The sequence below is a fragment of the Choloepus didactylus genome, chromosome 5 (genome assembly GCF_015220235.1).
Source record: "Choloepus didactylus isolate mChoDid1 chromosome 5, mChoDid1.pri, whole genome shotgun sequence".
In the NCBI taxonomy this organism is placed as follows: domain Eukaryota; kingdom Metazoa; phylum Chordata; class Mammalia; order Pilosa; family Megalonychidae; genus Choloepus; species Choloepus didactylus.
In genome coordinates this window covers 168,354,765-168,495,198 of record NC_051311.1, presented here as the reverse complement: position 1 = coordinate 168,495,198, position 140,434 = coordinate 168,354,765, and the positions used below count along the sequence as shown (strand labels likewise).

At 39.0% G+C, this 140,434-nt stretch overlaps 1 protein-coding gene and 1 long non-coding RNA gene across 6 annotated transcripts; one reads left to right on the top strand and one right to left on the bottom strand.

Moving 5' to 3' along the window:
- Positions 1 to 34,094: 34,094 nt before the first annotated feature.
- On the bottom strand, positions 34,095 to 112,155 carry LOC119534705 (zinc finger protein 596-like). 5 transcript variants are annotated; one of them, XR_005217102.1, is made up of 10 exons: positions 111,921 to 112,155; positions 74,831 to 74,916; positions 73,081 to 73,207; positions 72,178 to 72,273; positions 71,573 to 71,655; positions 69,516 to 71,127; positions 66,184 to 67,735; positions 63,667 to 64,121; positions 40,434 to 40,536; positions 34,095 to 35,451 (listed from the first exon to the last, which is right to left on the bottom strand). XR_005217102.1 is itself a non-coding variant. In XM_037837335.1 (7 exons), exons 3-7 carry the CDS (start codon positions 74,840 to 74,842, stop codon positions 69,922 to 69,924), a joined length of 1,524 nt encoding a protein of 507 aa, XP_037693263.1. In that variant the 5' UTR covers positions 74,843 to 74,916; positions 85,063 to 85,119; positions 111,921 to 112,155; the 3' UTR covers positions 69,406 to 69,921. The 5 variants fall into 5 exon arrangements, 2 of the variants coding, with proteins under 2 accessions (XP_037693263.1, XP_037693262.1); XR_005217103.1 differs by having other exon boundaries at positions 66,184 to 67,097; XR_005217104.1 differs by having other exon boundaries at positions 66,184 to 66,956.
- Positions 112,156 to 126,870: 14,715 nt separating this feature from the next.
- LOC119534704 lies at positions 126,871 to 128,832 on the top strand. The gene is made up of 3 exons (XR_005217101.1): positions 126,871 to 126,913; positions 127,717 to 127,763; positions 128,746 to 128,832. It is a non-coding gene; the product is annotated as an uncharacterized LOC119534704 (long non-coding RNA).
- Positions 128,833 to 140,434: the final 11,602 nt, after the last annotated feature.

Genomic DNA, 140,434 nt, shown 5'->3' with positions numbered 1-140,434 from the left:
AGAAATATCTTGTGGTAAAAGAAAATGAAAATATGACATACCAAACTTATGAAGTGCAATAAAGGCAGTGCCAAGAGCAAAATTTATAAATGCTTACATTAGAAAAGAAGACATCAAATTGGAGACATAACCTCAAAACTGGAGGAACTAGAAAAATAAGAGCAAACTAAACCTAAAGTGAGCCAAAGGAAGGAAATAACAAAGATTAGAGCAGAGATAAATGAAATTGAGAACAACAAAACAATAGAGAAAATAAAACCAAAAGTTGGTTTTTTGAAAAGTCAAAAAATAATGACAAACTTTAGCTAGACTGACAAAGAAAAAAGATAGAGGATAAAAATAACAAAAGTCCAAAATGAAAAGGGGGACATTTCTACCAACCCTACTGGAATAGAAAGGAGTATAAGAGGGTACTATAACAATTGTCCACCAATAAATTTGATACCCTACATGATAGGGTAAATTCTTAGAAACATGCAAACTACTTATATAAAGAAGAAATAGAATCAACAAACCAATTATTAGTAAAGAGATTGAATCAGTCATCAAAAAACTACTAACAAATGCCCAGGCAGATGGCTTCACAGAGGAATTCTACCAAACATTTCAAGAAGAATTACTTCCAATTCTGCTCAATCTCTTCCCCAAAAATGGAAGAGTTGGAAAAACTCCCTAATTCATTCTACAAGGCCATCACCATTGTACCAAAGTTAAATGAAGATAGTATAAAAAACGAAAACTGCAGACAGATATCTCTTATGACTATAAATGCAAAATGCCTACAAATTGAACCCAGCAGCACATTAAAGAATTATCCACCATGATCAAATGGGATTTATCCCTGGTAAGCAAGGTTGGATCAACATAAAATCAATTAATGTAATACACCACATTAACAGACTAAGGGAAAAATATGATCATCTCAATTGAAAAAGAAAAGGCATTTAACAAAATACAGCACTCCTTCATAATAAAAACCCTTAGACCCCTTTGTCCAGTGTATGATGGATGAGTAGGAAAATGGGGGCAAAAAAAAAAAACACCCTTACAACACTAGGGATAGAAGGAAACTTCCTCAACATGATAAAGGGCATATAAGAAAAGCTCACAGCTAATACACTAGTTAATAGTGAAAGACTGAAAGCTTTCCCACTGTAATAAGGAACAAGACAAGGATGCCCACTGTCACCACTGTTATTCAACATTGCACTGGAAGTTCTTCCAAAAGCAATTAGGCAGGGAAAGTAAAAAAGCATTCAAGTTGGAAAGGAAGAAGTAAAACTTCCCTATTTGCGGATGATATGATCCCACATACAAAAAAAAAAATCCTGAAAGATCCACAACAAAGCCCCCAGAGCTAATAAATGAATTCAGCAAAGTGGTGGGATACAAAATCAAAACCCAAAAGTGAGTAGTGTTTCTATACACAAGCAATGAATAATTGGATGAGGAAATCAAGAAAAATATGCCATTCACAATAGCAACTAAAAGAATCAAATATCTAGGAGTAAATCTAACTAATAAATCTAATCTATCTGTACACTGAAAACTGCAAACCACTGCTAAAACAAATCAAAACAGACATACATATATAAGGAAGGACATTCCATTTTCATGAGTTGGGGGACTAAATATTATTAAGATGTCAATACTATCAAAGCAATTGATATATTCAATGCAACCCCCAATAAAATACTCCAAAAACCTTTCTTGCAGAAACAGAAATAGAGAATGATAAGGGGCCCCAGATAGCTAATGTTATTATGAAAAATATAAATGAAGTTGGAGGGCTGACACGTCCCAATGTTAATACTTATTAGAAAGCCACAGTAAACAAAACAACACTGTACCGGCACCAGGACAGATACATGGAATTCAATCAAATTCAGAGCTCATAAATAAACCCTCACATTTATGGTCAACTGATTGTTGACAAGGTGGCAAAGAGCACTCAATTGAGAAAATCAGTCTCCTCCACAAATGTTTCTCAGAAAACTGGATCTCCATTTGCAAAAAAAGAAAGAGGACTCCTACCTCACATCACATACCAAATCGACACAAAAGACCTTAACATAACAGCTAGAACTATTAAACTCCCAAAAGAAAACGTGGGGAAGCAGCCTTAGGACTTTTGTTACACAATGGTTTCTTAGACTTTACACCCAAAGCACACACACGTAAAAGAAAAACAAGAGAAAAACACAGATAAATGGGATCCCATTAAAATAAAACTTTACCTTAAAGGACTTTATAATGAATGTAAAATGGAACCTATACAATGGGAGAAACTATTTGGAAGCCACATATCAGATAAAGGTTTCATATCCAGAATGTAAAAAATTCTTCAACTTAACAATAAGACAAAAAAATGAAAAGATGGGCAAAAGTCCTGAAGAGAAAGCTCCCCAAAGAGGATATACAAATTTCCAGAAAGAACATAAAAAATTGCTCTACACCATTAGCCATCAGGGATATGCACATCATAATCACAATTAGATAACATTTCAAACCCATTAGAATACCTGTTATCAAAAAAATAAACCCAACAAATAGCAAGTATTTGGAGAGAATGCAAAGAAATAACATTCATTTATTGATGGTGGCAATGTAACATGGTGCAATCCCTGTAAAAGTTTGGTGGTTCCTCAGAAAGCTAAGTATAGAAATACCATATCATCTGGCAATCCCACCACTCGGTAAATATCTCAAACAACTGAAAGCAGGGATTTGAATTGATGTTCAAAGCACCAATGTTCATATCAGTATTATTCACAATTGCCAAAAGATGAAGCCATCCAAGTGTCCATCAATTGCTGAATGTATTTTTTAAAAATGTGATATATATATATATACACACACACACAATATCATCCAGCAGTATAATGAAAGAAGTCCTAATACACACAACAACATGGATAAACCTTGAAGACATCATGTTTAGTGAAATAAAGCAGATGCAAAAGGACAAATATTGTATGGTCTCAGTGATTTCAAACAATTAGAATAAGCAAATTCATAGAGTCATAATCTAGAATGTAGGTTACCAGGTGACAGGATGGTGATAGGAAATTAAGCTTAAAATAAACAGGGTTCCTATTGGAATCATGGAAATGTTTTGGTAATGGATGGTGGTAATGGTAGCACAATGTTGTGAATGGAATTGACAGCACTAAGATATAATTCTTATTATATCTTAAAAGGGAAAATATTGGATTTTATATATGGCAAAAAAATTAAAATTTTTAAAAAAATTCATGGAACTACACTACAAAAACAGTGAAACCTAAGTTAAACCATGGATACTTATAAAAATGTGCTATCATAAATTGTAACAAATGTACCACAGAAATTCAAGGTACTGGTAGTGGGGAGGTGTATGGAAATCCTGTATTTTATGCATCATTCTTCTGTAAAGAATTCAAAATTAATACATTGGTATAAATGAAATAAAACATGTACTTGGCATGTCTGCTATAGGGGCAAAATGCTGATGAAAGAAATCAAAGAATACTTAAATAAATGGAGACATACAATATCTTCATGAATTCTAAGACTTAACATAGCAAAGGACTTAATTCTCCAAGTTGTTTTTGGGTTTTACACAATTCCTGTCAAAACCTAGCAAGATTTTGTAGAAAAATACAGATTTATTCTATGTGGAAGTGTTGGACTTCCTCACCTGGATTGATGCTGATGTTGTCACAGACATTGAGGACAGGCAGTTTGATGTGCTGAGCCCTCTATCATGGGACTTGCCCTTATGAAGCTCATTACTGCAAGGGAGAGGTTAGACTTGCATATAATTGTGCCTGGGTCTCCCCCTGAGTACCTCTTCATTGCTCAGATGTGGCCCTCTCTCTCTCTCTCTAAGTCACCTCAGCAGGTGAACTCACTGCCCTCCTCCCTACATGGGACCTGACTCCCAGGGGTGTAAATCTCCCTGGCAATGCAGGACATGACTCCCAGGGATGAATATGGATCTGGCATCTTGGAATTGAGAATACATTCTTGGCCAAATGGGGGATGTGAAGTGAAATGAAATAAAGATTCAGTGACTGAGAGGTTTCAAATGGAGTAGAGAGGTCACTCTGGTGGACATTCTTATGCACAATATAGATAACACCTCTTAGGTTTTAATGTAATGGAATAGCTAGAAGTAAATACCTGAAAGTTTCAAACTGCAACCCAGTAGAAAATGATTGTATAACAATGTAGCTTACAAGAGGTGACAGTGTGGTTGTATATGGATGGATGAGTAGAAAAATGGGGAAAACCTGAATGAAAAATGGGGTGTGATGGGGAATGGTTTGGGTGTTCTTTTTTTACTTTTATTTTTTATTCTTATTCTGATTCTTTCTGATGTAAGGAATATGTTCAGAAATAGATTGGGGTGATGAATGTATGACTATATGATGGTACTGTGAAGAGTTGATTGTACATGATAGGTGATTGTATAGCATGTGAATATATTTCAACGAAACTGAATTTAGTTAAAAAAGATGAGGGGAGAGAAGTATGGGCAGAATTGTGAGTCTCCTTGAAAACAGCACAAAGAGAAAATTAGAGTCTAGAATTTGGTTCTACAAAATCTCAGCCAAGGGCTCTGTACCCCTCACCACTTTGTCTATATCCAGTTTTTCTAAATAAAATCGACCTTCTGTAAATTAAAAAAAATACAGATTTATTCTAAAATTTATACTGAAATTAACTAGTCTTTGAATAACTAAAGCATATTTACATAAAACAATGGTGGAGTATTCATTCTACTCCATATTAAATCTTAGTTTATACCTACAGTAACCATGATGTATAGTATTGCAAAGAGATTGACACACAGAACAATGAAATAGATTAGAGAACCCAGAAATAAATGTATATAGATAACCTCAACTGATTTTTGAGAATTGTGCAAAAGAAATTCAATGGAAGAATAACATTTTCAACAAATGGTGTAGAACAATTGGACACCCATAGGCTAAAATTGAATCTTGACCTAAATCTAAGGTGAGTTGCTTCTGAAACAAAGTATAGAAGAACACACAGAAGAACTCCATGCTCTCTCTTCCACTGACATTGCTACATGGAAAGCACATGTTCTAGAATGCTCATGTTCTCTATAGGAGAAAATCAGCCTGGATCTATGGGCCACCATTTTATAAGCTTTGTGAAATGCCACTGAACCAGAGAGCTGCATGTGAATGACACACCCAATTTTATGTTAAGCCATTGATATTTCAGAATATGTTTAATTCATCATAGCTAACTTAAGCTAAATAATATAGAAGGGTTTGAGCAGAGGAGTGAACTTGTTTGACCCACATTTCAACAGAATGACTCCAGCTCCTGTGTGGATAGTACACTGAAGTGAGGAATCAGAGAGAGCAGATAGGGAGCTCTTGCAACAGTCTAGATGGGCAACAGCTTCTACTAGAACAATGACACAAGAGACAATGAAGAGTGGACTTGTTCTGAATACATTTTGAAGGAAGATTCAAAAGGATTTTCTGATGTATTAGATATAGAGTGTGAACAAAAAAGAGTCAAAGATGACTAATACTTTTGTCCTGAGAAACTGGAAGAATGATCTTTTCACTAACTCAAAGGAAGACCATAGAAAGTGCTGGTTTGAGAAAGTGGAGAGGGGGTGGAAGATTGGATTTCTGTTAAGATCAAAGCGCCTATGGGACAGCAAAGTCAGGGGAGAGGTCTAGGCTGGGAGTCATGGATATGGGAAGGATGGAAGCTAGGCCATTCTAGCCCAGCCTCCAAAAGCACCCTGCTGCAATTTCAATGGGAGTAGGTTATAGAAGTGGTTATGGTTCCTTCCATAAGTACCTTCCACCTAAGCTAACACAATTTACATGAGAATAATGGTATAAAAAAAATCTTTACTTAAGGATCAGAATGATCTCTAGTGTTGTCTCCTACCCCCTCCTTCAGAAAATTTCTAGGAAGGGGAGATTCTCTCCTCACATTAACTATCACATTCTTGAAAATTCAAACTTCTCAGGCTTCAGCTGGATACTACAATAGCTTTCTTCTTGCCACATTTCTGCTGCTGAAGATCTCATTGCTGGAGAAAGCTCTTATGGCTTTAATTATATTTTAGTTTCCCTACTAGTGTGAACAGCAGCTATAAGCTAAGAAGCCAGCACATATTAACAAAGCATGCATAGCTTTTTCTCAGAATCAATGTCTATTCTCATACCAGGAGATAACATTCATTCTGTGCCCATGATTTTGAGTTTTCTCTTTAAAGAATAAACCCTGGCTTTTTTTGGCAATAAGTATTTTTCTGTTTCCTAAGTTACAAGAGGAACCAGATATCAGTGGGTTTCTCTTTGCCATGCAGAAGAGGGATGAGTCCAGGTCCAAATAAATCATTCTGTTTCAAATTTTATTCTTTGGTTGAAGGCTATTGGGTCAGGCAGGAGTTTCAGGGAGCATATTTCTAATTCCTCCTGGTGTGGATATGTACAAATAAAAGTCAGAAGGGAAGCCAGAGCTGGAACTTTGTGTATTAGGAGTCATTTGGCCTTTCTGGGAAGAATAAAAAGATATTGTTCCTCTTCTCATTTCTTCTTTTCTGTCTGAACCTACATTCCCCAGAATGAAGGAAAAGGTGTCTTTAATCCAATTAGGTCACATTGATGAATAAATCTGAGTTTTAAAAAGTGCATGTGGTTAACTGTGGTGTTCTCACCTCTTCTATTATATTTGTGGCTGGATCAGGAAACTGGCACACAGTGGAGCAATTATTTCATTGCCTTCCTATTTAGTTCCTTACTTTTTCTTTACATGTCTAAAGTAACATTTATAATTAGACAGGTGGAGGCTCAGCCATTTGGCTTTCTTTTCCTTTAATTTTTTCTCAGCATTATATTATGGGCATCTCATCTCTTCAATGTAGGGAAGGAGTTGTAGGTAAGAGCTTGAGTTTGAAATTTAAACCAAAAGATTTCTGTTCCTTGTGCTTCAGTCCAGTTTACCAGTGTCATGCACTGGAGTTTTGGGGCAAGGTGAATTAAAATAAAGTAGAAATTTGATTTCCAATTTTCCACTGTTTTTGTCCACATTTCATGCTTAGGGAACTTTGGTGAAAGGCTATTTTTAGAGATATGTGTGAATTATTACTTGATCCCTTTGGCTTAATGGTTTAGTAATTTGACTGTCAGTAAATTTACATCAATCCTTGACTTTCAGAATATGTGTCAATAGTATGTGTGTTGGAGGAAAGAAGGGGAGAGGAGTCTGCGGAACAACTAGCTGTTGGGAAAGTTAATTCCTTCTCAAAGACTCAGTTTCCTTATTCATAAAAGAGTAATAATAATAGTTCCTGTCTTATAAACTTGTATGGATTAGGTGTGTTAAGAACAATAAACCATTTAGAACAGTTTCTAGCATGGCTATATGAGTGTTTGCTATTATTTTCTGCATGTTATGCTTCTAGACGGATTGACACCTTTGCCATTAAAAATGACCCTTTTTATCCAGGTTGGTTTTTTTTTGCACTGAAATCTACATTGTCTGATATGAAAATACCTCCACCATTTTTCTTTTTATTAGTGTTAGCAAGTATTTTTTCCATTGTTTTACTTTTAATGTATTTGTGTCTTTACAGTTATAGTGAAATTCTTATAGGCAACATAGAGCTGGGTCCTGCTTTTTTATCCGATCATAAAATCTCTATCTTGTAATTGAGTGGTTTCTACCATTTACATTTAATGTTATCATTCATGTAGTTGGGTTTCTGTGAACTATTTTTGCATTTATTTCCTATTGGTTCTATCTGTTTTCTCCCTTTTTTCTTTCCTTTCCTTTCTTCCTTTGGATTGAGTATTTTTGTTATTCCATTATATTTCTTTTGTTGACTATATAGATGTAGTTTTTTCCATTTAAATTGTTGCTTTAGGATTTAAAATATATTTTCCTTAATTCATAATACTATCTTTGTAGACTTTAAACATTTAGGAAACTTGCAATAACATTCTTGCATTCCCCTTTCCCAGTCATTGTCCAAATGTCATTATATATTTTAGTTCTACATTACATTACTTCCATAATACATTATTAATTTTATTTTAAATAAATAAATTTTGTTTCATTTTGGTTTGCACATTAAATCACTTCACAATTTTTGCTTCAGTCAATTATCTTTTTTTTACTTCATTTTTGGTTGTTTTGATATTGCAGAGAAACTCCTGGGGAGAATTCATTTTTCCTTTATTATGGAAAAACATATAACATATATAAAACATAAAATTTCCTATTTTAACCACCTTCAAATATGCAAGTCAGTGGTGTTGATTTTATTCACAATGTTGTGCTATCATTATCATGTTACCAGAAAGTTCCCATCACCAAAAGAGACACTCTTTAACCATTGGGCATTAACTCCCTATTTCCTTTCACCCCTATCACTGATAACCTGTAACCTAATTTCTGCCTCTTTGTACTTGAATATTATAGTAATTTCATATTAATGAAATCATACATATGGTCCTTGTGACTGGCTTATTTCACTCAACATAGTGTGCTCAAGTATGATTCATTATGTAGCATTTAATAGAACCTCATTCCTTTTGTTATTGTGGAATATATCATATTTTCATAGAAGTGATAACATTCCAAGTGCAATTTAACAAGTAGTTAGCAAATTTCAAAGAATGTTATGGGTTACAGTTTCATAGTTTCAGTTATTTCCTTATGGTGAAATATGACATATATGCAAAAAGGTGATAAATTTCAAAGTATGATTTAACAAGTAGTTATATAGGAAATTTCCAAAATGTTATGGGTTACATTACCATAGTTTCAGTTACTTTCTTATTGTGAAATATAACACATATACAAAAAGGTGATAGCTTTCAAATTCCAATTTAACAAGTAGCTATATATCAAATTTCAAAGAATATTATGGGTTGCAGCTCTACCATTTCAGTTCTTTCCTTCTAGCTATTCTAATATCCTAGCAACTAAGAAAAAGAGAATTATATAGAGATTCAGTATTCATAATCCTTTTTAAAATTCTATTTTGTCTGTAGCTACCCCTTCCTCTTGTTTAATCACTTTCCTGATCTTCAGGGTTGTCTAACTTGTTCATATTGAAAACTACTGGTTGATGTTCTTAAAGAGGCTGTTGACTCTAGGTTTGGGGCCTTAGCTGGCATAGGAGCTCTCTGAATTTAAGTTTCTGAACAATAACCTTAGTGGGTAAAACTTTTATAGAGTCTCAAATGGGGGCCCAGGTATTCTTTATGGTTTGGGGGACTACTATTGACTTGGGCTTATCATATTTTGGCCATGAGGGATATCTTGCTGAAGCTTGTATAGGAGTAACTTCCATGGCAGCCTCTCAATTCTATTTGAAATAGAACCTCATTCCTTTTTATGACAATATTTCATTTTATGAATATACCACAAATTGTTTATTCATTCGTTGTTTGATGGACACTTGGTTTGTTTCCACCTTTTGGCTTTGAACATTAGTGTACAAATATCTGAGTCCTGCTTTCAATCCCCTTGGATATATACCTAGAAGTGGGAATGGTGGATCATATGGTTATTCTCTGTTTAACTTTTTGAGTAAATGCCAAATTCTTTTCCACAGTGTCTGCACTATTCTACATTCCTATCAAAGTTCCATATTTCTCCACTTGTTGCCCAACACTTTTTATTTTGTTTTTTTTTTCTCCTTTGTAACAATAGCCATTCTAGTAGGTATGAATTGGTATCTCACTGTGGTTTGATTTGCATTTCCCTAATGGATATGCATTATGGATAAAAATATTGGATAAAAATATTGAGCATCTTTCCATATGCTTACTGGCCTTTCTTTGGAAAAATATCTGTTGAGAGTTTTATGCTTTTAGTGCATATATTCAGTCCATTGATCCACTTGAGTTAATTTTTGTTTATAATGTGAGGTAGGGAGCCACTTTCATTCTTTTGCATGTGTATATCAAATTTTCCCAGTGTCATTTGCTGAAGAGACTATTCTTTACCATTGTGTGGATTTGGCACCATTGTCAAAAATCAATTTACCACAGGCCCTGCCTCAATCAAGATGACATAATGAGAAGCTTCAGTGTGAGTTACCCAACAAAATTTTGAAAAAACATCAAGAATTGGCAGAAACATCTTTCTAAAAGCTCCAGAACACATTTAAAGGGCTGTAGTAACAGGGTGAGTGCTAACTCAGGAAAAGGAATCTTGAAAATGGTAGGATGTCATGGCACCCTGGATGGTCCCATCCCATCCCCTCACCAGCTTGGCATGAAGCAATCCAGTATTCTCAGTGTGAGTTCCTGGCCCTGGTAAGAGAGGGAGAAGTGTAGCACTCATGCACCCACTGGGTCTAATTTCTGGCCTAATCACTGTGGTGGTGGCCTGACAGATTGAACCAGGATGTTTTCTCATCATGGACAAGCCATCCAAGTACACTGTTATAGATTTAGGATTTTTAAATTCATGCCCCATGGTAATTACAACAAAAATATCAGAGAATACAGAAGCTCATCCAGATAAAAAGAAAAGTATATGTTGCTGGGGTAGGGAGAATGGGGAGTTTCTGTAAAATGTGTATAGGGTTTCATTTCAGGAGATAAGAAAGTTTTAGTAATGGATGGTGGTGAGGGTACCAAAACCCTGTGATTCTGATTCATCCTACCCAATATGCTTGGAAGTGTTGACATGGTCAAGTTTATGTTGTATATATATTCCCACAAATAAAAAATAAAAAAGAACAAATAGATAACAATATGTGATGTTTGATGTGACCTACCAAGGGAGGAGAAACAGCTCCAAAGGAAATTAAGACATATGAAAAAATTGGAATAAGGACTGTAAGCTTTATTATCAATGTCAAATTTATTGAATTTGATAACTGCACTTAAGAAGGTTACATAAGTGAATATCCTATTATGAAATGCACATGGTATTATTAAGCATTCAAGGCTTATGATATATAAAATGTGTGATGGTTAGGTTCATGTGTCAACTTGGCCAGGTGATGGTACCCAGCTGCCTGGTCAAGCAAGCACTGGCCTAATCGTTGCTGCAAGGATGTTTGTGCCTGGTTAATAAACCCATAATCTGGTTTATTAAATCATCAGTCAGTTGGCTGCAGTTGTGACTGATGGCTCAATGAAAGGTGTGTCTTCCAAAATGAAAGAATGCAGTTGGCTGGATTTAATCCAATCAATCAGATGTAGACTGTTAAGTGAGACAGATAGAGGACTGTCACTTCTTCAGCTGACAAGTGGAGCATTTCCTGAGTTCATTGAAGTTGCCAGTTCATTTCCTGAGGAGTTCATCAAACACATTCATTGAAGATCCCAGTTCATTTCCTGAGGAGTTCATCAAAAATCTTCATTGTAGTTGACAGTTTCCTGACTGCCCTACAGAATTTGGACATGTGCATACCCACAGTTGCATGAGTCACTTCTATAAATCTTCTATTCCTAGATATCTCTCTTTGATTCTATTTCCCTAGAGAACCCTAACTAATACAACTTGGTACTGGGAGTGGTTCTTGAGAAACAGAATCTTAAAATGGGCTTTTTTCTACTCTGATTACATTCAAAGGCACTAATGACTCCATTTCCAACAATCAAGAGGGCACTGACAGTCCATGGCATGAGCTGGCAAAGGAGAAATGCAAAATAACAGCATTTGATTATCCTAATCATACTCTTATATGAAGCAAGGCCCTGGGTGACAGTGTTTTTGACACCTTCACAGAGTTTCACAGAATTAAGAGGTATAATGATGTTGACTGGCTGCCCTGTGATACATTGGATAAATCTGTAAGAGAAAAGGATGAGCTAAAGGCTTCAAATTTAAAACTTAGGCACTGTATGACAGATGTAAGGGTTTCTATGTGTGCCCTGAAAGAAAATCTTATTTCCTGTGCCCACAGACTTGATATTTCTGAAAAGCAGATACAGACTCTCATTGTGTGAGTAGCCAATTTACAATGTAAAAGAATGGGATCCCGAAACTTGGAATGGCGACATACAGATTGATAGTAATGGCAGTGAGGACACAGGTAACCTGGATTCTGCTGAGTCATTGTTAGATTTACCTGTGGTGGGCTGTCCTGAGGAAACAGCTTCCCCACCTCCAGTCTGCCCTAAGGAGATTGCCATCCAACCTCCACCTAAAGAGATTAACCCTTCAGTGCCTGCTAATCCTGTAATCACCTCCCCTGAGGAAGCAGCCCTCACTCCTCTGTCTGGAGAGATTAATCCTGTTTTAAGAGATGAAAATGCAGCAGAATATCCTGACCTAAATGGCTTCAGGGATAATTCTAACTCTTTTCATGACCCACCCCCACCACCAGTATTTGCTTCAAGACTATAACTAAAGTTCCAACAGGCCCTGAAAGGTGAGGTACAAATTGTGACCCCTGAGGAAGTATGCTATACTCCAAAAGAACTGTATGAGTTTTCCAACTTATACAGACAGAAAACAGGGGAATATATGTGTGAATGGATATTAAGGGTGTGGGATAATGGTGGAAGGAATATAAGGTTGGATCAGGTTGAAATTACTGATATGGACCCACTAAGCAGAGATTCTGCATTCAATGTTGTAGCTTGAGGGGTTAGAAAGGGTGTTAACAGTTTGGGAGGTTGGCTGAAACATGGATCAAAAGCTGGCCCACATTTCTGGAGGTTGAAATGCTAGAACTGCCCTGGTATAATGTGGAGGAGAGGAATCAAAGGCTTAGAGAGATTGGAATGTTAGAGTGGATTTATCATGGAAGACCTGCTCACACACCCCTGGAATGTCCAGAGGACACACCTTTTACCAGGACTGTGAGGAAAAAATTTGTGAGACTAGCTCCATCATCCCTGAAGAGCTCTGTAGTCACCCTTCTCTGTAGGTCAAATATTACTGTAGAGTTCCTGTCACTGAGCTGGAATCCTTAAACACAATGGGGATAACTGGGTCCTCAGTCAGCAGAAGACAAGTGGCTGCAGTTAATCAACACAGACAAGGTGGGCATGGCTACCATAATGGAAAACAAGCTTAAGGCAGCAATCAAAATAATATGACTGGCAGATACTTATGGCATTGGCTAGTACATCATGGAGTACCAAGTAGTAAAATAGATGGGCAATTGACTAAATTCTTGTTTGAACTATATAGGCAGAAGAACTATAGGTCAAGTGTACAAAATTCTCCCTTGAATTATAAAAACAGGGACTCATGACCCCTCAATCAATTCCCTGACTTGAGACAGTTTACAGATCCAGAACACCCTGAATGATGGGAAGGCTGGTTACACTTGGGGAAGGACTCTGTTACACTACCAAAAATTTATACTGTTATTCTACCTCCCAGCCTTCCCCAGGGGGACCTAAAGCCTTTTACCAGGGTAACTGTGCATTGGGGGAAAGGAAATGATGAGATATCTCATGGATTATTAGACACTGGTTCAGAAGCAACATTAATTCCAGGAGATCGAAAACATCACTCTGGTCCACCAGTCAGAGTTGGAGCTTCAGGAGGTCAGGTGATCAATGGAGTTTTAGCTCAGGTCCATCTGACAGTGGGTCTAGTGGGTCCCCAGACCCATTCTGTGATTATTTCCCCAGTGCTGGAATGCATAACTGGAATAGACATACTCAGCAACTGGCAGAATCCTCACTTTGGTTCCCTGACTCATGGAGTGAGGGATATTATGGTGGGAAAGGCCAAGTGGAAGCCACTAGAACTGCTCCCTAAAAACAATGTTCCTGGAGGGATTGAAGAGATTAATGACACTCTTAAGGACTTGAAGGATGCTGCAGTGATGATTCCCACCACATCACCATTCAACTCTCCTATTTGGCCCATGCAGAAAACAGATGGGTTATGGAGGATGACAGTGGATTATTGTAAGATTAACCAGGTGGTAACTCCAATTGCAGCTGCTGTTTCTGATGTGGTATCATTGCTTGAGCAAATCAACACATCCCCTGGTATCTGGTATGCAGCTACTGATCTGGTATTCTAGTTTACTACTGCTGCCAGAATGCAAAACACCAGAGATGGATTGGCTTTTATAAAAGGGGGTTTATTTAGTTACACAGTTACAGTCTTAAGGCCATAAAGTGTCCAAGGTAACACATCAGTAATTGGGTACCTTCACTGAAGGATGGCCAATGGTGTCTGGAAAACCTCTGTTAGCTGGGAAGGCATGTGGCTGACATCTGCTCCAAGTTCTGGCTTCAAAATGGCTTTCTCCAAGAACATTCCTCTCTAGGCCACAGCTCCTCATCAAAATGTCACTCTCAATTGTTCTTGGGTTGTTTTTCCTCTCTTAGCTTCTCTGCAGCAAGAGTCTGCATTCAACGGCCATCTTCAAACTCTCATTTGCAGCTACTCTCTCAGCTTCTCTGCATTCTTCAAAGCATCCCTCTCAGCTTCATTTCAAAATGTCACTCATGGCTGCAATCAAAATTGTCAGCTTCTGTTTGTCAGCTCATTTATATGGCTCCACTGATCAAGGCCCACCTGACTGGGTGTGGCCACACCTCCATGGAAATATCTCATCATAATTATCACCTACAGTTGGGTGGGGGCACATTTCCATGCAAACAACCTAATCCAAATGTTCCAACTTAATCCCCACCAATATGTCTGCCCCACAAGATTGCATCAAAGAATATGGCTTTTTCTGGGGGACATAATACATTCAAAGCAGCACAGCTAGCAAATGCTTTTTTTCTCAATTGCTGTTAGCAAGGACCACCAGAAACAGTTTGCATTCAGCTGGCAAGGCCAGCAGTTTATATTCACTGTGCTACCTCAGGGTTATATCCACTCTCCAGCCCTATGTCATAATATTGTCCACAGAGCTCTTGATCAGTTCTCCCTCCCACAAGACATCACACTGGTCCATTATATTGATGATATCATGTTGATTGGACCTAGTGAGGAAGAAGTAGCAACTACTCTAGATTTGTTGGTAAGGTATTTGCATGGCAGAGGATGGGAGATAAATCCAACAAAAACACAGGAACCTTCCACCTCAGTAAAATTTTTAGGTGTCCAGTGATGTGGGGCCTATCAAGATATTCCTTCTAAGGTGAAGGATAAGCTGTTGCATCTGGCCCCTCCTATGACCAAAAAAGAGGCACAATGCTTAGTTGGCCTCTTTGGATTTTGGAGACCACATATTCCTGATTTGGGTGTGCTACTCAGGCCCATTAACTGAGTGACTAGAAAAGCTTCTAATTTTGAGTGGGGACCAGAACAAGATGAGGTTCTGTGACAGGACCAGGCTGCTGTGCAAGCTGTTCTGCCAGTTGGCCCATATGATCCAGCTGACCCAATGGTGCTGGAAGTGTCAATAGCAAATAGAGATGCTGTTTGGAGCCTTTGGCAGGCTTTTATAGGAGAATCACAATGCTGGCCCTTAGGATTTTGGAGTAAAGCCTTACCATCCTCTGCAGATTACTCTCCATTTGAGAAACAGCTGTTGGCCTGCTAGTGGGCCTTAGTAGAGACAGAACACTTAACCATGGGCCACCAAGTTACCATGAGACCTGAGTTACCTATTTATGAGCTGGGTGGTGTCTGACCCACCAAGCCATAAAGTTGGACATGCACAGCAGCACTCCATCATAAAATGGAAATGGTATATATGAGATAGAGCTCAAGTGGGTCCTCAAGTAAGTTACATGAGGAAGTGGCCCAAATGCCATGACCCCCACTCCTTCAATCTTACTTTCTGTTTCCCAGCCTATAGCTATGGCATCTTGGGGAGTTCCTTACAATTAGTTGACTGAGGAAGAGAAAACTTGGGCCTGGTTTACAGATGGTTCTGCATGATATGCAGGCATCATCCAAAAGTGAACTGCTGCAGCACTGCTGGCCCTTTCTGGGATGTTGCTGAAGGACAGTGGTAAGGGGAAATCCTCCCAGTGGGCAGAACTTCAAGCAGTGAACCTGGTTGTTCACTTTGCTTAGAAGGAGAACTGGCCAGAGGTGTTTGTATACTGATTCATGGGCTGTTGCTAATGGTTTGGCTGGATGGTCAGGGACATGGAAGGAACATGATTGGAAGATGGGTGACAAAGAAGTCTGGGGAAAGGGTATGTGGATAGACCTTTCTGAGTGGGCAAAATCATGAAGATATTTGTGTCCCATGTGATGCTCACCAGAGGGTGACTTCAGCAGAAGATTTTAATAACCAAGTGGATAAAATGACCCATTTGGTGAATACCAATCAGCATCTTTCCCCAGCCACTCCTGTCATTGCCCAGTGGGCTCACAAACAAAGTGGTCATGGTGGTAGGGATGGAGGTTATGCATGGGCTCAGCAACATAGACATCCACTCACCAAGGCCAACCTGGCCACAGCCATTGCTGTGTGCCCAATCTGCTAGCAGCAGAGACCCACACTCAGTCCCCAATATGGCACCACTCCCCAAGGTGATCCACCTGCTACCTGGTGGCAGGTTGATTACATTGGACCACTTCCATCATGGAAGGGGCAGTGATTTTTTCTTACTGTAATAGACACATACTCCAGGTATGGGTTTGCCTTCCCTGCATGACATGTTTCTGCCAAAACTACCATCCATGGACTTACAGAATGACTTATCCACCATCATGGTATTCCACACAGCATTACTCCTGACCAAGGAACCCACTTCACAGCAAATGAAGTGAGGGAATGGGCATGTGCTCATGGAATTCTCTGGTCTTAACATGATCCCCATCATCCAGAGGCAGCTGGGTTGATAGAACAGTGGAATGGCCTGTTGAAGACTCAATTACAGTGCCAACTAGGTGGCAATACCTTGCAGGACTGGGGCAGTGTTCTCCAGGAGGCTGTGTATGCTCTGAATCAGCACCCACTCTATGGTGCTGTTTCTCCCATAGCCAGGATTCATGGGTCCAGGAATCAAGGGGTGGAAATAGGAGTGGCAGCACCCACTATCACTCCTAGTGATCCGCTAGGTAAATTTTTGCTTCCTGTCCCTGCAAACTTAAGTTCTGCTGGTCTACAAGTCTTTATTCTAAAAGGAGGTGTGCTTCCACCAGGAAACACAACAATAATCTCATTGAACTGGCAGTTAAGACTTCCACCTGGCCACTTTGGGCTTCTTATGCCTCTGAATCAACAGACAAGAAAGGGGATTACTGTGCTGGCTGGGATGATTGATCCTATCAAGGGGAAATAGCACTGCAACTACACAATGGAAGTAAAGAAGAGTTTTTCTGGAATACAGGAGATCCCCTACAGTGTCTCTTAGTACTATCATGCCCTGTGATTAAAGTCAATGGAAAACTGCAGCAACCAAATCCAGGCAGGACTACCAATGGCCAAGAAACTTCAGAAATGAAGGTTTGGGTCACCCCACCAGGCAAATCTGAAGTGCTTGCTGACAGTAAAGGGAACCTGGAATAGGTAGTGGAAGAAGGTAGTGATAAATATGAACTACAGCCACATGACCAGTTACAGAAATCAGACTTTGATGGCATGAATATTTCCTCCTTGTTTTGTTATGAGTATGTTTGTATTTGTCTGTAAAGCAAATATGTTTGCTTTCTTCTCTGTCTTATCCCCTTATCATATGGCATAAACTGACCTGTTCATTTTACTTTAAGCTAAAGGGAATCAATTTTAAGAGTTAATGTCACCCAAGGACTTGCACCCTATTCTAGAGAAATTTAGTGTGTTTCCAGTTGTATGCTGCACAGAGGAGTATTGTTAGGTGAAATATATATCTGTTATTGTTCTCTACTTAGAAATAAAGTATGGTTTTAGGTGATGTATATAACTGCCAAATTGACAAGGGGTGGACTGTGATAGTTAGGTTCATGTGTCAACTTGGCCAGGTGATGGTACCCTGCTGTCTGGTCAAGCAAGCATTGGCCTAACCATTGCTGCAAGGATGTTTGTGGCTGGTTAATAAACCAATAATCTGGTTTATTAAATCATCAATTGGCTGCAGTTGTGACTGATGGCTCAATGAAGGGTGTATCTTCCGCAATGAGAGAATGCAGTTGGCTGGATTTAATCCAATCAGTTGAAGACTTTTAACTGAGAAGATAGAGGACTTTCACTTCTTCAGCTGACCAGTGAAGCATTTCCTGAGCTCATCGAAGTTGCCAGTTCATTTCCTGAGGAGTTCATCAAACATCTTCATTGGAATTGCCAGTTTGTTGGCTGCCCTATGGAATTTGGACTTGTGCATACCCACATTTGTGGGAGTCACTTTTATAAATCTTATATTCATAGATATCTGTCATTGATTCTGTTTCCCTGGAGAACCCTAATACACAACCTATCCTCAATCATACAGAAAATGTATTGATAAACAGATATCCATACAGATATATAGAGTGATATATGGATTGCTAGAGATAAATGAAAGATATAGAATATAATGAAGGTAGAACAGTTAAAACTGGAAGATCTTGGGAACTGAGGAGAAAACAGTTCATTGCAGTTCTTTTTATCAGACTTGTATTATTTTGCAATAGTCCTGTAAGGTCGAAAGTACTTCAAAATAAAAAGTTTTATGAAAAATAACTAGGCCATAGATGTGAGGGCTTATTTCTGTAATCTCAACTCTATTCCATTGGTATATATTTCTGTCTCTGTGCCCATACCTCACTGATCTGATTCCTATAGCTTTTTAATAAGTTTTGACAGGAATTGTGAGCCTTCCACTTTGTTCTTCTTTTACAACATGTTTTTGGTTATTTGGGACCCCTTGCCCTTTCATTTGAATTTTATGATTTGATGCTCCATTTCTGCAAATGCTACTGGGATTTTTATTAGGATTGCAGTAACTCTGTCAATTGCTTTGAGTAGTACTAGCTTATTAAAGATATTATTTCTTCCAAACCCTGAACATGGTTTGTTTTTCCATTTATTTAGTTCTATTTCAATTCTTTCAGCAATATTTCATATTTTTCATGCAGAAGGCCTATAAACCTGTTTAAATTTATTCCTCAAGATTTTATTCTTTTAGTTGCTTTTGTAAATGGACTTATTTCTTCATTTTATTTTTGGATTGTTCATAGGTAGAAAACAAAAACACCCAGCTTTTTGCATGTTGATCTTGTACCCTGCCAGTTTTCTGATTTCATTGATTATTTCTTGTAGCTTTCTTGAAAAGTCTTGTATTTTCTATACTTAGGATGCTGTCATCTGCAAATAGGGGGAGTTTTACTTATTTTACAATTTGTATGCCTTTTATTTTTATTTCTTGCTTAATTCCTCATGATAGAACTTCAAGTAAGATACTGAAAGGAAGTGATGAAAGAGGGCATTCTTGTTTTGTTACTGATCTGAGGGGGAATTTTGCACTCTTTCACTGTTCAGGATGTTACATGTGTGTTTTTCTTATGTCTTTTATTACATTGAGGAAGTTTCACTATAATACTAGTTTTTTGTGTATTTTTATCAAGTAGTGCTGGATTTTGTTAAATGCCTTTTCTGTATCAAATGAGATGATCATGTCATTTTCCCCTTCATTCCTTTAATGTGGTATATTGATTGATTTTGTTGTTTAATCATGCTACATTCTTGGGTTTGACCTAAGTTGGTGATAGTGTGTAATAATCTTAATTTTCAGTTGGATTTGGTTTGCTAGTATTTTGTTCATGAATTGTGCTATTATAAAATTCATAAGGGATATTACTGTGTAATCTGCTTTTCTTGTGATGTCTTTTACTAACTTTGGCATTATGGCAATTCTGGTCTCACAAATGAACTAAGAAGTGTTCCTATTTTTCAAATTTGAAAGGTTTTGACAATGGTGTGTTAATTCTTCTTGGAATATTTGGTAAAATTCATCAGTGAAGCCATCTGGTCCTGGATTTCTCATTCATGACTTTTTTATTTCATAATTGATTCAATGTCTTTGTTATTTTTCTTTGGAGATCTTCTATTTCTTCTTCAGTAATTTTAGATATATTATGCATTTCTAGGAAACTGTCCATTTCTTCCAGGTTTTATAATATGTTGGTGTACAGTTGTTGATAGCATTCTCTTATAATCACTTTATTTTGGAAAAGTCAGTATTAATGCCCCTCTCACTTCTGATTTTATTTGTCTACTTCATTTTTGTCTAGCTAAAGATTTGTCAATTTCATTGATCTTTTCATTTCCTTCTTTCTGCTCACTTTAGGATTAGTGTGCTAAAATTTCTATGGTTCTTTGAGGTTTGAGTTTAGGTTACTTCTTATAAAATGCAAGCATTTCAGTCTTCTGGAAGATGGCAGTTAGGAGACACAGGGCAAAAAAAACTCCATGAAAAACAGTAATAACAGACAGAAAGTGACCCAGAACTCCAGTTCCAGTGATGCACCAGCTGGACAAGGTCTGTGAAATCCACAGGGACCATGCACTTGGTGAAACCAGGAGTCTGCATTCTGAAATGAGTGAGTAAGCCTGCTGAATAACCAGAGCCACACAGCAGTCTGGGGAAACCATGGGTTGGCATTTGGAGTCAGGCTAGTTTTATAAACCCAAAAGCAGCTGTGGATATGGCAAGGAGAACCACACAGTGAAGCACAGTGGGAACTGTGTACCCACAATCTCTGGGCATGCTCAATATCTGGAAGGGATGAGAGCCTTTCATGTGCCTGCTGCTAATTGTCTTGGAACAAGGAAGGCAAAGGTTAGCCAAGAGGGAAAAATAATCATGCCAATTGCAGCCATCTTCCCAGTGGGCTGGGAACATTCCTGGCCAGCACCAGTGCCAGTGTGACAGCCCAGAGTTGTGCAAAAAACCAGCATGACAGGAAGTGTTTCCAGCAAGATGTGCACATGCCACAATATCTGGCATGGACAGTAGCCTTTGCACATCCACAGCTAATTGTCCCACAGCTGGGAAGGAGGAGCTGTGCAAAAAGGGGGAAATTAATACACCCCAGCCATTATTTCAGCAGGCTGGGAATGCACCTACACAGCCCTGTGGCACAGAACTTCCCTTAGGGGATAGTGCTCACTTGTAATGTAGTAGCCTTCCCTCAGTGGAGGCCCTAGGAGGGCATGGCTTGGAAGAGGGACCCACTCAGAAGTCCCAGGGATCAAACACCAATACCAAGGACTTATGGGTCAGTGAAGAGACAAACTGTGGTGAGCCTGAATTGAAGGTTTAGACTCTTGCATCAGCTTTAAATCTCCAGGAACACCTGGGAGATTTGACCATTAAAGCTTCCTTCCCTCCCTAACTGCACAGAAACATGCCCCACATTCAGGGCAGGGAGCACCAAGTACACATGCAAAGTTGGTGCACCAGTTGGACCCTGACAAGGCTCAGACCCACACTCACCACAAAGACAAATTTGGGGAGAACTGGCTTGAGGGGAATAGGTGGCTCACAGATGCTACATGCTGGTTAGAAAAAGTGTACACCACAAAGCTGTAGATCTGACAAATTAGAGATAAGTAATGGAATAAATGTACATATCCTAAAAGAACCCTATCAAGTTAAGCAAATGCTAATAGGCCAAAAAACAACAGAAAATTTAAAGCTTATGAAAAAACAGATGATATGGATAACCTAAACCCAAACAAGAAAATCAAAAGACCAGAGGAGACACAGTACTTGGAGCAATTAATCAAAGAACTAAAGACAAACAGGCAAAAGCATGACACAGTGTATAAAGGATATGAAGAGGAACCTAGAAGAGAATAAGGAAGAAATTGCAAGAGTAAATAAAAAATAGACAATTTTATGGAAGTAAAAGAAACTGTTGACAAAATTAAAAAGATTTGGGATGCTCATAGCACAAGATTAGAGGAAGCAGAACAGTGAATCAGTGACCTTGAGGACAACAGAATGTAAAGTGAAAAAAAAACAAAAGAAAGAATGAGGATAAAAATAAAAAAACAAAATGGACCTCAGGGATATGATAGATAATATAAAACATCCAAATATAAGACTCATTGGTGTTCCAGAAGGGGAAGAGAAGTGTAAAGGTCTAGGAAGAGTAGTCAAAGAAATTGTTTGGGAAAACTTCCCAAACCTTCTAAACAACATAAACACACAAATCATAAATGCCCAGTGAACTCCAAAAAGAATAAATCCAAATAAACCAACTCTGAGACATATTCTGATCAGATTCTCAAATACTGAAGAGAAGGAGCAAGTTCAGAAAGCACCAAGAGAACACAATTTACCACTTACAAAGGAAACAGCATAAGACTAAGTAGTGACTACTCAATTGCCACCATGGAAGGGAGAAGGAAGTGGCATGACATATTAAAATTCTGAGAAAAAAATTGCCAACAAAAAATTCTTTATCCAGCAAAGCTCTCCTTCAAATTTGAGGGAGAGCTTAAATTTTTCACAGACAAACTAATGCTGAGAATTTGCTAACAAGAGACCTGCCCTGCTTGAGATACTAAAGGGAGACCTACTGACAGAGAAACAAAGGAGAGAGAGAGATGGAGAAAGGTTCAGTACTAAAGAGATTCAGTATGGGTGTGTTAAAGGACATTAAGAAAGAGAGGGAACATATATCTGACAAACATAAACAAAAGGATAGGATTGCTGAATCAAGAAATGCCTTCACATTAATAACATTGAATGTAAATGGATTAATCTCCCCAATTAAAATACATAGATTGACAGAATGGATAAAAAAAATATGAACCATGAATATATTGCATACAAGACATTCATCTAAAACACAGGGAAACAATGAAATTGAAAGTGAAAGGATGGAAAAAATTATTTTATACAAGCTACAGCCATAAGAAAGCAGCAGTAGCAATATTAATCTCAGATAAAATAGACTTTAAATGCAAGGATATTATGAGAGACAAAGAAGGCCACAATATACTAGTAAAAGGGGGAATTCAACAAGGAGAAATAACAATCATAAATGTTTATGCACCCAATCAAGGTGCCACAAAATACATGGGATAAACACTGGCAAAACTAATGGAAGGAACTGATGTTTCCACAATACTTGTGGGAGACTTCAACACATCACTCTCTCCTATAGATAGATCAACCAGACAGAAGACCAATAAGGAAATTGAAAACCTAAACAATCTGATAAATGAATTAGATTTAACAGACATATACAGGACATTACATCCCAAATCACCAGGATACACATTCTTCTCTAGTGCTCACAGAACTTTCTCCAAAACAGATCATATTCTGGGCTATAAAACAAACCTCAATTATAAAAAACTGATATTATTCAAAGCACATTCCCTGACCACAATGGAATAAATACAGCTAGAAGTCAATAACCATCAGAGTCTTAGAAATACAAAAATACCTTGAGGTTAAACAACACACTCCTAAACAATCAGTGGGTTAAAGAAGAAATAGCAAGAGAAATTGCTAAATAAATAGAGATGAATGAAAATGAGAACACAACATATCAAAACCTATGGAATGCAGCAAAAGCAGTACTTAGGGGGAAATTTATAGTGCTAAATACATACATCAGAAAGAAGAAAGAGCTAAATCAAAGAACTAATGGATCAACTGAAAAAGCTAGAAAATGAACAACAAACTAATCCTAAACCAAGTAGAAGAAAAGCAATAACAAGGATTAAAGTGGAAATAAATGACATAGAAAACAAAAAACAAACAAACAAACAAACAATACATTGAAGAAATAACACCAAAAAGACCATCCTTTGAGAAGATAAACAAGATTGACAGGCCCCTAGCTAGGCTGACAAAATTAAAAAGAGAGAAGACCAATACAAACAAATTAATGAATGAGAAAGGTGACTTGCCCGTTCGAATGTCATATGTCCCCCAAACCACCATTATTTTTGATGTAATCTTGTGTGGGCAGACACATCAGTGTTACTTAGATTGTAATTATTTGCATGTTTCCATGGAGATGTGCCACACCCAAATGTGGGTAATGATATTTGTTGAATAATTTCCATGGAGGTGTTGCTCTGCCCATTCAGGGTGGGTCTGAATTAAATTACTGGAGCACTATATAAACTCAGACAGAAGCAGCAAGCTTGCTATAGCCCAGAATGACCTGGGAGAAAGCCATTTTGAAACCAGAACTTTGGAGCAGATGCCAGCCACATGTCTTCCCAGCTAACAGAGGTGTTCTGGATGCCACTGGCCATCCTCCATTGAAGGTACCTGACTGTTGATGCATTACCTTGGACACTTTGGCCTTGAGACTGTGTGTAACCAAACAAACCCCCTTTTATAAAAGCTGGTCCATTTCTGGTGTTTTGCATTCTGGCAGCATTAGCAAATGAGAACAGATTTTGGTACCAAAAGTGAGGTGCTGCTGTGTTTGCAAATACCAAACATGTTGGAATGGCATTTTAAATAGATAAGGGGAATATTCTGGAAAAATTAGTAGGAGCTTGATAGAAAAGGCCTAAACTGTTTTGAAGAGACTGTGGAAACATGAAACCAAAGATTCTTCTGATGAGTTCTTGAGCAGAAATAATGAATTTGTTTTTGCAAACTGGAAGGAAGTTGATCCTCATTTTAAAGTGGCATAAAATTTGGCAAAATTTACTCCTGGTGTTGGATGGAAGGTGGAATTTGAAAGTGATGACCTGGAATATTTAGCTGATGAGAGCTCCAAGCAAAATATTGAAGAAGTAGCCTGGCTTCTACTTGAAGCTTATAATAAAATGTGACAGGACAGAGATAAACTTAGAACTGACCCCTGGGTTCAAGGAATCCAGAACCTGATGGTTTAGAAAATTCTGGGCTTCCAGAAAGTGGAACTCCAGAAGCTATAGCCCAACATGAGGATTTAACCAAACTTGGAACCCGATCACCATTTCAGTACAAGTCAAGATTGGAGACAGTTATCCAGAAAGGATTTGTGGAAAGTCCTATTGTCTGATGGCTTTGACAACTGGGTGCTTCATGTGAAGTCAACAGAATTTTTGTGAGATCTTTATAGACAGAGATGCTGCCAGTCTGGACTGGAGAAGACAGAGAAGGAATAAATTGAAGGAAAAATTTCTTCAAAGACAGAGCCACAGAGGTTAAAGTCTGGAGTCAAGAGGTCTTGGGCTGGGAGAGTGGAGCAGCCCACATGCATGGAAAGGGTGAGTTTTCCCTGGAGGTTGAGGACAGGCCTTCCACCTTGATGCTCAAGAAATGTTCTGCCACCCCAAGCCCCAAGAGGGTAGAGGACATTCCCAGGGAATTGGGGAGAGACTGGCTGTCACCACACTGTTCTGAAGGGGTGGAGCATGTGCCCCAGAGATGGAAAGGAATCTGGGTGCTGCCCCAATATTTGAGGAGGGTGGGGCTGAGAAGGTGGTCTCCCCAATGTGTGGATATGTTGGAACACTCACCCCAGTATTTGGAGAGGAAAGGGCTGCTGCAGAGGCCCTTAGCACAGGTTAGACTCCCACTCTATCAAGTCCCAAGGATGCAACATTGTTCTATTAATGACTCTCAGGCTTTGAAATCTATTGGATATTTCCTGCAGGTTTTAGGAACTGTTTTGGCCCTGTTAACCCTCTTTTCCTTACTGTTTCTCCTTATGACAATGGGAATGTTTATCCTATGAATGTCCCTCCTCTCTATACTAGAAATGGATAACTTCTTCCAAGTTTCACAGGTCCATAGCTACAGGGGAATTATGCCTTAGGACAGACCATGCCTGTAATTGATATTGATGGGATCTTGTACTTAACTATTGTTACTGAAATGATTTCCTTACTGTTTCTCCTTATGACAATGGGAATGTTTATCCTATGAATGTCCCTCCTCTCTATACTAGAAATGGATAACTTCTTCCAAGTTTCACAGGTCCATAGCTACAGGGGAATTATGCCTTAGGACAGACCATGCCTGTAACTGATATTGATGGGATCTTGTACTTAACTATTGTTACTGAAATGATTTCAGTTTCTGTGATATTGTGGGATGAATGTATTTTCTATAAGGAAAGACCATGTCATTTTGTGGTCCAGGGGGTGGAATGTGCTCATTTGAATGTATTATGTCCCCCAAAATGCCATTATCTTTGATGTAATCTTGTGTGGGCAGACACATCAGTGTTAATTAGATTGTAATTATTCGAGTGTTTCTATGGAGATGTGCCACACCCAACTGTGGGTGATGACTTTCATTGGATAATTTCCATGGAGGTGTTGCCCTGCCCATTCAACATGGTTGTGAATTAAATTACTATAATACTATATAAGCTCAGACAGACGCAGCAAGCTTGCTACAGCCAAGAGGGACACTTTGAAGAATGCACAGAAGCTGAGAGAGCAGCTGCAGATGAGAGACAGTTTGAAGATGGCTGTTGAAAGCAGACTCTTGCTCCAGAAAAGCTAAGAGAAGACAAACACCCTAAGAGCAACTAAGAGTGACATTTTTGAGGAACTGTAGCCTAGAGAGGAATGTCCTGGGAGAAAGCCATTTTGAACCCAGAACATTGGAGCAGGTGCTAGCCATGTGCCTTTCCAGCTAATAGAGGTTTTCCAGACACCATTGGCCATCCTCCATTGAAGGTACCCAATTGTTGATGCATTACTTTGGACACTTTGGCCTTAAGACTGTAACTGTGTAACCAAATAAACCCCCTTGTATAAAAGTCAATCTATCTCTGCTGTTTTGCATTCTGGCAGCATTAGCAAACTAGAACAATGACATTACTGCAGATCCTGAAGAAATGAAAAAACATTATAAGAGGATACTATGAACAAATTAGATAATATAGAGGAAATGTACAATTTCCTGGAAACATATGAACAACCTAGACTGACCAGAGAAGAAATATGAGACCTCAACCAACCAATCATAAGCAAAGAGATCCAATCCATCATCAAAAAACTTGCCAAATAAATGCACATGGACAGATGGCTTCACAGGGGAATTCTACCAAAATTTCAAGAACTGATACCAATCTTACTTAAACTCTTTCAAAACATCAAAGAAAATAGAACACTACCTAACTCATTTTATGAAGCTAACATCAATCTAATACCAAACCCAGGCAAAGATGCTACAAAAAAGAAAAACTACAGGCCAATCCCCCTAATGAATATAGATGCAAAAATTCTCAACAAAATACTTGCAAATTGAATGAAAAGACACATTAAAAAATCATGCATCATTACTGAGTGGGGTTCATTCCAGTCATGCAAGGATGTTACAACCTAAGAAAATCAATGTATTACAACACATTAACAAATAAAGACAAAAATCAAATGATCATCTCAATAGATGCTAAAAAAGAATTTCACAAAATCCAACATCCCTTTTTGATAAAAACACTTCAAAAGGTAGGAATTGAAGGAAACTTCCTCAATATGATAAAGAGCATATATGAAAAACTCACAGCCAGCATAGTGCACAATGGTGAGAGACTGAAAGCCTTCCCTCTAAGATCAGGAACAAGACAAGGATGCCTACTGTCAGCACTGTTATTCAACATTGTGCTAGAAGTGCTAGTCAGGGTAATCTGGCAGACAAAGAAATAAAAGGCATCCAAATTGGAAAGGAAGAAATAAGACTGTCATTATTTGCAGATGATGTGATCTTATATCTGGAAAATCCTGAGAAATCAATGATGCAGCTCTTAGAGCTATAAACAAATTTAGGAAAGTAGCAGGACACAAGATTAATGCACATAAGTCAGTAATGTTTCTATATACTAGACATGAACAAATTGAAGAGACACACAAGGAAAAGATACCATTTTCAATAGCACCTAAAAAAGTAAGTACCTAGGAATAAACTTAACCAAACATGTAAAAGACCTATACAAAGGAAACTACATAACTCTACTGAAAGAAATAGAAAGGGACCTTAAAAGATGGAAAAATATTCCATGTTCATGGATAGGAATGCTAAATGTCATTAAGATGTCAATTCAACCCAAACTCATCTGCAGATTAAATGCAATCCCAATCAAAATTCCAAAACCTACTTTGCAGACTTAGAAAAGCTAGTTATCCAATTTGGAAAGGGAAGACTCCTAGAACTGCTGAAAATACTCTTAAAAAAATACAAAGCAGGAGGATTTACATTCCCTGACTTTGAAGCTTATTATAAAGCCACAGTAGTCAAAACAGCAAGGTACTGGCACAAAGAGAGACATATTAATCGAATTGAATTGAGAATCCAGTCATAGAACCCCAGATTTATGGCCGACTGATCTTTGATAAGGCCCCCAAAGCCACTGAACTGGGACATAACAGTCTTTTCAACAAAGGGGCCGGGAGAGTTGGATATCCATATCCAAAAGAATGAATGAGGACCCCTACCTCACACCCTATTCAAAAATTAACTCAAAGTGGATCAAAGACAGAAATATAAGACAGTACCATAAAACTCCTAGAAGAGAATGTAGAGAAACATCTTCAAGACCTTGTACTAGGCAGTCACTTCCTAAACCTTACATACAAAGCACAGCAACAAAAGAAAAGATAATAAATGGGAACTTCTCAAATTTAGAAATTTATGTACCTCAAAGGAATTTGTCAAAAACGTGAAGTGGCAGCCAATTCAATGGGAAAAAATTTTTGGAAACCATGTATCTGACAAAAGACTGATATCTTGCATATATAAAGAAATCCTACAACTTAATGACAATAGTACAGACAACCCAATTTTAAAATGGGTAAAAGATATGAAAAGACAGTTCTCTGAAGAGGAAATACAAATGGTGAAGAAACACATGAAAAAAAATGTCCAGCTTCACTAGCTGTAAGAGAGATGCAAATTGAGACCACAATGAGATACCATCTCACACAAATTAGAATGGCTGCCATTAAACAAACAGATAACTTCAAATGCTGGAGAGGATGTGAAGAAATTGGAACTCCTATTCATTGTTGGTGGGACTGTATAATGGTTCAGCCACTCTGGAAGACTGTCTGGCAGCTCCTTAGAAAACTAGATGTAGAGTTACCCTTCAATCCAGCAATTGCAATTCTCAGTATATACTCAGAAGATCTGAAAGCAGTGACATGAACAGATATCTGTATGCCAATGTTCATAGCAGCATTATTCACAATTGCCAAGAGATGAAAACAACCCAAATATCCTTTGACAGATGAGTGGATAAATAAAATGTGGTATATATACTCAATGGATTACTACATGGCAGTAAGAAGGAATGATGTCATAAAACATATGGCAACATGCATGAGCCTTGAAGACATAATGCTGAGTGAAATAAACCAGGCACAAAAAGAGAAATATTATGTGCTACCACTAATGTGAACTTTGAAAAATGTGTAATAATGGTTTATAATGTAGAATGTAGGGGATCTAGCAAGGGAGAAAGTAACCCAATAAGAACAGATAAGCTATCATGGGTAAATTTAACATTCTGGGAATGCCAAGGATTGACTATGGTTTCCTAATTCCTAGTGTGTATGGTAGGAACAAGTTCACAGAAATGTAGCTATATTAGGTTATTTTCTTGGGGTAGAGTAGGAACATGTTGAAAGTAAAGTAGTTATTTTAGGTTAGTTGTCTTATTTCCTTGGTTTAATTTGTTTGAAATTTTTTTTATTGTATGTTTTTTTAAAATTTTTTTTGATGTAGTTAATAGCTAATTTAGAAAAAACAATGAAAAAATATGCAGATTCCCCCTGAGGAGCTGGGTGAGAGTGCAGGGGTTTTGGGCTTCCCCACCTCGATGGTTGCTGATGTGCTCACAGACATTGGGGATTGGCAGTTTGACAGGCTGAGCCCTCTATCATGGGACTTGTCCTTGGGAAGACTGTTACTGCAAAGGAGAGGCTAGGTCTGCTTATAATTGTGTTTAAGTGTCTCCTCCTGAATGCCTCTTTGTTGCTCAGATGTGGCCCTCTCTCTCTAGCTAAGCCAATTTGGCAGATGCAATCACTGCCCTCCCCCCTACATGGTTCTGACACCCAGGGGTGTAAATCTCCCTGACAACATGGAATATAACTCCCAGCAAGCAATCTAGATCTGGCATCATGGGATGGAGAACATCTTGACCAAAAGGGGGATGTGAAATGAAATGTAATAAGTTTCAGTGGCTGAGAGATTCCAAAAGGAGTCAAGAGGTCCCTCTGGTGGGCACTCTTACCCACAATATAAATAACCCTTTTTAGGTTCTAATGAATTGGAATAGCTAGCAGTAAATACCTGGAACTATCAAACTACAATCCAGAACCCTTGAATTTGAAGACAAGCGTATAACAATGTAACTTATGAGGGGTGACAATGTGATTGGGAAAGCCATGTGGACCATACTCCCCTTTGTCCAGTGTATGGATGGATGAGTAGAAAAATGGAGGCAAAAAAAAAAGGCACCAAGTGTTCTTTTTTACTTTAATTGTTCTTTTTCACTTTAATTTTCATTCTTTTATTTTTGTGTGTGTGGTAATGAAAATGTTCACAAATTAATTTTGGTGAACACGCAGCTAAATAATGGTACTGTGAACAACTGATTGTACACTTTGTATGATCTCATGGTGTGTGAATATATCTCAATAAAATTGAATTTGAAAAATGCAAGCATTTATAGCTATAAATGTATGTCTGAGAACTGTATTTGCAGCATACCATAAGTTTTGGTACATTTAAAAATTTTTTCTTTCATATCAAGATATTACTTAATTTCCCTTTTGATCTCTTTGTTGACACACTGATTTTTTATTTCCACATATTTGTGAATTTTTCTTGTATTTATTTCTAGCTTCAATGTATTTTAGCCACTGAACATATTTTTATGATTCAGACTGTTTAAATTTATTGAGACTTATTTCTGTTCTAAAATATGTTCTCTCCTAGATCATCCATGACCACTTGAGAGGAATGTGTTTTCTGAGGTTGCTGGGTGAAATGTTCTATATATATCTATTGGGTCTAGTTGACCTATAGTATTTTTCAAGTTCTGTATTTCTTTATTCAACTGTTTATATATTCTATACCTGTTGAAAGTGGTGTGTTGAAGTTCGCTAAAAATCTTGTAGAACCATCTATTTCTCCCTTCACATCCATCAATGTTTGCTTCATATATTCTAGGGTTCTGTTGTTAGGTGCATTTGTGTTCACAATTGTTATACCTTCTTGAATTGACCCTTTTAACAATAGTGTCCTTTTCTTTACTAAGTTTTTGACAAAGCATGTTTTGTCTGTTAATATAGTCATCCCACTCTTTTGATTACTTGGTACATGGAATTTTCCCCAACTTTTCACTTTCAAACTGACTGCATGTTTGCATGTAAAGTGAATCTCTTTAAAACAGCATATGCTTTTTAAAAAATCCATTCTGACAATATCTTACTTTTAACAGAGAGTTAATCCAATTTACATTTAAAGTAATTATCATATGGTGGGACTTATTTCTGAGCATCTTGTCATTGTTTTCTTTAAAGACGTATACCTTTTATTTCCTTCTAATTTTCACTACTAGCTACTTTTGTTTTAGTTGATCTTTTGTAGTGTTTCCTTTTGTTCACCTAAGATCTTATCCTGTCTCTTATTTTTTAAACAGTTTTACCATACATGGAATTCTTTGTTGGCTTTTTTTTTCTATCAGTGCTTTAAATATATCATCCCACTGCCTTCTTGCCTCTATGGTTTCTGTTGAGAAACCTGCAATTAATTGAATTGATGCTACTTCATGTATGACGTGTTGTCTCCACTGTGGCTTTCAGAATTCTTTGTTTGATATTTGACAGCTTGATTTTAAGGTATCACAGTGTGTTTCTTTAAGTTTATCCTGTCTGGAGTTTGTTGAGCATCTTGGATGTATTTTTTTCTGTCCATTAAATTTGGGAAGTTTTCTTTTTATATTCTTTCTGCCTGTGTCTCTATTCCCTTTCTGGGGTTCCCACAATAAAAATACTTATATTTTTAAGGTATCTTAGACTGTTCATGTTTTTTCATTCTTTTTAATTTCTGCTCCTCAAACTGAATAATTGTTATGGTTTCTATTTCTTTTCCAAAATTTTCATTTTGTTCATATATTGTTTTCCTGATTTCTTTCATCTCTTTGTCCATGTTATCCTTTAGCTATTTTAGCATACTGAAGAAAGCTCATAACCACCTCTGGCATGTCCAAATACTAGGCTTCCCCTTTGATGTTTTTTTCCCATGCTTTATCTTGTTTATTTGAATGGCCCAGCATTCCTGTTTCTTTGTATGCCTTGTAATATTTTGATGTGGGCATTTTAATACTTTAATGTGTTAACTCTGGAATTTAGTGACAGACTTCTCTGTTCCTTAAGCATGAATCCAACTAGTAAAAGAGGAGTGATTTTTTTTTACCGCCTGGGCTAGAAAATTAAAGAAAACACCTTTTCCAGTCTTTGCAGATTTGTCTGTGAGTGCTCTCCTTCACAATTTAGCCAGCCTAACAGCCTAAAGAACAACCCAGAGTGAAAGTGTAGGCCCATCTTCTAAATTTTGTTACCTTGTGTCTTGCCATAATCATGCAACATGGCCTTATGAATTCCCTTGTTTACATGGATCCAAATGCCCTTTCACTTCAGGAAACAGTATTTCCACACTCTGTTCTGTATGCTATATTAATGTTTTAAAACCAGTAATTATTTGCTCAAGCTATGTAGGATTTGATTGTTTCCTTACAACAGTTTAGTTGCCCCAAAGCTGTTTATGAATTCAGAGCAAGCTCTGGGACAGATCAGAGACAAATATACTGGTTCAATCTTTCTTGCAGACACCAGAGATTGATAGATATACAAGCATCCCAGTATGTGCATAGTGTTACTCTGCCCTCTCTGTAACCAAGACCAGAGAAGGGCACTTGCAGCACAGGTCAGGCCCACATTAAGGGATTTGTTGGCAAAAGGTCCAACAAAGGAGTCTGGAGGCTTTCATACCATTTAAAAGTTGCCTGCTTTAATGATTTGGCACTTGTCATGTTACTGCAATGTTTTAACTGTTTTCCAGAGCTTTGAGAAAGATGGGGTTCTGCAAGATTTGCTTGTTGCCTAAATATTCTGTGCAGGGGATGGAGCCTTGGAACATCTCACCCCACCATCTTGGTGACATCACAGTTATCTCTTAGAGACTTTATAAATCAGCAGAAAATATATTTATCCACATATTTACCATTTCTGATGTTTTCTATTCCTTTGTATAGATGAAAATTTTGATATGACATCCATTTCCTATTGCCTGAAGGACTTCCTTTAATATCTCTTGTAGGACAGATCTACCGTTAATTGTTTCAGCTTTCCTTCATCTGAAACAGTGATTATTCCCTTTGTTCTTTTTTATTTGTTCTTTCCTCAGTTTCACATAGTTTCTATTGTCTGGTGTTCCAGTTTTCTAGAGCTGCAATTATGCAAAGTAACAGAAATGGATTGTTTTTGTAAAGGGGGATTATTTGGTTACAAATTTACAGTCCTAAGGCCAAACTAAGTATCCAAACTAAGGCATCAACAGAAGATACCTTTACTGAACAAAGGCCAATGGCATCCAGAAAACCTCTGTTAGCTGGGAAAGCATGTGGCTGGTGTCCGCTGATCCTTCCATGGTTCTAGTTTCAAAATGACTTTCTCCAAAATGTCTCTGGGCTAGCATCTCCAAATGACTCCAAGAATCTCTAAGTGTGTCAGCTCTCAGCCTCTTTCCAAAAGTGTCCCTATCAGCTGCTCTGAGCTCCTTCTGTGAGGCTCTTATAGCATGCCAGTGATTTAATTAAGACCCACTTTGAATGCACAGGGCACACATCTTCATGGAAATAATTTTTTATTAAGATTTATTCACACACCATACAATCATCAAAAATATACAATTGATCACATTACCATCTGTTGCTGACAGGGCAGCACAGGAATGAGACACAGACACAAAGTTAAGAATTAAGGGAGCAGAGGGCCCACTGCATCTCATGCTAAGTGGACAATAATGCACCTTTGCTCCAGTTATTTATTTCAGAAGATCAGGGAGTATATGCTAAATGTCCTCAGGCTCAGGAGAGCCCACCAGATACCTATGTTTGCATCCTGTTGTATATCAGAAGGAACAATCTAGGTTTAGAACAATGGTAAATGTTGTCATCATAGTCACAAGACACATATCTTTATAGGGTAGGCCCGCACAGTGTTCCATGCAGGCCTGTGTCTTAGCATTCCAAGCCACCACCCTAGATATGCCTCAGGCAACATGGAAGACTCAGTATCTCACATGTCCCCCTTTTTGTTTCTTCAATGCAGATAGGATGGACCAAGCAGCTTCTTTCTGCTTTAGTTCTGAGAGGGTTTTTCTCATGCATCTGAGGACTAAACAAAGACAAAGCAAAATTATTAAAATAACCCATATAAGGGGATTTAATCATTCAAGGCCTTTAGCGATGCCTTGCATAGTTTCAGTTTCAGAAAGAAAATCTGCAGTTTTAGAATATCCAATGTAAGATTATTATAGTGTCCAAGTAAATGTTTTTTAACTTTACTCAAATTAAAAAGTGTGTGATCATATTCACAAGGGGTCACACAAAATGTGGACATATTTCAGTCACATTTTAACTTAAATTGGTACTATAGAGTCTCAACATCTTCTCCTAGAAGGAGAACAGCATTTTCTAGGTCTACAAGGTGAGCAATAACTTCCTTGTCAAACTGTAATTGCTCACCCCAAGACTTGCTTGCCTTCTTGTGCCATTTTTGGACAAATTTGGTGGTCCGAATAGATTGATGTAAGGCTGTTCCTGCAACAGCAGCAGTTGTAGTGATGGCTATTATACCTATAATAGAAGCTATTAATAATTCAAGAAATCTTTTTGTTCTTTTATATACCTTTTCTAAAATTTGTAGTAACATATGCATATCAGGTGATGACTCCCAAGGTTTATGCTGTGAAACAGGGAGCCATAGACCCTTTCATCATCTAATAACTACAACAGTGATGTTGCTAGAATTTATGGTGTTATTTAAACAAGTATATAATGAGCAACTCCAGTAGGCCAGACAAGTAATTTCTTTGGTAGTAGTGTTAATAGTTAAGTTTCCTACCCAAAACATACAGGGGTCTCTGACACAGGCTTATACTCCGAAAGTATCTATTTTTGTGAAATAAATATTACGTAAACTAATAGGAAGCCTCCAAAGTGTATATAGAACATAAGAATGATTTAAAGTAGGTCTAGGTGGAGACCAGCCAACACTGTGCCAAATAATAGGATATTTTGCCTGAGCATAGAGAGAATTAAGCCCAATAAGTGTAATTTCCTGAATGAGCACATGCTGGAGATACTCACAGCAACAGCGATAAGAGCCAACATTGCTGCAGTCAGGTTAGGACCTGTTACTGGCAGCATGGCTTGCTGGACTTGTTTCTCTGCATCTTGACACAGCTTTTTTATCTGACCTCAAGTTGGATGTTGGGCTTCCCTAGTTTGGGGTGTTGGCCCAATCACTGTTGTCTTCAGCATCAGACCCTGGAAGTGCATCACTGGTGGCTCGATGCCCCAAAGGAATTTTCTTTTCTTTGCTGGGTTCATGGTATGGCTTCAGTCGTTGGGCCAGTATCCAAAGTGGTGATCATCCGTCACCTGGGGAAACACAAGCATAACCTCTTCCCCATGTTAATAAAGTACCCATTGTCCATTCATTAGTTAATATGTCTTTCCACCATATACAAGGTGCCTTATGGAAATAATATTTCAGTGTTGTCTTTTCAGCTGGAAAATGTCGTTCTGCAGCAGTGCCACCCAGTTTTTCATAAAAATTTAGAAAATTTAAAGTAAATAAAGCTTTTGATAATCGTTCATGGGGAGTTCCATCATCTCCCCCTTTTTGTTTTGTTAACATAGCTTTTAAAGTATGATGGGCACACTCAACAATAGCTTGTCCTTGGGGATTATAAGGAATACCAGTGGTATGACGAATGCCCCAAGTTGTAGTAAAAGCAGCAAATTTTGCAGATGTATAGGCTGGGCCATTATCAGTTTTTAAAGCATGGGGCAAGCCCATAGAGACAAAACAGGCAAAAAGGTAGGTATGAACATGTTGAAATGTTTCACTGGTTTGTGCTGTGGCCCAAAGAAAGCCAGAGTACGTGTCAACCCTGACATGAACAGTGGCTAAGCAGCCAAAGGAAGGGATATGAGTAACATCCATTTGCCATAAATCATTGGGGGCTAGACCATGAGGGTTAACACCAGGATCCTGCAAAGGTGGAGCACTAAGGAGTTGACAATTAGGACAAGAAGAAACAATATCTTTAGCTTGTGTTCTAGTAAGGGAAAATCGAGTCATGAGTCCTTGCACATTAAAATGAGCAAGTGAGTGAAAATGAGAAGCTTCTGAAATAACAGGCAGTAATAATTTGTCTGCAGCAGCACTGCCAGCTGCTAAAGGGCCTGGGAGGTTGGTATGGGAACGAATATGGGGAATATAAAAAGGAGATACAATGAGCATGAATAGCTGATTGTAGCTCAAGAAAAAGGTTAAATAAACAAGGAGGCACCTGTTGCTTAATGGATGCTGTTTCCATTTTACTAGCTGCATGAACAACAGGCAGAATCAGATAAAATATTAGCCTCAGAAAAATCTGTTAAGACAGCTATTACAGCAGCCAGTTCAGCTTGCTGGGCAGAGAAATGAGGAAGATCTAAAACTTTGGACTTAGAGCCAGTATAGGCAGCTCAACCTTTAGATGACCCATCAGTAAAAACAATGGGAGCATTGATTAAAGGCTCACAAGAAGTATACTTAGGCAGTATCCATTGTGTACATCAAATGAACTGGAAACAATCATTTTTTGGATAATGATTATCCAGCTGGCCAACATAGTCAGCTAGAGCAATTTGCCAAGCTAAATGTTGTTGCAAAATAACTGAGAGTTCTTTAGCAATTATAGGGAGCACAATTAAATGAAGGTCAAAGCCATTGAGTTGTTTTGCCTTTTTTCTGGCTTGAGCAACTAAAATAGCTAAGAGATCTAGATAAGGGGAAATGGATTTTACAGAAGAATTGGGCAAGAAGATTCATTCTACAAGCTTATCGTTTTGCAAAAGCAAGCCTGTGGGGGATTTGGGAGTGGAAAAGATAAGTAGAGATAAAGGTTGTGTAGGATCAACATGGGATATCTGAGCTTGTTGAACTTTAGCTTCCACTAATTGTAATTCCTTCTCTGCAGCTGAAGTTAAAGATCTAGGGCTGTTTAATTTAGAATCCCCACAAAGGAGAGAAAATAGGTTGGAGAGCTCATAGTTAGCTATACCTACTTTGGGGTGAAGCCAATTAATATCCCCTAGTAGTTTTTGTAAATCATTTAAGTGGTAACAGCATCTCTGCGGAGTTGCACTTTTTGGGGTTGAATTGTAAATCTATTGATACTAGAACCCAGATACTGCACAGGTAAAGTGTGTTGCACTTTGTCAGTAGCAATATACAATCTTACATCCTGTAAAGCTTTTTGAACATCATAGAACAAAGCTTCTACTTCAGTCTCCTGAGGTGCAGAGCACAAAATATCATCCATATAATGGATTATATAAGCTTTAGGAAAATTTAAATAGACAGGCTGTAAGGCACCGTCGACATAATATTGACATATTGTAGGACTATTTAGCATACCTTGTGGTAAAACCTTCCACTGATATCGTTTAGAAGGGGTTTTATTGTTAAGGGACAAAATAGTAAAAGCAAATTTTTCCTTATCTTGATCAGCTAAAAGGATGGAAAAGAAACAGTCTTTAATATCAATGACCACTAAAGCCCAGTTTTCAGGAATCATGCTAGGATTGGGGACCCCAGATTGTAAAGGTCCCATGGGCTGAATGACAGCATTAACACCTCTTAGGTCAGTTAACATTCTCCATTTTCCTGATTTTATCTTTATTGGGAACACAGGAGAATTCCAAGGACTAAAAGACTCTTCAATATGCTGCAAGGACAATTGTTCTTGAACCAATTCATGTAAAGCCTCTAATTTTTCTTTTGTAAGTAGCCACTGCTCTACCCATACCAGTTTTGTTGTATTCCATACTAATGGGACAGGTTGGGGAGGTGAATGAACAGCAGCCACCACTAAAAAGGTTTATATCCTAAACCAAATTGATCACATTTTGGTGAGACTTGCATGGGTGCAAATGTACGCCAAGTCCACGGCTAGGGACATACCCCATATTTGCCATCATTTTGTGGCTTTGAATACTGTACACTCCACTAGGAGGAGGGATATGTACAGTAGCACCCCATTGTTCAAGTAGGTCTTTGTCCCAAAGATTAAGAGGCTGAGCAGCCACATAAGGCTGTAGAGTTGCCTTCTGTCCCTCAGGGCCAAGGCAAGGCAAAATATGAACACTTTGCATAAGTCCCTGAGGGGAACCTAGGTCCACAACAGTAATTCATGCCTCTTGCAATGGCCAATGTCAGGGCCAATATTGTTGACTAATAATAGAGACATCTGCACCCGTATCTATAAGCCCAGTAAAGCTATGCCCATGAATTGTAAGAGTACACATAGGGCGTGGCTCCTGCAGAGCCTCTGTCAGAAAAATTCCTGCCTTGCCTGTACTACTGAAACTTCCATTTTCCCAATTTTTAGAGGAGGAACCAACAGGTATATAAGGTAATAATAAGAGTTGAGCAATTCTTTCGCCTTTACGGGCAGTCCATGGAATAGAAGAAGACATGACCACCTGAATTTCCTCAGTATAGTTAGAGTCAATGACTCCAGTGTGTACACGAACATCCTTAAGATTGAGAGAACTGCATCCAAGCAAAAGACCCACCATCTCTTTAGGTAAGGGGCCATAATAGCTGGTGGGGACCTTAACAGGATTATTGGGGAGAAGACATACCTCAGCACTGGCAGCGAGGTCTACTGCTGCGCTTCCTGCGGTGGCTGGGGAAAGCCCCAAGATGGAGGGCTTGGAGTTGGTGGAGGGACAACATGCAGATTTTGATGTTGGATTGGGAATGCTCCCTTTCTGTGAGGGGCTGGGAGCCTGCCCCGATTGCCGTTTCCCAAAAGGGAGGTGCTGTCCTTATGAAAAGCAGATCGGCACTGGTTAGCCCAGTGTCGACCTTTTTGGCACTTTGGGCACAAACCAGGCTGCTTTTGTGGAGATTTATTTTTAAAACAACCGCATTCTTTTCTGGTATGACCCATTTTCCCACAGGCAAAGCATTTTCCCGGGAACCGAGAGCCAACTCTCAAATTAGCCATTGCTTGAGCCATCATTTCTGCTTTATAACCTTCAGTCCCAATATCTTGGCATAAACGAATATAGCCAGTAAGATCAGCTTTACCTTTAAATGGGGCAATGGCTTGTTGACAGTCTTTATTAGCATTTTCATATGCTAGCAGCTACAAAATAGTATCGGCAGCCTCTGAGCTAGTAATCTGCCGGTGTATTGCCTCTTGGAGCCGGGCGATGAAATCTGGATACGATTCTTTTGGCCCTTGTAAAACCTTTAGAAAGGATTGTGCAGCTTTACCCTTAGCTTCAATTTTGTTCCAAACTTGCAAACAACAATGGCGAATCTGCTCGATTGCCTGATCATTATAAACAGACCGATTTTCAACAGTGGAATAAGCTCCTTGGACCAGTAATTGATCTAAATTTATATTTACTTTCTGTTGCTGATTACGTGCAGCCTGTCATTCTGCATGCTCAGTCCACCAAGTCCTAAATTGTAGATATTCTCCTGGGCTAAGGACTGTATGGGCTAATGTGGTCCAATCTATGGGAATTAGATGAGAACCTTCAGCTAAACTTTGCAATATGCCAACTGAAAAAGGGGAATGAACCCCATACATTTGTACAGCTTTTTTCAATTCTTTAAGAACTGCAAATGGGACATACTCATGGAAGTAAGTATAAACCCCATCAGGATAATTAGCATCTCAGCCAGGAGGCACTTCCTCACCAACCGTAACAGGGAAGGCAACAGGACAACATATGGCCTCTAAATCTCCTTGCTGCCTGGCTTCTGCCAGACCCTGCTGTACACCAGAGAGGCGGGCAGGTTTAACTGCCGGGGTACAGCTATGGGCAGGAAGAGGCAGCGGAGGAGGCAGGGGCCATTCCTCCCAGCAAGGTGCAGAAGGAGGTTTGGGGCATTGACAAGAATAAAAAACCTGAGATTTTACTGGATCTTTTTTACCCTTATCATCATCAGAAAGAGAACTGGGACCAGTATTGTCATCAGACTCATATTCTTCCTTGTCATCATCAGTTTTTAAAGTCTTAAGAACAGACTTAATTAAAGACCATGTAGACCAAATAGTAACAGGTAAATTAGCTCCTTGCATATGTTTTTGTTTCAATTCCTTACCTACCCACTCCCAGTCATGCAATTCAAGGGAGCCAAGGTAGGGAACCAAGAGCAGTATTTTTCAATAACCTGCAGCAATTCTAAGATTTGTGACTCCCCCACCTTGACACCGCTGGCCCGCAGCAGCTGCCATAAGAGGGAAATATAGGAAACACATTTATTGTGTCCTTCAACATTATCCATTACCCTGCTTATAATGCTCGGGGTCGTTCTACAAGGAACGCATACAAAAGACGGCTGTTACCTCCACCCAAGTTCCAGTGCCACTGTACCTCAGTCATTCAAGGGATTCTTCTGTCAGGAACCAGGTCCGGTTCTTCGAGCCCCACGTTGGGAGCCACTTGTTGCTGACAGGGCAGTGCAGGAATGAGACACAGACACAAAGTTAAGAATTAAGGGAGCAGGGGGCCCACTGCATCTCATGTTAAGTGGACAATAATGCACCTTTGCTCCAGTTATTTATTTCAGAAGATCAGAGAGTACATGCTAAATGTCCTCAGGCTCAGGAGAGCCCACCAGATACCTATGTTTACATCCTGTTGCATATCAGAAGGAACAATCTAGGTTTAGGACAATGGTAAAGGTTGTCATCATAGTCACAAGACACAGATCTTTATAGGGTGGGCCTGCACGGTGTTCCATGCAGACCTGTGGCTTAGCATTCCAAGCCACCACCCTAGATATGCCTCAGGCAACATGGAAGACTCAGTTTCCCACAACCATCATGTTGTTCATTCATTACCCTGATCTATCTTTTTAACCTTTTCCTTGTAAAAAAAAAAAGTGAAAACAAGAATAAAAAATAAGTGTAAAAAAAGAACACCCAAATTTCCCCCCTCCCACCCATTTTTCCTTGTTTTTTTTGCCCCCATTTTTCTACTCATCCATCCACACACTGGACAAAGGGGAGTGTGACGCACAAGGCTTTCACAATCACATTGTCACCCCTTGTAGGCTATATTGTTATACAATTGTCTTCCAGATTCAAGGCTTCAGGTATTTACTACTAGCTATTCCAATTAATTAAAACATTAAAAGTTATCTATGCACTATATATATCTATACAGTGCATAAGAGTGCCCACCAGAGTGACCTCTCAATCTCATTTGGAATCTCTCAGCCACTGAAACTCTATTTCACTTCATTTCACATCCCCCTTTTGGTCAAGATATTCTCCATCCCACAATGCCAGGTCCAGATTCCTCCTGGGGTGTCATATTGCATGTTGCCAGGGAGATTAAACCAGATCCCATGAAGGGGAGAGGGCAGTGATTTCACCTGCCAAATTGGCTTAGCTAGAGAGACAGGGCCACATCTGAGCAACAAAGAGGGATTCAGGGGAGACTCAGGCAAAAATATAAGCAGGCTGAGTCTCTTGTTTGCACTAACAGGCATTTTAAAGGCAAGTCCTGTGATAGAGGGTTTGGCACATCAACCTCAATGTGAGAACATCAGCAACCATCAGGTGAGGAAGCCCAACACCTCTGCATTTTCTCCCAGCTCCTCAGGGGGGCTCTGCATATTTTTTCATTTTTTTTTTCAATTAAATTTATCAAAAAATTTAAAAAATAGATTTTAAAAATTTCAAAGAAAAAAAAAACAAGAAAAAACAAATAACCTAAAATAACTACATTACTTTCAACATGTTCCTATTATACCCCAAGAAAATATATGGATTATAACCCAGGAAAGGACTAAGAAAAACAGATAACCAAAGATAACTACATTTCTGTGAACTTGTTCCTACCACACCCACCAGAAATTAACAAACCATAGTCATTCCTGATCTTTCCCAGAATGTTAAGTTTACCCACAATAACTTATCTGTTCTTATTAGATTATTGTTCCCACTTTGCTAATTGCTATATATCACTAGGTTCATACACTCTACATTATAAACCATTTATTTTACATTTTTCAGTGTTCACTTCACATTAGTGGTAACGTATAATATTTCTCTTTTTGTGACTGGCTTAGTTTGCTCAGCATTATGTCTTCAAGATTCATCCAAGTCATCATGTTTCACACCATTCCTTTTTACTGCTGCATAGTATTCCATCATGTGTATATACCACATTTTATTTATCCACTCATCTGCTGAAGGGCATTTGGGTTGTTTCCACTCTTGGCAATTGTGAATATTGCTGCTATGAACACTGGCATGCAGATATCAGTTCATGTCACTTCTTTCATATCTTCTGGGTATATACTGAGAAGTGCAATTGCTGGATCGAAGGGTAACTCTATATCTAGTTTTCTAAGGAACCACAAGACTGTCATCCAGAGTGGCTGAACCATTCTACAGTCCCACCAACAATGAATAAGAGTTCCAATTTCTCCACATCATCTCCAGCATTTTTAGCTACCTGTTTAATAGCATTCTAATTGGTGTGATAGTATCTCATTGTGCTCTTAATTTGCATTTCTCTAATAGCTAGTGAATTTTTTTCACGTGTTTTTTGGCCATTTGTATTTTCTCTTCAGAGAAGTGTTTTTTCATATCTTTTGCCCATTTTATAATTGGGCTGTCTGTACTATTGTCATTGAATTGTAGGATTTTTTATATATGCAAGATATAAGTCTTTTGTCAGATATATGGTTTCCAAATATTTTCTCCCATTGAGTTTGCTGCCTCTTCACCTCTTTGACAAATTCCTTTGAGGTACAGAAACTTCTAAGTTTGAGGAGCTCCCAATACAAGGTCTTAAAGACATTTCCCTACATTATCTTCTAGGAGTTTTAAGGTTCTACCCCCTTATGTTGTTTTATGGTACTATCCCTACATTATCTTCTAGGAGTTTTATGGTACTATCCCCTTATGTTGAGTTTTATGGTACTATCCCCTTATGTTGAGCTCTTTAACCAATTTTGAGTTAATTTTGTTGTAGGGTGTGAGGTAGGGGTCCTCTTTCATTCTTTTGGATATGGATACTGAACCCTCCCATCTCCATTTGTTGAAAAGACTATGTCCCAGTTCAGTGACTTTGGGGGTCTTATCAAAGGTCAGTTGACAGTAGATCTGGGGGTCTATCTCCAAATGCTCAACTCAATACCATTGATCAGTATGCCTATCTTTGTGCCAGTACCATGCTGTTTTGGCTACTGTGGCTTTAAAATAAGTTTCAAAGACAGGGAGTGTAAGTCCTCCCACTTCATTTTTATTTCTTGGTGTCTTTAGCAATTTGAGGCATCTACCCTTTCCAAATAAATTTGGTAACTAGCTTTTCCAAGTCTGTGAATTAGGTTGGAATTTTGATAGGGATATCATTGAATCAGCAGATGAGTTTGGGTAGAGTTGGAATTTTGATAGGGATATCATTGAATCAGTAGATGAGTTTGGGTAAAATTGACATCTTAATGAGATTTAGCCTTCCTATCCATGAACAAGGAATGTTTTTCCATCTTTTAAGGTCCCTTTCTATTTCTTTTAGTAAACTTACATAGTTTTCTTTGTATAGGTCTTTTTCATCTTTGGTTAAGTTTATTCCCATGTAGTTGACATTTTAGTTGTTATTGAAAATGGTATCTTTTTCTTGAGTATCTCTTCAGTTCAGTCATTTCTAGTAAACAGGAACATTACTAACTTACGTGCATTAATCTGTGTCCCACTACTTTGCTAAATTGGTTTATTAGCTCTAGTATTTCTGTCATCAATTTCTCAGAGTTTTCCAGATATGAGACATCCTCTGCAAATAATGACAATTTTACATCTTCCTTTCCAATTTGGATGCTTTTTATTTCTTTGTCTTGCCAGATTGCCCCGGCTAGCACTTCTAACACATTGTTGAATAACAGTGGTGACAGTAGGCATCCTTGTCTCATTCCTGATCTTAGAGGGAAGGCTTTCAGTCTGTCACCATTGAGTACTATGCTGGCTGTGGGTTTTCATATATGCTCTTTATCATACTGAGGAAGTTTCCTACAATTCCAATCTTTTGAAGTTTTTTTTTTTTCAAGAAGTGACATTGGATTTTGTCGAATGCTTTTTCAACATCTATTGAGATGATCATTTGATTTGTTAATCTTTTGTAATACACTGATTTTCTCATGTTGAACCATCCTTGCATACCTGGAAGGAACCCCACGTGGTCATGGTGTATATTTTTAATGTGTCTTTGGATTCAATTTGCAAGTATTTTTATTGAGATTTTTTGCATCTATATTCATTAGGGAGATTGACCTGTAGTTTCCCTTTCTTGTACCATCTTTGCCTTGTTTTGATATGAGAGTGATGCTAGCTTCATAAAATGAGTTAGGTAGTGTTCCATTTCCTTCAATGTTTTGGAAGAGTTTAAGTAAGATCAGTGTCAGTTCTTTTTGGAAAGTTTGGTAGAATTCCCGTGAAGCCATCTGGCCCTCAGCATTTATTTGTGGGTAGCTTTTTGAGCTTTACACCTCTTTGCTTGTGATTGGTTGGTTGAAGTCTTCTTTTTTTTTTTTTATCTTCATTTTATTGAGATATATTCACATACCACACAGTCATACAAAACAAATCATACTTTCGATTGTTTACAGTACCATTATATGGTTGTACATTCATCACCTAAATCAATCCCTGACACCTTCATTAGCACACACACAGAAATAACAAGAATAATAGAGTGAAAAATAGCAATTGAAGTAAAAAAGAACACTGGGTACCTTTGTCTGTTTGTTTCCTTCCCCTATTTTTCTACTCATCCATCCATAAACTAGACAAAGTGGAGTGTGGTCCTTATGGCTTTCCCAATCCCATTGTCACCCCTCATAAGCTACATTTTTATGCAACTGTCTTCGAGATTCATGGGTTCTGGGTTGTAGTTTGATAGTTTCAGGTATCCACCACCAGCTACCCCAATTCTTTGGAACCTAAAAAGGGTTGTCTAAAGTGTGCGTAAGAGTGCCCACCAGAGTGACCTCTCGGCTCCTTTTGGAATCTCTCTGCCACTGAAGCTTATTTCATTTCCTTTCACATCCCCCTTTTGGTCAAGAAGATGTTCTCCGTCCCACGATGCCGGGTCTACATTCCTCCCCGGGAGTCATATTCCACGTTGCCAGGGAGATTCACTCCCCTGGGTGTCTGATCCCACGTAGGGGGGAGGGCAGTGATTTCACCTTTCAAGTTGGCTTAGCAAGAGAGAGAGGGCCACATCTGAGCAACAAAGAGGCATTCGGGAGGAGGCTCTTAGGCACAACCATAGGGAGGCCTAGCCTCTCCTTTGCAGCAACCGTCTTCCCAAGGGTAAAACTTATGGTAGAGGGCTCAACCCATCAAACCACCAGTCCCCTATGTCTGTGGTCATGTTAGCAACCATCGAGCTGGGGTAGGCGAATACCCCTGCATTCTCCACAGGCTCCTCAAGGGGGCACTACATCTTTTTTTTTTTCCTTGTTTTGTTTTTTTTTTTTAACTTTCCCTTCTTTTTTAAATCAACTGTATGAAAAAAAAAGTTAAAAAGAAAACAAACATACAATAAAAGAACATTTCAAAGAGACCATAACAAGGGAGTAAGAAAAGACAACTAACCTAAGATAACTGCTTTACTTCCAACATGTTCCTACTTTACCCCAAGAAAGTTACCTAATATAGCAACATTTCTGTGAACTTGTTCCTACTATATCCATCAGAAATTAACAGACCATAGTCATTCCTGGGCATCCCCAGAACGTTAAATAGCTTATCTGTTCTTCTTGGATTATTGTTCCCCCTTCCTTAATTGCTCTCTATTGCTAGTTCCCCTACATTCCACATTATAAACCATTTGTTTTACATTTTTCAAAGTTCACATTAGTGGTAGCATATAATATTTCTCTTTTTGTGCCTCGCTTATTTCGCTCAGCATTATGTCTTCAAGGTTCATCCATGTTGTCATATGTTTCACGAGATCGTTCCTTCTTACTGTCGCGTAGTATTCCATCGTGTGTATATACCACATTTTATTGATCCACTCATCTGTTGAAGGACATTTGGGTTGTTTCCATCTCGGCAATTGTGAATAATGCTGCTATGAACATTGGCGTGCAGATATCTGTTTGTGTCACTGCTTTCTGACCTTCCGGGTATATACCGAGAAGTGCAATCGCTGGATCGAATGGTAACTCTATATTTAGTTCTCTAAGGAAGTGCCAGACTGACTTCCAGAGTGGCTGAACGATTATACAGTCCCACCAACAATGAATAAGAGTTCCAATTTCTCCACATCCCCTCCAGCATTTCTAGTTTCCTGTTTGTTTAATGGCAGCCATTCTAACCGGTGTTAGATGGTATCGCATTGTGGTCTTAATTTGGATCTCTCTAATAGCTAGTGAAGCTGAACATTTTTTCATGTGTTTCTTGGCCATTTGTATTTCCTCTTCAGAGAACTGTCTTTTCATATCTTTTGCCCATTTTATAATTGGGCTGTCTGTACTATTGTCATTGAGTTGTAGGATTTCTTTATATATGCAAGATATCAGTCTTCTGTCAGATACATGGTTTCCCAAAATTTTTTCCCATTGAGTTGGCTGCCTCTTTACCTTGTTGGGAAATTCCTTTGAGGTGCAGAAACTTCTAAGCTTGAGGAGTTCCCATTTATCTATTTTCTCTTTTGTTGCTTGTGCTTTGGGTGTAAAGTCTAGGAAGTGCCCGCCTAATACAAGGTCTTGAAGATGTTTTCCTACATTATCTTCTAGGAGTTTTATGGTACTTTCTTTTATATTGAGATCTTTGGTCCATTTTGAGTTAATTTTTGTGTAGGGGGTGAGGTAGGGGTCCTCTTTCATTCTTTTGGATATGGATATCCAACTCTCCCAGCCCCATTTGTTGAAAAGACCATTATGACTCAGTTCAGTGACTTTGGGGGGCCTTATCAAAGATCAGTTAGCCATAGATCTGAGGGTCTATCTCTGAATTCTCAATTCGATTCCATTGATCTATAAGTCTATCTTTGTGCCAGTACCATGCTGTTTTGGCAACTGTGGCTTTATAATAAGCTTCAAAGTCAGGGAGTGTAAGTCCTCCCACTTCGTTTTTCTTTTTTAGAGTGTCTTTAGCAATTTGAGGCATCTTCCCTTTCCAAATAAATTTGAGAACTAGCTTTTCCAAGTCTGCAAAGTAGGTTGTTGGAATTTTGATTGGGATTGCATTGAATCTGTAGATGACTTTGGGTAGAATTGACATCTTAATGACATTTAGCCTTCCTATCCATGAACATGGAATATTTTCCATCTTTTAAGGTCCCCTTCTATTTCTTTTAGTAGAGTTATGTAGTTTTCTTTGTATAGGTCTTTTACATCTTTGGTTAAGTTGATTCCTAGGTACTTGATTTTTTTAGTTGCTATTGAAAATGGTATCTTTTTCTTGAGTGTCTCTTCAGTTTGTTCACTTCTAGCATATAGAAACATTACTGACTTATGTGCATTAATCTTGTATCCTGCTACTTTGCTAAATTTGTTTATTAGCTCTAGTAGCTGTATCGTCGATTTTTCAGGGTTTTTTAGATATAAGATCATATCATCTGCAAACAATGACAGTTTTACTTCTTCTTTTCCCATTTGGATGCCTTTTATTTCTTTGTCTTGCTGGATTGCCCTGGCTAGCACTTCCAGCACAATGTTGAATAACAGTGGTGACAGCGGGCATCCTTGTCTTGTTCCTGATCTTAGACGGAAGGCTTTCAGTCTCTCAGCATTGAGTACTATGCTGGCTGTTGGTTTTTCATATATGCTCTTTATCATGTTGAGGAAGTTTCCTTCAATTCTTACCTTTTGAAGTGTTTTTATCAAAAAGGGATGTTGGATTTTGTCAAATGCTTTTTCAGCATCTATTGAGATGATCAATTGATTTTTCCCTTTTGACTTGTTAATGTGTTGTAATACATTGATTGATTTTCTTATGTTGAACCATCCTTGCATGCCTGGAATAAACCCCACTTGCTCATGGTGTATGATTTTTTTAATGTGTCTTTGGATTCAATTTGCAAGTATTTTGTTGAGGATTTTTGCATCTATATTCATTAGGGAGATTGGCCAGTAGTTTTCCTTTTTTGTAGCATCTTTGCCTGGTTTTGGTATTAGATTGATGTTAGCTTCATAAAATGAGTTAGGTAGTGTTCCATTTTCTTCAATGTTTTGAAAGAGCTTGAGTAAGATTGGTGTCAGTTCTTTCTGGAAAGTTTGGTAGAATTCCCCTGTGAAGCCATCTGGCCCTGGGCATTTATTTGTGGGAAGATTTTGGATGACTGATTGGATCTCTTTGCTTGTGATGGGATGGTTGAGGTCTTCTATTTCTTCTCTGGTCAGTCTAGGTTGTTCATATGTTTCCAGGAAATTGTCCATTTCTTCTACATTATCCAGTTTGTTGCCATACAGTTGTTCATAATATCCTCTTATAATTTTTTTAATTTCTTCAGGATCTGCAGTTATGTCACCTTTTTCATTCATTATTTTGTTTATATGGGTCTTCTCTCTTTTTGATTTTGTCAGTCTAGCTAGGGGCTTGCCAATCTTCTTGATCTTCTCAAGGAAGCAACTTTTGGTGATATTTATCCTCTCTATTGTTTTTTTTGTTCTCTATGTCATTTATTTCTGTTTTAATCCTTGTTATTTCTTTTCTTCTACTTGGTTTAGGATTGGTTTGCTGTTCATTTTCTAGCTTCTTCAGTTGATCCATTAGTTCTTTGATTTTGGCTCTTTCTTCCTTTTTAATATATGCGTTTAGTGCTATAAATTTCCCCCTTAGCACTGCTTTTGCTGCATCCCATAGGTTTTGGTATGTTGTGTTCTCATTTTCATTCGTCTCTATATATTTAGCGATTTCTCTTGCTATTTCGTCTTTAACCCACTGATTGTTTAGGAGTGTGTTGTTTAACCTCCAGGTATTTGTGAATTTTCTAAGTCTCTGATGGTTATTGACTTCTAATTGTATTCCATTGTGGTCTGAGAATGTGCTTTGAATAATTTCAATCTTTTTAAATTTGTTGAGGCTTGTTTTATGTCCCAGCATATGATCTATTCTGGAGAAAGTTCCATGAGCACTAGAAAAGTATGTGTATCCTGATGATTTGGGATGTAATGTCCTGTATATGTCTGTTAAATCTAATTCATTTATCAGATTGTTTAGGTTTTCAATTTCCTTATTGGTCTTCTGTCTGGTTGATCTATCTATAGGAGACAGTGATGTGTTGAAGTCTCCCACAATTATTGTGGAAACATCAATTGCTTCCTTTAGTTTTGCCAGTGTTTCTGTCATGTATTTTGTGGCAACTTGATTGGGTGCATAGACATTTACGATTGTTATTTCTTCTTGCTGAATTGCCCCTTTTATTAGTATGTAGTGGCCTTCTTTGTCTCTCAAAACATCCCTGCATTTGAAGTCTTTTTTATCTGAGATTAATATTGCTACACCTGCTTTCTTTTGGCTGTAGCTTGCATGAAATACTTTTTTCCATCCTTTCACTTTCAGTTTCTTTGTGTCCCTGTGTCTAAGATGAGTCTCTTGTATGCAACATATTGATGGTTCATTTTTTTTTATCCATTCTGCGAATCTATATCTTTTAATTGGGGAGTTTAATCCATTTACATTCAACGTTATAACCGTGAAGGCATTTCTTGAATCAGCCATCTTATCCTTTGGTTTATGTTTGTCATATTTTTCCCCTCTCTCTATTAATATCCTTTATTGTACCCATACCGAATCTCTTTAGTACTGAACCTTTCTCCAAGTCTCTCTGTCCTTTCTTTGTTTCTCTGTCTGTAGGGCTCCCTTGAGTATCTCCAGTAGGGCAGGTCTCTTGTTAGCAAATTCTCTCAGCATTTCTTTGTCTGTGAAAAATTTAAGCTCTCCCTCAAATTTGAAGGAGAGCTTTGCTGGATAAAGTATTCTTGGCTGGAAATTTTTCTCACTCAGAATTTTAAATATATCATGCCACTGCATTCTCGCCTCCAAGGTGGCTGCTGAGTAGTCACTACTTAGTCTTATGCTGTTTCCTTTGTATGTGGTGAATTGCTTTTCTCTTGCTGCTTTCAGAACTTGCTCCTTCTCTTCTGTGTTTGACAGTGTGATCAGTATATGTCTCGGAGTGGGTTTATTTGGATTTATTCTATTTGGAGTTCGCTGAGCATTTATGATTTGTGTATTTATGTTGTTTAGCAGATTTGGGAAGTTTTCCCCAACAATTTCTTTGAATACTCTTCCTAGACCTTTACCCTTTTCTTCCCCTTCTGGGACACCAATGAGTCTTATATTCGGACGTTTCATATTATCTATCATATCCTTGAGGTTCATTTCGATTTTTTCAATTTTTTTCCCCATTCTTTCTTTTATGCTTTCATTTTCCATTCTGTCATCTTCGAGGTCACTGATTCGTTGTTCAACTTCCTCTAGTCTTGTACTATGAGTGTCCAGAATCTTTTTAATTTGGTCAACAGTTTCTTTAATTTCCATAAGATCATCCATTTTTTTATTTAGTCTTGCAATGTCTTCTTTATGCTCTTCTAGGGTCTTCTTGATTTCCTTTGTCTCCCGTGCTATGGTCTCATTGTTCATCTTTAGTTCTTTGAGTAGCTGCTCTAGGTGCTGTGTCTCTTCTGATCTTTTGATTTGGGTGCTTGGGCTTGGGTTATCCATATCGTCTGGTTTTTTCATATGCTTTATAATTTTCTGTTGTTTTTGGCCTCGTGGCATTTGCTGAACTTGATAGGGTTCTTTTAGGATTTGTAGACCAACTGAAGTCCTTATCTCTAATTTATCAGATCTACAGCTTCGTGGAGTACACTTTCTCTAACTAACCAGCAGGTGGCGTCCACGAGCCACCTGTTCTCCACAAGCCAGTTCTCCCCTGCTTAGCCTTTTTGGTGAGTGGGGGAGTGAGTCTTGTGGGGTCCAATTGGTGTACCAAGCTTGCGTGTGTAGTTGGTGTTGCCTGCCCTGTATATGGGGCGTGTTTCTGGGCAGTCAGGGAGGGGGGGGGTGGCCCTAACAATCAAATCTCCCTGGTGATCCTAGAGTTTTAAAGCTGCTGCAATAGTCTAATCCTTCAGTTCAGTCCTGCCACAGTTTGTCTCTGCCACTGACCCACAAGTCCTTGGTATTGGCGTATGGCTCCTGAGACTTTCATGTGGGCCCCTCTTCCAGGCTGTGCACCCCAGGTGAGTGCCGTTCCCCCAGGGCAGTTCTGGGCTGCTGGGCTGTGTAGGGAGGCTCCCAGTCTGCTGAAATGATGGCTCAATGGGGCTTTGTTAATTCACACTGCTCTACCTTCCCAACTCTGGGACAATCAGCTGAGGTTGCGGGGAAGGCTAATGTCCACGCCCAGTTTTGTGGTGTGTGCCTGTTATTTGAAGCACTTCCGTCACACTGGGTTGTCTGGGGCAGCTCTGGGCTATGGGGCTGGCGATGGGCAGGAGTGTTTCCTGTCCACCAGGATGATGGCTGTGAGCGGACACCCCCCTTTTCTTGGGAAGTTGTGGTGTTTAGTGAATTTTCTCAGCCACTGGATTATTGCCTTTTGTCTCAGAGCTCTCTTAGTTCTGCTCTTCACTTGACCTGCCCAAATTGCAAGTCTTTGAAACTTTCTGTATTAGGAGATTTCGCTGATCTCAGCAGTTCCACGTTTTCATGAGTGTTGTATGAAGTATGCCCAAAGTCAGATTGCTCTGTGGTGTCCAGTCCACGCAGTTCCTGGCTTTCTACCTACTTTCCTGGAGGAGTAACTTCACTGGAGGAGGGCAAATGGCGTCCGGAAAACCTCTGTTAGCTGGGAAGGCATGTGGCTGGCGTCTGCTCCAAAGTTCTGGTTTCAAAATGGCTTTCTCCCAGGACGCTCCTCTCTAGCAAGCTTGCTCCTCTTCAAAACATCACTCACAGCTGCACTCCCGGTTGAAGTCTTCTATTTCTTCTCTGGTGAGTCTGGGGTATTCATCCAGGAAATTGTGCATTTACTCTACATTATCTAGTTTGTTGGCAATTGTTCAGTATCTTCCTAATTTTTTAAATTTCTCCTCTATCCACAATAATGTTGCCTCTTTTGTTCATTATTTTGTTATTTGGATCTTCTCCCTTTGAATATTTTCGGTCTAGCTACGGGCTTGTCAATCTCGTTGATCTCCTCAAAGAACAAAATTTTGGTGTTATTATTCTATTGTTTTTTTGTGTTGTTGTTCTCTATGTCATTTATTTCTGCTTTAATCCTTGTTATTTCTTTTCTTCTACTTGGTTTAGGATTAGTTTGCTGATCATTTACTAGCTTCTTCAGTTGCTCCATTAGTTCTTTGATTTTAGCTCTTTCTTCCTTTCTAATGTATGCATTTAGAGCTATAAATTTCCCCCTCAGTAGTGCTTTTGCTGCATCCCATAGATTTTGATATGTTGTGTTCTCATTTTCATTCATCTCTATATATTGAGCAATTTCTCTAGCTATTTCTTCTTTAACCCACTGATTGTTTAGGAGTGCATTGTATAACCTCAAGTTATTTGTGAATTTTCTAAGTTTCTGATGGTTATTGACTTCTAATTGTATTCCACTGTGATCAGAAAATGTGCTTTGAATAATTTCAATTTTTCAAAATTTATTGAGGCTTGTTTATGGTCCAGCATATGATCTATTCTAGAGAAAGTTCTGTGAGCACTAGAGAAGAATGTGTATTCTGGTGATTTGGGATGTAATGTTCTATAAATGTCTGTTAATTCAAATTCATTTATCAGCTTCAGTTTTCAGTTTTCTTACTGGTCTCCTGTCTGGTTGATCTATCTATAGGAGAGAGTGATGTACTGAAGCCTCCTACAATTATTGTGGAAAGAACTATTGCTTCCTTTAGTTTTGCAAATATTTGTCTCATGTATTTTTGGGCACCTTGGTCGGGTGCATAAAGATTTATGATTGTTATTGTTGAATTGCTTTTATTAGTATGCAGTGTCCTTCTTTGTCTCTCATAAACTCCTTGCATTTAAAGTGTATTTTATCTGAGGTTAATATTGCTACTGTTGCTTTTCTTTGGCTGTAGCTTGTATGAAATATTTTTTCCATCCTTTCACTTTCAATTTCTTTGTGTCCTTGTGTCTAAACAGAGTCTCTTGTATGTAACATATTGATGGTTCATATTTTTTAATCCATTCTGCCAATCTTTATCTTTTAATTGGGAAGATAAATTCATTTACATTCAATATTACTACTGTGAAGGCATTTCTTGAATCAGCCATCCTATCCTTTGGTTTATCTTTGTCAGATATATTTTTTCCCTCTTTCTTTTAATGTCCTTTAACGTACCCATACTGAATCTCTTCAATTCTGAAGCTTTCTCCATTCCTCTCTCCGCTTTGTTTCTCTGTTGGTGGGGCTCCATTTAGTATCTCAAGTATGGCAGGTCTATTGTTAGCAAATTCTGTCAGCATTTGTGCAAAATTTAAGCTCTCCCTCAAATTTGAAGGAGAGCTTTGCTGGATAAAAAATTCTTGGCTGGCAATTTTTCTCTCTCAGAATTTTAAATATGTCACGTCACTGCCTTCTCACCTGCATTGTGGCCAGTGAGTAGTCATTCCACAGTCATGCTGTTTCCCCTGTAAGCAGTGAATTGCTTCTCACTTCCTGCTTTCAGAACTTGCTCCTTCTCTTCAGCATTTGAGTCTGATCAGAATATGTCTTATAGTGGGTTTACTTGGATTTATTCTGTTTGGAGTTCATGGGGCATCTATGATTTGTGTATTTATGTTCTTTAGAAGGGCTGCACAGTTTTCCCCAAGAATTTCCTTGAATATTCTTCCTAGACCTTTACCCTTATCTTCTCCTTCTGGAACACCAATGATTCTTATATTTGTGCACTTTATGTTGTCCATCATATCCCTGAGATCCATTTCAACTTTTTTTATTTTTCTCCATTCTTTCTTTTGTTCTTTCCCTTTCCAATCTGTCCTCTTCGAGCTCACTGATCCACTGCTCAGCTTCCTCTAATCTAGGACTGTGAGTATCCAGAATCTTTTTAATTTGATCTAGTTTCTTTTATTTCCTTAAGATTGTCCACTTTTTTATTTACTCTTGCAAATTTTCCTTTATGCTCTTCTAGGGTCTTCTTTGTATCCTCTATATCCTGTGCCATGGTCTCATTGTCATGATGTTTTGATTAATTGCTCCAAGTAATGTGTCTTCTCTGATCTGATTTGGGTGTTTGGGTTTGAGTTATCCATATCTTCTGGTTTCTTCACATGCTTTAAAATTTTCTGTTGTTTTTGGTTTCTTGGCATTTGCTTACCTTGATAGGGTTCTTTTAGGATATGTAGGCTTATTTGAACAATTTTCTCTTATTTGTCATATCTACAGCTTGAGTACATTTTCTCTGACTAACCAGCAGGTGGCATCCACAAGCCACCTATTCCCCTCAAGCCACTTCTTCCCAACTTTGTCTTTGTGGTGAGTGGGTGTCTCAATCTTGTGGAGGTCCAATGGGTGCATCAAATTTCCATTTCTAGGTGTGGGCCACCCTTAATGTGGGGGGTGTGTGTGTGTGAGCAGTTAGGAAGGGAGGGCAGCTTTAATAAACAAATCTCCCTGGTGTTCCTGGAGACTTAAAGCTGTTGCAGGAGTCCAAACCTTTGGTTCAGTCTCACCAGAGTTTGTCTCTGCTGCAGACCCACAAGTCCTTCATATTGATGTATGGTCCCCGGGTCTTCCCTGTGGGTCAGTCTTCCCAGCTGTGCCCTCCTAGGGCCTCCACTGAGGGAAGACTGTGCTACATCACAGGTGAGTGCAGTCCCCATGAGAAGCTCTGGGCCACAGGGTCATGGAGGGGCATTCTCAGCCCACTGTAAAGATAGTTGTATTGGTTGTGCTAATTTCCCCCTTTTCACAGACCTCTGCCTTCCTAGCTCTCAATTAGTTGCAGGTTTGCAAAAGGCTTTTGTCCATGCAAGATACTAAGGCATCTGTGGGAGTTGCAGGAAGCACTTCTTGCCACACTAGGCTGCATGGCATAGTTCTGGGTCACTGCACCATGCAGGGGCATTTGCTGCTGGATCCACGGATGCTTTTGTGTTTTTAAACTAACCTGTCTCCAAATGCCAACCCCCAGTTTCTCCCAACTGTGGCATGGATGCCAGTTCTCCATCAGGCTCACTCACTTCAGAATGCAGTCTCCTGGTTTCACCAAATGCACAGTCCCTGTGGATTTAGCAGAACTTGTCCAGCTGGTGCATCACTGGAACTGGTATTCTGGAGCACTTTCTGTCTTTTTTCTAGTATTTTTCATGGAGACCTTTTTTTCCCGTCTCTCCTAATCCACCATCTTCCTCCCTCTTCATGGAAATAATTTAATCAAATGTTTCCATCCTAATCACTTGACTAATCCATTTGCCCCACAAGATTGCATTAAAGAATATGGCTTTTGTGGGTACCTAATATATCCAAACCAGCACATCTGGGATGTTCATTACTCAACTGAAGACCCTGGAGGGGGGAGGGCTGCTTCACATTTTAGACAGTACACCTCTGTGCACTGTCCCATCTCTCTCTGGTCCTCTGTCCTGAGAATTCTGGTTGGCTTGAACTCCTCTGGATCCCAATACCATCATGGAAGACCACTGGGCATTTTCTGTGTTTACCCATCCTGCACTGCATCCTGAAAACTCTTCAGGTTGTAAGTTAGGTGACTACAGTCTTCAACTAATTTCTTATGTTTCAGGGACCAGTATAACACACAGTCTGATGTCCAATACCTGAGAACTGTTTTCATACATTTTGTATGGATTAGTTGTTTCTAGCAAGAGGTTAAATCCATTCCCTTTACTTCATTTTGCTCAGAAATGGAAACCAGTAATTCATTTGCGGTAGTAAATAATGCATAAGGCATTTAACATGGGTAATTAGATCTGTGACTGAGAATGATCAAATGTCCATAAATGATAACTGGTCAGTTCTGCCCTATGCTAGAACACTATTTACAGCCATCTGAAGAATTCCCTAGGATTTTTTTTCCTGAAAATTATCCCATTAACTCCCTTATTCTTGCTCACTGACTCCCTTTTAGAATCAAGGCAAGTTGACTGATTAGTATAGTTCTTGTTAGTCATCAGTAAAGTGGGATAATACCAACTTCTGAAGGATGTAAATATTAAAGATAATTATAAAATATTTAGTTCTTGATAAAAAGTACAATATTAGTAAATGGGAACTATTAGTAGGATAATTATTCTCAGATGGAACATAAAAAAGAAAATGTCTTTCTTGGCTTGGAATTTGTGGAGTCAGGACATCTAGACAAGCTCTCCTGGCTTATGACATTACAAGATAGTGGTACCTAACAAATGGAACCCTGAATATCAGACCATGGCCTTCCTATGTTTTCCTCTGGGCTCCAAGGTACAATTGAATTGGACCTGTATTCCAGGAGATGAATGTTAATTTTTCAAGCAAATTTCTTAGATTACTAGTACTGTATGACTTTTATTACCAATAATACTGTGTATTTTACAACTGTACTACAATTTTTATCTTTATAAAACTATTTCAAACTTCAGTGACATATTTCAGCATCCCAAAATTGATCAATCTAAAATGTGTGTGGGGACTACCTTCAGAAGCAGCTCAGGTGGACAGAGATTGAGCCACATATCTCCACCTACCCAGAGGTATATGCTGTGCATGAGCTGGCAGTGTGGCATTGTTTAATAGACTGATCTCTGGAGCAATTCTGGCAAAATTCCAGCTCAGCCACCTACTAATTGAATATCCTTGGAACAAGTTATTTACATGCTCTGTACCTCCATTTGGGGGAAATAGTAGAAATTAATTCATTGCGATTTAAAAAGTTAAATATTTTAATACATGTCAAGTACACAGAACTATAAAAATGATACCTCAAACTCAGTAAGGAAGATCACATTTTCTCACAAACCTCTGGTTCTTCAAAAATTAAGGAAGAACTCTAATCACTTTACTTGCATGAGGGCCAAGGCTTCCATAGAGAAAATGTCATAAGTAATGCAGATGGTTGTGATGGTCTGGGGCACAACATGGAAAACATAAGCCATTCAACAGAAAAAGAGAGATAAATCCCAAAAATGTAATCAGCATCAAAAAACATTTTTGCCTGAGGCAACATATATTTCATATATATTGAATGGAATTCTCAACAACACTCACCAAAAAAAAAAAAAAAAAAAAAGAGGAGGTAATGTAATCAACATGGTGACATAAACAGCTACTAAAAATTCCTCTCCAGAGAGTCAACAAAAGACCACTCTGAATAGTTTGAAACTCTGGAGAAGGATATAGACCGGAGAAGTACACTGCAGATGCCAAATTGAAGAAAGGGAAGAAATAACAAGTAGAAATCTTTTGTCCCAGACCAGCTGGTCTTCTCCCCTCCCCTTCACTCATGCTCAGTGTGGAAAAGGCACAGAATCAGCAGATGGGAACTCTCCCACCAGGGACACTGATTTTAAAATCTCACAGCAGTGAGACTTACCCCCATTGCTTGAAGACCCAGGGGACAGAAGACAATTCAAGGCCCAGGTCAGTGAGTGACAAAGAGACTGACAAAACATGGACAGAGACTATGTTTCTATCCCTGGGTCTAAAAACCGTTCCCACCCTTGAAGGAAATATTAGCTGGTAGCTGCTTGTTTGCCTTGGGGATGGCTGGAGTACTGGGTAAGCTGAGGAAGAATCTGGCCACAGGTATAATCCATCAAGCCACATTTTGGCCAGCAAAGTGAGAGCATAGGAATTCCAGTTTCAGCTCACATGTGCTTGGGGGCAAAGAAGCCTCCAAGTATGCTTAAATTACTGAACAGCACCATATGCTGTAGAATCTGGAAAGTGCAAGGGAATAGAAGCCCTTCTAAAAAGACGCTTCAGACCCATTATTAGGACCACAGGAACTGGCCTACATGGCTTGCACAGAAACCCAACCCAGTTTTGGCTGAGAAATATGGACAACCCAACTGTGAAAGCAGGGTTCTAAAACAAATCCAGGTCTTGCTGACCAGTGGAAAACAGAGCACCACTGGAAGCCATCAGATCTATATTACCACACAGGGAACTTTCTGGGGTGCCCAGTACCAACCTACCATCCCTGTGGCTGGCCATGGTGGGTGCCTCATTTGGGGGAAGTTCAGGGCAGAACCAGTCTGACAACTGACCAGTGAGAGAAATAAAGAAATATAGAGATCAAAGAAAACTAACAAGAAAACCCAAGGCAAAAATGAGAAAACAACCTCCAGAATAACCTCATCAAGAAACTCAGATGCCTAGACAGCAAAAATCATGAGCCACACCAGGAAACTCAAAGATACAGCCCAGTAAAAGGAACAAATTAATACCTCAACTGAGATTCAAGAGTTGAAACAAATAATTAAAGATATTCAAATATTCTAAATCAAATCAATGAGTTCAAAGAAAATGTGACAAAAGAGATGAAGGACACAAAGATACTGGGTGATCATAAGGAAGAATTCATAAGCTTGAAAAAACAAATGGCATAACTTATGGGAATGAAAGGCACAAAAGAAGAGATGAAAAACACAATGGAGACATACAGCAGTAGACCTGGAGATATAGAAAAAAAGATTCCTGAACTGGAGGACAGTAAACCTGAAATCCTACCCACAAAAGAAGAGATAGGGAAAAGAATGGAAAAATATGAGCATGGGTTCAGGGAATTGAAGGACAATATGAAGCACATGAATATATGTGTTATAGGTGTCCCAGAAGGAGAAGGAGAAAGGGGCAGAAGGAATAATAGAGTAAATAATCAATGCAAATTTCTCATCTCTTATGAAAGGCATAAAATTACAGGTCCAAGAAGCATAGTATACCCCAAACAGAATTGATCCAAAAAGACCTACTCCAAGACACTAATCAGATTGCCAAATGTCAAAGGCAAAGACAGAATTCTGAAAGCAGCAAGAGAAATAAAATCCATTACCTACAAGGGAAGCTCAATAAGACTACGTGAAGATTTCTCAGTAGAAACCATGGAACTGAGAAGGCAGTGGTATGATATATTCAAGATACTGAAAGAGAAAAACTGCCAACCAGGAATCCAATACCTGGCAAAACTGTCCTTCAAAAATGGAAGAGTTTAAAATATTTACAGATAAACACACTGAGAGAGTTCATTAACAGACCTCCTCTAAAAGAAATAGTAAAGGGAGTGCTACAAACAGATAGGAAAAGACAGGAAAGAGAGGTTTGGAGAAGAGCGTAGAAATGAAGGTACTGGGAGGTACAAAGAGGGTCAAGATTGGATGTTTGATGTTGAAGGAGTACAGAATGTTCAACAGGATTATATAGATCCAGAAACAGCACAATATTGGGTGATGGTAGCACAGTATTATAAGTAAGATGGACAAAGATGACTGTGAATATGGTTGAAAGAGGAAGGCTAGGGGCATACAGAACACCAGAAGGAAAGGCAGAAGATAAAGACTGGGATGGTTTAAATTAGTGAAACCTAGAGTGGTCAATGATTGTGATTAAATGTACAAATATAAGAAAGTTTTACCTTCACAAGGTATTAAAAATGGGGTGGTATTGGGGAAAAATACAATCAATGCAAAATAGAGTCTATAGTTAACAGTAATTTTGTAATATGCTTCCATTAATTTTAACAAAGGCAATATACTCAAGCTAAATGTATAAAAGGGGGTGGGATATAAGGGAGGAGCATGGTATTTTTGGCATTGGTAGTGTTGTCTGACTTTTTAATTGTATTTTAATTTTTTTTCTTTTTTTGCTTTTTAGCTGTCTTTTTTTCATTCTTTTTTTAATGCCTCTTCTTTGTGGAAGAAATGGAAATATCCTCATATACATAGTGATGGTAAATGCATAACTAGGGCTAAGGTAAATCAGACTAAAGACAAAAGCATCATATTGATGGTGTTTTTTTAAACTTTTTAAATTCAGTTTTATTGAGATACATTCATATATCATGCATTCATGATGTACAATCAACTGTTCACAATACCATCCCATGGCTGTGCATTCTTCACCCCAATCAATTTTTGAATATTTTCCTTACACCAAGACATTCACAATCACACCATCACCCCATGTAAGCTAATTATACAATCTTGAATCAAGGTCACTGGGTTGCCATCTGACAGTTTCACGTATTTACTTCTAGCTATTCAAATACACTATAACCCCAAAAGGGATATCTATATAGTGCATAATGCCCTCCAGAGTGACCTCCCAATTCCATATGGCATCTCTCAGCCAGTGAAACTTTATTTTGTTTCAATTTGCTTCCCTCTTTTGGTCAAGATTTTCTCAATCCCATGATGCTGGGCCCAGGCTCATTCCCAGGAGTCATACTCTGCATTGGCAGAGAGATTTACACCCCTGGGAGTCAGGTCACTGGGAGGGCAGTGAATTCATCTGTTGAGTTGGCTTAGCTAGAGAGAGGGTGATGTCTGACCAACAAAGAGTTACTCTGAGGGAGACTCAGGCACAATTACAAGTAGGCTTAGCCTCTCCTTTGCAGTAACAAGCTTCATAAGGGCAAGCCCCAAGATCAAGGGCTTGGCACACCAAATTTTCAGTCCTCAATGTTTATGAGAACACCAGCAATAACCCAAGTGGGATACCCAACATTTCCACATTTTTCCCCCCAGCTCCTCAGGGGGACCCTGCATATATATTTTTATTCTCTGCCCAAATTACTTTGGGATGTATCACTATTTCACACTAATCTGTACAAAGCCATGTGATCTCACTTACTATTCAAAGTTCCATTTAGTTATAGTATTTGAATAAACTGAATGTACAAGTTAAATTATTTAGTGTGCTGTAGAAGATATATATATCCTGCACCAAATAAACATCTCTTCTCTTGGTCTCACACAGAATTTGAAGTTTTAAAACACAGTCAAAATTGTCCTTTACCTTTTGGCCTGATTTGCCTTAGTCCTAACTAGATCTGCTTCATTCGTATCTCTAACTGAAGGCAGGACTCTTTCAGCTTTTTAAAGGGTTGCTGCATGCACTAATACTGACATTCATAGCTGCCAAGCTCTAGCTCTGAGTTTCAGGTGTCACACAGATACCCAAAGTTCCAGAAACTGACCAGGTTATACAAAAAGGGATTAGCATCTCAGAATTTGGAGCTATCCATTACAATTCAGGAATAGATGTGACTGCCATAAGAGCTTACAATCTAGGGACCATTACAATAAACATTCCCCTGATAAGCTGTGCTCTAAAATTCAATTCTCAGTTTACACATTGTAATTAGTCCCTATTGGTGAGGCATCATAATTTTTGTCTTGTTTCTGCCATACTCCACTCCAAATGCTGTCTACAGGATCCATTCACCTGTGTCTCACAGCTTCTCTCCTTCTTGCAGTTGATGGTGTTTTAAAACTTCAACTTCTGTGTGAAACCAGAAGAGATGTTTATTAGATGTACAATCTATATTTTTTGGAGCACACTATTTAACTTATATGGTCAGTTTATTAAAACAATATAATTACATGTAACATTGAATAGGGAGTGAAATCTGGTTTGTACAGGTTAGTGTGAAGCCCCAATACATCCCAGAATAATTTGGAAAGAGAATAAAAATGTAGTTGCAAAGCCCCTTTGCAGGACTGGGAGAAAATGTGGAAATATTAAATTTCCCCTCTTGGGGAATTAATGATATTCTCAAAAGCACTGGGAGCTGCCAATTTAGAAGGCCAAGCCCTTGACCTTGGGACTTGCCCTTACGAAGTTTGTCATTGCAAAAGAGAGGCTAAGCCTATTTTAAATTGTGCCTAAGAGTCACCTCCAAAGAACCTCTTTTGCTTTTCAAATGTGGCCTCTGTCCCTAAGCCAACTCTGCAGGTAAACTCACTGCCCTCCCCCCATACAGGGGCTATGACTCCCAGGGGTGTAAATCTCCTTGGCAACATGGGACATGAGTTGTAGGAGTGACCTTGGCCCTGGCATCATGGGATTGAGAAAGGCTTTTTAACCAAAAGGGGGAAGTGAAATGAAACAAAGTTTCAGTGGTGGAGAGATCTCAAATGGACTCAAGAGGTCATTCTGGAGGTTATTCTTAAGCATTATATAGATATCCCTTTTTTAGTTTTTAGTGTATTTGAATAGCTAGAAGAAAATACCTAAAACTGTTGAACTGCAACCCAGTGACCTTGATTCTTGAAGATGATTATATAACTACACAGCTTACACTGTGTGATTGTGAAAACTGTGGCTCTCACTCCCTTTATCCAGTGTATGGGCAGTTGAGCAGAAAATGAGGACAAAAAGTGAATAATAAAGAGGGATGGGGCATGGGATATTTTGGGTGTTCTTTTTTATTTTAACTTTTACTCTTACTTTTTGTGTGCATGATTATGAAAATGTTCAAAAATTGTGGTGATGAATGCACAACTGTATAATGGTACTGTGAACTGATTGTATGCTACAGGTGATCATATCATTCATTAATATATCTCAATAAAATTGAACTATAAAAAAAAAACAAAAAAAATAGTGATAGGGTCAGGCACCTGTACTAAGGATCGAATCCTCATAAATTCTGTCTGGACCATCATAAGTGGTACAAGTTCATCATATTTGCCATTCAAATACTAACATGGTGAAGGAATCATGGGAAAGTAGCAATCATCAAACTTCCCTCATTTTATCCAATAGTTACAGTCCTAAAAATTTAAAACCTTGTTTATGAGTAAAAGGTAGTTCAATTGTGGGCCCAGGTGAGGCCCAGGTAATTATAAACAGGTTCTTCTGCATGAACATCAGGTCAGACATCACATTGGACTGTCTGTGGGCACTGTGGGACACCTGGACCCCTGGATCCCTGCCCAGAAAAGTGCCCATGGTTCCCCCTAATTACTATAACCAAAGATCTTCCCACAGTTTCCCGAACACCCCTTGGGGGAGAGCAGCCACACTGAGAACGAGTTTCTACTGCAATTCCAAAGCACTGCTTTAGACTCCATATATTGGAGCCTTGGTTGTAAATATTGGGCTGCCTATTCAATGTGTGGGGGCAAGTGGAAGAGGAAGGAAAAGGCTGTAAGCAGCCAGCTAGCATAGCTGAAACCCATTTCACTTCCCCTTCCCACTTGTCCACCTGTCCACAGCTTCCTCCTTCCCTGTAGACACTTCCTGAATGTTCTGAGCCTGGGCCTCTTCTTGTCCCAGTGTCAACAGTTTCCCAAATAAGTTCCATCTTCAGGAAATTTGTTGACATTTTTATTCTGTGTGGTCTTCCTCCTAATTCCTTTCCTTTCCTGGCTGGCAGCTTCCCTCCTTTTATTCCCTTAGCCACTTCAATGCCCCAGATGTTCCAAGGGTGCAGGCTGCAGGCTTTTGGGGCAAATCCAACTCACAGTCATGTTTTCTCTGTCCCAAAGAATGGGCCCCCATGGTGTGGCCAAGTTGAAACGGGACATTTGAAGCAGCCATGCCAAGGAGTTAAGATCTCCATCATTATTAACTGGGTAGTTCTGGGTGAGTTTCTTAACTTCTTTGGGCCTCAATTTCCTTAAAGAAGAAAATAAGGATGGTGATCATACCTACCAGAAAGAGTTAACTTAGGCTGGAGTTGCTCAAACTTGCACATTCCCCAAAGGACCTCTGCCAGTGCCTGGAAATTGAAGTCGTGGAATGTTTTGCACCCTTGGGGTCTTGAACTACACTGTACTATTTTGTCAAGGCAGTTTGTGCAAGCAATGTTGCTTATGGTGAGTCTCTGCTTTCCATCTGGGGGTCTGGAGCTTCAGTAACTGCAGCCAGTTATGCAGGCATTGTTTGTCTTTATGAATGACTCCCAATAAAATCCTGCATTCCTAGACTAAGGTGAGCTTCCCTGGAGACAACACATCACATGTGTCATCACCTATTGTTGCTAGAGGAACTAAGCATGTTCTGTGTGACTCCACTGGGAGAGGACTGTTGGGGGCTTGCACCCGATTTCTTCTGGACTTGACAGCATTCACCTTTTCCTTTTGCTGATTTTGCTTTGACTCCTTTCACTGTAATAAACCATAAAAGTGAGTACAATAAAAAACAAACAAAAAAAACACACAATTAGACCACAATTTAACTGGGGATGGTCTATATATTGAGAGGATGGAAACTACTGGGACATGGTCTATGCTGCTCAGTACTACTGACTGCTGGATGACCACGGGATGAAGCTTTGAACTTCATCTCAACTTCTGTTGCTGGTTTTTAATTACCCCCACGCTCCAGTGAACGTCAGGACTCTTTATCTTGTACTATGTAACTGCAAGTTCTTTCTTGGCACTTCCCATTCAAAGGTGAAAATGTTGAAAATGAATGACCTGCTGCCTAATTCCTTCCCCTTTTGCTCAGAGCATATGTAAACATTCACTGGAGACTCCTTGGCTATGTATGTGCATTTTATAGCACCTGGCCCACCCCCATTGCTATACATGTTCCCAGGAGGGAGGGAATGAAGTCCCTTACCTACAGCACAAAGAAAAAGAAGTATGCATGTAGAGAATCTCTTTGTGGCTTCAGAGGGGACCTGCTGGCCTTAGGGAACTGATGCCCACTAGTGAATCTGATCTTGTCTCTTCTCTGTGATTAAGTAGTGTTCCATCCACTATGTAAGTTCATCTTTTGTAATGAGTTGACATCTCTCAGGTAGGACTCCTAACCTGGAGATGGTAATAGGTATCTTCTCCCCAAAAGGTTTGGGGCAGTGAGCATGATTACCAATAAGGATTCTTCAGTAATCCTGGGCTGGTTTTGGCACCCTGGGAGACGACAGGTTGAGTTACTTGTGTCCCTGTAGCTGCATGGGGACAACTGAAACGTGAGAAACCTTCCTGTTAACAAAGAAGAACTGATTTGACGGCTGAGAATGGATATGTGAGAAGTGGATCCTAGGAAGAGTAAGGAAACTTTACCCTGTCTCCTGGTTGCACACTTCCACACCACCAACTTTCATGGTGTCTCAAGGATGTCAAACGTCTACCAAGGTGAATCTGACACTCTCTTGCAGGAGCTCCCATGCCACTTTTAGTCTGAGTTCCTTGGAGTATGAAAGCATTGTTCCCAACTGGGGAACTTCTCAACAAAAACCCCGTGGAAAAACTGTACATAAGGCCATGTCTGCCATTTATATAAAAGTGAAAAACATGGCTTTAAGATTCCACTCCTGGACAGGATGTCAATGTGACAGTCCTGCCTCAAACAGCACTGGAGACATTCATGTGACAAGGCACTCTCCGGCTGAAAATGCCCCTGCCCCTTTAGTTCTCCCTGGGGATGATGGTGTGCAAAGTCATGGAAAACATCCACCACCACATCCTACTTGGGTGGTAGCAGCATGGAGGCAGGCCTAGATGGCTGCTAGCCAGGCAACCAGAAGATGCACTTAAGGGCCATACAGGGAAGACAAAGAAAGACCATGTAAAGACAAAAGAAGGGGTGAGGTCCACCTTCAGGGCACTAAGGCTTTTGTAACTAAAACAGAACAATGGAAATACATATGTGGCCCATCCAGAAGATCAATGCTAATGCCAGCACTATCAGGAGGAGGTTGAGGCCATCACAAGAGCCAATAAAGAGGAGGAAGAGGACGGAAAGATTTAGAATACTACATGGCTGCCCTTTGACAGCAGAGTACTGAGAGGGATGCAGGGTTGCTAAGTCTTCCCTATGCCCCTACTGGGACAGTAAGAAAGACAATTCCAACTGTGAACATAATGAGGCAGGGAAGATAATTCACCTCACCTGTTGTCCAATATTAACCCCAACCAAGGTAGCACCTAAATACCAAACCCTGCTTCGAATGACAGTTTTTAAACTTGACTGGACATTAGTGGAGGCTAAGCATTTAACTATGATGTGCCCTCTGCAACTCTAAGGCCAGAACTGCCCATAATCATGTGGGTACTCATTAATCTTAATAAAGTAGGACAGGTTCACCAAAGATTCCTTATTAAATGGAAACAGTACATCCAAGAGTAAGCCTCAGCAGGACCTCAGGGAGTTAACCAGCACCATAAACAAAGTTCAACTTTGCTTGATGGGGCCAAACAGCCCACAGAGAATGGTCCTTACCTTCTCCTGGCAAAGTGGGATAGTCCAGCTGATGGTACGACTTGGTTCATAGATGAAACTGCAAAACTCATAGCTGATGGAGTCCATTGGGCCACTGTGGCCATGTTTCAAGAATGACCACCTTTTGAGACTGAATCAGGGAATTCTGTCCACTGGGTTGAACTCCATGTAATGATGATGGCTGTTCACACAACTCTAACAATGTTCTGCTACGTATTTATGGAGTCATCAGCTCTTGACGATTGGCTGTCCATACTGTCCAGTGACTGGCAAATCAATGACTGGATTATAAGAATCTCCTCCATGTGGGCACAGGGGCTATAGCAACAGCTTGTGAGGTGAGAAGATGAATTTGTCACCATTGTGGACACCCATTGCAAAAGTCCATTTGAAGCAGAACACAATGGAATTCCCATGCTGACCAAGCATGTACCCAACAAACTGCCATGACTGCCTGTTGGGTCCACCACAGAACAGGACACAGAAACCCAGCTCAGATGCAAGATTGGGTGAAATCATAAGAACTCTAGTAGAGGCAGAGACCAAAGGCAGAACACAGTCATGTGACTCCTGACAATGAGCTCAGGTGACACATCATGGTGTGATGGGCCATATCAAGTGGGGATTAGGCCTTGCATGAGTGGCAACTCAACCACTTTAGACTACTTATCCATAGTCATAGGTTCCAATGGTGTCTCACCACTTTAGACACATATTCTAGATATGGGTCAGTAATTCACATTCAACATGATGCTGGGATCCCCACTGCAGCACTGCAGAAACAGATTATGTGACCTGATATACAAGACTCCAGGCAGATCAAGGTATCTCATTTACATCTCACATGCCCAGCAATGGGTGTGCTCCCATTGCATGATAATGGCCTTTCATTCTCCCTATAACCTTCAAGCAAACTGGGAAACAGAACATTGGAGTGAATGATATGACTATACAGTGACCATAAAGAACCTTACTGAGTGGCACTCCTGTATAATTAAAGCTACTGAGACATTGAAAACTGCATTTAAGTGGAAGGGAAACATGACAACCGGTCACATGAAACAATGAGCCATGGGAAAAGTTCCAGTTGTAGCCCAGCACAATTCCTATGCAAGGCAACTTCTGGTACTGTTGGGCCATGGAAAGGCCATGGAAATGGAAAGGATTACCATGAGCTCTCAGGTCCTCCTGAGGCTAGAAATCCCCATCATATACTGGGTTCTGGGTAAGCAGTACCTTTACCTCAGCAGTGCCCAATGAGAGTTATCATCCAATGGAAATAGTAAATTCAGGACTGTGCTTGCCTGCGTCTCCAGGAAGTGACATGCTTGCATGAGGGGTGGGCAAAGGCACCCATCAAATATGAGCTTGTTGCAATAACAGAAAGCCTTTCCCTCCATGCATTAGAACACGGAGGACCTCTACTCACAGATGTCCCACCAGATGCCCAGTGCTGGTTCACTGATGGGTAAGTCAAGCTGAAGCCACCTGGTATCCACTGGGCAGCAGCTGGTTTCCCTTGCATCAGGCAGACAATATACCACCTCTGGTACTGGAAAAAGTAACCAGTGGGCTGAACTGTGAGTGATCCTAATAATCCTGGAATTCTTGCACCTTAACACCCCCATATACCTGTCTCCAGCCTCATGGGGGAAGCCATCACCAATGGCTTAGTAGTCTGAGCAGGTTTATGGAAAGAATGCAGTTGGAGAATCAAATATTCCCTAGTATAGCAAAGGGACCTTTGGAAATAACTGGTGGTGTGGAAAGGCACCATTTATGTTACTCATGTTTATGCATATGGCAAGGATGCTATTACAATAGCCATCTTTGGAATGACATAGCCAATAAGGGTACACCAATCTGCTTTTCACACCCAATGAGGCTTGAGATCCTGATGGGAGAGAGGCTGAGGATGATCCCTTCAGGTGCATGAAGATAACAGACTGAACTTCAGTGACATCCATCAAATAGCTGAATTTCCATGACTGATTCTGCTGCTGGTCAGAAAATTCTGGACACATGAAATTATGGGTCCAGGAACATGGACTACCTCTCTCAATAATTTCAAGTATATAGAAATTGAATTTTACTTTTACTTCAAACCTTGTGACATTCCTACAATTGATAGTCTTCTAATTGCTTTGAAAATTTAATAGTAATTTCTATATATCCAAACATGCCATCTGCAAATAAAGTTTCTGTTCCCTGCCCCCAAGTTTTCTACTTGTTCTATTCACTCTTTGTCTTATTACACTAAACTCTTATATTTATATATAATGGAAGTTTTGAGAGAAGATAACCTTTTCTTGGTCTCTATTGTGGGTAAAGCAATCAGCCTTTCAATATTTCCTAAAGTATGAGTGTTGGGAACAGAAATACTTCTAGTGTCCCCAATTTTAGTAAAAAAGCATTCAGCAGCCTTTTAAAGTTATGAAATTGATTCAAAGTTTCTCATATATGCATGCTCTGGATAATAACTTTTCCAAAATTAATGTCAAGAACGGGATTTCACATTTGGTCCATCATAATGGCACTGCCTATGGGCCCTGTACATGTTAGTGGAATATATTATATCTTTGATTATTACGATAATTATTTCAGTGGGTTCAGACTGATACTCCCACTAGGCCATTAGTGAGGGAAAATGGGAACCCTCTAGAACTCTGCTTGACTTAGTGAACTATTGTGTGCAGGACCCTCTCACCCACTCATAAATATTGTTATTACTTAGATGAGGTATTGTTCCCTCTAAGGTCAGATATGAACCAAACATATCTGTTCCTACCCTTCAGATATTTAAACACTTTTGCAAGAAATGTCATTACTAATCTATTAGAGCCACCACAAAAGCATATTCATTTACCCTAGAAAATGCCCAAATCACAGATTTCATTGTCCTTTCCCCAAACTTTTACCATTTCCTCCACTGATCTTTATAACTCAGCCACCAGTCCAATAATTTTCCCAATCTCCTCACAGAGATGCAATAGCTCATGCCCACAATGTCCTCAATTACTGAATAAATGATTTCCCATGATTTTACACTGAATATATTCTCCACCATGAAATTTCTGGATCTTCTCCAAGGGGGTTCATCCTGCTAAAAAAGACTTCTCTAATTCTAGTTTTCACGGTTATTCCTAAATTGAGTATTCTTTAGTGGACAAAGGATTGTTTCATGGAATCACAGTACATAGTAACTACAGACCTAGAGATTCATTACTATGGAGTCCACTCACTTTATTTAAAGGACAAATTACAAATTAAGGGACTCCCACATTGAGTACAGGCATAGAATTCCTCACATGTAATTTCTTTGACTTGCTTACCAGAGTGGTAGAGGATTCTCCACATCCATCAGATTTATATTGTGAGCTCTCTCATATGATACATGATCAGGCCATCTACAAAGGGTTTTGCTACACAGATGACATCTGTATGGATTCCCTCCTGTATAAATGTCCTTATATTAACTGAAATAGCACTGATGACTAAAGGCACTATCATATTGATTACAATGTTTCTTCAGTATGTGAGTTCTCTGGTGTGTTTAAAGGTTAAACTATGGCTGAAATCTTTCCCACATTCACATGTAGTGTGAGTTCCCTCATTCTAAGATCAGAATATTGAATGACTTTCCATACTGATGACATTCTTAAGTTTTCTCTCAAGTTTGAACAATTTCATGTTGTCTAAGAATAGAGAAATTAAGGTTTTCCCATATAAATGACATACTTATGGCTTCAGCAATCCACTGTGCTTTCTCTCATGTTGCCTGAGGGCAGAACTACGAGCAAAAGCTTTCCCACATAGATGACATTCATGGGGTTTTTCTCCAGTGTGAATTCTCTCATGTTGTCTGAAGGAAGAATAACGACTAAAGGTTTTCCCACATAGATGACATTCATGGGGTTTCTCTCCAGTGTGTGTTCTTGCATGTCGCCTGAGAGCAGAACAATCAATGAAGGCTTTCCCACAGGTATGGCATTCATAGGGTTTCTCTCCAGTGTGAGTTCTCTCATGTCGTTTGAGGGCAGAACAATTAGTGAAGGCTTTTCCACAAGTATGGCATTCATAGGGTTTCTCTCCTGTGTGTGTTCTCTCATGTTGTCTAAGATGAGAATATTGACGGAAGGTTTTCTCACATAGATGGCATTCATAGGGTTTCTCTCCAGAGTGAGTTCTCTCATGTTGTCTAAGATGAGAGTACTGACTGAAAGTTTTTCTACATAGATGGCATTCAAAGGGTTTCTCTCCAGAGTGAGTTCTCTCATGTTGTCTAAGATGAGAATATTGACGGAAAGTTCTCCCACATAGATGACATTCATAGGGTTTCTCTCCAGTATGAGTTTTCTCATGATTTCTAAGATAAGAATACTGACTGAAGGTTTTCCCACATAGATGACATTCATGTGGCTTCTCTCCACTGTGAGTTCTCTCATGTCGTCTGAGGGCATAACAATCAATGAAGGCTTTCCCACAAGTATTGCATTCATAGGGCTTTTCTCCAATGTGTGTAATCTCATGCTGTTGAAGATAAGATTGACTGAAAGACTTTCCACATAGATTACCTTCATAAGGCTTCTCTTTAGTGTGAGTCCTCTCATGTTCTCTAAAGTGAAAAAATCTAATGAACATTTTCCCACATAGAAGGCATTCATATGGTTTATCTCCAATTTGAGTTCCATTGTACTGTCTGTGGCCAGAGCTTTTAATACATGCTTTAGCACTTTGTTGGCATTCATCTGATTTACTTCTAGTGTAAATCTGCTCATGCTGATTAAAAGGTGACTGGTCACTGAGGACTCTTCTAAGTGGTGTGCTTAAATATGGTTTCTTTATCATGGGAATTAATGCATGTTGAGTCACTGTGGATTTGAGAATGGACTCTTCTTGCGAATAATTACACTGAAAGGAATTCTTTTGAGTGGGAACTATTTGCTGTGGAGAATTACAATGAGAGACTGTCAAACATTTGTCCATATACATATATTTATTCATTTTCCTACATATGAATGCTCAACTAATCCTTCAGTGAAAGTCTCCAATTAAAATGATTCCCATGTTAGTTTCATATACACATTATTCTCCTTCATGAATGGAGACTTTTTCTATTATACCATTTGAATTGCAGAGCTATATGATTAATTTTGAACTTCATGTTTCAAAATTTATGTATGTGAATCACATTTGTGCACCTTTTTTTTTTTGACTCAGAATTTTGTGTTCAGTTTAATTCTTCCCTAAATTCGAAATATCACAGACTTTTGCTGGGTTAGTATTTAAGCCCAACTTTCATTAAGCTGGGTGATTGTACTGAATATCTAATGTATTCAATCCCCAAGTATTTATTTGGAAACATAGGGTTCACACCAATGAAGCTTACCAATGGCATGATATCAGAATTCTCTTTCCTGTAGGTAAGTTGCAAGAATATCATTTCTTGCTTTTTCCAGGGAACTTTCCTGCCTGTAATTATTTGGGGAAAAGACATAGTAAATCGTTAGAGTAGCATTACAGGAATAAAAATGTTGGAAAGTTGGAAATATCCCTGTCAATATGTTTTAAATATTGGCACTTGCCTTGGAAAGACTATGAAATTAAGGAATACTCTAGGCAGATGGATACATTATATGACACTAAAAATCAGAGATAGTTTCTGGCTTGAAATATGAGAAAGATAAAATGTTAAGTTGGGATGTCAGGGAGGTAAAAAGAAAATCTTCCAAGAGTAAGACCAGGAAAAGACTCATTATGTAAAAGTTTAATTCCAACAGTACATGAATATCCCTTTACCAAAATCAAAGACACAAGAATAAAGCTTGGTAAGTGTATAGAATGACCACACATGAAAAAAATTTCCCCAGTATCCTTGCCTACATTTCAGAAATCATAACTCATGTAAGAAAACCTGAAGTTGATATTTCCAAGGATCTACTCACTAATTGATGAGGCCCCTCCACTACTGATGCAAAGGCTCCCAGAGCTCACCTGGACCCTGGTGTTGGAGAAATTCCATTGCTTCTCTCCACACTTCCTCTCCTTGTGCTAACTGGGAAAGGACATCTGATTTGCAAACCTGATATCCTGTTTGGAGGAAAAAAGATAACCTGGAATATGAGTTAAATGTTCATAGTGCATTATCAAGTCCATGGCAAGCTACCAAAGAGAAAAGCAAGCATTGAAGTTCAGCAAGGCTAAAGTTCACTGAATACAGAACACTGACAATGTTTCAACAGCATATGGTAACTCTTGAACTTGTTTTCATTACAGTGGGGACCTCTGGTTTTTGTTGCCCATGCACAAGCTCAAAGAAAGACGGCAGAACCCTCCATATTCTAAATGGAGAGAAATTCTATGTTTCCACAGTTGAATATTATTTTCAAATATAATCCAATATGCACAAACTCCACCAAAACAATCTAAATTCTGTGTGGAAATGATATATATAGTGTTTTTACTATTGTCTTCTGAGGGTCCAGCACAGCCCTTAGAATACCATAATTATTTCAAAATGTATAGTTCTATATATATCCATTCAAAAATTTTTCATTGACTTCCCACCACTGCTCTGAGTATTGGACACTGAGATTCAATAAAGACATTAATTTGTGGTCCAGAAGTTTAAATTCTGTGGGGGTGAATTAGATGTAAGTAACATGTAAGAAAACGTATTTCATTTAGGTGGTTTTATGTGTTATAAAATAAAATAATTTAAATGAATTAATACAAAAAATTAAAATGTAACATAAAAGAATATAAAAACTTCATACAATACGGAGAAGCTGACCTAAATACTTAAATAGAAAATGATATATGATAGATATGATACATATATAGGTAGAAGGTAGAGAGTAGATAGATACCAAAGATAGATAATTTTCAGAGGCTTACCCACTGAGACCAGATGATTGATATTCTCCAGCATCACTTCTCTGAACAGCTTTCTGTGGGATGTGTCTAGCAATGCCCACTCCTCCTGGGTGAAGTCTACAGCTACGTCTTCGAAGGTCATTAACTCCTAACATATCACAGAAATTTGCTCTCACAAGGCCATCCTTAAAGACCTGAGTGTAATGCTCAAAATGACAGCAATGAGGAAGCAGAGACTGTGTATATAAAGCTGAAAATGTATTTGGAGTTCCAGTAAAATCATTCTTAATGCTCAACTGCCTTCTGCCCTTCAGATACACTCACTGACATATAGATGTTCTGAATACACACAACTGCATTGTAAAGGAATATCAAATGATATGGTGACATACATCTGGAAATTTCCCAAAACACTTGTAATCATGACTTCCTGATGCTCATTGTAATTTCTTTAGAGCATCCATAAGTAAAATGATCTTTTCCACCAATTTCAGGTAAATCTATGAAGTCATAAGTCAAGAAATATCCATGATATATCAGTTTTTAAAAATGATTAGGTTTGGAATATTCCCATATATGGATAATCTGACTTTTCTCAAATTTATAAAACTGTTTAACATTATGTTATGCATTTAACAGATCCAATGTGCTAATGTGTGATGTGCTTTATATCTAAATTCAATTCACTGGTCTATTATTTATTAATATGGCAGGGAACTTTGAAACAACATCTAAAATTCTGCAAAACTGAACAGGCGTCATACAGAACTCCAGATCAGTAAGTCCTGCTTCCCTTAATTCAACATAACTTAGTTGTTCAAGAATGTTAAGTACAGCTGCTTCAGAAACACAAATCAGGGACCCTTGAGACAGTTGTGCTGAAAGACAGCCCTAGTGTGACCATTCCTGTGGAAGAAGACCTCTGATTCTCAACATTTTCTGGGGCCTACACCAGTTTTCATTGTGCCTCTTATATCTTCAGCTTATCTTTCTGTTCAAGATTTAAAAAAGCCCCTTTGTTGCTTCTGGTCACTTCAAATCTTCAAAAATTTTCACAGTGCCAAACATTTTATTCTCCCTTAGGGAACAATGCATGCTATACACTGTACCCATTTATAAAATGTGAATAACATTGATTTACAAAAATTGAAGTAGGGCAATTGGGAACATTTGTAAGGAAAACTTGTCTTTTTTTGAATATTTCAAAAGGTGCAAATATATTCTATCAACACTTTAAGAAAGGTAAAATTGGGGAAAGTAAACAAATGATTCCTCATTTGTTTTTATTTCCTAACCTTCTCTTGTGCTCCAGTCAACAATGCAGTCTTACACCACAGATCCCGTAAAGGTGGACTGACTGAATGCACCTGCTAAAACATGAGCCTCCCCATGGACTGTTAATTTCTGCTCTTATTCATCTCTATCATCTATGTTCACCACATGCCTAAGCCAACATCAGGCACTGACATGGTCCATGAGCACATTATTTCTCCAAAGAGACCATGGGTTGAGTGAGAAAGAAAACATCTCTCACCTCTTCAGAGAATACACAGACTTCATGGAGGCTGGAACAAACTAATGTAATGTTGGGAAGATTATTTACTGATTAGTCCCAAACTTAAAATACTCTTGAGTCCAGATAAACTAAACTGAAGCACAGATCCTTGAATAACTTATGAATGGACTCAAAATGTTTATGCCAATAGAAGAAGCCTCCCCATCTGCTGGTAACAGTGGTGCAACTTCAGTTAAAGAAGAATTCCATACTCACCCACTGTTGCATTGTCAATAGCTCAGTGGACAACTGTCTTCCTTTGGATTTTCACTCACAACTGTACAAGCAGTAGGTGAGCAAAGCTGAGAAAGGATATAGAAGCTTTCAGAATCAAGTCGACCACAATTCTCAGACCCACCTATCATGAATCCCAAACCTTTCACCTGGAAGTAAACACAGTCCAATCACCAGGTATATGAAAAACTTTCCAAGAGAAAAAGTGGGAGGTCTCTCCTCTCCCAGGGTTAAGATGAAGGAGGTCCTGGCTTCTCTAGAAAATAATGAAGATATGAATACCTTCATTTTACAGATAAGGACATGAACCTCAGAATTGTATAAATTATCCCATGGTGTTCAGAGACTTTTAATTCCCTCCCTAATTCCAAAACATAGGAATTTCTGACCCATGTCTCATCTGGAATTAGGTCTCCACAATCAAGAGAAATCAGTCTGGAATTTCATGATATAATGGAATTCCTCAGATATAATAATGCTTGCTTGATGCACTAGCATTGGTTCTCCAACAACCATCCCTGTCCTCTGAACTCTCAGTATCTCCCTGCTCTAACCTATACCCACCCTTCTGCATAGATGGGATATATAACAATTCAACTCCCTCAGTATTACGTTCTACCCCCATGGATACGGATATCAACCAAGAAACTGAATATATTGAATATTTAATTCAAGGTCTTAATTTGGGGGGATCAATGGCTCCCATCATACAAATCTAATGAAAATCCCCTGCATCAGAAAATAGCCAAAGTATATGGGTCATAACATCATTGTCTTATCCCACAATCTTCAGAGGATTAAGAGACACAGAACATACAGAATGAAGGGAGAATATCTATTTGCTCACTCTGATATTTTTGTGAAGGGGTAGCTGAAATCTTATTCATATATTAACCATCAGCTATGACATTCCACATTTCATTATTTATATATGTGAATGGATGTGTATAATGTAAATTCTCCTCTAAAAAATCTTTAATCAATACATGCATTTCATGGACAAATAATGATAATGTGTCATAATCAGGAGTAGGTTTAACTTACCCATTTGTTTCTTGTCTAGGGGGAAAATGGTTGTATTTAATGTACTTAGGAAATTACAGATTTTTAAAAAGTTTAATTCTCATACTATACTGATAATAGTTTCCTGAAAACAATATTTCAGATGTTCCTCTGAATATGTACTCCATCAGTCGATGAACATCTGAGAATGTACCAGATCTGCCCCCATGGGAGTTGACTGTAACTACCAGACTTGTCCATTACCACATCTGACACAGCACATTACTAAGTTATTGCTTTAGGTCAAAATGCAGTGCTTTTTTTGACCTAGTGCTTTTAGATATATCCTGATAATTAATCTTCCACATTCTATAATCACTTCAAGTCCCACAGTTTTGAATTGCATATACTCTCACATTTCACAGTTCAACAGATAGGATTAAACTCAAAATAAATAGATGAATGATGTAATATGACAAATCAACTCAGTTTACCACCAAAATGTCTGTAATTATTCCTACATTCATATCCCTTAGTCATCCTGTGTCACTGAAAGGGCAAGTTACCCCGACTGAATTCTCATCTTTCCTGTTTCTTCAGAAACCATATTAGTGAATAAAATGAAATCTTTACCAACCTCTCATCTTATCAAAATTAATCCCCTCAACACTTATGCCAAATATCCCATTCCTCCTTTCACAATCAAACTGCATGAGCACTATATCCTTTCTTACTATATCCTTTCACAATCAAACTGCATGAGCACTATATCCTTTCTTACATCATCACTAAAGATTCCTCTTGAATCATGCTACCATCTCCAATGAGCTTCCCATAAATAAATCCAGTCTGTGGGTCTCAGTCTATAACTTGAAACCAAAGAACTATGAGAACATGATCTCCTTTTGATAACTTTCTTTTCCCTAGACTTCTCTGACATCTCAGTCCCGAGTCTATTGAAGCTATTCTAGTCACTCCTTCCTCTTGCGTTCTGCATGGTACTCCTCAAACAATATTAGAACATCTCAAGACTTGATGCTATCCTCTCTTGTAGAAGTAACCAAGGAAGTAAAAAAATTACACACCAATAAAACTTAAATGTTTTAATATACTTTTTAAGACAATATATAAAACTGACAATATTTATAAAATGGAAATAGGTAAGGCCACTTCACATCTCATTGTTTGGAAAACTACACAGAATCCAAAAATATGAGGGGACATTGAGATCAACTCAATTCAGAGGCAAGTTCCACAGAATAGTATAACTTTGCTCTCCTCCCAAAGTTCTGAACTATTCAGCTTCTTATTCTATGGGAGAATTCAACCTCTATTTGAATTCCCTTTGTATAGGGAAAAACATTTACTACATGATACCTTCCAGGGAACAAACCCTGATTGCACAAATACTGAACCTCATCAGCGCTTCTTTCCATGGGAAAGATCCTGTTCACCTTGAAAAGATTTACAAGATAAATTAAAATTAAATCCTCAACATTGGAAAACAAGGGATGATTTTAAATGCAAATTAATTAAATGCTTTGCAGCTCATTCTTCAAAAAAGGAAATATATCAAGTCCTGGAGATACAACAGGGAACAAGATATGGTGGGTCTATATGGAAAAGAGAATTTCCTGAAGGAAGGCTGGGACTAAAAAGAAAGAGAAGATGAAGAAATATGAAAATTTGTGATCAACATAAATGTGACAAAAATGAAACAGGTTACTGAGATGGAAGATGAGGGAAGGAAGTGGTTGGGGAGAGGCCATATAATACTTGCTAAGACTTGTTAAAGATGTTTACTAACTGTTCCAAGATCAAGTGGGAACTCCATTTCAAATGTCTGTTATGGCAGAGGTAAAAATTAAAATTTGAGTACCTATCACTGTTTACTACATACTTCATTGTCTTCTTACTAAGAATTTGAATTTATGTTTGCTTGGAATTCAAGGGAGTCACTTTTATTAATTCCCTAATTTAAGTAGACTTTAATTGAATACAGTTGCAAATATCACCAGAAAAATCACAGAGATATATAAGCCTATGCTAATGTATACATGAAAATCATTTTCCTTTTATAAAAACAGGTCATTTTCTAATGACTACTTGCATATTTAATGTAGAAATTTCCCATGCTGCATTGCATACTCTAAGGAAATGGCCCTCAAAAGCCACCCGCACACTGAAATTTCCTGGGAGCTTTAGAAACTGTGAATGACATCTTAAAATTTCTCAAAGAGCGAAAGGAAAACAGGGACAAAAATCAAAGGAAATAAGGAAAATGACAGATGAACACAATTGAGAGATGGAAATTATGACAAAGAACCAAACAGACATGAACAACACAGTAAAAAAAATAAAAAATTCCCCACAGAGTTTCAAAAACAGACTGGAGTAGAGTGACTGTGGGAAGATGGTGGAGTAAGAAGTCCCAAGAATCAGTCCCTCCACCAAATAAACTATCCAACTGACAGGTATTATTTCAATCAATTACTGTGAAACTCCAGATTTTTGTGGCACTCTGTGCAGCACCCAGCAATGAGCAGGAAAAAGAGGCTGGTAAACTGTAATAAATATGAGTTTCATCCTTCCTGCAGCAACCATTCATCTGACCCTAGATTCATGGCAGACAGCAGTGGGGAATGGACCTTGGGCTCCTGTGAAGCCTGCTGGTGCCACTGTGGGAAATTATGACACAGTCCTCCAAACTCTGGAAGTGTGTGCTCTGATCACAGATCTCTATCTTTGATCAGCTACTTCAGATTGCTGTGGGCCAGCTCTGAGGGAGGCCACTGTTCCAACCCAACCAGGGCAAAGCAGCAGAAAAATCTTTAAGACAGTAACCTTCCTCAGAACTACAGAAAACAGTTAAAGGGCTGCATTAATGAGGCAAGCGTGGAATCAAGAAAATGCAGCTCCAAAAGACAGAGAAGTCTTTAGCCCACAAACCTTCAGTCATCCCTCATACTGCCACGAGCTTCAGAGTCCTGAGAGCACACAGGCTTTCCAGTGCCTGTAGTTTGCCACCCCTTATGAACTTTCAACTTTCTTCTGTCTTATGAAAATTACCTCTCCAGCCCCAAAGTTTTGCCTCCTCACCATGAACAGTGTAAGAATTGAATTTTTGAGGTAACTATTACTGAAGATTGCTTTACCGAAGCCAAAAAAAAAAAGAGAGAAATTCAACCAAAAAAACAAGGGGGACATTTCTGAATTGTTTGAAACTCTAGAGGATATAGATTGGAAAAAGACCCTGCAAATGCAAATTGAAGAAAAAGAAGAAATATCAGGCAGGAATTTTCTGTCCCAGACCAGTCGGCCATCTCCCCTCCCCCTCACTCAGTCTCTGTGGGGGAAAGACACAGAAACAGCAGACCAGAAACTTCCCACCAGATTTTAAAATCTCACAGTAGTGAAAAATACTCTCAGTGTTTGAAGATCCAGTGAGTGGGGGGGGGACATTTCAAGGCACAGATCAGTGAGGGACAAAGAGACTGAGAAAATGTGGAGAGAGACACATTTCCAGCCCTAGGTCTGAAAGCCCTGCCCCCAACCTTGAGGGAAGCAGCAGCCAGCAGCCATTTCCTTGCTTTGGAAACAGCTGAAGTGCTGAGTCAGCTGAAAGAGTACTTTGCCACAGGTGGAGCCCCACACCGAGCAAGATTTTGGCAGGCAAAGTGAGGGTATAGGAATTCTGCAGTTTCACCCAGCTGGGTCATACAAAGCCTATGCTCCAAGGCAAAGCAGCCTCTGAGGACAATTAAGTTACCAAACAGTGCCATCTGCTGGACAGTCCAGAAAGGGCAAAGAAAAGAAAACACTTTAGTCTTCAGACCCTTTATTAGAAGCACAGGAGCTGGTCTACATGCCATGTATGGAAACCCAACCCTGTTTTGGCTGAGAAATAGGGAAGACCCAACTGTTAAAGCAGGGCCCCCAAACAAATGCAGGTCTTGCTAGCTCATGGAAAATAGAGCACCACTGGAAGCCAGATTTGTATCGTCACACATAGTGAACTTGCTGGGGTGCCCAGTGCCTACCTCCCATCCGTATGGCAGGCCATGGTGGGCACCTGATTCTGGGGAGAAGAGTGGGGGACAGCATCAATCTGAAAAGTGGCCAGGGAGAGAAAAAAGAAAAGATAGAGATCAAAGCCAACCAACAAGTAAACCTTAGGCAAAAGAGAGAAAACAACATCCAGAATAAACAAAACAAGAAAATCAGATGCCTAGACATCAACAAAATATCATGAGCCACATCAAGAAACACGAAGATATAGCACAGTCAAAGGAAGAAAGTAACATTTCAACTGAGATTCAGGAGTTGAAACTAAATATAGATGTTCAAACAAGTCTTTTAAAACAGATCAGTGAGGAGAGAGAATGTGACAAAAGAGATGAAGGACAGAAAGAAGATACTGTGTGATCATTAAGAAGAATTCATAAGCTTGAAAAAAATGGCAGAAATTATGGAAATAACAGGCACAATAGAAGAGATGAAAAACACAATGGAGACATACAACAGCAGACTTGGAGAGGCAGAAGAAAGGATCAGTGAGATGGAGGGCAGGACACCTGAAATCCTGCACACAAAGAAACATACAGGGAAAAGAATGGAAAAACATGAGCAGGGACTCAGGGAATTGAATGGTAACGTGAAGCACAAATGTACATGTTATAGGTGTCCCAGAAGGAGAAGGGAAAAGCAGAAGGAATAAGAGAGGAAATAATCAATGTAAATTTCCCAACTCTTATGAAAGACAAAAAATTATGGGTCCAAGAAGCACAGTGTACCCCAAACAGAATTTTTCCAAATAGACCCACTCCAAGACACTTACTAATCAGATTTTCAAATGTCAAAGAGAGAACTTTGTAAGCAGCAAGAGAAAAACAATCCATCACATAAAAGGGAAGCTCGATAAGACTAAGTGCCTATCTCCCAGCAGAAACCATGGAGGTGAGAAGGCAGTAGTATGACATATTCAAGATACTGATAGAGAAAAACTGCCAACCAAGAATCCTATATCTGGCAAAACTGTCCTTCAAAAATGAAGGAGAGTGCTCCGTGGGACATGACACCCTGGGGTGTAAATATCCCTGGTAATGTGGCATATGACTCCAGGGATGAGCCTGGATCCAGCATCATGGGATTGATAAAGCCTTCTTGATCAAAAGCGGGAAGAGAAATGAAACAAAATAAAGTTTCAGTGGCTGAGAGATTTCAAATGGAGTTAAGAGGTCATTCTGGATGTTACTCTTACGTATTATACAGATATCCCTTTTTATTTATTAGTGTATTAGAATAGGCAGAAGGAAATACCTGAAACTATTGAACTGCATTCCAATAGTCTTGATTCTTGAAGATGATAGTATAACTATATAGCTTGTATGATGTGACCATGTGATTGTGAAAACCTTGTGGCTCCCACTCCCTTTATCCAGTGTATGGGCAGATGAGTAGAAACATGGGGACAAATAGTAAATGAATAATGGGGGAGGGGATGGGATGTTTTGGATGTTCTTTTTTACTTTTGTTTCTATTTTTACTTTTACTTTTTTTTTTGGATTAATGAAAATGTTCAGAAATTGTGATGAATGCATAACTATTTGATGATACTGTGAACTGATTGTGTACTTTTGACGATTGTATAGTATATGAATATATTTCAATAAAATTCCATAACAAAAAAAATGGAGAGTTAAAAATATTTACAGATAAACAGACACTGAGAGAGTTCATGAGCAGGAGACTGGCTCTCCAGGAAATGATAAAGAAGTGCTACAGACAGGAAAAGGCAAGAAAGAGAGGTCTGAAGAAGGGTGTGGAAATGAAGATATCAGGGGATAGAAACAGGGTAGAGATTGGGCATTTGATGTTGGAGTACAGAATGTACTAGAGGATTGATTGTGTAGATCTAGAAATGGATAGCACAATACTGTGAGACGGTAGCACAATATTGTAAGTACACTGAAAAAAGATGACTGTGAATATGTTAGAAAGAGAAGGTTAGGAGTCTGGATGGCACCGGAAGGAAAGATAGAAGATAAAGACTGAGACCGTATAACTTAATGAAACCTAGAGTCCTCAGTGAGTGTGATTAAATGTACAAATATAAGAATGTTTTTGCATGAGGGAGCAGCAAGAAGGAATGAAGTTGTGAGGTATGCAACGAAGTGAATGGACCATGAGGACAGTAGGTTGAGTGAAATAAGTCAGAAATGAAAGGGCAAACACTAGAATGCCTCACTAATATGGACTAATAACAATATGCACTCTGAGAATTGACTGTGAGACATTGAGTTATAATGGGAAGGCTTATGTAAAGGTTCCTAAATTGTAAGATCTTACAGCAGTCACATTTATTCATAAGTTGTAACAGTTGTTAATAAATTTTGAGATTCTAAGCTGTTTGTGTGTGATGTGGTTGGTCCCTGGAGCTTCGGGTGTCTGCATGGCACCTGGGACTCAGAGCCAGAGTTTGGTAGCTGTGAGTGTTGGCATTGCCCCATGAATCAACTGTTAGAGGTTGAAAAGGAGATCAGACTTTGGAGATATGAACAAAATAGACTTGGTTGTGATTGGCGTAGATCAGACTAAAGGGTAGAGGATATTAAACATGTTTAGGACTTTGGCTTCTGTGTGGGACCAAAGGAAGAGATGGTTATATGGTGCAAAATCTGTGTTTTCTGTAGCATACTATATGGTTTGACTTGTGTGGTCAGTTTACTCAAATCCCATGATTGCATGGAGCCTTGACTAGGGAGCAGGATGTTGTCGGTTTGTTCAGGATAGCATAAAGCCCTGATACAACCCAGAGTAATCTGGGCATAGAATAAAAATTATTTGCAAAGTCCCCTTGAGGGACTGTGGAAAAATGTGGAAATACTAAACTTCCCCAGCTGCAGAATTCCTGATATTCTTGCAAGAATTGGGGACCACCAGCTTAGTTTGCTGAGCCATTGATCTTGGGGCTTTTAGTTATAAAGCTTGTTACCGCAAAGGAGAGGTTAAGTCTACTCATAATTGTGCCTAAGAGTCATCCCCAGAGGGCCTCTTTTGTTGCTCAGATGTGGCCTCTAAGCCAACTCAGCAGTTAAACTCATTGCCCTCCCTGCTACATGGGGCATGACTCCCAGAGATATAAATCTCCCTGGAAATGTGGAACGTGACTCCCAGAGATGAGTCTGGACCCTGCATCATATGACTGAGAAAACCTTCTGGACCAAAGGGGGAAGAGAATTGAAACAAAATAAAGTTACAGTGGCTGAGAGATTTCAAATTGAGTCAAGAGGTCACTCTGGAGGTAACTCTTATGCATTATATAGATAACCTTTTTTAGTTTTTAGTTAATTAGAATAGTTAGGAAATATCTGAAGCTGCTGAACTGCAATTCAGTATCCTTGATTCTTGAAGGTGACCATATAAACTATATAGTTTATATGGTTGACCCTGTGATTGTGAAAACCTTATGGCTCACACTCCCTTTACCCAGTATGGACAAATGAGTAGAAAACGGGGGATAAAAAGTAAACGAACAATATGGAGGAGGAGGGGTATGGGACGTTTTCAGTGTTCTTTTTACTTTTATTTTTATTCTTTTTATTTTTTGGAGTAATGAAAATGTTCAAAATTTGTGATGATGAATGCACAACTATATGATGATACTGTGAACAAATGTTTTACACTTTGGATTATTGTACGATATGTGAATATATTTCAATTTAAAAATTTAAAAAAATAAAAAGTAAATGAGGGAGAAAGGGGGCATGGTATGCTTTCAGTGTTCCCTCTTTTATTTTTACTCTTATTTTGATTTTTATTTTTTGGAATAATGAAAATCTTCAAAAATTGATTGTGGTGTTGAATGCACAACTATTTGAAGAAAGTGAACAATTGTACACTTTGGATGATTGTATGGTACACGAATATATTTCAATAAAATTACATTAAAAAGACATAGAAGATGCTCCTGGTACATCTGGTGGTCTCCCACCTCTACCCCCTCCACAATGACGGTACAGCTAACTTGCATTCCAATTGTGGGTTCCAAGCCCCATTCTGTGGGAAGAAGAGTGGCCCCTCTGTGTGTACTAGGTTGCATGTATGTCAGGACCAATCTTTCAGGTAAAAGTCTAAGAGACTGATTCAGGGAACATGTCTTGGGCTCATCATCCCAAAGTTTGTCCTGAGGGCATAGAAACTCCATGCAGACAGCTTGTATAGTGTGAGAAAAATAAGTTGAAGCAGCCTGGAGCAAAGCATTAAGTAACACATGAGAGGGGGGCTATTTCAAAAGGAGAAGTGAGGGGCATGCACTCAAACTCCCATAAACTGTAAATGGGGAATTCCTACAACCTCTAGCAAGCACAAGCTCAGGAAAAGAACCAGACTCCCCACTCCAATACCACACAGTCTCGGGTAAGACAGACAGGACCCTAAACTACCTACTTGACTTGGGCCAATCTTCATGACCAGAAGGAAAACACCAGCCAAATCACAGACAGTTTATAGACAGTGAAAGGTGATTTATGCCTTGTTTTATTTGTACTGATTAGCTCCTAGCAATCAAGAAAATTTTATGTCATTAGCTGGATATAAACTTAAGGAACAGACTGCTCAGGAACTAAATCTCAAAGTGAATACTTTTTTAAAATGTACAGTGTGCAACAAAAGATTAGAAGACAAAAGTAACAGGAAATGATGAACCATCCAAAGGAACAAGATAAAAATTGGGAAACCATCAACAAAGAAGGCAAGACTTTGCACTTACTGGAGAGAGACTTTATAATGATCCCCAAGGAGACAAAGGAAAACACAGAGAAAGAACAGAAGAATATGAGGAAATAATGAATAAAGGAATCTCTCCAGAGAAATAATGGAATTGAAGAAAACAGTAAATTTAATAAAAAGTTCTCTATATAGTTTCAACAGCAGATCAGAGGTAACAGAAGAAAGAATCAGTGAACTCAAAAACAAGATAACTGAAATGATTCAGGCTGAGGAGCAGAAAGGAAAAATGAAAAAGAACAGAGAATGCTTAAGAGACTTGTGAAACACAATCAATCATATCAATACATGCGTTATAGGAGTCACAGAAGAAGAAAGTGGCAGGGAATTATTCAAAGAAATAATGGCATAAAACTATGTACATTTAATGAAGGACATGAATATGAGATTCAAGAATCTCAATAAACCTCAAATGATAAGCATACCTGGACACATAGCAATCACACTGTCTAATGCCATGGACAGGAAGAGTGCCCTGAAAGCTGCAAGAGAAAAGCAACAAGTTATCTACAAGAGAATCCCAATAAAATTAAGTTCCAATTTATATTCAGAAATCATGGACACAAGAAGGCAGTAATATGAAATATCTAAAGTGCTGAAAGTAAACAATTTCCAACCAAGAATTTTATATCTAGCAAAACTACCATTCAAAATAAGGGACAAAATAAGACATTCCCAGATAAAAGCTGAGGGAGTTAATTACCACTAGATCTTATCTATCATCAAGGCTAAAGGGAGTTCTTCAGACTGAAAGGAAAGGACACTAGTGGATTAAAGAATCATAAAGCTTAACAACCTCTGATAAAGGCAATATTATGGGTAATTTAAAATATCAGTACTACTGTATTGCATTTTTTGTTACATAACCCCTCTTCTTACTTCTTACAGGTGCTAAAATGCAAATTCATAAAAAGCAATGATAAATCAATGGTATTGGACTTACAAAGTACGAAGATAGAATTTTTGACAGGTACAAAAATGTGGAGACAGAGAACTGTTTTTGTATGCTATTGAATGTAAGTTGGTATGTAACCAAATATGATTGTTAAAGATTTAGGATTTTAATTTTAATCCCATGGCAACCACAAAGAAAACACAAGAAAAATGTTTTCAGAAAGAAATGAGAACTCAAAATAGTACAGTACAAAAAAAAAACAAAACAGAAAGACATAAGGAAATAGGCATTAACAGAAGAATTTAGTGCTAAAAGGCATAAAACTAATAAAGACAAAATAGCAAAAGTACTTCATTATCAGTATTTCAGCACCTTAAATGTAAAAGGACGAGGAGGCGGGGCAAGATGGCAGACTGGTGAGCTGTATGTTTTAGTTACTCCTCCAGGAAAGTAGGTAGAAAGCCAGGAACTGCGTGGACTGGACACCACAGAGCAATCTGTCTTTGGGCATACTTCATACAACACTCATGAAAACGTGGAACTGCTGAAATCAGCGAAATCTGTAAGTTTTTGCGGCCAGGGGACCCGCGCCCCTCCCTGCCAGGCTCAGTCCCGGGGGAGGAGGGGCTGTCAGCTCCGGGAAGAAGGGAGAACTGCAGTGGCAGCCCTTATCGGAAACTCATTCTACTGATTCAAACTCCAACCATAGATAGACTGAGACCAGACACCAGAGAATCTGAGAGCAGCCAGCCCAGCAGAGAGGAGACAGGCATAGAAAAAAAACAACACGAAAAACTCCAAAATAAAAGCGGAGGATTTTTGGAGTTCTGGTGAACATAGAAAGGGGAAGGGCCCTGAGGCGCATATACAAATCCCGAAGAAAAGCTGATCTCTCTGCCCTGTGGACCTTTCCTTAATGGCCCTGGTTGCTTTGTCTCTTAGCATTTCAATAACCCATTAGATCTGTGAGGAGGGCCCTTTTCTTTTCTTTTTTCTTTTTTTTTTTTTTAATCCTTTTTTCTTTTTCTAAAACAATTACTCTAAGAAGCCCAATACAGAAAGCTTCAAAGACTTGCTATTTGGGCAGGTCAAGTCAAGAGCAGAACTAGGAGAGCTCTGAGACAAAACGCAATAATCCAGTGGCTGAGAAAATTCACTAAACACCACAACTTCCCAAGAAAAGGGGGGTGTCCGCTCACAGCCATCATCCTGGTGGACAGGAAACACTCCTGCCCATCGCCAGCCCCATAGCCCAGAACTGCCCCAGACAACCCAGTGTGACGGAAGTGCTTCAAATAACAGGCACACACCACAAAACTGGGCGTGGACATTAGCCTTCCCTGCAACCTCAGCTGATTGTCCCAGAGTTGGGAAGGTAGAGCAGTGCGAATTAACAAACCCCCATTCAGCCATCATTTCAGCAGACTGGGAGCCTCCCTACACAGCCCAGCAGCCCAGAACTGCCCTGAGGGGATGGCACTCACCTGTGACATAGCACAGTCATCCCTCAACAGAGGACCCGGGGGGCACGGCCTGGAAGAGGGGCCCACTTGCAAGTCTCAGGAGCCATACGCCAATACCAAGGACTTGTGGGTCAGTGGCAGAGACAAACTGTGGCAGGACTGAACTGAAGGATTAGACTATTGCAGCAGCTTTAAAACTCTAGGATCACCAGGGAGATTTGATTGTTAGAGCCATCCCCCCTCCCTGACTGCCCAGAAACACGCCCCATATACAGGGCAGGCAACACCAACTACACACGCAAGCTTGGTACACCAATTGGACCCCACAAGACTCACTCCCCCACTCACCAAAAAGGCTAAGCAGGGGAGAACTGGCTTGTGGAGAACAGGTGGCTCGTGGACGCCAACTGCTGGTTAGTTAGAGAAAGTGTACTCCACGAAGCTGTAGATCTGATAAATTAGAGATAAGGACTTCAATTGCTCTACAAATCCTAAAAGAACCCTATCAAGTTCAGCAAATGCCACGAGGCCAAAAACAACAGAAAATTATAAAGCATATGAAAAAACCAGACGATATGGATAACCCAAGCCCAAGCACCCAAATCAAAAGACCAGAAGAGAGACAGCACCTAGAGCAGCTACTCAAAGAACTAAAGATGAACAATGAGACCATAGTACGGGAGATAAAGGAAATCAAGAAGACCCTAGAAGAGCATAAAGAAGACATTGCAAGACTAAATAAAAAAATGGATGATCTTATGGAAATTAAAGAAACTGTTGACCAAATTAAAAAGATTCTGGACACTCATAGTACAAGACTAGAGGAAGTTGAACAACGAATCAGTGACCTCGAAGATGACAGAATGGAAAATGAAAGCATAAAAGAAAGAATGGGGAAAAAAATTGAAAAAATCAAAATGGACCTCAGGGATATGATAGATAATATGAAACGTCCAAATATAAGACTCATTGGTGTCCCAGAAGGGGAAGAAAACGGTAAAGGTCTAGGAAGAGTATTCAAAGAAATTGTTGGGGAAAACTTCCCAAATCTTCTAAACAACATAAATACACAAATCATAAATGCTCAGCGAACTCCAAATAGAATAAATCCAAATAAACCCACTCCGAGACATATACTGATCACACTGTCAAACATAGAAGAGAAGGAGCAAGTTCTGAAAGCAGCAAGAGAAAAGCAATTCACCACATACAAAGGAAACAGCATAAGACTAAGTAGTGACTACTCAGCAGCCACCATAGAGGCGAGAAGGCAGTGGCACGATATATTTAAAATTCTGAGTGAGAAAAATTTCCAGCCAAGAATACTTTATCCAGCAAAGCTCTCCTTCAAATTTGAGGGAGAGCTTAAATTTTTCACAGACAAACAAATGCTGAGAGAATTTGCTAACAAGAGACCTGCCTTACTGGAGATACTCAAGGGAGCCCTACAGACAGAGAAACAAAGAAAGGACAGAGAGACTTGGAGAAAGGTTCAGTACTAAAGAGATTTGGTATGGGTACAATAAAGGATATTAATAGACAGAGGGGAAAAATATGACAAACATAAACCAAAGGATAAGATGGCTGATTCAAGAAATGCCTTCACGGTTATAACGTTGAATGTAAATGGATTAAACTCCCCAATTAAAAGATATAGATTCGCAGAATGGATAAAAAAAAACGAACCATCAATATGTTGCATACAAGAGACTCATCTTAGACACAGGGACACAAAGAAACTGAAAGTGAAAGGATGGAAAAAAATATTTCATGCAAGCTACAGCCAAAAGAAAGCAGGTGTAGCAATATTAATCTCAGATAAAATAGACTTCAAATGCAGAGATGTTTTGAGAGACAAAGAAGGCCACTACGTACTAATAAAAGGGGCAATTCAGCAAGAAGAAATAACAATCGTAAATGTCTATGCACCCAACCAAGGTGCCACAAAATACATGAGAGAAACACTGGCAAAACTAAAGGAAGCAATTGATGTTTCCACAATAATTGTGGGAGACTTCAACACATCACTCTCTCCTATAGATAGATAAACCAGACAGAAGACCAATAAGGAAATTGAAAACCTAAACAATCTGATAAATGAATTAGATTTAACAGACATATACAGGACATTACATCCCAAATCACCAGGATACACATACTTTTCTAGTGCTCACGGAACTTTCTCCAGAATAGATCATATGCTGGGACATAAAACAAGCCTCAATAAATTTAAAAAGATTGAAATTATTTAAAGCACATTCTCTGACCACAATGGAATACAATTAGAAGTCAATAACCATCAGAGACTTAGAAAATTCACAAATACCTGGAGGTTAAACAACACACTCCTAAACAATCAGTGGGTTAAAGAAGAAATAGCAAGAGAAATTGCTAAATATATAGAGACGAATGAAAATGAGAACACAACATACCAAAACCTATGGGATGCAGCAAAAGCTGTGCCAAGGGGGAAATTTATAGCACTAAACGCATATATTAAAAAGGAAGAAAGAGCCAAAATCAAAGAACTAATGGATCAACTAAAGAAGCTAGAAAATGAACAGCAAACCAACCCTAAACCAAGTACAAGAAAAGAAATAACAAGGATTAAAGCAGAAATAAATGACATAGAGAACAAAAAAACAATAGAGAGGATAAATATCACCAAAAGTTGGTTCTTTGAGAAAATCAACAAGATTGACAAGCCCCTACCTAGACTGACAAAATCAAAAAGAGAGAAGACCCATATAAACAAAATAATGAATGAAAAAGGTGACATAACTGCAGATCCTGAAGAAATTAAAAAAATTATAAGAGGATACTATGAACAACTGTATGGCAACAAACTGGATAATGTAGAAGAAATGGACAATTTCCTGGAAACATATGAACAACCTAGACTGACCAGAGAAGAAATAGAAGACCTCAACCAACCCATCACAAGCAAAGAGATCCAATCAGTCATCAAAAATCTTCCCCCAAATAAATGCCCAGGGCCAGATGGCTTCACAGGGGAATTCTACCAAACTTTCCAGAAAGAACTGACACCAATCTTACTCAAACTCTTTCAAAACATTGAAGAAAATGGAACACTACCTAACTCATTTTATGAAGCTAACATCAATCTAATACCAAAACCAGGCAAAGATGTTACAAAAAAGGAAAACTACCGGCCAATCTCCCTAATGAATATAGATGCAAAATCCTCAACAAAATACTTGCAAATCGAATCCAAAGACACATTAAAAAAATCATACACCATGAACAAGTGGGGTTCATTCCAGGCATGCAAGGATGATTCAACATAAGAAAATCAATCAATGTATTACAACACATTAACAAGTCAAAAGGGAAAAATCAATTGATCATCTCAATAGATGCTGAAAAAACATTTGACAAAATCCAACATACCTTTTTGATAAAAACACTTCAAAAGGTAGGAATTGAAGGAAACTTCCTCAACATGATAAAGAGCATATATGAAAAACCCACAGCCAGCATAGTACTCAATGGTGAGAGACTGAAAGCCTTCCCTCTAAGATCAGGAACAAGACAAGGATGCCCGCTGTCACCACTGTTATTCAACATTGTGCTGGAAGTGCTAGCCAGGGCAATCCAGCAAGACAAAGAAATAAAAGGCATCCAAATTGGAAAAGAAGAAGTAAAACTGTCATTGTTTGCAGATGATATGATCTTATATCTAGAAAACCCTGAGAAATCGACGATACAGCTACTAGAGCTAATAAACAAATTTAGCAAAGTAGCGGGATACAAGGTTAATGCACATAAGTCAGTAATGTTTCTATATGCTAGAAATGAACAAACTGAAGAGACACTCAAGAAAAAGATACCATTTTCAATAGCAACTAAAAAAATCAAGTACCTAGGAATCAACTTAACCAAAGATGTAAAAGACCTATACAAAGAAAACTACATAACTCTACTAAAAGAAATAGAAGGGGACCTTAAAAGATGGAAAAATATTCCATGTTCATGGATAGGAAGGCTAAATGTCATTAGGATGTCAATTCTACCCAAACTCATGTACAGATTCAATGCAATCCCAATCAAAATTCCAACAACCTACTTTGCAAACTTGGAAAAGCTAGTTATCAAATTTATTTGGAAAGGGAAGATGCCTCGAATTGCTAAAGACACACTAAAAAAGAAAAACGAAGTGGGAGGACTTACACTCCCTGACTTTGAAGCTTATTATAAAGCCACAGTTGTCAAAACAGCATGGTACTGGCACAAAGATAGACATATAGATCAATGGAATCGAACTGAGAATTCAGTGATAGACCCTCAGATCTACGGCCAACTGATCTTTGATAAGGCCCCCAAAGTCACTGAACTGAGCCATAATGGTCTTTTCAACAAATGGGGCTGGGAGAGTTGGATATCCATATCCAAAAGAATGAAAGAGGACCCCTACCTCACACCCTACACAAAAATTAACTCAAAATGGATGAAAGATCTCAATATAAAAGAAAGTACCATAAAACTCCTAGAAGATAATGTAGGAAAACATCTTCAAGACCTTGTGTTAGGCGGCCACTTCCTAGGCTTTACACCCAAAGCACAAGCAACAAAAGAAAAAATAGATAAATGGGAACTCCTCAAGCTTAGAAGTTTCTGCACCTCAAAGGAATTTCTCAAAAAGGTAAAGAGGCAGCCAACTCAATGGGAAAAAATTTTTGGAAACCATGTATCTGACAAAAGACTGATATCTTGCACATACAAAGAAATCCTACAACTCAATGACAATAGTACAGTCGGCCCAATTATAAAATGGGCAAAAGATATGAAAAGACAGTTCTCTGAAGAGGAAATACAAATGGCCAAGAAACACATGAAAAAATGTTCAGCTTCACTAGCTATTAGAGAGATGCAAATTAAGACCACAATGAGATACCATCTAACACCGGTTAGAATGGCTGCCATTAAACAAACAGGAAACTACAAATGCTGGAGGGGATGTGGAGAAATTGGAACTCTTATTCACTGTTGGTGGGACTGTATAATGGTTCAGCCACTCTGGAAGTCAGTCTGGCAGTTCCTTAGAAAACCAGATATAGAGTTACCATTCGACCCAGCGATTGCACTCCTCGGTATATACCCGGAAGATCGGAAAGCAGTGACACGAACAGATATCTGCACGCCAATGTTCATAGCAGCATTATTCACAATTGCCAAAAGATGGAAACAACCCAAATGTCCTTCAACAGATGAGTGGATAAATAAAATGTGGTATATACACACGATGGAATACTACGCGGCAGTAAGAAGGAACGATCTCTTGAAACATATGACAACATGGATGAACCTTGAAGACATAATGCTGAGCGAAATAAGCCAGGCACAAAAAGAGAAATATTATATGCTACCACTAATGTGAACTTTGAAAAATGTAAAACAAATGGTTTATAATGTAGAATGTAGGGGAACTAGCAGTAGAGAGCAATTAAGGAAGGGGGAACAATAATCCAAGAAGAACAGATAAGCTATTTAACGTTTTGGGGATGCCCAGGAATGACTATGGTCTGTTAATTTCTGATGGATATAGTAGGAACAAGTTCACAGAAATGTTGCTCTATTAGGTAACTTTCTTGGGGTAAAGTAGGAACATGTTGGAAGTTAAGCAGTTATCTTAGGTTAGTTGTCTTTTTCTTACTCCCTTGTTATGGTCTCTTTAAAATGTTCTTTTATTGTATATTTGTTTTCTTTTTAACTTTTTTTTCATACAGTTGATTTAAAAAAGAAGGGAAAGTTAAAAAAAAAAAAAAAAAAAAAAACAAGGAAAAAAAAAGATGCAGTGCCCCCTTGAGGAGCCTGTAGAGAATGCAGGGGTATTCGCCTACCCCACCTCCATGGTTGCTAACATGACCACAGACATAGGGGACTGGTGGTTTGATGGGTTGAGCCCTCTACCACAGGTTTTACCCTTGGGATGATGGTTGTTGCAAAGGAGAGGCTAGGCCTCCCTATGGTTGTGCCTAAGAGCCTCCTCCTGAATGCCTCTTTGTTGCTCAGATGTGGCCCTCTCTCTTTGGCTGGGCCAGCTTGAAAGGTGAAATCACTGCCCTCCCCCCTACGTGGGATCAGACACCCAGGGGAGTGAATCTCCCTGGCAACGTGGAATGTGACTCCCGGGGAGGAATGTAGACGTGGCATCGTGGGACGGAGAGCATCTTCTTGACCAAAAGGGGGATGTGAAAGGAAATGAAATAAGCTTCAGTGGCAGAGAGAATCCAAAAGGAGCCGAGAGGTCACTCTGGTGGGCACTCTTACGCACACTTTAGACAACCCTTTTTAGGTTCTAAAGAATTGGGGTAGCTGGTGGTGGATACCTGAAACTATCAAGCTACAACCCAGAACCCATGAATCTCGAGGACAGTTGTATGGAAATGTAGCTTATGAGGGGTGACAAGGGGATTGGGAAAGCCATAAGGACCACACTCCACTTTGTCTAGTTTATGGATGGATGAGTAGAAAAATAGGGGAAGGAAACAAACAGACAAAGGTACCCAGTGTTCTTTTTTACTTCAATTGCTCTTTTTCACTCTAATTATTATTCTTGTTATTCTTGTATGTGTGCTAATGAAGGTGTCAGGGATTGATTTGGGTGATGAATGTACAACTATGTAATGGTACTGTGAACAATCGAAAGTACGATTTGTTTTATATGACTGCGTGGTATATGAATATATCTCAATAAAATGAAGATTAAAAAAAAAAAAAAGACATAATGCTGAGCAAAATAAGCCAGGCACAAAAAGAGAGATATTGTATGTTACCACTAATGTGAATTCTGTGAAAAATGTACAATGTTTTATACTGTAGAATGTAGGGGACCTAGAGATACCAATTAGTGGAGGGGGAATGATAATCTAATAAGAACAGATAAACTAGGGAGGGTAATCTCAATGTTATGGGAATGCTCAGGAATGATTATGGTTTGTAAACTTTCTTGGATATAGTAAGATCATGTTGGAAGCAATAGAGTTATTTTAGGTTTTTTTTTTTTTCTCTTATTCCTTTGTTTTCTTAGGGGTTGTTAATTTTCTTGGGGTATGGTAGGAACATGTTGGAAGCAATGTAGTTATTTTAGATTATTTGTTTTTCTTACTCCTCTGTTTGGACATGGTTTATTAATTTTCTTGGGGTATGGTAGGAACATATTGGAAGCAAAGTAGTTATTTTAGGTTATTTGTTTTCCTTAATCCATTGCTTTGTTTGAAATGTTGTGGGGTTTTTTTTGGTTGTTGTTTGCCTGTTTGTTTTTAATTTTTTGATAAACAAAGTTAAAAAATTGAAAAAAAAATCAGTAGAAAAATGGGAGTAAAAAGTAAATGACAAATAGGGTGGGATGGGGCGATGGTTTGGGTATTCTCTTTTCACTTTTATTTTTTATTCTTATTCTGATTCTTTCTGATGTAAGGAAAATGTTCAGAAATAGAGTGTGGTGATGAACGCATAACTATATGATCATACTGTGAACAGTTGATTGTATACCATGGATGACTGTATGGTTTGTGAATATATTTCAATAAAACTGAATTAAAAAAAAAAATGTAAATGGAATCACTCTCCAGCCAAAAGGCAGAGACTAGGAGGACAGGTAAAAAAAAAAGCAGATTCCAAATGTATCCTGTATACAAGTGGCACATCTTAAATTCAAAGACATAACTAGGTTGAAAGTGAAAGGATAGAAAAACTATATACCATGCAAGTAACAACCAAAAGAGAGCTGGGGTACTTATATGAATATCAGATAAAATAGACTTTCAGACCCACCTCATTCAGGATGGGTCTTAATCCTCTTGTGGAGTCCTTTATAAGTGGAATATTACAGAGAAAGAGAGAGGGAGGGGCATCCCTTTTTGATAAAAACACTTCAAAAGGTAGGAACTGAAGGAAACTTCCTCAATATGATAAAGGTACTCAATGGGGAGAGATTGAAAGCCTTCACCCTAATATCAGGAGCAAGGCAAGGATGCCTGCTGTCACCACCATTATTCAACATTGTGCTAGAAGTTCTAGCAAGAGCAATCTGGCAAGACAAAGACATAAAAGGCATCCAAATTGGAACGGAAGAAGCAAAATTGTCATTATTTGAGGATATGATTGTATAGTTGGAAAATCCTGAAAAGGACAAAGCTACTTGAGCTAATGAACAAATTCAGCAGAGTGGTGGGATACAAGATTACTGCACATAAGTCAGTAATGTTACTATATACTAGTAACAACCTAACTGAAGAGGCAACCAAGAAAAAACTTCCATTCACAAGAGCAAATAAAAACATCAAGTACCTAGGAATAAACTGAACCAAGGGTGTAAAAGAACTCTACACAGAAAAGTACATAACTTTAGTAAAATAAATAAAAGGGGATCTAAAGAGATGGAAAGACATACCGTGTTCATGGACAGGAAGGCTAAACATTGTTAAGATGTCAATTCTACCCAGATTCATCCAATTCCAATCAAAATTCCAACAACCTAATTTGCAGAGTTGGAAAAGCTAGTTATCAAATTTATGCAGAAAGGAAAGGGTCCTGATAGCTAAAAGTATTCTAAAAAAAGAAGTGGGAGCACTTACACTTCCTGACTTTAAAGCCTACAATAATAAAGACACAGTGGTCAAAAGAGCAGTGTAGTGGCCCAGAGATAGACATATTGAACAATGGAATCAAATCTAGAGCTCCAAAATAGACCTCAAGATCTATGGCCAACTGATTTTTTATAAAGCCCCCAAATTCACTGACCTGGGACAGAACAGTCTCCAACAAATGGGGATGGGAGAACTGGATATCCATATCCCAAGAATGAAAGAGGGCTCCTACCTCATACCATATATAAAACAACTCAAAGTGGATCAAAAATCTAACTATAAGAGACAGGGGAAACATCTTCAAGACCTAGTAATATGAGGAAGCTTCTTAGGCTTACATAAAAAAGTACAAGCAAAGAAAGAAAAAATTAGATAAATGGGAACTCTTAAAAATTGAAAGCTTCAGTACCTCAAAGGACTTTGTCAAAAAGGTGAAGAGGCAGCCAACTCAATAGGAGAAAATATTTGGAAATCATATATCTGATAAGAGACCAATATCCAGCATATATATAGAAATCCTACAACTCAACAGTACAAACAGCCCAATTATAAAATGGGCAAAAGATATGAAGACATTTTTCCAGAGGAAATACAAATGGCTAAAAAACATGGAAAAATGTTCATCTTTACTAGTTATTAGGGAAATACAAATCAAAACCACAATGAGATATCATTTCACACCAATAAGAATGGCTGCCATTAAACAAAACTACAAATGCTGGAGAGGATCTGGAGAAACTGGTACTCTTATTCATAGCTGGTGGGGCTGTATGATGGTACAGCTGCTGTGGACGACAGTTTGGCGGTTCCTCAGAATACTAGATACCGAGTTACCCTATGATCTGGCAATTTCACTTCTTGGTATCCAGAAGATCTGAAAGCAGTGACATGAACAGACATTTGCACACCAATGTTCATAGTGGCATTGTTCACAGCTGCCAAGAGATGGAAACAACCCAAGTGTTCTTAAACAGATGAGTGGATAAACAAAATGTGGTATATACATATGATGGACTACCATGCTGCAGTAAGAAAGAATAAGATCTGAAACATATGAGAACATGGCTAAACCTTGAAGACATAATGCTGAGTGAAATAACTCGGACACAAAAGGAGAGACATTGTATGTTATGACTAATATGAACTCCCTGAACAATGTTTAATTAGTATCTTATGATATAGAATATACAGGAACTAGAGATAGATGGAATTCAGTAAAGGGGGAATGATTACCCAACATGTACAGACATGGTAATGAGGGTGAACTTCAAGGTATGAGAACAGAAGATGTGATGATAATTCGTTAATGGGATTATAAGTATCAGTGTCACACTGAAGGCAAACATGATTGAAAGGGGTTCTTTAAAGGTATTTATCCCACAAATTAGCATTACAAAAATAAATAAGTGCTTGCATATACTTCTAAGGTATGATAATGGTACAATGAGGTAACAACAGAATGGTATATGGGAAAAATTACCTATTGCATATTAAAGACAGCATTTAATAGGAATACCTTACAGTACCACACTAATACTAGGGATAAAGAACTCAGAGCTGGATAAGAGCTTTGGGGTGTTTTGGGTTATGATAATTGCTTAAAATTGAGAGTGAAGATGACTGTACAACTAAGTGACAATACTGTGAGACACTGTTTATCTTGGACAGAATATATATTACGTGAAATTAGAAACACCCTACCTAATAAATCAAGTCTCAATCTTGAGGCTTGCTCCAATGAAACTTACAGCTGTAAAGGGGAGGCTAAGCCTACCTGTAATTACACCTAGGAGTCACCTCCAGAGAACTTTTTTTCAGTCATATGTGGCCTTTCTCTCTGTAGGGCCAGCTCTGCAAATAAATTCATTACCCTGTCCCCTAAGTGGGACATGACTCCCAGGGGAGTGAATCTCCCTGGTGACATGGGACACGACTCCCAGGAATGAGCCTGGCTCCAGCATCAGAGAATTGAAAATGACTTTTTGACCAGAAAGGGGAAAAGAAAGGTAACAAAATAAGGTTTCAGTGGCTAAAAGATTTCAAAAAGTCGAGAGGCTATCCTGGAGGTTACTCGTATGCAAGCTCCACCTATATATTCCGAATTCCCATGGTATGCCAGGCCTAATCAACAGTATTCCTGAAAATACTCAAGAATACATAGGTCCTTTTATGAAACTCTATAAAAGTTTCAATCATTAAGTTTACTTTTCAGAAACTTAAATCTCTGAGAGTGTTCCTATGCCGGATAAGTCCCAAAACCCAGAGGCTGTTGCCTCTCCAAGAACAACCAGATGCATCCCCCTTCCCCATAAAGCCAACATCCCTTTTCAATATAAACAAGTTAGGGTGGTCACTACCCGTACATCCCTGATGATTGAGATAGTGATCAAATGAGAGAGGGGAGTACCAAGTGACAAGATAGTACTTAACAGAGGATTATGAATACTGAATACACAATTTGTTTTTATTTTTACTTTCTGGGGTACTAGAATAGCTAGAAGGAGATAAATAACAAATAAAGTACTGTTAACATATAACATGCTTTGAAATTTGCTTCATGGCTACTTGTTAAAACATACTTTCAATGTTATTACATTTCCATATGTATGTTATACTTCACAATAGGAATTAGCTGAAATTGTGGAACTGTAACCCACATTCTTTGAAATTTGCTCTCTCACTACTTGTTAAATTGTACTTTGAGAATTATCACTTTTCTTTATGTTATCTTTCACAATAAAAAATATATATTTAAAAAAATTAACTAATGCTTCCCTACCAAAAGAAAAAAAAACATCAGTTGTGTTTCTCTAAAGTAATAATAAGCTATTCAAGAAGGTAATCAAGAAAAAAAATTTTCATTTACAAAAGAAATGGAAAGAATCAAATATCTAGAAATAAACTTAACCAAAGATATAAAGGACATATACACAGAAAAGTACAAAATATTACTTAAAAAAAAAAAAAAGAAAGAAAGAAAGAAAGGAGACCTAAGTAAATGGAAGGACATTCCATGTTCATGGATTGGAAGCATAAATGTCTTTAAGATGTCTGTTCTAACTAAATTGATTTATAGATGCAATACAATACCAATCAAAATATAAAGAGCTTACTTTGGAGATATAGAAAAACCAACAACCAAATTTATTTGGAAGGGCATGGGGCCCCAAACAGCTAAAAACATCTTGTGATAGAAAAATGTTCAATGTCACACACTTCCTGACCTTAAAGTATATTACAAAGCTACAGTCATCAAAACAGCATGGTATTGGCTTAAGGACAGATACATTCACCACTAGAATCAAACAGAAAATGCAGAAAAATCCCTGTCATCTTCAGCCAACTGGTTTTTTTATTATTATTTTATTGAGATTGTTCACAAACAATACAATTATCCAAAGATCCAAAGTGTACAATCAATTGTCCATGGTATCATCATGCAGCTATGCATTCATCAACACAATTTTTTTTTCAATTTTTAGAACATTTGCATTACTCCAGAAAAGAAATAAAGACAAAGAGGAAACTCAAATCCTCCCATACCCCTACCCACCCCCCCCATTACTGATTCATAGTTTTGGTATAGTACATTTGTTACTGTTGATGAAAGAATGTTAAAATACTACTAACTGTAGTATATAGTTTGCAATAGGTATATATATTTTCCTACATGCTTATTATTAACTCCTAGTTGTAGTGTCATACATTTGTTCTAGTTCATGAGAGAGATTTCTAATTTTTGTATAGTTAATCAAAGACATTGTCCACCAAAAGATTCACTGTTTCATACATTCCCATCTTTTAACCTCCAACTTTCCTTCTGGTGACATACTTGACTCTGAGCTTACCCTTTCCACCACCTTCACACACCATTCAGCACTGTTAGCTATTCTCACAATGTGCTACTATCACCTCTGTCCATTTCCAAATGTTTAAGTTCACCCTAGCTGAACATTCTGTTCATAACAAGCAACTACTCCCCATTCTTTACCCTCATTCTATATCCTGGTAACTTATATTTCATGTCTCTCAGTACACATACTATAATTACTTCATATCAGTTGAGACCCTGCAATATTTGTCCTCATGCGTCTGTCTTCCTTCACTCAATATTGTGCCCTCAAGGTTTCTTCATCAACCCATTTTTTTAAGATGGTTTTGTTCACACACCATACATCCCGTTGTAAGTAAACAATTGTTGGCTCCCTGTATAATCACATATTTATGTATTCAGCACCATCACCACTATCTATATAAGGACATCTCCATTTCTTCCACAAAGAAGGAGAAAGAGTCAAAGAAGGTAGAGGGACAAAAGAAAAAGAAAAAAGAGAAAGAAAAAAAAAAACACCTAACAGCTAGAAAGCAACAAAATGAAAGACAGCATTAAACTAAAGTAGAATAGAGTCAGAAAACATCACCAATGCCAGGAGTCCCATACCCTTCCCCTATGCCCCCGCCATATGCATTTAGCTTTGGTATATTGCCTTTGTTAAATTAAAGGAAGCATAATACAATGTTTTTGTTAATTATAGTCTCTAGTTTGCATTGATTGTATTTCCCCCCAATCCCACCCTATTTTTAACAGCTTGCAAAGTTGACATTCATTTGTTCTATCTCATGTAAAAACATATGTGTACCTTTTATTACAATCATTGAGCACCCTAGGTTCCACTGAGTTATACAGTCTGAGTCTTTATCTTTCCTCTTCTGTTCTGGTGTCCCACATGGTCCTAACCTTCCTTTCAACCATGTTCACAGTTATCTTTTTTCAGTGTACATTGCTGTGCTACTATCCCCCAAATTTGTTTCCCAAATCTCTCACTCCTGTCTTTTCCTTTTTGTCTGCAGTGCTTCCTTTAGTGTTTCCTGTAGAGCAGGTATCTTGTTCATAAACTCTGTCATTGTCTGTTTGTAAGAGAATATTTTAAACTCTCCCACATACTTGAAGGACAGTTTTGCTGGATGCAGGATACTTGGTTGGTGGTTTTTCTCTTTCAGTATCTTAAATATATCAACCGACTTCCTTCTTGCCTCCATGCTTTCTACTGAGAAATCCACACATAGTCTTATCAAGCTTCCTTTGTATGTGATGAATCGCTTTTCTCTTGCTGCTTTCAGGATTCTCTCTTTATTTTTAACATTTGATAATCTGGTTAAGTTTCTTGGCATAGGGCTATGCAAATCTATTCTGTTTGGGGTACGCTGCACTTCTTGGATCCATAATTTTCTGTCTTTCATAAGAGATGGGAAATTTTCATTGATTATTTCCTCTATTATTGCTTCTGCTCCTTTTCCCTTCTCTTCTCCTTCTGGGACACCAATGACATGTACATTCTTGCTTTTCATTTTGTCCTTAAGTTCCCATAGACGTTGCTCATATTTTTCCATTCTTTTCTCTGTCTGTTCTTTTGTGTGTAGGCTTTCAGGTGCCTTATTCTCCAGTTCCTGGGTGTTTTCTTTTGCCTCTTGAGATCTGCTGTTGTATGTTTCCATTGTGTCTTTCATCTCTTGTGTTGTGCCTTTCATTTTCATAGATTCCGCCAGTTGTTTTTTTGAACTTCCATTTTCTACCTTAAGTATGCCCAGTGTTTTCATTATATGGTTGATCTCTTTTGCCATATCTTCCCAAAACTCTTTGAATTGATTTAGTATTAGTTGTTTAAAATCCTATATCTCAGTTAAAGTGTGTTTGTTCCTTTGGGCCATAACTTCATTTTTCTTAGTGTAGGTTGTAGTTTTCTGTTGTCTAGGCATCTGGTTTCCTTGGTTACCCCAACCAGGATTTCCCAGATCAGAACAGGCTCAGGTCTTCGAAGGAGGGAATAGTATCCTGTTTCCCTGAGGGTGTCTTAGAAGATTGGCACATCCTGTGAGGCCTCAAGTCACTTTGCTTTTCTGCCCAGCAGGTGGCACCTGTCAGCCTGTAGCTCCAGACTAGTGGAAGGAGATGTGGCCTGTGGCTGTTTTCCCCCAGGCTCTGGGGTCTGGTTCTGAATGGAAGGTGGGTAGTAGAACTGGGCCCTACCTCTTTCCTCTTAGGGAAGATAACCCCCTAGGGAGAGGTCATTAGCATTTGAATACTCTGCCTGTGCTGTCTCCACCCTTGTCTGGGTCAGAGTGCTGGGAACTGAAAATCAGCCCATTGATTTTTGATTAGGCAGCCAAGTCCACCCAACTGGGGCAGATCAACCTCTTCAACAACAAGTGCTTAGAAAACTTGATGTCCATATCCAATAAAATGAAAGAGAATCCTTATCTCATATATTATACAGAAATTAACATAGATCAAAGTCCTAACACATTAGAGATAGAACCATAAACTCCTCAAAATTGAACACTTTTGTGCAACATACTTTGTCAAGAAAATAAAAAGGCAGACTACTCAACGGGAGAAAATATTTTGAAACTACCTATCAGATAAGGGTTCAATATCCAGAACATATACAGAAATCCTACAACTCAACAAGAAAAATACAATTCACCCAATTAAAAAATGGGCAAAAGACACAGACACTTTTCCAAAGAACCACAAATGGCTAAAAAGCATATGAAAAGATGCTCAACTTCACTAGCTGTCAGGGAAATGCATACAAAAACCATAGTGAAATACCATTTCACACTTATTAGAATAATCATTATCAAAAAAACACAAAACTGCAAGTGCTAGAAAGGATGTGGAGAAATAGGTACCCTTATTCACTGTTGGGAATGTAAAATGGTGCAGCCACTCTGGAAGGCAGTTTGGTGATTCCTCAGGAAGCTAAGTATAAATTTTCATATGATCCAGCAATCTCATTACTAGGTATATACTTGGAAGAACTGAAAGCAGGGACTCAAATTTACATTTTCACACTGTTAGTAGTGGCATTATGCATGATTTCCAATAGATGGAAACAACCCAAATGTTCATCAACTGATGGACCACAAACTGGTATATAAATACAATGGAATACTATGCAGTGGTAAGAAGGAATGAAGTCATGAGGCATGCAACATTACAGATGAACCCTGAGGACATTGTGTTGAGTAAATAAGCCAGAAAGAAAAGGAGAAATATTTTATGGTCTAACTAGTATGAACTAACAATAATGAGCAAACTCTGAGACTTATATTTGAGAGCACAGACTATCAGGAGATAGATGGTAGAAATTGGGCAATTGATGGTTAAGGAGTACAGAATATTTAATAAGGTTGATTGTAAAGGGTTGGAAATGGATAGCATAATAGTGTATGATGGTAGCACAATACAATAAGTAAGTTAACAAAGCTGATGGTGAGTACAGTTGAAAGAAGACTAGGGTCTTGTATGTCACCAGAAGGAAAGCTAAAGGAGAAAAACTGAACAATGACATGAGAGTTCTGGGGTGACTTGGCCTTTCTATGCTATCATTTTCCACTCTGTAAAGTGGGAAAAATAAGAGGACCCACTTATTACTTAAGCTTATAACCACTAATCCTGTGAATGACTGAGTTGCAACTTTTAGTAATTCTCATAATTTGTCATGTTGCTTATTGTCTCTTTGTCTAAGATTTCTCATGTATTAATGTCAAAAATAATTACGACTATCTCTTATGTAATATTTTGTGAGAAATAGTACATTCCAAGTTCTTAGTATCTTGTAGGATGTACATTAAGGTTTCACATAAGATTATTATGAACTGATAACTCTCCCATGCTTTCAAAAGAAAAGTTAAGATAGCCAGGAACTGTGTGGAACAGACACCTCAGGGAAATCTGTGATCAGTGAAGCATCATACAACAGTCTCGAACACGTGGAGCAGCTGAGACCAGAGAAACCTGTAAGTTTCTGCAGCCGGGGGCCTGCACCCTTCCCTGCCAGGCATGGCAGACTGTTTTGTGGTTCGTTTCCCAAGGAAGGAGAGGGACATCAGTGCTGGGAACCAGGAGGGAGGCTCAACCTGGCCCCAGCTGCAGAACTGATTAACAAACTCAGACTGCTGAATAAAAACTCCATCTATAAATTGGGACCAGACACTGGAGAATCTGTGAACAGTCAGCCCAGTGGAGAGGAGACAGGGCTAGCAAAAACAGAAAAAAAAAAAAAAGAGAGAGAGAGAGAGAGAGACTTTTGGACTTGGGGGTGAACATAATACAGAGAAGGGCTGGCTCCAAAAGAATGAGGCACATATGCAAACTAGGGAAACCAGGGACCTTCTCTGAAAAGCTGGTTTTTCTGGTTTCTTGTTTCCTCTCAATTGCTCTCCAACTCCTTATCTTTTTGCATTTCAATAGTCCATCAGAACTCCAGTGTCAACCCTGTCCCCTGCAAAGGAAGAATTAAAGTTGTCTCAGAGTAACTATAGAATAAGAAGAGATAATAAGACAAAGAGCTTTTCTTTAAATAATCTATTATGGACCTTTCTCTTCCTTTTTCCATTTTTAATCTTTTTCTCTCTCTCTCTCTTTTTTAATAACTAGTCTAGGTAGCCCATTACAGAAAGCCTTAGAGACTTGCAATTGGCTGCTGGACCCAGGCAAGAGCAGAGCTAAGATAGCTCTGACACACAAAGTAATGAGGCTGGTGTGGAAGACAATTCCCTAAAGGGCCAAACACCCCCAAGGAAAAGGGGGTGTTGTCCAGGTCAATTGGCAGCCCTCCCTCAGGAAATTCAGACCCCAGGGGCCAGAATTCAGAAACCAACTTCAGTCAGCTATGCCCCCGACAAGTTCAGGGTCACTGGGGTAACTAAAAGCTCCACACCTCCTTATACTGGTGGGGGAGCTGCAGACTGGCAAGCAACACCTGCTGGACAGGATAGGAAAAGCACAGAGTCTAAAGGCTTTGCAGGAGGGTCACATTTGCAGGGAAACTCCATATCCTTCTCCTGAGACCTGGGCCTCTCTGGACTGGGAAAACCTGACTGGGGTTCACTATATCCAAGGAGATCCTCTCATAAAAAGGATACACAGAGGCAGGGCAAGAAACAGAAAAACAAGTGTGAAAAATTCTGATCAAATAAATAGAACCAAAGTTAGAGTTCTAGAATAAGCTAAACTGAACACCAAAGGTTAGAGAACAAAGCAAACAGACAAGAAAACCCTTGGTAAAAGAGTGAAAATGAGCTCCACAAAAATATGGACCAGCCAAAGGAATAAACTAACAGATAAACCGAGATAAAGGAGTTGAGAGAACTAATGCTGAATCAATTCAATGAACTGAGGGAAAAACTAATTATAGATGTTCAAACAAATCTCCTAAATCAATTCAAAAATCAATTCAATGAACAGAGAGCACATATAAAGGATACAAAGGATATGAAGGATATAAAGACACTGGATGACCATAAAGAAGAATTCATAAACTTCAAAAAACAAATAGCAGAACTTATGGGAATGAAGGCCAAAACGGAGGAGATGAAAAACACAATGGAGGGATATAACAGTAGATTTAAATGGGCAGAAGAAAGGATCAGTGAATTGGAAGACACGACATTTGAATTCACATACACAAAAGAACAGATGGTGAAAAGAATGGAAAAATATGAGCAGGGTCTCAAGGAGCTGAGTGACAACATGAAGCACACGAATATATGTGTTATGGGTGTCCCAGAAGGAGAAGAGAAGGGAAAAGGGGCAAAAAGAATAACAGAAGAAATAACCAGTGAAAATTTCCCAACTATTATGAAAGACAGAAAATTACAGATTCAAGAAGTACAGCGAACCCCAAAAGAATAGAGCTCAATAGACGTACTCCAAGACACTTACTGATTAGATTGTCCAATGTCAAAGACAGAGAGAATTCTGAAAGCAGCAAGAGAAAATCAATTCACCACAAGGGAAGCTTGATAAGACTATACAGATTTCTCCACAGAAACCATGGAGGCGAGAACAAAGTGGTATGATACATTTAACATACTGAAAGAGAAGAACTGCCAACCAAGAATTCTATATCTGGCAAAACTGTCCTGCAAAAATGAGAGAGAGATTAATATATTTTCAGACAAACAGACATTGAGAGCTTGTGAATAAGAGACCACTGCTACAAGAAATACTAAAGGGAGTGCTACAGGTTGATAGGAAAAGACAGGAGACAGAGGTTTGGAAAAGGGCATAGAAATGAAGATTATCAGGAAGGGTAAAAGGAGAGAGAGAAAAAGTGTGCATAACATATAAAATCCAAAAGACAAAATGGTAGAAGAGAGTACTAACACTAAATGTTATGGATTAAACTCCCCAATAAAAAGACACACACTAGTAGAATGGATTAAAAAATAGGACCCACCTATATGCTGTCTACAAGAAACTCACTTTAGACAGAAGGGCAAAAATAGGCTGAAAGTGAAAGGTTAGAAAAAGATTTCATGCAAAGAGTAACCAGAAAAAGAGCGGGAGTAGCTATATTAATATCAGACAAATTAAACATCAAAAGTAAAACAACTAAAAGAGAAAAAGGACACTATACATTAATAAAGGGGTCAATTTGTCAAGAAAACATAACAATCACAAATATTTATGCACCAAGTCAGAGTGCACCAAAATTCATGAGGCAAACAATGAGAACACTGAAAGGAGAAGTAGATACTTCTACAATAATAGCTGGAGACATCAATACACTATTCACATCAATGGATAGAACTTCTACACTGAGTATCAATTAAAAAAAAATGGAGACTTGAATTCTATGATAAATGAACTAGACTTGCCAGACATTTCTTAGAACACTACACCCCACAACAGCAGGATACACATTTTTCTCAAGTGCTCCTGGAACATTCTCTAGGACAGACCACATGTTTGGTCATACAGCAAGTCTCAACAAATAAAAAAATACTGATATTATACGAAACACTTTCTGGGATGATAATGGAATGAAGTTAGAAATAAATAACAGGCAGAAGATTGCAAAATTCACAAATATATGGAGGCTAAACAACAAATTCATAGAAAATAAGTGGGTAAAGGAAGAAATTACAAGAGAAATTAGTAAAAAATCTCAAAGCAAATGACAATGAAAACACAACATATCAAAACTTACGCGATGCAGCAAAGGCAGTGCTGAGAGGGAAGTTTATTGCCCTACATGCCTATATTAAAAACGAGCAAAATTTGAGGAATTAGCTGTTTATCTGGAGGAACCAGAGAAAGACGAGCAAACAGAAGGAAAGAAATAACAAAAATTAGGGTAAAAATAAATGAAAATGAGAACAGGAGAACAATAGAGAGAATCAACAAAACCAGAGCTGGTTCTTTGAGAAAAATCAATAAAATTGATGGACTCCTAGCTAGGCTAACAAAAAGAGAGAGAGGGAGAGGGAGAGAGAGAGAGAGAGAGGGAGAGGGAGAGAGGATGCAAATAAATGCAATAAGAAATGGGAAAGGAGACATAACTACTGACCCTGCAGAAATAAAGGAGATAAGGAGAAGATATTATGAGCAACTGTATGCTAATAAACTAGAAAACTGAGACGAAATAGAGAACTTCCTAGAACAGCATAAACAACCAACACTGACTTGAGAAGTAGATGACTTCAACAAACCAATCACAAGTAAAGAGATTGAGTTGGTCATCAAAAAACTCCCAGAAAAGAAAAGCCCAGGACCAGATGGTTTCACATATGAATTCTACCAAGCATTCAAGAAAGACTCAGTACCAATCCTGCTCAAATTCTTATAAAATTAAACAGGAGAGAAAGCAACCCAACTCATTCTATGAAGCCAACATCACCCTAATACCAAGATCAGACAAAGATACCACAAAAAAAGAAAATTATAACCAATCTCTTAAATGAATATAGATGCAAAAATCCTCAACAAAATACTTGGAAATCAAATCCAGCATCACCTTAAAAGAATAACACACCATGACCAGGCGGGATTTATTCCAGGTATGCAAGGTTCATTCAACACAAGAAAATCAATTAATGTAATACATCACATCAATAAATCAAAGCAGACCACATGATCATCTTGATCGATGCAGAAAAGGCATTTGACAAAATTCAGCATCCTTTCTTGATGAAAACACTTCAAAGGACAGGAATAGAAGGGAACTTTCTCAATATGATAAAACCCACAGCTAACATCATATTCAATGGGGAAAGACTGAAAGCTTTCCCTCTTAGATCAGGAACAAGACAGGGATGTCAACTGTCACCATTGTTATTCAACTTTGTGTGGAAGTTCTAACTAGCAAGATAAAGAAATAAAAGGCATCCAAATTGGAGAGGAAGAAGTAAAACTTTCACTGTTTTGCAGATGACATGATTCTACATGTAGAAAATTCAGAAAAAATCTACAGCAAAGCTATTAGAACTAATCAATGAATATAGCAAAGTGGCAGGCTACAAGATCAACATGCAAAATCTGTAGTGTTCTTATACACAAGTAACGTGCAACAAGAGGAAGAAATCAAGAAAAAAATTCCATTTATATTGTCAACCAAAAGAATCAAGTATTTAGGAATAAAGTTAACAACGGGTACAAAAGATCTATATAGAGAAAACTACACGAAACTGATAAAAGAAGTCAAACAGGACCTCAAAAAATGGAAGAACATACCATGTTCATTGATTGGAAGACTAAATATAATTAAGATGTCAATTCTATCGAAACTGATTTATATATTCAATGCAATACCAATTAAAATTCCAACAACTTACTTTGCAGAAATAGAAAAACCAATAACCAAACTGATTTGGAAGGACAAAGTGTCCCAAATAGCCAAAAATATCTTGAGAAAGAAGAATGAAGTGGGAGGTCTCACACTACCTGACTTTGAAGCATATTACAAAGCTACAGTGCTCAAAACAGCATGAGACTGGCATAAGGTTAGATATACTGACCAATGTAATTGAATTGAGTGTTCAGAAATAGGCCCCTGCATCTACGGACAATTGATCTTCGATAAGGCAGTCAAGCCAAAGCAACTGGGACAGAGCTGCCTCTTCAATAAATGGTGTTTGGAGAACTGGATATCCATTTCCAAAAGAATGAAAGAGGACTCCTATCTCACACCTTATACAAAAATTAACTCAAAATGGATCAAAAACCTAAACATTAGTCCTAAGACAACATGACTCTTAGAAGAATATGTAGGGCAAAATCTTAAAAGATCATGTAATAGGAAGTGGTTTTCCTAGACCTTATACCCAAACTGCAAGCAACCAAAGAACAAACTGACAAATGGGATCTCCTCAAAATTAAACACTTTTGTACATCAAAGGACTTTGTCAGAAAGGTAACAAGGCAGCCTACACAATTGGAGACAATATTTGGAAACCACATATCAGATAAGGGTTTAGTATCCCGAATATATAAAGCGATCCTACAACTCAACAACAGAAAGACAAACAACCCAATTAAAAAATGGGCAAAAGACATTGACAGACACTTTTCTGAAGAGGAAATACAAATGGCTCAAAAACATATTTAAAAATGCTCAACTGCACTGGCTATTAGGGAAATGCAAATCCAAACCACAATGAGATATCATCTCACACCTACCAGAATGGCCATTATCCAAAAAAACATAAAATTACAAGTGCTGGAGAGGATGTGGAGAAAGAGGTACACTTATTCATTGTTGGCGGGAATGTACAACAGTGCAACCACTCTGGAAGACAGTGTGGAGGTTCCTCAGGAAGCTAAGTATAGACTTGCCATATGACCCAGCTATTCCACTGCTAGGTATATACTCAAAGGAACTGAAAGTTACAGACATTTGTAAACCCATGTTTATTGTGGCATTATTCATGATTGCCAAGAGATGGAAGCAGCCCAAATGTCCATCAACGGGTGAGTGGATAAACAAACTGTGGTATATACACACGATGGAATATTATGCAGCTGTAAGACAGAACAAAGACATGGAACATATAATAACATGGATAAACTTTGAGGACATTATGTTGAATGAAGTTAGCCAAAACAAAAGGACAAATACTATATGGTCTCAGTAATATGAACTAACATTAATGAGCAAATTTGAGAGTTAAAAGCTGATAACAAAGACTACCAGGAGATAGAAAGAGGGTAGAGATCAGGCCTTTGATGCTGAAGGACTACAGAATGTTCATCAGGATTGATTGCTTAGATACAGAAATAGGTAGCATAATACTGTGTGATGGTAGCACAATATTGTAAGTACACAGAACAAAGATGTCCGTGAGTAAAGCTGAAAGAGGTGGGATAGGGGAATGTATGACACCAGAGGTAAAGACATAATAAACACTGGGACTGTATAACTTGGCAAAAACTGGAGTGGCCAATGGCTGTTACTAAATGTACAAACATAAAAATGTTTTCACCTGTGGGAGAACAAATGACTGTCAATGAGGCAGAGTGTGATAAAGGGATGGTATTTGGGAAAAACCATAATGAAAGCAAACTAAATCTAGTTTGATTACAAGTTCAACAGAAACATTGCAATATGCCTCCATTAAATGTAACAAAAGCAATATACCAAAGTTAAATGTGTATGAGAGGGGGATAAGGGAGAGATATGGCAATGAGGTGAATGGATCCTGTAGACAGCATTTTGAGTGAACTACGCCAGAAAAAAAGGCAAACACTATAATGCCCTACCAATATGGACTAACTACAATGTGCAAACTCAGAATTGAATCTTAGAGCACAGCTTATCAGGGGAACACTTATCGTAATGGTCCCTAGATCGTAAGCTATTATAGTTACATCTATTCCTGAATTGTAAGGGCTATCTCTAAGATTTTGAGATGCTCTGTGTATAACCTGTCGATCCCTGGAACTTGGGGTTTCTGTGTGACACCTGAAACTCAAAGCCAGAGCTTGGCAGATATGAATGTCAGTATTAGCACATTCAGCAACTGTTTAAAAAGCTGAAAAAGAGTCCAGACTTCAGTTAGAGATATGAATGAAGCACATCTGGTTAGGACTAGGGCAAATCAGGCTAAAGGGTACAGGACAATACTATGTTTTAAAACTTCAACTTCCATGTGAGACCAAGGGAAGACATGTTTATTTGGTTCAAGATCTATAGTTCCAAAACAATTTAACTCTTACAGTTTATTCAAATACCACAAGTACCTGGAACTTTTAGTAGGAAGTGAGACCAGGTAGGTTTGTATAGGTTAGTGTGAAATAGCCATACAGCCCAAAGTAATTTGGGTCGAGAATCAAAATATATATGCAGGGCCTCCCTGAGGAGCTGGGGGAAAATGCAGAAGTGTTGGACTTCCTCACCTGGATTGTTGCTGATGTTCTCACAAACATTGAGGACTGGCAGTTTTGTACGCAAAGCCCTCTATCTTGGGGCTTGCCCTTATGAAGCTTGTTACTGCAAAGGAGAGGCTAAACCTGCTTATAATTGTGCCTAAGACTCTCCCCTTGAGTACCTCTTTGTTGCTCAGATGTGGCCCTCTCTCTCTAGCTAACCCAATTCAGCAGGTGAACTCACTGCCTACCCCCCATGTGGGTTCTGACTCCCAGAGGTGTAAATCTCTCCGGCAATGCAGAATATGACTCCTGAGGATGAATCTGGACCCGACATTGCGGGACTGAGAACATCTTCTTGACCAAAAGGGGGATGCAAAATGAAACAAAATAAAGTTTCTGTGGGTGAGAAATTACAAACAGAGTCAACAGGCCACTCTGGTGGGCACTCTTACACACTATATGGATAACCCCTTAGGTTTTAATGTATTGGAATAGCTAGAAGCAAATAGCTGAAATTATCAAACTGCAACCCAGTAGCCTTGACCCTTGAAGAGGACTGTATAACAATGTAGCTTAAAAGTGGTAATAGTGTGATTGGGAAAGCCTTGTGATCACACTCACTTTATCCAGTATATGGATGGATGAGTAGAAATATGGGGACAAGAACTAAATGAAAAATAGGCTGGGAGGGGGGGTAACGATTTGGGTGCTCTTTTTTACTTTTATTTTTTATTCTTATTTTTGTTTTTTCTGGTATAAGAAAAATGTACAAAAAATAGATTGGGGTGATGAATGCACAATTATACGATGGTACTGTGAATGGTTGATTACACACCACGGATGACTGTATGATATGTGAATATATCTCAATAAAACAGAATTTTTAAAAATAAAGCAAAGAAAGGTTAGCACCCCTTTGGGAAGTTTTGATCAAATCAGAAAAACATGCAAATTAATCAGAATCATTAGGAAGACTTGAACTAATACTCCAACAGACCTATACAAGTACCTTCAATCACCTTGAATACGTGAGATTGCTCACAATTCTCTTAATACATACTATCTTTTTGAATTCTTAATGCATAATTATTATTAGAGCAACATCTCTACAAGCAGGTTTTTATTGATGGAAAATAACATAATTAAAAACTTTTACCTGGTATCCGCGGGCGGGTGCTGCCAGCGCACTCTCCTCTCCCCGGCCCTGCGAGTCCGCTGGCGGCCGAGGTCCCTTCGCGCCCCAGACTGGGCCAGCGAATCTCTCCGCCAGCCTAGGGACAGCCCGCGGGATCGGCGGACTCACGTACAAAAGGTACCATCGCCATTTTACGTCCACCGCGGGAGCCTTGGAAGACCGCCCGCTGCTGCTCCCTTTGCTGTCTCACAGGATCCGGGCGTTGGCGGAAGCTCCGGGAGAACGGAACTCTCGCGATAATAGGCCTTTCCTCCAGCGACGTGGGAGGAGGAGGGAATAAGGTTCTTGTCTTCTCAGCTGACTGTCACCAGTGAGGCCTGGAGAAGAGATGGTCAGACCCCTTTCGGGGTGGAAAAACCCTACTCAGCCGCAGAAGCCCGTCTTCATAAATTATCACGATGCGAAAAGTGACGAAAGAACCGCAATGTTTCATCGATTTCAAGGTGCATATTCTTTGCATTTTAACAAAAGTCAGGATGTGTATAACAATAAACGGTTTGTTCTTGCTGAATTCACAGCATTTTCTCTTTCCTAGTGACTCAGGAAACAGTAGTGCATCTTAAAGCTGATGGCTTCCTAGAGTCCATGAAAGAGTAGGTAGGACTTCAGAGCAATTGATGGGACGTGTGAAACCAATCCGTCTTGCAGGGTATGCAGACGGAGTCCCCTTAGAACTGTTTTTAAAAGGCTCAGCGTGGGCACCCGTGTTTTGGAAAAGCTGCTCTGGGCAATTGCCATGTGGTGGACCCAGTCCCAAGCTTGGAATTCAGTTTTCCGACCCGGGAGAAACCAATTTTGTGAACTCAGGCATCCCAGTAAACCTCAACAAAGTGGCTTCCCCAGTTGGGCAAGTCTGTTTTAGACCCTGGCAAAGTTTAGAATTTAATATAGAAAACCTGTTGTTAAATATGGCAGATTTACCTCCTTTTCCTCCCGAGACTCCTCTATTATGATAAGAAAGGATTTTTATAAATCCCCATGAGGGCTGCTGGGGATCAGAGTTCTGTTCTGAGGCTCTTTGAAGAGGAGGTCTCCTCCCTGCAGCAGCTCCCAGCTCAAAAGAAAAGACAGATAGTTCACAGTGTCTCAGAATAGCCCAGCCAGATCTGGCCTCAAAGCCCAGCAACCCCAGGCGCTAGTATCTCACTGGTCATGCCACTGAAAATCCCAGGGTCCCCAGAATCCTGAGTAGAGGGGGAAATAACAAAGAGGGTCTCAGAAGTTAACAGATATGATTCTTACACACATGTTCTAGCATATCTATTAAGGGTTTTTCTGGGGTATTTCCCTAGTAATAGAATTGGTGGGTAATGAATTCTGCATTGTTCAGCATCATAATTTAATACCAAATTGTTTTTCTAAAATGATAGAACCACTTCAAACAGCAGTGTATAATACTTCATGCTCTTCTACATCCTTTTTCATTCTATCATTCTGTAAGTGTAAAATGGTATCTGGTGATCTTAATTTGCATTTCTTTCGTTCTCAGTAAATCTGAGCACATTTTTGTATGTTTATGGGCCCTTCATGTTTCCTTTTTTGTGACATACTTTTTCATGTCTTTTTCCTATTTTTCTCCTGTGTTATTTTCTCCTGTGTTGTCTTTTTAAAAATAAGTTGTAATTCTTCATATAGTTTAGATGCTGACAAATAGTCTAGATATTGAAGCTTTGTTAGTATCATAAATATCCCAGTTTATGACTTGCTTTTCACTTTCTTTTCAGTGTCTTTTGGGGAAAAGAAATTAATATTAAAATGCTGAACTTTATGAAACTCTTCCTGTTTGTATACTTGTCTAATTTCCAGCAATCTTGCTAAGCTCTATTATTCTAAAAATTTCTCTGTAGATTCTTTGGGGTTTTTAGAAATGAATTTAATCTCTGCATAATGGTAATCTCTGGTTACCATAATGTCTTGGCTAAGACCTCTAGAAAGAATTGTTTATAAATAGTGATAAACACCAATCTAAATATCTCAAAGTCTGAAATGCTTTGACTTAGTTAAATGGGTTTAGTTTAGGCATTCTTCAAATTTTGATTGCTGAAATATCAAAATAATATATTATTTGTTCCAAAGAAGTGGTGAGATTTAGGAAAGTACCCAGAGATTTGAATTATTTTGAGATATGTCTATTTAAAAATGGAAAATATTGGGAATTCATATTGATAGCAGGCTTAACCAAACAGTGTAGACACTAGAAGCTGATCTGCGTTTTGTTTACAGTTAGGGCAATCATACAATTAAAATCCTTGATAATTCCAACACCTGTGTCATCTCAGTGTTGCAACTATTGATTGTCTTCTCTCATTCATGGTGATATTTTCTGATTCTTGGTATAACAAGTAATTTTTCATTGTACCCTGGACCCTGGGTTTTATGTAATGTGACCCTGGTTTCTATTGATACTTCTTTTTGCCTGTAATCACCCTTGTTGAAGTGTAGTATACAGATCCAGTTGGAGGGATATGTTCAGCTCCCTGCTGGGCTTAACTGACACCACCCTAGTATAAAATAGAGCCCTGGCTGGTCCCACTTGCCTCACCTTGCCTCAATCCCATCTGGTAGCTGACAGGTGAGACTGAATGTTCTGTTCCCTGCTTGTCTTGCTGATATCAAGGAGGGAACAGGCAGAGGGAGGAGATGCCAAGAGCTGACTAGCAATGCTTTCTTTGCCCTAGGTCATTCCACCTCAATGTTGCTGTGTGAGGGTGGAATTTCAGCTCCCCATGAGCCCTGCTGACACCACCCCTACAAAAGCAGGTACTAACTCCTGCCACCTCACTCTGGCTTGTTGCTGCCAGCTGGGGTGGGCATTCGACTCCCTAATGAGCCCTGTTGTCAGTTTGGGCTATTTTTCCTTTGCTGTTTAGGTGTGTGAGTATTATCAAAAAAACATTTCTGTTGTGCCTTTTCTTGGTCGTTCTGCAAGAGGGGCAGGCCTCTTTGTCTGCACCTATTCATCCTGGGTTTTGGGCATCTCTAGCACCCCGCTTGGGATATATGGGAGGCACAGCTACATATTCCTTCAATTCCTGAGGGCCCTAGCCAACTCACTCTTTTCTTTCCACTATTTAGAGACTTCCCTATATTTGTTGTATTATATCCAAGGCTTTTTGTTGTAAGAGGGAGGAATAGCAAGGAATAGCTGCTTCATCTTGGCTGGAGCCAGAAGTCTGATAGTTGAACTTATCTGACAAACTGGGTCACTTCTGATAGTAAGAGTGGATGTCTGAGCAGCAGGCACAAAACAGAACAAATGGTCACCATATCTGTAGTCCTTATTCCTGGCTAATGTGAAACAGGAATGTTTCTTTCACTCAAGTTCTACCCACCTTTTCAAGGGCCCAACACCACCAGATAGTGTTGAGGGTCTTGCTTTTATTCTCTTGGGCACTAACCATGGGATGTCCATTCAGGTGCTTGTCCTCCTCCTCTCTGGTTAAAGCACCAAAAAGATCCACGTGTTAGAACACTGGACATAGGGAGGGAGGCTGCTGCCAGCCTAAGCGTTTTCCATCACTGATAGGAGTTTGTGCATCAGTGTCTCCAAGCTTCTCTGCCCTTGATGCTCACTTTTTGAGGCAAGGTATGGTTCTGGCCACAGATCTGTTCTCCAGGGCTCAGAAATTTCTCTTAATTTTTTTTTAAACCTTAACTCCCTATTCCCTATCCCCACCCTGCCCCCTGTTAATGTATATTCTGGATTCTTAATTTGTGGCTGACTTACTTCACTCAACATGATGTCCTCAAGGTTCATCTATGTTGTCACAATTATCAGAAGTTAATTCCTTTTTATGGCTGTATAATATTCCTTTAGGTATATATACCATATTTTTAATTAATTGAGTTTTAATTTACATACAGTAAAATTCACCTTTCTTTGGTGTTTGAGCTGAGTTTAACAAATGTTTATAGTCATGAACTTATCACTACAAATCAAGATACAAAAAATTTCGCCAGCTCCAAAATTTCCCTTGTTCCTTAACGTCACTGTCTGGTTTTGATTATTGGAGTTAGGCTGTTTCATAAAATTAGTTCTGAAGTATTCTGTTCTCTTTTATTTCTCTGAGATAGTTGGGGAAGATTATTATTATTTTTTTCCTTAATTGTTTGATAGATAGCACAGAAATCATTTGGACTTGGTGTTTTCCATATGAAATTTTTTTAATTACAAATTTAATTTCTTCATAGGACCATTCCGATTATTGGTTTCTTCTTGTGTCGGTTTTGGCAATTTGTGTATTTTAAGGAAATTTTCCATTATGTCTAAATGGTTTAATTTTAGTTGCATAAAATTGTTCATAATAGTCCTTTACTTTCCTTTTAATGACTTTAGGTGTAGTTATATCTCCTCCTTTCTTTGTCAATACTTTTGTGTTTTCTATCTATCTTCTTAATCTGTCCAGGTGATGTTTATTAATTTTACTCATATTTTCAAAGAACCAGCTTTTTAGGGTTTTTTTTTCTATTTTTATTTCAATAATTTCCAGTTATATGTATTATTTCCTTTTATTTATTTAGATTAAATTTGCTTTGTTTTTTCTAACTTCTTAACGGATGCAGGGAGTACACCTACCCTCTGGCCTCTATGGTGGGGCCTAGGCCCAGGAGAGAGGTGCCCAGGGACCCCTGGAGGGGGCAGCCACCCCCATCCCAACCCCTGTAGCATAGAGCACTACGGCAGGAACTGTGTCAGCCGGGCTGCCCCGGACAAGGCTGGTGCCCTCCCAGGGGGCAGCTGCTCACAACTCCTGCCTGATCTGGGCCAAAGGAGGGTCCACGTGGGTCCTGACTCCAGCATCTGCCTGAAGAGGTGAGTCTTTTTTTAATGTTAGCATTTAGAGCAAAAATTTTCCCTCAGCACTGCGTTTGATGTAACCCAGAAGTGTTGGTACATTGTGTTTTTATTTTCATTGCTTGAAGACACTTTCTAATTTCCTCTCTGCTTTCTTCTTTGACCCATTGTTTGTTTAAGAGTTTATCTGCATGTATTTGTGAATTTTCCAGTTCTACCTCTGTGACTGATTTCTAGCTTCATTTCATTGTGGTTGGAGAGGGCATATTGTTTGACTTCTTTTTTTTTTTTAACTGATTGACACCAATTTTTGATCAAACATATGTACTGTCCTGGAGGATGACCCATGTACCCTAGAGAAGAATGTGTATTATGCTGGTGTCGGGTAAAGCGTTTTCTCTCTATATGTAATCTGTTAGGGTTAGTTAGTTGATAGTATCTTTCCAGTCTTCTCTTTTCTTATTGTTCTTCTGTCTCAATGTTGTTTCCATTTTGAAAGTGGCATATTAAAATCTCCTGCCATTAATGTTTAATTATTTATATCTTCAGATCTCTCAATATTTGTGTCATATATTGTAGGGCACTGCATTTAAGTGCATATATGTGTATAATTAAGTCTTCAGGTTGAATTAACCCCTTTATTGTATATAGTAACTTTTTTTTCCTCATAACAGTTTTAATCTGATGATAATGTAGCTACTCCATCTCTCTTTCATTTCCTGTTTGCACATTGTATTTTTCTTCCATCCTTTCACCTTCAAACCTACTTGTGTCTTTCAATTTAGGGTGAGTGACTTAAAAAACAGCATTTAGTTTGGTCATTTCTTTTTGTTTGTTTTCTGTGTGACTAAATGTTTTATACTTTATTCATTATAATCACCTCAGCAGATAGGGTTATTATTTTCCTTATTTTATAGATGAGGCAATTGTTGACTTACAGATTAATTGCCCAAGATCATGTACTAGGAGGCTAGTACTCAAAACCAGATCTAATCTCAGACACAATCCTAGCAGGGAAAAGGGAATGAAGTCTTTCAGAAGGAAATTCCAAGCTAATAATGGGGTGACTCAGATACTAATACAGTATGGATTAGGAATATTTGATGTCAACAATTAAAAGATATGTTCTGAGCGTCTACCACATTGTTTAACAAAACTTTCCAAATTAGCAGTAATATTTTTTGAAATACAGAATTCAGAAAACAAGGACATCTTCCTAGTACGTTTTTTGATGCCTACTATGTGCAAGTGCTCCAGACTAAGGAGAGGTTACAGGGATCTGTGTGCTGGTTTGAGTCTGTTATTTACCCCATAAAAGACTATCTTCTTTTAATCCAGTCTTGTGGGGGCAGACCTTTTGTGAATGGGACCTTTTGATTAGATTATTTCCATGGAGATGTGACCCTACCCACCCAATATGGGTCTTAGTGACTTTACTGAGTCCTTGAGAGAGCTCAGAGCTGACACAGACCCAGATGCTTGGAGATGCAGATAGAAAGACATTTGGAGATGGTAATCTAAGAGATGAAGCCTAGAGCTTGCCCGGAGAAACTTATGAGAGCCCACAGATGCTTAAAGAGAAAATCACTGGAATCAGAAACTCCACCTGGGTGATTCAAAATCATGATTCTTCTGTGACCTCTTCTCATCTTGGCCTTGTCACAAGATGAACTTACACTTAAAGTATGACTGGTTTATCACCTACTCATTTTCATCAAATCCTCCTTTATAGTAGGATGAAAAGCTAGGAGTTGAAATTTACTTTCCAGTTTCTGTGATGTTCCGGCCCGCGGGACGTTCAACGGAGGCTCCGAGTTCTGTGAGGGAGGAATGGTATGGGACAAGAGACACAAGGAATGACAGCAAGACAGGTTTTCGATTAAGCTGCAAATTTTTATTGAAGGGGCAGAGCATATATACTCTAGGAGAGAGGGGGAGTGGCTAGCAAGGGCAGGTGGCGGTCTAGGATTGGTGGCTGCTGTTGCTAGGGCGGATGGCAGATGTAAGGCTAGCACAGGATTGGTGGCTACTGTTGCTGGGGTAGAAGGCAGGTAGTAAAGCTAGCACTCTAGGCGCGAATCTTAGGCGCCAACGGCTATCACTTCCTTAAAGAAGGCTGAGGGCAACTTAAGCCGCTATTGCATCAGCCCTAGCGGCCATGTTGCGTATCTCCGGCATCGCTGAGGGTGGATTTTATACATGCTACCTTAATCGTCCCCAACACTGTGATACTTGTCATAGGAGTTTCCAGATCTGAAATGCATAGCAACCTGCAAATGCAAAAGCTGTGACACGCAGTCCTACAGCTATAAAGTTTCTTGCCAGTCTCTGGTCCATGTTGGCGCCAGACAGTTTGACTGAAGGTGGTGAGAACTCAGAGTTGTGCAGCCTCTAGCCAGTGGAGGGGATGCTGTGGTTGGCAGCCATGGCAATGTGGCCCACGGAGACCTGGGTTATGCTTTTTCATTCATTCTGCCTTTTGACTGGAGAGTTTAATGCGTTTACATTGAAAGTAGCTACGGATGATCCAGAACTTTAAACTGCCGTTTTTTTTATTTGCTATTTGTAAGTCATAAATTTTTTCCACTCAATTCTTTCCTTAATGTCTTCTTTCATATTTATTTGATTTTTTGTTTTGTGTCATTTTGAGTCCCTTCTCATTTCATTCTGTGAACATTTACCATGTATTTTATTTGCAATTACCAGCAGGCTAAACTTAACATCATAAATCTATAAGAATAATGTTTGATTGTGATATGAACTTAATTTTAATAGCACCCACATACACTGTTCCTATATTCCTCTCTCCCTCCACCTTTTTTGTTTTATTTGTTACAAATTACATCCTTATACATTGTATGTTGAAAACCAAAAATTTATCATTACTTTTTATGCATTTGAATTATGGGACCTGTAAAAAGTAAGAAGTGGAGTTACATACCAAAAAAATACTTACAGCATTGATTGATCCTATGTCAGCATTTTTACTTACCCATATGGCTAGAGGTTTTTATTTCTCTACCCCAATCTACCAGTAACCTATGTTCTAGATTCTATCTCCATGGGTTTTCTTATAATTATTTTCTATTAGTCACATCATACAATATTTGTCTTTTTATGCCTCATTTATTTCACTCAGCAAAATGTCCTCAAGGTTCATCCATGTTGTCACATGCATCCAGACTTCATTCCTTTTTACTGCTGAATAATATTCCATTGTATGTATTTTGTTTATACATTTCATACATACATATATTTTGTTTATACATACATGCATTTTGTTTATGCATTCATCTGTGTGATGGATACGTGGGCTGCTTCCATCTTTTTAGAAATTGTAAATAATGCTGCTATGAACTTCTGCATGCAAATATCTGAGTCCCTGCTTTCAGTTCTTCTGGGTATATACCTAGAAATGGGATTGCTGGGTCATATAGTAATTTTATACTTAGCCTCCTGAGGAAGTGCACATAGGCTGCACCATTTTACAATCCCACCAGCAATGAATGAGTGTTCCTATTTCTCCACATCCTTTCCAACACTTGTAATTTTTTGTTTTCTAATCATAGCCATTCTAGTAGGTGTGAAACGATAATCTCATTGTGGTTTTGATTTGCATTGCCCTAATAGCTAGTGATGCTGAGCATCTTTTCATGTGTTTTTTAGACATTTGTATATCCTTTTTGGAGAAATCTCTATTCAAATTTTTTGCCCATTTTTAAATTGGATTGTTTGTCTTTTTATTGTTGAGTTGTAGGATTTCTTTATATGTATTCTGGATCATAAACCCTGATTGGATATGTGGTTTCCAAATATTTTCTCCCATTGAGTAGGTTGTCTCTTTACTTCCATGACAAAGTCGTTTGATGCACAAATGCTTTTAATTTTGAGGAGGTCCCATTTAACTATTTTTTTCTTTCATTGCTTGTGCTTTGAATGTAACATCTGAGAAACCATTGCCTAACACAAGATTTTGAAGATGCTTCCCTGCATTTTCTTCTAAGAGTTTTATAGTCCTGTGGGGGTGGGGAGTGGGGGAGTGGGGGAGGGCAGAGTATGTGTCTGTTAGGGAGAGAGAGAGAATCAAAGCTCTCTTTAATAACCCTTCATCCACTATGGATGATCATCTCCCTGAGGGCTCAAGAACTAGGTCTCTGGCCTGAAGTATCCACGATGCACAGCACAGAGCCTGGCACAGTGATGGTTCTCAAACATTTGTCAAGTGAATGAAGAGTTGTGAATGTTCATCATTCAGTTGTTCACCATACACAAGAACTCATGTCCCTGATTCTCTACCCTTTGATTGCTAGTTTGGTCTTGACTGAAAGGGTGATTATGAGAGAATATCCTAAATGATTGAGTGGTTTTGTCCACAAGCTCTGTATTAAAATTAACAAACACCTAGTCAGTGAGGTGGTAGTGAGCTGAAGGAAACTGTTCACTTTTTGGGTATCTCTATGTTGAAAATATCAGATACGTTGGGTGAAGTTTGGAGGTTGAAGCAATGACCTGCTCCTCTCAGGCCATTCTTTGGCTCTGTAGCCTCAGCTTTGGCTTTGTGTTTGCCTGGTGGCATCAGGGGCACCTGTTCTACACCCAGCTCAGGACTCTTCATTTTCTGAAAGGTTGTCCTGGCCTTCAGCCTGTGGGGACCTCTGTCTGTTTACCAGGCCACTTTCTGGACAGGTCTCTACCCAAGCCACACCTGAGGAACTGATCCAGGATGATTCTGGTGTTAGTTGGCTGGCAAGTGAAGCAGAATGGATGTGGGAACATTGGGATATTATGTAAGGACAGGTCTGGCTCAAAGGGGCAAAGTTTCCTGCAGTCATAGTGGGCTGTTAGTGGCAGGTGAGGAACTCAGTTCAAGAGGAGATTGTGGCTGGAAGCTAATGCAGGAACAGCAGCTACAGAATGTGGGAGATGTTTCTGCAAAGCAGAGGCTTCAGACAGCAGAAAGGGGTGTCGAGATGGTAGCTGGATGCTTTAGAAGTATGATGCCTGCCCATGCTCTTGTCTCCAACCTGGACATGTCTCATAGGGCACTCTCTGCTGTTCTTGTCTCCCCCAAACTAATGAAGTAACCCTCAAAAAAGTGGCTAAAACTGAGAAATGAACATCCTGTATTGACAGGGACTGATTTTGGGATACTTTGCAAATTGAAGGGCACCCAAAGCCTTTAGACAGGTTGCTTACCTCTTGTTCATTCTCATGCTTTGTCTTTACTGATGCTGCCCCCTTGCCTGGACCACCTTCTCAAGTCCTATTTCTCTCCAAACCCCACCCTTCTTCAATCCAGCCCTATGTCTCAGGTCTACCAGACAAGCTGCAGCTCACCGTGAAGCTCCCTATCCACACCTGGGTGCAGATGGTACGGTTTCATGAGTGTGGTCTGTTTTCCATTGTTGGTCCTCTTGCTGACATGTAATATGATATAAATATTCACGGTCCAGCCTTGTGCTTGCATCTGATTCCACATTACCTCAGACCTAGAACTGCATGGTATTCAGGGGACTCATGGGTGCTTTGCCCACTCCCTAAGAGGAGACAGAGTGTTTCAGGCTTTGTGGGATGCACCTGTCATACTTCTGTGATGGGACAAATTCTTAGAGAGGGGCTGCATCATGACCTAATCTGAACAGGCTGTAATCTGCTTCATGATAGAGCCCAGAAGATCTGATTTCCCTCCAGATTCTCAGAGCCCATTATCTTGGGCATTCATTTACTGATAAACAGACAAACCATCTCAGAAACTACCAGTTGGCAAGACACTGTGGATTTTGGTTTAAATACCAGGCTTATGCACAGGAGCACAAGTGAGTGTCGCATAAGTTTACATACAATAAATTCCAAAAACTGTTCCTTCAAACAGGATCTCAGCATTGCCATGAGAAGATTCGGACTTCTGAAATACAAAATGCAAAACTAATAAATTGTAATTTTGTCCTACATTCAATCTATTGAGACACAACTTATCCTTGTGTTAAAGTCATTTTTTTTGCTCTTCCATATGAATCCCAGCCCATTTAGGTTATGAAGTCTTCATCTTTGTGAGGTCATCACCCTAATGTCTGATCCCCTTTGGTCACGTCAGATCTTTTGGGTAGGAAGGAAGAATTGCTCTTTTTAAATGAAAGGTCGTAAGTGGTATCTTACCCTCAGCTTTATCTCCCTGTCGTTTCCACTTCTTCTCATTTTAGGAAAGTCTCCAATGATGTTCATTCTGGTCCAAATCATGCTTTCTGCTGATTTAGGAATTTGCTTTAAACTCCATAGCATAAGCAGCCAAAGTGGTTGGCAATCCAGAATGGGCTGTGAGTAACCTTTCTTCAACCACCCAACTTCTGACCTTCTGCCACTGTTCAGGATTTCACCCCTTATTTTCTGAGTCATCTCATCTACCCTTCCCTGATGGACTTACTCAAAAGGCCTCCCTCCCCGCCCCCACTTCCCCAGGACTTGCAGCTATGCTCAAATAATAAATCAGGAAATCCTCTCTTCAAAATATAGCCATGAGCTGGACAAAAGTGACCAAAGCAACCAATTCAGCACTCTGAGAAGTAATCAAAGGCATACAGCAGTCTTCATAGCATTTATGCTTCTCAGAAGAGTGAGAATCTGTGGCATCTAATCTACAGTTGCCCCTATTCCTCTCCCCACCCCAGTTTGGTCAATGTGGAGGTTCTTCCAGTGCAGGGCAGGCCATGATGATCCAGAGCACCTCTCCCACAGTAGGAGAGAGCTCATTAAATATGGGGTGGTGGGCACATCCATTCCTAGGAGAATAATCAATAGAAATGACAGTCTTGGAGATAGAGAGTTGGGGAGGGCCAAGGATGCTACAAGCCTGGGGATGTGTTGTAGGCCAAGCACAACTGAGGCTGCATGCCTGAGCAGTGGAGAGGCCAGAGAGGGCCCCAGTCATCCATAGGCTCCTAGAAGATCCTGAGGCTGCAGGCGTGCATGTAGGAGACATGCAGGGGCTCAGCAAAAAGGAAAAGGCATCTCCTGCTGTCTCTGCTACAGCTATCCTCTCCAGCCAGGCTCACAATGCTGCTCTGCCCTGCTCCCACCACATCACAATATTATTCCCTTGCAGTCTTTCCATACAGAGATTCTGTGAATAAAATCCACACTTATGGTGTCCTCCCAAGACCTCTTGTGATCTGCCTTCTGCCTAATTCTCCACTTGCATCCCCAACCACACTTCCCTTAGCACTTTGCATGGCTCATTCCTTAGCACTTTGCATGGCTGCCTCCTTCTCATTCTTCAGTTCTCAGCCTGAAGGTCACTTCATTTCCTCACTTAAAAGGAGATCTGTATAAACACCCCACCCTTTATTGGTGATCATATTATTCTTTAATTCCTTCAGATCCCTGAGTGAAACCACGGTTATCTTTTCTTGCTTTAAATTAGGCCTCCTAGGGATAAAGCACCTTCACTGTTGCCATGATTTACTGGAGTGCCAGTTTTTTGTTTTTTTTTTTTCAGTTTTCCTAAGTGTACAACATTCCAGACTGTGAAGTGAGTGACAGCAAAGGAGGCATGGTTTATTGTCATGATCTGTCAGGGCTAGTCTTGGAGAGGGAAAAGGCATATTCACACAAGATCTTAAATTCAGTGTACTCCATGTCTTAGCATACCAAAGCTTTGAGCCTGACAGAAATAAATAAGGAATACTATCTTAATACTATTGTTACTTCAATTTAATCTACTAGGTTGTCTGAGGATTGGAACATAGACAGCCAAGCAGTGTTATCAGTTAGTGAAGTCATCTTTCAAATGTTTAATTTTAATAATTTTTCATTCAGAGAATCTATAGGTTGTTAGGACAAGGAAGTATTTCTGACTTGTAATGAAAGAAGTGAAAACTTGGACTAAATGGGCATGTTTTATTTTGAGAATTCTACCCAAATGTTTCCCTATCCACAGAGAAACTAGTGTTACTTGAAGATGTGGAGTAACTACACAAGTAAACTAGTGTTACTTGAAAGATGCTGGGGTAGCCATGCCTTGAAGCACAGTATTGTAAATAAGTAAATAAATATCTTGATTCTAAATTAAATCCAGATTTAACTAATATATATTATTTTATATCTTTGTTGTATTAAAATATTTAAAACACTAAAGATAAAAATTTGTAAGTTGGAAAAAAAGTGTAATAAGCCCTTAAAATATGGCATAATGTTATCCTGCTTTTGTCAGTTTTTGGAGTAAACAGGTCCTCCCCCTCCCCAGTGGTGCTCCAACACCAGCAATGAACAGGGAACAAAAGCCTTACTTGGAGGGAAGGGGCTTTTGGAGCAGGGATTTCAGAGCCAAATCCCCACTCTTGGAGATTAAGGTCAAGTTCTCTGCACCAGGGAGAGACCCACTGGGATCCAGGTTCAGCAGTCACTGCACAGAGCTTCTGACACCAGGCTAGCAAGACTGGAGAGAACCACAGGCAGGATGGAGTACAGCCTGGGAGGGGTGCAGTCCCAGGAAGGAAAATCTGAGAGAGAAAGGTTTGTCTTATGAAGTGTGTGGCGGTGGGGGGAGGCAGAGGGAGCTCAGTTTGTACCAGACCTGTGTCATGGTTTTGCAAGCTGGGGGCTTCCAGGCTGCCCACCACCTCAGGCATTCCAGCACCTGGAGTGCTCTGTGGGAAGGGCTGTGTGTGCATCTAGTTTTCATTTCCTTTTTTCTCCTATTATATACTTAACCTGAAAAACAGAGGGTCCATGAGCAGAGCAACCTAAAGAGACACTGCTGCCAGCAAGTGTAGGGCCACCAGGGTGCCCATTATACCATGGACCTCCCATTAAAGTAATTATAGGGTGTACACATGTGGACATATCTTCCAAACATAAGCAGTTAGTGTTTACTCTTGATGTTTGTACTTTGGGGGAAGAAAAAATGCTCAGTAGGACAGAGGAAGTTGCAGTGGGAGGGTCACAATTCTCACTGAAGATCACTCCTTTCCTCAGTTCCCCTCATCTGGAATTTGACAGGGTACTTGAGTCCTGGGTTCAGCCCTCCCTGACCCCTGGATGCCTGCACAGAACAGCCTCAAGGCCAAGCCACTTCCCCTTATAATAAAAACTCTCCATCCTGATTTTGGGGTCTCACATCCACATTCCTGACTGTATGATATTGGATCTTTCAGGGTTAGCTGCCAGGCACAGTCCAGCCTCCCAATGCAGTCTGAATCCAGCTGGTGTGAAGAGGAGGAGACCCCTTCCCTCTCCTGGGGTTTGGGTCCTGTATTTCTAGGCCTTTGCAACACCCTACCTCAGAGATCATCTGGACTTGAAGGAGTCATGGCAGATGCCAGGTAGTTGCTGAGCTGCAGGATGGACGCCTGTGCTGCCTCTGCACCTACCTTTCCCCCCAAAGCTGCAGAACCCTGGGACTTAGGGGCTTTCAGGAGAGCCTGCCTTGCTGCAGTCTTTGGAAATACCTAGCTTTGACTCTCTAGTGAAAGAATTTCTAGGCAGATTAAAAACAGTCTAAATCATTGGGGTATTTTCTGGAAAATAGATACTTGTGGGAGTACCTGTGTAAGGAAGGAAAGTTTTTTTACCTGAATTTGAGGTCTTTCACATTAAATGATGATCACTTATTTTGAGGGACCTGCTATTAGTGACAGATCACTTGACCAGGCATCCCTCAGCCTGTCTGGGTGTCCTAACTGCCACTGACCTGACCTGAGCATGTGATTCATCTTCTATAAAGCTTAGACTTCTACATTGTGAAATTGGGGATTGTGCCGGTTTAAATGTATTATGTCCCCCAGAAAAAGCCATATTCTTTGGTGTAACCTTGTGGGGCAGACAGAATAGTGGGGATTAAGTTGGAATGTTTGGATTATGTTGTTTGCATGGAGATGTGCCCCACCCAGCTGTGGGAGGTGACTCTGCTGGGATACTCCCATGGAGGTGTGGCCCCACCCATTCAGGGTGGGCGTTGATCAGTGGAGCCATATAAATGAGCTGGCTCAAGGAGATGGAATGGAGTGCAACTGTGAGTGATGTTATTTGAAGAGGAGCAAGCTTGCTAGAGAGGAATGTCTTGGGAGAAGCCATTTTGAAGCCAGAACTTTGGAGCAGACGCCAGCCATGTGCCTTCCCAGCTAACAGAGGTTTTCCGGACGCTATTTGCCATCCTTCAGTGAAGGTACCAGATTATTGATGTGTTACCTTGGACACTTTATGGCCTTAAGACTGTAACTGTATAGCCAAATAAACCCCCTTTTTATAAAAGCCAATCCATCTCTGGTGTTTTGCATTCCGCAGCATTAGCAAACTAGGACAGGGATTAACAATGCTTGATTTTCTTGTGGGCTTTTATTTTGAATTAATCAGAATCAAAATAATATGAACTCCCTTAGAGGTAGGTCATCATCTGTCTTGCCCACCGATGTAATCCCACTTCTTAGAAGAGTGTCTGGCATGTAGGGGACACTCAGGATATAGTGATTGAAAGAACAATGTATTATAAAGGTAAAATTAAAACTCTTAATTAGAATAATGGTTTATAAAGATTCATTCTTTATACCTAAATAATAACAAATATAGTTTAGAGGTAGCTTTAACTAATTCACATAGCTGTAAGTGGATCCTCACACAGATACTGTGTCTATGTGAAAATTTTGTTAAACTCTTTGAAATTTTGAATGACGCTTTCAGACAAGGACCCTCCATGTATCAGACAATAAGGCAGAAGGAGTCAGGAATCTGAAGTAGTGACAGCTTTATAGTGGCAAGATTTTCAGGTATTTCCAATTCTATATGCAAATATACTTGGATGATGTTATACTGACGCCTTTTGTACAGATGTTTCACCACTCTTATTTCCTCATTATTGTTAGAAATGGTCTGTTGTTTTTTTTTTTTTTCCCCTTGGCATGCAGCCACCTTTCCCCACAGTGGTCTGTTTTCCCACAGTAATCTGGTATTCTGCATACTTTATCTCCTCAGGAGGAAATTAATTCACACAGAATGCCAGCTTCCCTTAAAGAGACGCTGTAAGTACTCAGGGAAGTGTCTGGGAAATAATAGGGTTGTGTCCTGTGGGAGCAGGACCTCATGATGTATTCAGAAAGAAGTCAAGGAAAACTTGTACTGGTGATTTTTCTCGTATCCCTGGTAGTAAATTTTAAGGTGTGTGTGTTTTTTTTTAAATGAAACCTCATATTTGAAGCGGACATCAACCATATATTCTCAAGTAATCTTTAAACCATTCTGTACATTTTGAGGTGTGGGAAATGCCACTAGTTATTTGTTTGCTTGCTGTGTGTTTGTGTATGTGTTTGTGTGGATTTTGTTTTTGTGGGGTTTTTTTCCCAAAAAAAATGCATTAACATTTAAACACCAAGACTATCATAAACAAAACTACTGCTAGATCATTTTTCAATTAAAGCATAGTAGTTATAGTATCTAATTCTAGAAGGTCCAATAAAATGGAATTACCCATAATAGCTATATTAAGCAAATATATATTTGTACAATACTATCCTGAAAATTACAGTAGGAGTCAAGTTCAAATGAACATCAGTTGCAGCATTAATTAAAGGACAGCAGTTAAACTAAAATTAGATTAATCAATATTACTTTTAAAGAGTAAAGACATTGGCACATGTCCTGTGTTTGAGGATGATTGGGGTTCGGTAACCATGAAAACCAAATCACATCTTGAAGCCCCTGAAGGTTTTAGTTGGAACATCCAGGGCAAAGGGGCCACATAGGGAAACCTCTGCTTCCAGCAATATTTCCCTGTTGTGATCATTTTCCTTTCTTAGCTTGTGGAGCTTTCGCTCTGACAGAGCTTCCAGCCCCCTTTCTTGAGCTTTCTACTCATAGTATATAATCTGGTTGTAATAGGAAGAAGTAGTTCTTTCAAATTCTTTGTCCAAGGCTTTGGCCATCTCTTTGTAGAGGTTGCACTTCTGATATGCGAAGTTTATGTTTCTATGTACTTCACAAACTTTCTTCTCCATTTCTGAACAGATGGGTGCCTCCTCAATGGAATTTTTCTCAAGCTGCAGCACATGTTCTTGGTGGACCTCAGGAAGTATTTGAAGTTTCATCTGAAACTTTCCACTCTCATTATCCAGGTGTGAGTTTTCACATTGCCAAGATGTTGCTCATTCTGGAGAGTTTTTATTTGCCCTGTAATCTCTTCATTCATTTGATTTTCTTCACATAGTCTCTTGATAATTTCTTGTTTTTCCTCTTCCAGCCTTTTGGAGGAAACATTTAAGTTCCCTTTATCCATGAGTTTGTTCCCATCAACTGCTGCTTGATATACTAGGTGGTCTCCATTTTCTGATTCCCTCTTTTTGTCTAATTCCATGGTTGTCTTCACCCATGTGAGCTTCTCTAAAGTAAATAGGCAAATGTATAATCCTCAGCATGGTTTCAGTGAGAGATTTTATCTGCCTCCCCTTATCCTCCACAACCACTTTTATTCTTATTCTGTAGTGTTCAAGCAGTTTTATCTGTTCTTCGATTCCTGCACTCTTTGCTTCCATCTCACAGTTTCTTGGGCAATGACTTGTAGATTTTCTTGAACTTGAGTGTTTTCCCTCACACCACCAATTATTTTCTTCTGAAATTGTTCTGCATTCACCTCAGATACTTTTAAGGTCTTTTTTGCATCAGTCATGTGGGATTGGAGGGACTCTGTAGGCTTTTGGAGTGTCTTAGTCTGTTCTTGAAGGTGAGCCATCATCACTCCTTGAGGTGAAAGTTTAGGGGGCACACTTCTCAGTTCTTTTTCGAGAAGATTTGCTGTTTCCCCAAATAAAGAACTGTTCAGATTTGTGTTGAGTGCTGCCAAACAAAGGGTCTGTAATGTCAGAGGACTGGCCTCCACCACAGAGGACTCAAGAGCTTTGTAGGCTGATGTCATATGGCAAATCTTCTCATGGACTTGATGGTGTTCCTCAACACAGGCAGTAATATTTTTGACTAGCTCTTTTTGCCTCCTTAGTGTATGTCGGCACTTTACTATAAGAACAACCACTGCAGTACATACCAGGATCTCCCAGGGAAACCCAAAGACAACTGAGAGACATTTCAGGGTTTCAGACGTCATCAACATAGCTCCACAAAGGTGCTCCAGCCCCTCCTGGAGAGAAACTTTGGTGGCCATCAGCAGGCCCTCCATGGCTCCAGCGGTAACCACAACTCTGCCTTAGCATGCCAGTATCCTGTTAGCCGCAGCTGACTCTCTGAAATCCCATGGAGAGTCTCCAACTCACACAAGTGCCTGGCAACCAGGACATACTGCCATTTGGTCACAGGAGGCCAGCAAGGTTCTATAAAGCAGGATTCTCTAACTTTGCTCTTATTGCTGTGAAATAAGGAAAGGGGTGATGGCTAATGGTAGTCAGGGGAGACCAACCCCTGAGCTGTGGCCTCTCTGTGCCCCACCTGGGCCTATAGGAAACCTAGAGGATCAGGCAGTGCCATGCTTTCACACTTGCCTGCACAGGAGCATGTCAGGGCCTAATGATGGGACACATGGCAGTAGAGGACGTCTGTGCCCTCATCCCTGCGTAGGCTTAGACTCCTAACTTGAGTTTCCATCTGCCCTTGAAAGCATGATCCTGCTTGCAAAGGTCACAGGGATCTCCCTTCCCTGAAAGTTCCCTTTTTCTTGGTGTTTGAATAAGGCAAGTAGGGGCAAAGGCTGCAATGTCTCACCAAAATATCAACTAACCGACCTGGATCTCAATTATGAGATCTCTGGTGAAATATTTTGGAACTGGAAAATTCTTAAAGTTTGATGGATTTTCTGTGGAGTCACTTGGTCCCCTTCCAATCCAAGTGTTACCTTCCTGGGGTGACTGGGTGACCCAGGCTCCTTATCTCCTGTGACCCTGCTGTCTTCAGCACAGGCCTCCTAAAATTGCTACAGAAATGAGCCTCTAGAATTGGAGTCATCCTTTTCTCAGCTGAATTTGCCACCTACATCTCACTCTCTAGGATTTCTCTGGAAGACTCACACTTAGCACACTTTGCCCAGAACCTGGGACCCTCAAAGGGTGACTCATCCTAATACCTTTACTTGTGATGAAAACAAGAGAACCCTGAGGTGAGGCCAGTGAGCGAGTGTTGAGAGGAACCAAGGCTCGGGGGACACAGGTCCCTCTTGGTTTTGGAGAACTCAAGCTCTGAGCATTCTTGGAGGAAGGGGGTCAAAGTGGCAAATGCTTGAAGAGATCATTGTTTCTTTGTTTATAAGTCATTTATTAATTAAAATTGAATTGCTGGAGGCGGGGCAAGATGGCAGACTGGTGAGCTGTATGTTTTAGTTACTCCTCCAGGAAAGTAGGTAAAAAGCCAGGAACTGCGTGGACTGGACACCACAGAGCAATCTGTCTTTGGGCATACTTCATACAACACTCATGAAAACGTGGAACTGCTGAGATCACTGAAATCTGTAAGTTTTTGCGGCCAGGGGACCCGCGCCCCTCCCTGCCAGGCTCAGTCCCGGGGGAGGAGGGGCTGTCAGCTCCAGGAAGGAGAAGGGAGAATTGCAGTGGCTGCTCTCATCGGAAACTCATTCTACTGATTCAAACTCCAACCATAGATAGACTGAGGCCAGACACCAGAGACTCTGAGAGCAGCCAGCCCAGCAGAGAGGAGACGGGCATAGAAGGAAAACAACACGAGAAGCTCCAAAGTAAAAGCAGAGGATTTTTGGAGTTCTGGTGAACACAGAAAGGGGAAGGGCGGAGATCAGGCCTTGAGGCGCATATGCAAATCCCGAAGCAAGGCTGATCTCTCTGCCCAGGGCACCTTTCCTTAATGGCCCTGGTTGCTTTGTCTATTAGCATTTCAATAACCCATTAGATCTCTGAGGAGGGCCGTTTTTTTTTTTTTTTTTTTTTTTTTTTAAATCCTTTTTGCTTTTTCTAAAACAATTACTCTAAGAAGCTCAATACAGAAAGCTTCAAAGAATTGAAATTTGGGCACGTCAAGTCAAGACCAGAAATAAGAGAGCTCTGAGACAAAAGGCAATAATCCAGTGGCTGAGAAAATTCACTAAACAACACAACTTCCCAAGAAAAGGGGGGTGTCCGCTCACAGCCACCATCCTGGTGGACAGGAAACACTCCTGCCCATCGCCAGCCCCATAGCCCAGAGCTGCCCCAGACAACCCAGTGTGACGGAAGTGCTTCAAATAACAGGCACACACCACAAAACTGGGCGTGGACATTAGCCTTCCCTGCAACCTCAGCTGAATGTCCCAGAGCTGGGAAGGGGGAGCAGTGTGAATTAACAGAGCCCCATTCAGCCATCATTTGAGCAGACTGGGAGCCTCCCAACACAGCCCAGCAGCCCAGAACTGCCCTGGGGGGACGGCACTCACCTGTGACATAGCACAGTCATCCCTCAACAGAGGACCCGGGGTGAACAGCCTGGAAGAGGGGCCCACTTGCAAGTCTCAGGAGCCATACGCCAATACCAAAGACTTGTGGGTCAGTGGCAGAGACAAACTGTGGCAGGACTGAACTGAAGGATTAGACTATTGCAGTAGCTTTAAAACTCTAGGATCATCAGGGAGATTTGATTGTTAGGGCCACCCCTCCTCCCCGACTGCCCAGAAACACGCCCCACATACAGGGCAGGCAACACCAACTACACACGCAAGCTTGGGACACCAATTGGGCCCCACAAGACTCACTCCCCCACTCACCAAAAAGGCTAAGCAGGGGAGATCTGGCTTGTGGAGAACAGGTGGCTCGTGGACGCCACCTGCTGGTTAGTTAGAGAAAGTGTACTCCACAAAGCTATAGATCTGATAAATTAGAGATAAGGACTTCAACTGGTCTACAAACCCTAAAAGAACCCTATCAAGGACAGCAAATGCCACGAGGCCAAAAACAACAGAAAATTATAAAGCATATGAAAAAACCAGACGATATGGATAACCCAAGCCCAAGCACCCAAATCAAAAGACCAGAAGAGACACACCTAGAGCAGCTACTCAAAGAACTAAAGATGAACAATGAGACCCTAGTACGGGATATGAAGGAAATCAAGAAGACCCTAGAAGAGCATAAAGAAGACATTGCAAGACTAAATAAAAAAATGGATGATCTTATGGAAATTAAAGAAACTGTTGACCAAATTAAAAAGATTCTGGACACTCATAGTACAAGACTAGAGGAAGTTGAACAACGAATCAGTGACCTGGAAGATGACAGAATGGAAAATGAAAGCATAAAAGAAAGAATGGGGAAAAAAATTGAAAAACTCGAAATGGACCTCAGGGATATGATAGATAATATGAAGCGTCCGAATATAAGACTCATTGGTGTCCCAGAAGGGGAAGAAAAGGGTAAAGGTCTAGGAAGAGTATTCAAAGAAATTGTTGGGGAAAACTTCCCAAATCTTCTAAACAACATAAATACACAAATCATAAATGCTCAGCGAACTCCAAATAGAATAAATCCAAAAAAACCCACTCCGAGACATATACTGATCACACTGTCAAACATAGAAGAGAAGGAGCAAGTTCTGAAAGCAGCAAGAGAAAAGCAATTCACCACATACAAAGGAAACAGCATAAGACTAAGTAGTGACTACTCAGCAGCCACCATGGAGGCGAGAAGGCAGTGGCACGATATATTTAAAATTCTGAGAGAGAGGAATTTCCAGCCAAGAATACTTTATCCAGCAAAGCTCTCCTTCAAATTTGAGGGAGAGCTTAAATTTTTCACAGACAAAGAAATGCTGAGAGAATTTGCTAACAAGAGACCTGCCCTACTGGAGATACTAAAGGGAGCCCTACAGACAGAGAAACAAAGACAGGACAGAGAGACTTGGAGAAAGGTTCAGTACTAAAGAGATTCGGTATGGGTACAATAAAGGATATTAATAGAGAGAGGGAAAAATATGGCAAACATAATCCAAAGGATAAGATGGCCGATTCAAGAAATGCCTTCACGGTTTTAACGTTGAATGTAAATGGATTAAACTCCCCAATTAAAAGATATAGATTCGCAGAATGGATCAAAAAAAATGAACCATCAATATGTTGCATACAAGAGACTCATCTTAGACACAGGGACAGAAAGAAATTGAAAGTGAAAGGATGGAAAAAAATATTTCATGCAAGCTACAGCCAAAAGAAAGCAGGTGTAGCAATATTAATCTCAGATAAAATAGACTTCAAATGCAGGGATGTTTTGAGAGACAAAGAAGGCCACTACGTACTAATAAAAGGGGCAATTCAGCAAGAAGAAATAACAATCGTAAATGTCTATGCACCCAATCAAGGTGCCACAAAATACATGAGAGAAACATTGGCAAAACTAAAGGAAGCAATTGATGTTTCCACAATAATTGTGGGAGACTTCAACACATCACTCTCTCCTATAGATAGATCAACCAGACAGAAGACCAATAAGGAAATTGAAAACCTAAACAATCTGATAAATGAATTAGATTTAACAGACATCTACAGGACATTACATCCCAAATCACCAGGATACACATACTTTTCTAGTGCTCACGGAACTTTCTCCAGAATAGATCATATGCTGGGACATAAAACAAGCCTCAATAAATTTAAAAAGATTGAAATCATTCAAGGCACATTCTCTGACCACAATGGAATACAATTAGAAGTCAATAACCATCAGAGACTTAGAAAATCCACAAATACCTGGAGGTTAAACAACACACTCCTAAACAATCAGTGGGTTAAAGAAGAAATAGCAAGAGAAATTGCTAAATATATAGAGACGAATGAAAATGAGAACACAACATACCAGAACCTATGGGATGCAGCAAAAGCAGTGCTAAGGGGGAAATTTATAGCACTAAACGCATATATTAAAAAGGAAGAAAGAGCCAAAATCAAAGATCTAATGGATCAACTGAAGAAGCTAGAAAATGAACAGCAAACCAATCCTAAACCAAGTAGAAGAAAAGAAATAACAAGGATTAAAGCAGAAATAAATGACATAGAGAACAAAAAAACAATAGAAAGGATAAATATCACCAAAAGTTGGTTCTTTGAGAAGATCAACAAGATTGACAAGCCCCTAGCTAGACTGACAAAATCAAAAAGAGAGAAGACCCATATAAACAAAATAATGAATGAAAAAGGTGACATAACTGCAGATCCTGAAGAAATTAAAAAAATTATAAGAGGATATTATGAACAACTGTATGGCAACAAACTGGATAATGTAGAAGAAATGGACAATTTCCTGGAAACATATGAACAACCTAGACTGACCAGAGAAGAAATAGAAGACCTCAACCAACCCATCACAAGCAAAGAGATCCAATCAGTCATCAAAAATCTTCCCACAAATAAATGCCCAGGGCCAGATGGCTTCACAGGGGAATTCTACCAAACTTTCCAGAAAGAACTGACACCAATCTTACTCAAACTCTTTCAAAACATTGAAAAAAATGGAACACTACCTAACTCATTTTATGAAGCTAACATCAATCTAATACCAAAACCAGGCAAAGATGCTACAAAAAAGGAAAACTACCGGCCAATCTCCCTAATGAATATAGATGCAAAAATCCTCAACAAAATACTTGCAAATCGAATCCAAAGACACATTAAAAAAATCATACACCATGACCAAGTGGGGTTCATTCCAGGCATGCAAGGATGGTTCAACATCAGAAAAACAATCAATGTATTACAACACATTAAAAACTCGAAAGGGAAAAATCAATTGATCATCTCAATAGATGCTGAAAAAGCATTTGACAAAATCCAACATCCCTTTTTGATAAAAACACTTCAAAAGGTAGGAATTGAAGGAAACTTCCTCAACATGATAAAGAGCATATATGAAAAACCCACAGCCAGCATAGTACTCAATGGTGAGAGACTGAAAGCCTTCCCTCTAAGATCAGGAACAAGACAAGGATGCCCGCTGTCACCACTGTTATTCAACATTGTGCTGGAAGTGCTAGCCAGGGCAATCCGGCAAGACAAAGAAATAAAAGGCATCCAAATTGGAAAAGAAGAAGTAAAACTGTCATTGTTCGCAGATGATATGATCTTATATCTAGAAAACCCTGAGAAATCAATGATACACCTACTAGAGCTAATAAACAAATTTAGCAAAGTAGCGGGATACAAGATTAATGCACATAAGTCAGTAATGTTTCTATATGCTAGAAATGAACAAACTGAAGAGACACTCAAGAAAAAGATACCATTTTCAATAGCAACTAAAAAAATCAAGTACCTAGGAATCAACTTAACCAAAGATGTAAAAGACCTATACAAAGAAAACTACATAACTCTACTAAAAGAAATAGAAGGGGACCTTAAAAGATGGAAAAATATTCCATGTTCATGGATAGGAAGGCTAAATGTCATTAAGATGTCAATTCTTCCCAAACTCATCTACAGATTCAATGCAATCCCAATCAAAATTCCAACAACCTACTTTGCAGACTTGGAAAAGCTAGTTATCAAATTTATTTGGAAAGGGAAGATGCCTCGAATTGCTAAAGACACTCTAAAAAAGAAAAACGAAGTGGGAGGACTTACACTCCCTGACTTTGAAGCTTATTATAAAGCAACAGTTGCCAAGACAGCATGGTACTGGCACAAAGATAGACATATAGATCAATGGAATCGAATTGAGAATTCAGAGATAGACCCTCAGATCTATGGCCGACTGATCTTTGATAAGGCCCCCAAAGTCACCGAACTGAGCCATAATGGTCTTTTCAACAAATGGGGCTGGGAGAGTTGGATATCCATATCCAAAAGAATGAAAGAGGACCCCTACCTCACCCCCTACACAAAAATTAACTCAAAATGGACCAAAGATCTCAATATAAAAGAAAGTACCATAAAACTCCTAGAAGATAATGTAGGAAAACATCTTCAAGACCTTGTATTAGGAGGCCACTTCCTAGACTTTACACCCAAAGCACAAGCAACAAAAGAGAAAATAGATAAATGGGAACTCCTCAAGCTTAGAAGTTTCTGCACCTCAAAGGAATTTCTCAAAAAGGTAAAGAGGCAGCCAACTCAATGGGAAAAAAATTTTTGGAAACCATGTATCTGACAAAAGACTGATATCTTGCATATACAAAGAAATCCTACAACTCAATGACAATAGTACAGACAGCCCAATTATAAAATGGGCAAAAGATATGAAAAGACAGTTCTCTGAAGAGGAAATACAAATGACCAAGAAACACATGAAAAAATGTTCAGCTTCACTAGCTATTAGAGAGATGCAAATTAAGACCACAATGAGATACCATCTAACACCGGTTAGAATGGCTGCCATTAAACAAACAGGAAACTACAAATGCTGGAGGGGATGTGGAGAAATTGGAACTCTTATTCATTGTTGGTGGGACTGTATAATGGTTCAGCCACTCTGGAAGTCAGTCTGGCAGTTCCTTAGAAAACTAGATATAGAGCTACCATTCGATCCAGCGATTGCACTCCTCGGTATATACCCGGAAGATCGGAAAGCAGTGACACGAACAGATATCTGCACGCCAATGTTCATAGCAGCATTATTCACAATTGCCAAGAGATGGAAACAACCCAAATGTCCTTCAACAGATGAGTGGATAAATAAAATGTGGTATATACACACGATGGAATACTACGCGGCAGTAAGAAGGAACGATCTGGTGAAACATATGACAACATGGATGAACCTTGAAGACATAATGCTGAGCGAAATAAGCCAGGCACAAAAAGAGAAATATTATATGCTACCACTAATGTGAACTTTGAAAAATGTAAAACAAATGGTTTATAATGTAGAATGTAGGGGAACTAGCAGTAGAGAGCAATTAAGGAAGGGGGAACAATAATCCAGGAAGAACAGATAAGCTATTTAACGTTCTGGGGATGCCCAGAAATGACTATGGTCTGTTAATTTCTGATGGTTGTAGTAGGAACAAGTTCACTGAAATGTTGCTATATTATGTAACTTTCTTGGGGTAAAGTAGGAACATGTTGGAAGTTAAGCAGTTATCTTAGGTTAGTTGTCTTTTTCTTACTCCCTTGCTATGGTCCCTTTGAAATGCTCTTTTATTGTATGTTTGTTTTCTTTTTAACTTTTTTTTTCATACAGGTGATTTGAAAAAAGAAGGGAAAGTTAAAAAAAAAAAAAAAAAAAAAAAGAAAAAAGACAAACAAGGGGAAAAAAAAAAAAAAAAAAAAAGATGTAGTGCCCCCTTGAGGAGCCTGTGGAGAATGCAGGGGTATTCGCCTACCCCACCTCCATGGTTGCTAACATGACCACAGACATAGGGGACTGGTGGTTTGATGGGTTGAGCCCTCTACCATAAGTTTTACCCTTGGGAAGACGGTTGCTGCAAAGGAGAGGCTAGGCCTCCCTGTATTTGTGCCTAAGAGTCTCCTCCTGAATGCCTCTTTGTTGCTCAGATGTGGCCCTCTCTCTCTGGCTAAGCCAACTTGAAAGGTGAAATCACTGCCCTCCCCCCTTCGTGGGATCAGACACCCAGGGAAGTGAATCTCCCTGGCAACGTGGAATATGACTCCCAGGGAGGAATGTAGACCTGGCACCGTGGGACGGAGAACATCTTCTTGACCAAAAGGGGGATGTGAAAGGAAATGAAATAAGCTTCAGTGGCAGAGAGATTCCAAAAGGAGCCGAGAGGTCACTCTGGTGGGCACTCTTATGCACACTTTAGACAACCCTTTTTAGGTTCTAAAGAATTGGGGTAGCTGGTGGTGGATACCTGAAACTATCAAACTACAACCCAGAACCCATGAATCTCGAAGACAGTTGTATAAAAATGTAGCTTATGAGGGGTGACAATGGGATTGGGAAAGCCATAAGGACCAAACACCACTTTGTCTAGTTTATGGATGGATGTGTAGAAAAGTAGGGGAGGGAAACAGACAGACAAAGGTACCCAGTGTTCTTTTTTACTTCAATTGCTCTTTTTCACTCTAATTATTATTCTTGTTATTTTTGTGTGTGTGCTAATGAAGGTGTCAGGGATTGATTTAGGTGATGAATGTACAACTATGTAATGGTACTGTAAACAATCGAAAGTACAATTTGTTTTGTATGACTGCGTGGTATGTGAATATATCTCAATAAAATGATGATTTAAAAAAAAAAAAAAAAAAAAAATTGAATTGCTGTTTAAAAGTTTATTAGCTTTTTTCTGAAAGTAAAGAATTCAACCATGGTCAAAAGATAAAGAAAATGGTGCTGAAGAGGATTTTAGTCAGGACTGTTTAGTTGTAGATGGCAGGAAGATGTCTAGAATTGCATTCAGCAAAATAGGGAGTTCAGGTTGGGATATTGGGGGTCCACAGAAGCGAACTGCCTCAGGTGACAGGGCTGCACTGGGACCTTGGGTCTAAATCAGGGAATCACCATGCCCAAAGAGGATTTCGTCTGTCTGTGTCCCATCTATGAGTCAGAGAAGGCCTCCAGGTGTCTGTGGACAGTTTTCACCTTCTCAAGTTGGCATCTATAGTCTGTTTTGAAAATAAGATTTAAAAGAGAAGCTTTGAGTTCTATATGGCTGGCCTCAAATGATAGTATTTTGTAACCTACCTATCATCATCTCCTATTTACAAAAATGCTGTTGCTAATTAAATGAAATGACGACTGGTTTCTTAGAAAAGCACTTGGGAGAAAAAAGGCTTATAAAACTCAACTGGTATTTGTATGTTTATCATGTATCTCCCAAATTTTCTGATTGACTTATTAGGACTAATAATTTTCCTTTGGATTCTTTGGGATTTTCTATATATAGGATTATAACATCCATCAATAGGGATAGTTTTACTTATCCCTTTTAAATTTGGATGCCTTTTATGTCTTTTTTTTTCCTAATTTTTTTGTCTTGAACTTCTTGTACAAATTTGAATAGTAGAGGTAAAAGCAGGCTTTCTTGTCTTGAACCAATATTAGTGGGGAAATTGTCAGTCTTTCCTCATTCAGTATGATATCTATTGGTCTTTCAGAACTGCCCTTAAATATTTTGAGTAAGTTCCCTTCTAATCCTATTTTTATGTGCCTTTATCATGAAAGGGTCTTAGATTTTTTTCCAAATGCCTTTTCTGTGTCAATTGAGATGATTTTATGTTTTTTCTCTATCATTCCATTAATGTAGTATATTACATTGGTTGATGTTCTTATGTTGTACCAGTAGTACATTTATAGGATAAATCCTCTTCTGTCATGGTGAAAAATCCTTATAATATGCTGCTGACCTTGGTTGCCAGTATTTTGTTGAAGATTGATGCATTTGTATTCATAAGCAAAATTAGTCTCAAAGTTTCTTTTCCTATGCTATCTTTATCTTACTTTGGTATGAGAGTAAAGCTAGCCTCATGGAATACGTTAGAGAATGCACTCTCCTTTTCAAATTTTTTGAAGAATTTGAGAAGGGTTGTTGGTAATTCTTTGAATGTTTAGTGGAATTCACCATTGAAGCCCTCTGGTCTCTGTCATTTGTTTTTGTTAACTGATGCAATCTCTTTTCTTTTTATAGCTCTCTTGAGATTTTCTGTTTTTCTTGAGACACTTTGAGGTATTTGTGTATTTCTAGAAATTTGTGTCATTTAGATTTTCTAATTTGTTAGTGTACAGTTCTTCAAGGAAATATTTTATAATTCTCTTTATTTCTGTAATATCGGTAATGCTCCCATCTTGACTTTTGATTTTAGTTATATGTT

Coding starts and splice junctions, on each gene's coding strand:
- LOC119534705 (XM_037837335.1), bottom strand. Junction 72,274..73,080: donor CAATCATCTGGTCTCAGTGG/GTAAGCCTCTGA, acceptor TCCTCCAAACAG/GATATCAGGTTTGCAAATCA. Junction 71,128..71,572: donor ATTCTGATATCATGCCATTG/GTAAGCTTCATT, acceptor AATTCTCCACAG/CAAATAGTTCCCACTCAAAA.